General features: G+C 37.3%; 2 protein-coding genes across 2 annotated transcripts; one reads left to right on the top strand and one right to left on the bottom strand.

Annotated features, from left to right (window-relative positions):
- The first annotated feature begins 7,240 nt into the window (after positions 1 to 7,240).
- Positions 7,241 to 97,175, top strand: ANO3 (anoctamin 3). Its single transcript, XM_050975589.1, has 26 exons — positions 7,241 to 7,320; positions 23,825 to 24,037; positions 24,929 to 25,000; positions 32,305 to 32,441; positions 47,407 to 47,559; positions 49,233 to 49,333; positions 58,431 to 58,562; positions 59,862 to 59,968; positions 61,358 to 61,413; positions 64,816 to 64,937; positions 66,098 to 66,232; positions 70,377 to 70,473; positions 71,616 to 71,676; positions 81,929 to 82,011; positions 82,904 to 83,044; positions 83,394 to 83,558; positions 84,580 to 84,616; positions 86,650 to 86,761; positions 87,931 to 87,988; positions 89,500 to 89,597; positions 91,175 to 91,320; positions 91,427 to 91,579; positions 92,236 to 92,383; positions 93,575 to 93,655; positions 94,494 to 94,599; positions 95,401 to 97,175. The coding sequence occupies exons 1-26, from the start codon at positions 7,275 to 7,277 to the stop codon at positions 95,581 to 95,583; spliced, it is 2,943 nt and encodes a 980-aa protein (XP_050831546.1). The 5' UTR covers positions 7,241 to 7,274; the 3' UTR covers positions 95,584 to 97,175.
- An 8,516-nt stretch (positions 97,176 to 105,691) lies between these two features.
- SLC5A12 (solute carrier family 5 member 12) lies at positions 105,692 to 120,345 on the bottom strand. Its single transcript, XM_009097036.4, has 15 exons — positions 119,989 to 120,345; positions 117,953 to 118,018; positions 116,861 to 116,912; positions 115,515 to 115,582; positions 114,373 to 114,527; positions 113,010 to 113,150; positions 111,493 to 111,622; positions 111,070 to 111,158; positions 110,069 to 110,181; positions 108,930 to 108,997; positions 108,488 to 108,574; positions 107,707 to 107,885; positions 107,388 to 107,491; positions 107,027 to 107,148; positions 105,692 to 105,850 (listed from the first exon to the last, which is right to left on the bottom strand). Exons 1-15 carry the CDS (start codon positions 120,343 to 120,345, stop codon positions 105,692 to 105,694), a joined length of 1,890 nt encoding a protein of 629 aa, XP_009095284.1.
- Positions 120,346 to 124,147: the final 3,802 nt, after the last annotated feature.

Genomic DNA, 124,147 nt, shown 5'->3' with positions numbered 1-124,147 from the left:
AAAGCTTTGTTGTGGTTTGACACTGGCCATACACCAGGCACCACAGAAGCTGCTCGCTCACCCACCCCTGCCACAGCTGGGCAGAGAGAGAAAATTGAACAAAGGGTCCAGGAGTTAAGGACCTGAAGAAAACACTACAGAAGTAAAACAGGCTTCTCTTAGAGGTACAAAGTGAATTTATTACTAACAAAATCAAAGCAGGATAATGAGAAAAACTCCTTATGTACCTTTCATTTATATATATATATATATATATATATATATATATATATATATATATATATATATATATGTGTGTGTGTGTGTGTGTGTGTGTATATATATACACACACATATATGTATGTTTATTGCTTCCCAATCTGTTTTCTTAAGTATTTAGCTTCTTTTTCACGCTTTTTAATATTTAATGTCCTATAGTTTCCACTCTTTTTTCTTACCCTTTGTAAACTACAGCCTGTGTATTTGGATATTACTCAATTCTTCAGCCTTACAAGATGTAACAAGCTTGCATGTCATGAGTGCATAATTGCTTGTAACAACAATTGATATTCATGTAGCTTAATTTTATTTTGCTCTCCAAATGTGTCTTTCTTTTGGTAGATACTTACAGGAAAAATGGTGTTGGAGAGATGCAAGGGAGGTTTTTCCCAAGATATTGCAGAAAACTTCAAAATTGGAAGTTAACTTCCCTTCTGATCTTCCAGCACCACATATGGTATCAATCCAGGCAAAATTTCTTCTGTGAGAAGACTTACCCAGATCAACCCCAGCCCTACCAGTGGGCAATCCTCTTGTCTGTTTGGCTGCTGGAGCCTGGTCCTGTCAGAATGCTTACTCAACCCCTCAGCTGAGTGTAACTCACACCAAGCACAAATCCTCAGGAAAATTTCTTCATGCCTTTTGCATGTACACATCAATGCTTTTGCTTTAGCAAAGGAGCTGGGTGGGTCGTGGCCAAGAATTGAAGGATGTAGAAGCAGTCATAGCTGTCTGTGATATTGGCAGTGCTATGTCTCATACAGAGTAGATTAAACCTCCCAAATTTCAGGTATCTCCTAGTTACCAGATGGTTTTGGTTGTTTTTTTTTTCTCTCCTATAGAAGTTATTCTGGGAGCCACTGCTTCGTATAAATTATTAAATGTTTATCACAGCAACAATTTTCACTCAGCTGGCATGACATGACATCAAATACCTTCCCTGTGATCACATAAATATTCAATTGGTGTAAAATAGGCTTTGGGAGAGCAGAGATTTGAATTATTTCTTATACTTTCCAGAACTTCACCAGGATACTTTGGTACTAGTAGATGCAGTTCCATTAACAACCAAGGAAAAGGGGAGGAAAACCTAGGACTGAATGCCCAGGTGTGGCTGGGTGCAGACAGATAAATTCAAGGCCAGGAAGGCTCAGAAAGGAAACATTTGAGGGTTTTTTTAATTTTAATATCCATAATACCTTATCTCTCTCTTACTCCACTGATTGTTAGAACATGGCCTTGTTGATCCCTAGAGGATGAAAACAGTATGCAGTTTTTAAATTGTTCTTTGCAATTACTTGTAACTGGATTACTTTCTAGTTTCAACAGCTTCTGTTTAAAAAAAAAAAAAAAAAAAAAAAAAGGAAAAAAGCTTGGGTAGCTCCTGCCAGCCACTGCCCTTCTGCAAGCAATAGTCTGCTTCCTAGCAATTGTAAAATCTGCATCCATGTTATTGTTACATTACCTCTGCGACATCTCTGTTGTTCTCTCTATCCAGGCCTGTACAGGAGGCTACATCAATGCACTTCATGGGTACTTCAAGTCTCTTACCTCTTCTGAGAATAAATCTATCTCTGTGCATAAGAGGCTCTCAGTGCCAGGCTGATACAGCTCCACAAGCACAGAGTTAATGTGAGCAATCCCCTGGAAAGGAGGAAGAACAGTACCCGTGAGCTGTTCTGTGAGCATTCAAATTTTTTATTTTTATTAGTCATCCTTGAGTATTCTTACACTGAAAAAAATACCCCATGCCATAAATAATTAAGTGATTTATCTGAAATAAATACAAAGCTCTGCAGGCAGTCGCAGCATGCTTCCTTTTCCTGATGCTTCTCCCAAAATCTGCTTCTCAAAGCATCAACATCAAACTGACAAGTGCCTCATATTCAAACAGTTACTGCACAGAGATATCAGCAAGCATTTCCCTCCCACCATATTTGAGCATTGTTTCACACATTTTATTTCTCCAGTACTGACAGAATGACAGAAATAAAAGACAGAAAAAGGTTCAACCATCCAAGACCACATTCACTGTTCACCTAAGGTCCTCATCTGCTGCTCTGTTCTGCCATCACAGACTCCTTTTTGCAGCAAATATGCTTTCCCCATTGTGTCTCCTTTCCTGCAGAACAGTTCCCCAGGGTCAAGATGAACTCATGTGTTTTTACCATTTTTCCTGCCAGACAGCACCAGGGAAGAGGTCTGGGTACATAATGCTTGTAGCAATAGGGATTATTATCTTTTTTGTATGTCTTTGTGTACATTCCTAACAGGACAGTCAGTTTACAGACAGTATGATGGGATTTTTCTTTAGGGATGTGGAGGAAAAAAAAAGTGATGGCAGAGCTATATAACTTTTAAAGGAGCAGTGAAAAACTTTAACTCTGTGTAATTGTCAAGCTAGATAAGTTTTCTTTGGGTTATTCAGCCTTTGCAACATTTTGCTCTGAACATCAATATACTTTGTATGGTTCTAAAATTAAGTTTTCTTTTTTCTTTTCTCCTTTTGCATTGAATTTTTCCATGAGCCATCAGCAAATAGGAAATGGATTTAAATCCATTATAAGTAATAAGAACTAAGAGCTTCTCTACACAGAACTAGCTTGAAGGTGATGAAAGACTTGGCTGTCGAAACTGCACTAAGCAGCAATGAGGGTTAATCTCCAAACCAAAGAGCTGGCTACCCAGGAGACCAGATCTTCTTAGAGATGAGACACGAAATTTTTCCTAAATCTAGGAAGAAATGCCTAAATGGCAGCTTTTTTTTTTTTTAACAGTAAATTTAGACTATGCAGCAAAGGACTATGTCAACGTCTTGTTTCTAAAAGTATCCAGAACTGTAATTCTTGAAGCTCCTTGTACTAAGAACATGATACTCAAGAAACAATGGGCACATTTGCAGAATAGGTCTACGCTGTGAAAACAAATTAGATGAGGGATAGTTTCATCACTGGCAGTGATTTTTATTAGTCTAGCTGATTGTTTTCCTCCTTACTTGAAAAATGAGGCTGTGATTCAGAAATATATTGCAGCAGTTTGATAGCTGGTACTGCAGAGTTAGAGGAGAATTTTCTTTCTTGCTGTTTGCTTCAGATAAAATGTGAAATAAGAAAATTGAGATGCGTACTAGATGAGAAAAATTTCACATTATACAAGTTTTCCTACCTGAAAAATGTGTATAGGTACGTAAATTGGATGCTGCTATTAAAATTGGGTTTTTCCTCTACACCTTTTAATGTTTCTTGACATTAGTATTTTCTTTATAATCTTTTTGTATTATGATAAAAGGGTTTTTAGCAATGGACAATTCACTCATGTTTTCACTTCTATACAGGTATGTTCCAAGGATTCCAGTGTATACCAGGCACAAGAATGAGGAACTCTTTAGAATTCTAGTTTAGTGTTTGACCCAAATACAAAACAAAATTGAGTTTCTTTGCTGAGGAAAATGAAATTTTACTAAAAATACGGACTTTAAAGTTTCTTTGGTTCTCTTTCATGTTAGTTTGATAAATTAATCTCATACTGCAAAAGTTACTCCATTCAAGGAGGATGCAAATATAAATGTATAAAAGTAAATAATAAGCTTTTAAGTAAGCATGCAATTGCAGTGAGCTATAGAATTGAATCCCAAACACTTTATATCAGTCAGAAAACGTAGTTCCATGGACATAACAAAATTCTATCTATACCAGGAGAAAATGTCTCTTAAATTACCATAGAAATGCAATATTAAAATATGGAAATCAGTGAGATTTCAAGAGTTTGTGTCTTAGCAACACAAGGTAAAATCTTCATCAGTATGTTGTTCAGTTTTTTTAATTCATCTACTACATACTTTAGCAAATGTGCTTTTTAGACCTTCTCCATAGTGACTGACAGATTAATGAGAGAATCATTGTGTTACTCTCAATGGCAAAATTCTCACTGTTTTCAGTAAGATCAAAAAATTTGGGAACAACATTACTGCAAATGTTTGAACAAGATGATTTTTGCATTGCAGAACTTTAGTGCAGAACTGCTCTTCTTGAGAGGTGGACTCAACAATTCTGTAAACACTGATTTTTCATACTATTTAAATGTATTAGATAAAAATTGATAACAAAATAAGTAAATTTGGGTGCTGCTGTAAATATTTAATGCTTTTATATAACTAAATATTTCATTAGTGCTTATGAGGCTAGATTTTTATTTCAATGGCCTTCAAAGCCAATGTAGCCAATGCATATGAAGCCTGAGAATGTATGCATTTCTTACATATCTTAGCCATCACTTCTTAATTGTTCTGTTATCTGCACTCTAAAAACATCTTCAAACCCTCCTTACTTACCGAAGAACTATATTTCAAGATCCTCATATTGATAATATTTTACAATTATTAAGCTTAGTCAGTTGACAGTGTGAAGGATTTAATTTAAAAATTAAATTAATTACCTTTGTAGAGGTAGTTTTCTTTTGCAGACCTTAGCCTCAGTTGTCTTATCTGTAGTTTCACGCATACATACCACCTACTGTTAGAAATAGAGTTTTATAATTATAATGTATATAATTTATAATTTTCTAGTCTCAGCATTTAATCCAGTACAGGGTTTCTGAGCACTGCCTTAGCCTGGCTTTCTCTTCCCATCACTTTCTGTATTATGTCAGTGAAATCTACTTGAAATCTACTAGCGTCAGCAGTAGATTTTTCCAAAGTATCCAGTCTTATTTGGCAAGGCCATCCTTTGAAACTTGTTTTGTGTTCAATTTCTCTCTCAACAATATCTGTCAACTTTAACTTCCTGCTTGAATTCATGAGTTCTCTAACTCCTTGTGGAGGATTGTGGACCAGAAATTAGAAGGATGGCCCGGAGTACCAGACAGTTGACAGCCTCTTTTCCAAGACTGAGCGTGATAATCTCTTTCACCTGTAATTTTACTTGCGAGCCCCTCTCCTTCCCCTCTTCATTTTGTAATTACTATCATTGCAGAGCCAGCAATGGCTCTCTTTTGTTTTGTGCTGCTAAGAGAAGGAGCACAATGCTCACTGCTCTTCTACTTCATAGGCAAGTCAAAAGGTCAGCCAAGGTTTCCCAAAGAATAGATCTGCCCTAGAACCTGACAAAGGTTTAGACCCTTGCAGTGGAAGAACTGCATTTGCTTGTTGCAGATTGCATATGTTTATTAACTATTAAATTTGTAGTTTTTATTATACTCTCTTTTTGTTTTTTCTGGCTGACTTTCAGGATATAGATTTGTTTTTAATCTTTATGAATCCACTCTGATGTCTACATTAAAGCTTGAATGTAAACAACAAAGATTTTATGCTACCTCTTTTTTTAGCTTGCTTTTAGTTTGCCAGAACTTGTTGATCAGCAAGTCAGCTGGCTGACTTATTCTACCATGCAACATTTATAGTGCTGTATCTCAGCAGGAAAAAGCTGTTCTCAGGAGCTTTTCTAAAATTGCAGGAGTGCAGAGGAATGCCCCATCTGTTACCTTCACTGGGCAAACTGCCACTGGAGACCAAAAAATGAGTAAGATACATACTATAGCTTCTGCATCTTGTCTTAAACTATTAACAAACCTTTTGCAAATGTTGCAAAGCAACCCGAAATGTGGTCAGTTATCTTGAGGAGGTAAGTTTATTTTTTCCCCTTATGGTGTCAATTGGATGTGTCAGCTGCGTGTAACGTAAGAGCAATATCTGTTGTATTCTAAACAAAGTGCTGGGAAATACCTCGCCAGTTAGGATGCAATTTTTATTTTGCCTGCCTTTCTACATGCATGGATGTATTGGTTTATATACAGTTATTTAATATGTTTTCATAGTGGAAAAAACATTCTTACACAAAAAAAAGTGTGTATCCATCTTTTTTGCTTAACCACACCGATATAGACAAAGTACAATTTATAGTACAGACTGTAGTATGGAGTGGCATTTATGTAATTTTTTTAGCAGATTGCACATGACAAGCCCAGCCAGCTATGGGGAAGTTCTGCCTTTACTGTCAGAGGAAATCTGACAGGACACAAATTGAGCAACAGACTTTGAAGGAATACTGTAGTAACCTGTGCTAGTTAGGTGATTGAATTAACTTTTGATGAGTAAATAATGTTTGTATCCCCAAATGGAGAAGAGGATACAGATACTCCCAGATGCAGGCTAGAATATTTGACTGAATTAATTTAGGAGGACGACCCCCACCCCCAGAGATTATTGTGGTAGAAAAAAAAATTTAAAAAGAAACCCAAAACATTCTACAGGAATTGAAGGATACTATCATAAAACTTATTCAGAATCCAGAGAGAATAATGTGAGCAGAGAGCAACAAGGAAAGAAATAAAACCCTTTTTAGTTTGAATCTTCTGTTGTCTAGAATGAGCTACAGGCATACACCATAGAGAAAAGGGAAATTCTGATACGAATAGCATAGAAATGGGCCACATCAGGCTTGAATTTGTAATTTAGGATCTTGTAAAAAATTACCTGCAGTAAGGTTGAGACTCTAAAGTTTTATAAAATACATAGAAATAAAAAAAGCTGTGATGCAACTTGGGGACGCGGTGTGAGGAGGGGGATGGAAGCAATGTAACACCAAAACTCACAACGTTGAGATTTAAACGCAGCCGTTACCGCGTAAAGGAGATGCAATTTTTACTTTGCTGTCCTTCACCTCAATAAGGAACACCTGATGTTTTCTAAAAAGGGAGACGAGGGTACAGCAAGGTAATAATGATAACGGGGCTGTGGCTAGCGCTCCTCCTCACCGGGGTGGGCACAGCCTTTCCCACCGATTCCCGCTGGCAGCATTCCCGGCCCGGGCTACGGGCGGAGGCACAGCCTCGGCTCCGCGCCCGCCCCTCGCCCCTCGGGCCCGGTGTGACCGCCTCCCCCGCAGGCGCTGCCGGCGCCATACCCCAGGCCCTTCGTTCCCCGGCCTCCGCTGCACGCCGGGCCGCGCCGCGCCGCTGGGTGCCCGCCCCCCGCCGCCGCAGCCGGCGGGCTGGCAGCTGAGAGGCTGTGCTCCGCCAGGATGGTTCATCACTCGGGCTCCATCCAGTCCTTTCGCCAGCAGAAAGGTCAGTACGAGCCCCGCCGTGCCACACCCATCGAGCACCTGCCCACCCTGCGGGAGCGGGGGCGTGGAGAGGGCAGCCTGAGGGTGGGCGGCCTCAGGGGGGGCACCCCGGTCTGGCCGCGTTGTCCGTGCGGGATCGTCCGCGGGTGCCGGCGCGTTTTGTGTGCGTGCTTGCACTCTGCCCGGGGTGCTGGCATGCGGCTGCGCCTCCACTCTGCCCGGGGTGCTGGCATGCGGCTGTGCCCGCTCCTGCTCTGGAGGCGCACCGGGGCTGGGGGATGCTTTGCTGGGCGTCAATGCGGCTGCGGCGGGGCCGAGCCCTGAGTCGTCCGCGCCCCGGGGCTGGGGGCCGAAGGGCCCAGCCCGCCGTCGGCCCGGCCCCGCCCAAGTTTTTCTTCCCGAAAGGCGGTGCTGCTTTGGTTCTCACTGTACAGGTGAGTCTAAAGGTGCTTATATGCGTGATACAGACAGGTCGTTCAGCCTCTAGAGTTCACTGCGGTTGTTAATAGGTTTGTTTTTAGGTTTTAGTCTTCGTGTCATCCTGTTACCCAAGTACAAAAGTAGAGGAAGAATATTAGCTGTAATTGTGAGCAGGGCTCTGGTGCAGATACAACTTAGGTTCAGTCTATCTATTGTTTTTTTTTTTGTCTGGGATTTTAGTTGCCAAACCGAAGCTCTTTGCTGGTCAGCAAATATAAAGGTGAATTTCCAGTTGTGATTACCATCACCATAAAACCTGTATTGTGTTCATGTTAGAAAAAAGTTCTCAATGAACTTTTTTTATTTATTTCTTGATCATGGAAACAATATTTTTCTATATTTTTTTCTCTCTAATTCTACTTCAATGGATCAGATGAACCAAGATTTCTTTCACTTTGTTCTCCTTCAGTCATTGACAGACTTTTTTTTTAATATTCTTTTAGTGAATATGGTGTAAATTATGATAGGAAATGGTATTCTTTATACATAAATCACGAGGTCACTTACTGGATTTTGCCTCATTCAAGTTCTTCTCTTTGACTGGTTATTTGAAAATAAATAATTCAAAGCGCTTTTTCCGTTCTGGTGATCCTATAACAAATTTACTTCTTTGCTGTAGAGGTTTTGCATTTAATGCCTGTCTTGTGTGCAGTAACGAGTGGTGCTGTCTCAGACTGTAAAATGTCTAGTTTAGTCAGGCTTGAAGGTAATTAATTAGTATAAAAATGTACTTTTTCAACTGTCAAGTCTACATTTATAAAAGCATTAGAAACCTTGAAGCCACAGTGTTAGTCCTTACTTTTTCATAAGACAATATTTCTTACATTAGAGCAATGATTAGCAAGCTCCAGAATTGTTGTTAAGGCTCTTCAGAAAAAATACAGCTGTTCTGTAGTAATCTTTAGAAAACCCCAAAATTAACTTCCATTTGTCAGATTATACCCTTTTCTGACCCAGAGATGGGGAAACTGAGAGGCGTTTTAAAAACATTTATTCCATTTTCAGTCTGACGTGAAGGGTGAGAATACAGCTGTTATATTTCACACCATCAAAATCAGAAGCCAATTATTTCCTAATTACAAGACATTATAAGTTTTTCTTGGCCTTTTCTTGCCTTTTTTTAGCCACACCATGCTGTAAATGCCTTAAAGCCAATCATCTAAAACTGCCCCTCGTGGGTCCTGCTACAATGCATCTTTCATAGTTCTGTTTCTCCAAAGTATCCAGTCTTATTTGGCAAGGCCATCCTTTGAAACTTGTTTTGTGTTCAATTTCTCTCTCAACAATGTCTGTCAACTTTAACTATGTTCAGATTCTTTGATTTGTGATTTATGTGTGTGTGTTTTCTCTGTGCTTGCACAAGTCATAAAACTTTGTAAAAACTGAGTTTTTCCAGTTACTTTTTGAGAAGATTGTTGTTCTCATCTCCTTATTGCCAAAAAATCCTGATTGAGGTACCTTGCCAGTCATCAGGCTTTGGAGAAGAGATGATGCTTTTATGGAGCTGGGTAACCTGTACAGCATTGACTAACATGACCATGGCTCTCCCAAAGTTCACAAATGCAGTGTACTTTGTACAAAATGTGCCTAGTTCAGTCTGTTCTTCTCAGCCTAAGGCTTCTAGGAATGGGGAAGGATAGCATGAAATATTGAGCAAAAGGCTACAGTAAAACTAAGCAAACATAAATGGTAATCAAGAATTCATTGTCTTACCATGAGGTATTGAGAAGAAGCTGAGCATCTGGTATTCTGAAGTTCGTGGACACTCATGGACACTCAGCAGCAAAAAATGTTGTGTCTTTTTTCCTTTTAATTTAGTACTTCCATATCAGTCTTTATTTAAAATTTAATATTTTGCTTACTGTAATTTCTAGCTTACTGTTGCTGAGATTTTGACTAAATGCATTGTTTGTTTTCTAGCTGCTCACTAAATTGTGCCCTAAATTCCCTTGCTTTACAGAATCACCTGTAATCTTCATGAAATCGCCAAATGCCCATCACAGCTGTGCCTTGTATGCTTCACTTGCATTAAGACCAAGCTTTTTTGTGGGGGGGCATTATTTTTATGTGGATTCTCAATCATATAGGAAAAATACACATCAGCAAGTTTCATAGTTCCTGGAAACAAATAAAAGATAATTTTAAACTCTTCAGAAACAGAACCTTACCTATTGCTAGGTAACGTAATATTCAAACTCAGTTGCTAAAGGGTAGTAACTTTTATAATGGGAGACAGAATGGGGTAGAGAGCATTTTTTTTTCTTTTTTAATTCTCTTACTTCCTCTGAGCACTTTGTTTTAGCTGAGTAGTTGTGGTTTCAATACCAAAGCTGTTTTTACAAGGTTTGGAGGAGTAAGAAGATTAAGTTCTCCTGTCTCTTGGGTATCTAGGAACCTTCAACATGAAGGAGAAAAGAAAGAATGAAATAACATCCTGAGGATTTGTTACTGTTTAGAATTAAGTTAGTGTTTTTCTTTGATTTACCTTTCCCTTCTTGACAAAGTGAAGAGGTGTTCAGAGTAGGAGGCTGCTGCCATCTTTTTGTCTTGCTCTTTGTTCAAATTGTGTATGCAGAGTGAAACCGTCAGTTTCAAAACCCACAGCAGAACTCAGTGTAGCGTTATAAAAAGACACAGAAAGGGTTGAAAAAATTAATCTCATTCTTCTTCACCCCCTCAATTCTTGTTCTTCTGCTTGTATCCAAAGATAATTTCTGGGGAGAAGAGCAGTGTCCTAGAGGTAGACTAATTTGTGTCTCTGCACAGCAGCGTGTTAGATCTGTTGAGCCATCTGTATAGTATTTTGTGGCTATTTTTAACCTCTGCTTTGGCAGAAACTGGTTTTTCTGAAATTATTTTTGTCAGTAATAATCTCATATAAAAACTATATTAGTGAATATAGACGTTTATACTACTTTATCAAAAGGTGCTGCAACCTAGGGCCTCTGAGGAATTATGTCAGAGAAAAGGGAAAGAAATTTTTATTATTTACTGTTTTTTCCCAACCGTCCTTTACAAAAGAATAGTGTTCTTCCTTACAGATTAATATACAGGTAATATATACTGTCCATTACTGTATATACTTCTTTAATATACAGGTTTGTTTAAAACTAGTAAGTAATTAATAGTTATTCATAAAGGAGAAATAAGATAATGTTGATAACAGCAAAGATAATCTCTACAGTAATTTGTAGTTTCATAATTCCAGGGAAAGATAGCTAGTTAGGAATCATAATCTTTTACATGTAGGACATAAAAATATGCTGCAGCCTTAGAGTAGATTTAGTGGTTTCCGTAATAGGTGTGGGACAGGTGGCAAGCAATTGCTTGTTTTATTAGGGGACTCTCCTGAAAATTTTGTTCTTCAGAAGGAAAGGCAACATGATTGGCAATGGGCTCTTGTAACAGATGCTTGGTGAGTGTGTTTGAATAAATCTGTGTTTAAGGTGTAGGTCAAGGCAATTGCTATGCTTAAAATTTTAAATGTCTAGGATTTTTATGCCAGTGCACAGACTACACTTTCCTGCATACTTTGCTGGGTGCTTTTACTGAGTAGTATTGTTTTTTTAATACCTCTGTCAAAGCTTTTTAATGAAGGAGGTCAATGCTGGGAAAAAGAAAATATGTTTTGTGCTTTAAAATGGAGTTGCTTTCATCCTGGTGTATGAGATTTAAGAACGTGGACTGCAGATTGAAATCTGTGGCTAACTTGGGTGCTTCTCGTGTGTCTGGTCAAGGAGTTCAATGTTTCCTGGTTCAGTGAGGCAGGAAGTTCATCAACTTCAATACTCATTAAGTCTTAGAGAGTATTGATTTAGCCTCTCAAGGGATTTATCTTGGAATAGCTTGAATTGAGACTTCTGAAGAAATCAGGGATCTTCATAAAAGATGTGTTTCTAGATGCATTCCAATTCTCATCTCTACCAAATATTTAGTTTCATTTTATATATTGCCACTTGAAGTTGTACTGTGAGTTAGAGGGATTGAGGATTGGCTTGAGAATCTCGAATAGCTCTGCCTTCACTGGGATGCTTGTTGCTTTATTGACTTTTTTGTTAAATCACTTGGAGCTACTATGAGAAGCACTGTTGTTGTGGAGTAAAACTTTCCCTTATGGTTCCTTTACTCAGATTTTAAGCTCTTAGTGACCTGCATACTTTATATAACAGTATGTGAAACTGACTTTCATTTCTTGTGAATTTCAATGAGAATTTGTAAACATCACATTTTGTATTGCTTCAGAGTTTTCAGTATTCAGGAATTTGGACTTGTGATTAAGAATCTCATGGAGACTTACCCAAGGATTTTGGTGCTTCCTTGGTGTGAGTAAACCTAGTGAATTTAATAATCTGAAGAGACTGCTGAAATTACTAGAAGATGGAATTCTGTCACACAAAAATTTATGACAGACTGTGACCCTTTGCCACTGTTCTCCAGAGCAGAAAGGCCAAGTTTTCATGTCAGTGTGAATGAAGAAATTTTTTTGGCCTCAGCTCTTCAGTTTTCATTCTAAGGAGCACTAACATACACAGAAAATTTCAGTGCCATACTCATCTTGACTCTGAGAGCAATGCAGCTATTAGCAGAAACCCTTAAAACAATACTGTATTTAAACAGTGTTACTTAAAATGTTTTTTCAGGGCACTGAAAGGCAAGGTCCAATATTTAATAAGACTATATTTGCTCTTACTACTTTTGCTTGATACAACTGCTCAACCGAGGATGCACTCCATCTTTTTCACTCAGACACCTCTGAAGGGCCCATAGTATGTCTTTTTATTCCAGATTATACTGTTGTGGGTTGTAACTTGAAAAAATATAGAGCTTTTTGAAAACAATCACTAAACATGACATATTAAACCTTATATTATGCAGGTGTATGGGTGCTGTAGAAAAAAAGGAACTTTTTTTTTTCACTGAATGGATATTTGAAATGAGAAAGTTAAGAATATCAGAAAATTTTGGGATGTTGTATAACTCTCTCTAGATAAAGATGATGCTGCTGCTGTGGTTATATGTTTGGGCATTAATTTCCTACATTCTGTTTTAACTATAGCTTGGTATAGTTGTATCTGTGGATAAACCTTGTACCTATTCCACAGCTTTTCAAAATTTCCTGAATAAGGACCTGTGAAAATAGGCAACCCTTGCCACCACTCATTTTCTTTAGAGCCCTTGTCAGTTATATTTCATTGGGCATACCACAATGTTGCAAGTTCCTGATCTGCCTCCCTATTTTGCTTTATTTATTTATTCTGCTTTATTTATTCTTCTTTTTGTCATTTTTGAAATCTGCTAAATGAGTATAAATGAAACAGCCCTTTCAGTTTGTATTCTGTTGTAGTAATATTTTGAATATATCAGTTTTTATTGCAAAATCAGGACTAGTCAGCGTATTTTATGATTAGAGGTATTTTAAAGTTCCAATAAGTGTGAGAAATTGAAACGCTGTCTTAGCTAACAATACCAAGAGCCTTGCGTTACAGTTAATGCAGATGGCTAAGGAGTAACTGGGAAAGTAATGAAAAAAAAACCCCCAGCCATCCATATTTTAGACATAGCATGATAGCAGAAAATAGATATGCTGAATTCACTAGTTTGCTGAGCAACATGAAGATTACTTGTTTTCTGCTTTGGCCTGTCTAAACTGAAGAGAGTGTCTGTGTTGTCTTGAGTCAAACATGCAATGACATTTGCAGAAAGTCTTGTATATATTATACATATATATGTATATATATTACTCAGATTACAAATCTTTACTAGACTTGTTCTGGAGTTAGGTCAGTTCTATATATTCTAGAGCCTGTGTTACAGTAAATTATTTATTAGAGACAGGTGAACTCAAAACCAAACTGCAATGTACAGCAATGTGTTTTAACAGCTCTGAGCTACAGTGAATGCAAATTCATCACTGTATTCTCAGAAAGACAGTCTGCCTTAATTTGGATTATCATCTGTCTTGTGAGGGCTTTTAGCCAGTACAGTTACTTAAAGGAGGTATTGTTCATTTTTCTGACTGGTGATGTCACAGTTTAATTCACAGTATATCTGAGTATTTATGTGAGGTTTTGAAGAAACTGGTACATGAGGTTTTCCCTTTGGGTCATGTCTAATTTTCATACATCAGGCAAATAGCCTTACTATTATGTAACTGTTTGCTCTGCTTAAAGGTAGTATCTTGTGAGTGGGGAAATAAGATACTGTGAAAGCCTGCTGAGTTAGATTTCATCAGTAACTCAGGAGAAGGAAGTGTGCTTTGAAGAGTATGTGCAGAAATCCCTTTTGAACAACAAATTGCCACTGTTCATAGTGTTTTCATTAATTTCATTAGTAACAATATAGGATGAAGCCACACGTGTTTTGTTGCACCTTGTCTGTTGCTCTTACTGGGTTCCTGTGTGGCACCCTGTCACAGACATATTTTCTGAAAAATCTTTTCTCCTGAGAAGCTGGGAAGCTTCAGCTTCTCCATATTTTGCTACTTTGGAATGTGATTTGGAGAATTGTTTACCCAGCATGTGAATTGTTTTTACTTGAGGACCAATGACAGCCAGCTGTGTCAAGGCTGTGAGCAGTCACAAGATTTTATTATTCATTCTTTTCTAGCCTCCTGATGTCTCCTTTCTCTTTCTTCAGTATAGTTGTAATATATCATATAATAAAATAAAAAATCAGCTTTCTGAAACATGGAGTCAAGATTCTCATCACTTCCCTTGTCGGGGTTGCCTGCAAATTCCACAGCACCCTAGCACAAGAAGGATGTGCAAACGAAGGAATTCAGAGCTCCCTCAAATCTGTGTTGAAAAATATTTAAGTACACCACAGTTACATAAGAATTGTAGCTAGTCGCATATGCTCCAGAAAGCTCCTGTGGTGATGGCAAGCTCTGGAGTTAAAATATATTTGAGATGTCATATTCTATTCCTCTGCCTGTCTGCTTCAGTAGAATTGCTCTTGCTCAAAAATTTCCGTACTCCTTACTGTTTGTTTGGTAGCTTTATCAATAGTATGTCTTTATAATCAAGAAGGTCTAATGTATATAATATTTGTATTCTCTTATCTTTCTGGTTCATTTGTATTCTCTTATCTTTCGGGTTCATTAAACTAATGGAGTTAGTGCTTTTAATTAATTAATTTTCCTGAAGCATTAGCGGGTAGTTTTGTTTTGGGTTTTTTCTTTTTTCTTTTTTTTTTGGGGGGGGGAGTGTTTGGTGGTTTTTTTTTTTTTGAGGGGTGGTGGTTTTGTAGAACAAGGAAGTCTGTTTTTAGCTGTGGGCTATTTTGTTGTCTGGTTTAAAGGACAGGGGTCTGCTAAGGAAGGTGAGAACCTCCCTTGGAATGGAAGCCCTTCCCTCCGAACTATTACAACTTTGAAATTACATGGTTTTCAGACAAAGGTGTGGGGAAAGGAATAACAGTTCTTTATTGTATATTTATGTATAACAAGAAAAACAACCCTGGCAGCAACACTAACCAGCGCCACAGGCAAACAACTTTTAGGATATTACTTTGAAATAAATATAATGTGTTGGTAGGGCCTAATCAAAACTTTCTATTCTTTTGTTGTGTTGGAAGGGAGCATCTACGACTTTTACTTTTTATATTGCAGGAATTCTCAAAATAAACCTGAGATTGACTTGCACTTGAGCTGAGGCATAAAATACCAATATTTTGTAATATGCATTCATAAATGCTTGTGCTGTAATAGAAAAAGTTTCTTTAGAGAGAAAAATGATTTTTCATGTCATGGTGGCAGTGATCTGTTCGTCAGTCTGACTAGGCTGTTTTCCCTGTTTTTGCCATTTGTAGCTGTTTGTTCAGTTTTGGCATGTCAGTTCTGGAGTGTTATCGTAGGGGCCTACTAGTGCCATCATCCAGGTCATGCATAGTCTATTAGACATCATTAATTTTATACCTGTATCCATCATAGGTATTTGCTGTCAGTCTTTTCTGCCCAAACAGAAGAAATCCATATTTCTTGCAGCCTGGAATGGAAAGAGGGCAAAGCAAGGCATCAAGTAATGGATTAAATTGGTTTTTCAGTATTTTTTCCCTTTATCAAGGGAAAAAAAATAGAGAAGTGCTTTCAAAACAACTACCCCTTTAATTTTGAAAAGTATTTATACCAATGCTAAACTCTGTCTGAGGCTTTCAAATTTCCTTTTTAATTTTCCAGTATTTTGTTTAGAAGACTAATTATGTGAGCATTAATATTAAAAAGGAAATGATAACAGCTGAATTCAAATCAGAAGCTTTGTCCAGAACATTTCATAGATTTCTTCAGGAACATCCTCAAATCATATACCTTCATGAAAAGTACATTTAGTTGGCCTTCTAGTTTACTTTGGCCTCTTTTTATTTACATTCGTAATTTCCTCTTTTTCTTTTCTCTCTCCATTGGAATTACACTTTTCCAGAGGTGAAGGGCTGGAGGGGAGAGGGACAACACCATTTTGTTGCTACTATTGTCATTATATTCACTGATTGTTAGGTGATTATTGAATACAGTTTTCACTAGAAATGCGTATTAATGTGGTTTTGGCTATGTGATGTCTTTCCTATGTTGTTTTGCTTTTATCAGGAAAACTAATCCATGATGTCAGAGGTTTACGTTCAAAATAGAGACAGAGAGGTTCCGTGAATAAAGGGAGAAGCATCTGTGGTGCTCTCCTTTCTCTCTGTAATTTCCTTTTTAAGGTGGTGGAGTTATGTTCAGAGTGGCCTGGAGGTGCTGGTAAGTTGTTTCTTAGACTGTGCTGGTGAAGTGCTCTTTCGCCAGCTGCTCTTCCTATGCCATGCTGTCTGGCTTCTGAACCATCTTTGTAACCCTCCATTGCCCTGTCTTCAGTATGTTGAGGCGTCCTGTACAGAGCTGATACTGAAAGGGGCTGGAAAATAAACTTTCTGCTATGATTGGAAGCATTATGAAACAGGCATTCTTTATCAGTGCTGGACATGTTACAAGGCTGTCTTCTTCAATCTAGTGTGTGTGACAAGGCTTCATGACTAGGTATTTATCCATCATAATCATGCACATTACAATGTACTTCCTACCTAATACATAAACATCATTTTCCTAGAACTGATTTGCATGGATCTTCCTCCTACTGGAGGTTCTTTTATGGCCCTGGAGAGTCCTCTCAAGGTGGTTGTATTTACTGAATGCTTCAATATTACAGGCAACCTTTCCTTGAACTTTTTCTTTGGGCATGTGCAGTTGCTCCTTGTTACATAACTTGCCATAAACCACACTGTAGTTCTCCTTGTCTTTTCTCCACTGGTTCTAGCTATATTTATCATCCTGTGTGCATACCTTTGCATCCTTTTGTCTTTTTTGTGCCTAAGTTTTGAAGCTCTGTTCTGCAACTTCAGGGGGACTGAAAATTTATATTCTCCAAGTTATTTACCAGGAGCACCCCAAAGCTGGATGCTGTTTGAGATGTGGCTGCAGGAGAGTCAACTAGAGAGGAGTTATCCCTTCCTTTAACCTCCTAGTTTCACCCTTGTCAAAGTAGCTCAAGAAGGAATCAGCATTTGTTTCTGTTTCACTGCTGACACCACTGGGAGTCAACCTGTTGAGAAGTGCAGTGCCAGTTATTACAGCAAATAGCCAGTGCCACGAATTTCTAAATTAAATTCTTTTGTCAGTTTCCTCCTCAGCAAAGTGAGGAGGCAATTGTTCAAAAGAAGTATGCATGGCTTTCCCAGTTGGTGTGAATGATGGATGGTTTGGCTGCTGGAGCAGTTTGTGTTTGTCCTGACAAGCAAAAGCTTGTAAACTTCTGAATAGGTAACAGGTCATCTATGAAACATTGGTCTCAAGGATTCAAATACTGAATGCCTGCTAATTTGGAATTCTGGCTGTTATTAGAAGATCTTATAGGCATAGACAACTCAAAGAAGGGTGGATCACCAGCTGTAGATGAGCTGTGCTATTTTAATTTATTTTTAACCCAACACACTGAATTAATTGGGCCTAAAAAGCTGCCAGCAATAAAAGCACTATAATCAAGTCATGTGTCCTACTAGTAGCAAAACAAAGAGAATAAATCCTTACCCTTCCTATAACAACCTTTCAAAGGTTGGTCACTAGGCCCATACACTCTGCTTGGTGTTTAGAGTGGGTCTTTTAGTCAGGTTTTACTGTTCTAAGTTGTGCTTCAGGAAACTTTGAAAAAAATTAATAGGTATATGAGTCTTCATGTTAAATGAAATAAGTTAATTGCAAATTGCAATTTTTGCAGTCTCTTTAGTGCCAGCAATTCTTAATATAATATTCACTTTTGTTTTACATCCTTAAAAAATGAAAGTATTTACTTTTTCCCCCTTTTATGCATTAACATATATAGACATGGTTTTCAAATCCTGAAATGGAAGAAATAATTTTAAAAAGGTCAGTAATCACTTCCAGAAAAACTTTTTGTGGATTTAACTTAGGCGCTGATTTTGTGTTGGATATGCTTTCTTTGTATTTAATTCCACAGGATTTATTATAATGTTAATAATTTTCTGGACAGTGCTCTAAGAAAGTAAGTGAGGAGAGTTTTGCAGTGCTAGAAAAAGTATCTTTTAATTGCTGCCGTAACTAGAAAAGTCAGGTAAGCTCCTTAGCATGTAAGACCTATTTGCAAATCTAAAATGAAAGCTGCAAAATTTAAATGCAAATTAATAAGTTGGTATGAGTTTAATAACATGGTTCCCTGTCTTTTCTTTCAGATGATCTAATTGATTTAACTGAATTTTAATTAATCAGGGTCACCTTGGTATTTCATAGCTCTTACTAAAGTGTTTTAATATGCTTGATAGGTTCAGTAGGATGCTTCATTTGTAAAAGATAAGATCAATCTGAATGCATTTATGATGGGGGTGTGTGTTCAGTAAAGGGCATTGTAGGGAAAGACCTTTTGTCACTCCTAATTTCTTGTGTGTATATGTGTGTATTAAGACATGTATCCTGCAGGATGCATTGTTCTGCAGCCTCTGATGAATCTTTTGCAAATTAAATCTTTTTCCACCAAAGGTCAGGGATGGGTGGAAGGATGTTCCATGTTTTTATGGAAGGAGATGCAGTGTATATTTTAGAAATTGACAAGATAATGGTTGAAATGCATTTGCATCTAGTTTTGAATCAGAGAGATAAGAATTATGTTCTGTATGAGCAATTTTGTAACTTCATTAAGTTATAGAACATTTATGCATTATGCATGCAAAGAAAAATATCTCCCAGTAATATTGAGATCTTAATCAGGTGGAAAGATGAACATAGAAGAGTTACATAGTTCTGTACATTTTGCTTAATTGTGTTTGTTGAAAGGATATCATTTTCTCTTTAAATAATAAGTTTTGAAAGAGCATGGGTAACTTTTTTTCAGGTATTTAACCTTTAGAGTTTTTAAGTACTTTAGTAATAATCTCAACTTTCTCCCTGTAATTTAGGAAAACTGTAAAATTACAGTTTTTTAAAATAGCTCTGTACGCCTCAACAGCATTGAGCTGCCTACGTGGGCCTAATGTTCAAGTAGCTGACTTGAGTTTGGTACAAAGATTGCTGAAGGAGGTGGAAAAAAAGCTGTCTTTCTAACAGCCTTTCCATTTTATCCTGCTCCTTCCTCCAAGCAGCCTTTGTCACATACTGATTCTCAGCAGTCACTTAAAGCTACCAGGAAACTGCACTGCAGTTCAGACATGAAAAAAATGCTCAGCTCTTCAGGATTGAGAGCTCTAAGGATGTGCAGAGGAGTTCTCAGGTAAGCAATAGTTGTACAGCCGCAAACTGCCAAAATCAATGTGACTCTCCTACATGGCTATGGGCAACAAAATCACATCTCTGGTTGTTTCAGTGTGAGCAAACAAATGTGTGAGAAAAAAACTGGCTGTCCCATGACAAACTGGCAGCTGGGGTTAAGGAGCATTCTCTGTTCCTCTAGGTATCCCAACTCATCAGTTCTTCTGGGTCTTACATCAGCATACCATGTGCCTCTTCCTTACCCTTGTCTGTAACCTCAGGTGTGAAGATCTGTGTCTCACCCAAAAGCATTTAGGAGAGAAATGTATAATAGCTCCGCTTCTAGATATTGTTACTTTAATTTTGGTACGAGTTGACTTTATGTGACAAAGGGATCAATTTTAAAGCTTCCATTTTAAAAAGCTTGGGAGTTACACTGGAGTTTCACAGTGAAAAGTAGACCTGTTAAATAAGGAAATTTCAAGATACTGGTCTTAGGATTCTGAGCTTGCTTCATCATGTGAAGATTTAGAATAGTCTAGGTTTTTATCTTGGTCCAGATGGAGCTACAATCTATCTGCTGGAACATAAACACAGTTTGTTTTGCAGTATTTGAAGGAATTGCTGTTCCTTGTTTCGTTCAAAGCTATTCCCACACAACAAAAGTAGTGTTGCCTATACTGAATAGAGGCTCTGGTTGAGAAAAACTGACGTCTTATATGGCTGAGGCTCCTTAGGATAGCTTGTTTGTTCAGTAAACATTTTTAACCATCTGGTGTGCTGTGTTTTTCAGTAATGAGATGGCTGTGAAAAAAGCAGAAACTTTTAAATCAGTGAAATTAATAATTAGGAGAAATAAATCTTTTAATGAGGTGCTTGATTGGTGTAGCCATTAGTAATGCCAGAGATTATGATCCCTTTCAGGCTTCAGATGCTTGAAACCCTAAAGGCAGTGTTTTGCAAGTAGTAGTAAAATGCATGCACTTTTTCTGCAGAAGTTTTTCAAGACTTAAAAATATAACTTAAGCATTTCAAATAACCCTGTGACAGGGAAAATACTATCCCCCCCCCCCCCCCCCCCCCAAAATCTTCTGGCACAAATTCAGTTTTTTATTCTCTTTCACTGCAGCCCTTTTCCCATGGAAATACTGTAAGCCTTAGCCAGGTCATTGTCCTGAGTACCTTCTGCAATTCTCCACTGAAGTTTTGCTAGCATCAGGTTTTCAGCTGAATATAATCACCCTTACTGGAATTGAATAATAGGACCAAGAGCTTGGCATTTGTTCTAAACCCCAAGTAGGTTTGTCTCTGTAAATGAAATCTGGTGATAGGGTTGGAGGGGAGGGAGGAGAGTTAGGGGTGTTTTTTCAGATCTAACTGGGAATATATAGATCAGTGTTGGTTATGACTGAAAATGCAGTGACCAAAATAAGTGACTTCTGTTTTTGTCAGCAGATCAGTGCCTAACCGTTGTTCAGGGCAAAGCCTCAAGCAGCACGGCACCCATGATGTGTACCTTGTTAACTGGCCAAAAGCTGGTGTTATGATTTCGCTTCTATAGAAGCTACTCCTTTTTGATGCTAAGACTTATGCTGGGTTAAATGGGAAATAGTTACTGGGCTGCTCTTTATGACGTTAGCACTGATCCAGCCTTGCTTCCAGCATTGAGTTAACAATAATTAGGGACTTCCTGCCAGACTTTCCTCATCTAAAATAAGGAGCAAATGAAAGACAATTTTTTTTCTTAACAGTACTAAAATGATCATCTGAATTTGTATTTCATGGAATGAGGCATAGCAAAATTTTTCCTTTATGTTTCTAATGGCCAAAACCTGAAGGCCTCTGAGAGGTTGCTTTATTTAGAGTCTTTCTAGATTGGCATAATATTGAGCATGCAATTAAATTATGCATACTAACTTAAAAACCAGAAAAACTTATCCTAATCTAGCTCTGTCTTTCCTTCCTGACCTATCAGAAAGCTGTGAGTAGTACAGCTCTCTGTTTGGCTCTACAGCTGTAGTTCAGCTCTCTTTTCTGGCTTTGAGCCATGTAGAGATTTGCCTCTGTAACAGGAAATCCCCAGCATCCCAGTGGAAAGAAGACTTTCCAAGGCAGAAGTGCTAAAATAAAAAAAGCGGCGTCTAATTAAACCATAAACATTATTTACCTTTTTTGATGACATGAGGAATTTCTACACTCATGCTATAATTGTTCCCATGCTCATGCTAGCTGCCAGAGGAATATTATGTAGGGAAAGAAGAATAAGTGAATTGTTGTAGAAAAACAAGTGTATTGGGCTTTTTCTGCTAGGTGTATACATGTCTACTATTGCTGATGAAAAGATCCCTGAATAGGCAAGGACTGTGTAACGAAGTTCTAGCTGGAAATATATAGTCTAGAAAACTACTCTATGGAAAAGAGAGGAAGGAATGGAAATAATTTCAGTAAATCAATTTAGTGATCCAGTTGATGATGTTAGCCAGATGCTATTTGTGCTGGGTAAGCATTTGCATGAAGCAGCAAGTGCCATCAAAATTAGCATATCACACAACTGGACTCTGACACAGTACCAGAGTATGAATTAACTTTTCCAAATTTTAAGGTGGTTCATACCAATAACATAAGAGCAAATCTGCTATGAAATTACTTTGCTGTGATTCACTTTCTTCAAGCAGAAGCAGCATGATATTAAGGAATCTTTTTGAAATGACACAGGGGAATATATAGTAATAGAGAGTAAAAGGAAATAATTTTCTTTTGAATTGAAGCATTATGTCATAAAATAATTACATTCTGTTTTTTTATATGTATCACTTAAATTTGGGTTAAAATTGAGTGTCAGTATGTGTTATTTGCATTATCATAAATTTCTTTGGTAATAGTGATTCATCTTGCCACACATACTGACTCCAGTGTAGATGAAGGAAACATATCTCTTTGGCAACTCTAATAATTATGCAGTGCGGTCCATAGTTACTGGCAGCCTTTCCCTGCTTAAGAAATCGATCACTGAAACTATCAGAACAATTACAAAGTATATGTCTTTGTATATTATTCTATATTACCATTGCTGTGTCTAACTGCTTCAGATTTTTCTCTAATAAATGTCCATTTAGGAGCTATAAAGGGGACTCCCTAGAAACCTTCCAGGTAGCACAACAGACATGTGTGGCATTGTTTTGCTCTGAACAAAACATTGTCAAGGGCCAGTGCCTGCTGTGTTCTCTGCTGGCACACAGCAGCCGTTTTATTAAGAAGCAGAGTTCTTTCTGCACATACTTAAATACCTCTGGTATCTTCTGAGGCAACAGAAGCTTACTTGTCTATAAAGTAAATTGTTCTGTCAAGCAGAGAAAGAGTACTGTGAAAGAGACTAACTACGCTACTGGACTTTGATTTTGCTCAGTGTTGTATTAACTTTTACAAGGACTGTGTGTGTCATTGCTCTGTATTGAATCAGGAAGTGTATGAGTTTTTCTTCCATGTAAATTTAGGAAAACTACTTAATTTCTGGGTCTCTCAGAAGCAACTCTTAAAAGACAAATCATTGTCACAGCTCCTTTCTTCTAAATGACCCTGGAATGTTTGGGTTCTTTTTTGCCGCATTTGTTTGTTGTTCTATGTCACAGATATATTTTCTAAAAAATCCTTTTACTAGGATCTTTTCTCCTGAGAAGCTGGGAAGCTTCAGCTTCTCTGTGTTTTGCTACTTTGGAATGTGATTTGGAGAATTGTTTACCCAGCATGTGAATTGTTTTTACTTGAGGACCAATGACAGCCAGCTGTGTCAAGACTGTGAGCAGTCACAACATTTTATTATTCATTCCTTTCTAGCTTCTGATGTATGCTTTCTCTTTCTTTAGTATAGTTTTAGTATATAATTTTCTTTTAATAGAATACAATATCATATAATAAAATAAAAAATTAGCCTTCTGAAACATGGAGTCAAGATTCTTATCTCTTCCCTTGTCCTGGGGACCCTCAAACACCACCACAGTTCTACAGTGTTTTTTCACAAAGGTTGCCCAACAGGTCAAAGGGTTAAGAACATTAATTTATGGTGAAGGGGAAATTTTTGTAGCTTTGAAAGGAAAATGTAAATAATTTGCAGAATGGAATACTATTAGCATCTGTATTTTAGTTCATTACATTGTTTTTTTAATAACTTCAAACCTTTTAGCACAGCATTTTTGTTTAGTTGAGGAGTGGCTTATTAAGTGGATTCGTAATTAGTCATCTTTCTTTGTCATGGCCTACTATGCTAGAGCTTATTATGCTACTTTTCTTTTGGCTACTTCAGGTATGAATACAAGCAAGAGCGAGACAGTGAAAGAGCACCCGTTAAAACCTTCTAGAAGATCTATGCCATGCCTTGCCCAGAGCCAAACACATCCCCAAAGCCTGAGCAAGCATTCATCATTTCTGCAGCCAAACCATGTGCAGCCACAGCTCCAGCCCCAGCCTTTGAGTGCAGGGACGTCGGCAGCTGCAGTGGATGTTGTGTCAGAACAAGGTAGGAGGTTTTTCTCTTTCAGGAGTTTGCTCCAGCTCTGATAAACTCTCATTTATTTAGATATCCATGGTTTGTTGAAGAAATGTTTTTGCAGAAAACACCTACACATACTACATTAAAAGGTTCTTGAGTGAATCTTTATAATGAAGAGAGTTTTAAACTAATTTTTATTTTTCTCAATGATGACATTATTTCCTTCTCACTGGTAATAAGACAAGAAAGACTTGCTCATTTATGCTGGAGAAAAGTATGAAGATTTCTGTAGTCTGTTCTAGAGGAAAAAGAATAAATATTAGGCTTTAGGCAAAAAAAGTATATATGAACACGTAGGAGGAGATGCATTCATTCACGAGCAGTAGAATCAGGGAAGAGTGGTATGGAAAGAATGAAAAGGAGCAGAGAAAATCCCTCCAAATTTTAGCTCGTGTGGAATAAGGAACTACTTTTATTTTAGGATTTCTAATTTAACAGATACACATGCCTTATCAGGGAAACTAGATAGTCGGAATCCCAGTCACTGTGTGTCACCTGTTGCCAGCTCTTGCCATCCTCTGTTCCCAGATGTATGTGAAGCATTGTGGAATAAATTAACTCATCTGGCAGTAGATTTTGATAAGTCTTTCCTTAGTGTTGACAGACATTAGGCACTAATTATTGTTCTAGTGAATTATTTTATTGAGTTAAACTTCTCTTAGGAATAGACAGAAAGTTTTCATTAAAGTGATCTTGCTCTTTTTTTTCTTTATAGAACGTGCACTTCAAAATTCAGTCCAAAGTTTTTTTATTTGAGTTACTGACAGCTCTGAAAAGTGTATTTTACATTTAGTAAAGTTTTTTTTTGTACTTAGAAAATACAAGTGAATGCTGATACAGATATTGCATTTCTTTCAGCTAAAGTGATGGAGACTTTGGAAAGCAACTTGCTTAAGCTGTCTAATACAGAATACAGTGATCCATTTTTAGGTAAGTTGTTGTCTGAACTGAAATAATGGCAAATTACAGATTCTTTGATTACACTCGCAGTATTTAAGTGTGGAAAGGCCATACTTGCCCTGAACTTCAATTTTTTTTGAAAGAGGAGACTAAGGGTGACTAAAGAAATGTGTGCTGTCATAAATTTCCTGATACTGTCTCACCTTTTAGACTAAAAGTAGGGACTGAAGACAGAAGTGTCATATATTAAGTGTATCCTTTTCCCATAACAATTCTTCATAAAACAATAATTTTGAACAATGTACTTGAAATTCCTTTAAAGTTGTTATTATTCTCTTATTTTTCCTACATAGTCATGTCATTCACTATTATCATGGCTGCAGTTCCATTGTTGGGGGTTTTTTTAGATATTTTAGACGTTTACATACAAAAAGAGTTACAATTTGGGAAGCAAAAAAAAGTAATGGAGAAAATAGCCATTTTGTACTGCTTTGCTACCATTTTGACATTGTAATTAAGGCAGTGTAAGTAGGAAAAAAGTTATCCTTAGAATAATCTTATCCTTGTTACTGCATATTGAATCTGTAAATACACACGGGGTAGTAATTTACAAGTTCCAAGATGAGGTGGTTGCCATCCGTTTTACCCCTACACACACAAAGATATTTCTGCACCTTGCACAACTACTATGAAAGCTGGTTTTGCTCAGTTGATGAACATCAAACTAGAAACCATATCTTCATGCTGAATGAAAGATATCTTCTTTCAGAAAGCTTGGTCCACTCACCACTCACATAATTTAGCATTGACTTTTCTTCATGCCTAAAGTATATGATAGATAAGAGGGCTTCTCAAGGTTTCCTGAGTAGGTAACTACTAGAAATAGTGAAATTGATACTTCTCCAAAACCAGATATTCCAAAATCATGGCACAGACCACATTTGGCATGAAGATTATATAAGAAAATCAAGTCATGGTAAGGTTCCAGCTAAAGCTTCTGCCCTTTCCTAGTGTAATTGGTTGGCAAGCATGGATACTAGGAGATTTTCTGTTATAATTTCCTTCTTTTTTAAAAATTTTTTTTATTATCCTGCTCTATTTTATTATGTATGTGAATTGCTTACACATACTCATGCTGATATTGTTTTGTATTTATATATGTCAGCAGTAATTCTTTCTCATAATAAATGATGCTGGTTTTCATTCCCATTACTTAGTTTTAACCTGAAAAGATACATGGAGGGCTCAGCAACTCAGGAGAAGATAGATTGATTCTTTTCAGTTCAAAATTGTGTTAAATTTTGGTGTGGATGTTTCTTCTCTTCTGGCTACAGCTATGCTCGTGGAAGAAAAAGTATTTAAATAGTTGCTCTTTACTAACTTGATAAATGAATTTGCCCATGTTGAGTCAATCCCAAATTAGATAAGTGAAATCCGTGAAGTTATTCACAGTTATAGAAATTATAGAAATGTAACTGATTAGGTTAGTCAGTTACAAGCAGGAAAGAAAACAGTATTTAAAACAGTACTGCCCAAGTTCAGTAATAAGAATTGCCTTATTTTTATATCAGCATTATCTGTTAGATTCATGAAGAGAAATAAGGGACGGTTAAAAGGTGCATGTAACAAAATGGCCAGTATACCTTCAAAATACAGTTTGTTGGTCCTTAAGTGTTGTGTTTATGTCTGTAAGAATTTGTCTCCAAGTCTAAAATTTTCAATTTTATCCTGAGTCTGGATGTAGATGGGGAGGGGAAGTAAAAAATAAACCTGAAAAAGGAATATTGCAGCTTCAGCTTTGATTACCAGATAGGTTAAAACAGTGCTTTTGTAGGTACACTGGCAGTTTCATGGAGTTTGAAAAGAAGGCTGTTTAATGGGTATCGTCATCTTAGTGAATATTTTCAAACTGCTCTCCTGAGAACATGAAAGAAAGCGGAATTAAGTGAATGTGGTGAATTTTTAATTAGGCAGTGTTGTAGAAACGTAGGCCAAATGGCTTTCTTCTCTTCCTGAGTTGTTTGTAGACAAAATTATCTTGAGCAAAGGAGATTACCAGGCATCAAATAAAGGCCTTCAGTGGAAATCTTCTCTTTTATTTCAGTTGGCTATAGCTGAGGCTGTCAGACAAGCTTAGTTAATGATGTTAATGGATTCATGAAGTAAAAAGACAACGTATTACACCTTTGTTAATTACACATGGATAAATAGGATCAGGACATGATGGATTTGTGTTATTTTTCCTCTGCCAGTTTTAGGTGGTAAGTAGTGTTTTTAGTTTTAGGAAGTAGTACATTGAATCCAGGTGATATATATTGAGCTTCTGTGACATACAACGTGAACTTTGAGGTTTCAGGCATAATGGAATGCCCCTCTTTCTGACTCACTCACTCCCCTCCCACCTCTGTTCTTACTTCAACCCAGTAATCTCCACAGAAGGTGGAGATTACTGGGTTGAAGTAAGAACAAAAGTAACACTCAGTAGCAAGTAAAACATCACTAACTAATTTATTGATTTTTCAGTTCTGTTTTTTTTCCCCCTAACTTAGATTATTTATGAGGATTTGTGCATAATAACTCATCTTTTTTAGCAGAACGTGAAAGCCTTCCTAGATAATTAACAATTTTGTTGGGACAGATACCCTTTATTTTGAATGTATCCTGAATCATATTACTACAGAGTTTATATATAAAAACCAACATGTTTATATGCTATGCTGCAATACAGTGAAGCGACAAATGAAGAGCTGAACCAAAATTAACAATCCAACAAAGAATCATAATAGCTGCATGATGAAAGCTACTTTTCAATGCTAAATTATTGAAGTGTTTGTAAGTCAATTTTGTGATGTTATGATAAATTGAAATGGGCAAATATATATGTATAACCTTGTGCAGTACATACAATGTTTATATAAAAAGAGGGACTGAAAGATCACAGAAGATATGATTCAAGGAAACCAGGTTCAGTTTCTGCTTCAGCAGAAATGTGGTGTTTCCATTATGCCTTCTAGAATAATTTTATCCTAAGTTTGTGGTCAGTGCCTACCTAAATAAGGGCTGTCATGTCTGTTCTGGTTGTGTGGTGAGGTGGCTGAAAAGATGCATGAGAACAATTTGTCCTATACCCAGAGCTGTCCAGCTCCCATGTTGGAGCTGGTTCATGCCTGGAGAGCTGGCAGTATGAATGAAGAAGTTACGTAATCTGTTCAGTGCTTGTGGGAACATAATAAGGATTAGTCTTTGGACTTAATATGCAGTTCAAAATATTAATGGGCTATAGGCATTTAATCTGCCTCTAGCAGTTTTGTACACCATTTTAACTCCTCTAAAGAGCAATAATATATGACTGGCTCCCTTTTAAAAAAATTAGAAATATTCTGCGTAACAGTTACCACTGTCTGAAAGTTCATAAAAAATTCTACATTGAGAAAAGTCTTTGTCTGAAATGTGTAGGCACAGAGTTTGTGGTAATTGGGAGTGGGGTTGAACCTCATCCCTAATTGGCTCCAGCTGTGCAGGACAGGTGAATGCTATTGAAGCTAAGGAGCCATAGAGTGCTCAAGGGTGCTCAGCAATCACACAGGGAGCAGAGGGTACGCATGTGCAGGGCATCAACAGGAACACATAAAAGGTTGGGCTGAAGAGAAATATGCAGCAGATGCTTGAGGCTTCCTTTACTGTAGGTTGTGGCTCCAACGTTGTTCTGGTAGGTATGATGGCTGTTCATATCTAAATATACATACACAGGTAGGTGAAAAATTTTCTATGTTATCTATATAATACAGTGTTCCAGGTGCACAGCAAAATAAAATAAGACCTAAATCCATCACAGTGTCATTTATCTAGGTGCCTAATGATGTTCTTCTTCATGATTTTCCTAGGTAGGAATTAAATTAGGACGAAAGGGGATACTTTACTTGACCAATAATCTCTTTCTTTGTAAACCTTTGCAAAGCCTATCCTTAAATGTGTAAAGGCTCAAAGGATTGAGTAGAGTTGTCATATCAAAGTTTGTAAAACAGAAACTATGTAGGAATATTTATATTAATTTTTCTTTTCATAACTATGCCACATTTCAATTGAAAAACATTTGCTACCATACGCTACTGTGTAAATTGAAAATATATTGCTGGATTGCAGGATACAGAGAAATCAGAACAAGTGCTTTTTATCCCCTGTCATAAAATTGAAATTTTGGCCTTTCAGAAAACTATGATAATAAGATAGCCAAGCAGATAAGAAAGACGGCCAAGCAGTTAAGAAGACCCAAAAAGAATGATTCAAAATGTGGACTTAGCTATCTATTCCTAAACTAAATGCTTCTGCATTATTGTGTAAAGGATTTCTAGAAATGAAGTTATCTTCAATGTTTTATCATGTAAGTGACCTTATAGGGCAAATCTTACTGTCATGTGTTAAGTGTCACCAAGTTATATGTCAGGAAGCGTTGATTAGCTTTTGTGATTGTTGGGGGCTAGGTTTCTTTCCTTTTGCTCCTTTTTACTTATAGATTTTTTTTCCCGTAAGTTGCTAGGACACATTAACAACTGAGTACTTAGGAAAACCAAAGTGGCCAAGGCTCAGGGGAGGAGGGCACCTTGTTGCACTTGTCTTGTCCCAGAGTTTCTCTCTGAGGGGGAGAGAGCCCAGGAATTGGGCAGGTAAAGGACGGAGCTGGGGTGACTGCTGGGGAGAGAACTGGCTGCTCTGGAGCCCAGCCCAGAGCTGCTTCGGCTGCCCTGGCGTTAGCCTCTGCTTGTGAGGACAGCACCTGAACATAGTCTTTGAGATGGAAGTCTTTGTAAAAAGATGGATGTTTAAATCTTTCTGCTGTTAGTAGGTACTCTGGAAACTCGCACAGAGAGGTCTTGTAACAGGTCATGCACATTGTGTTTGTGTCGGTGAGACTGTTGTACCTGAGCAGCTATGTTGGGTCTGTGTGGTCAGTGTTAGGTGGCTGGTGGAACTGCAGGGCCAGCTTCTCTGAGAAGCTGCTGGAAGTTTTCCCTGTGTCTGGTGGAGCCAATGGCAGCAGCTCCAAGGTAAACCTGCTGCTTGGCAAGGCTGAACTTACCAGTGGCCGTGGAAGTGCCTCTGGAGTAACAGATTTGAGAAGGGAGAAAAAAATACACAAGGGTTCAGCTAGAACAGATTCTCTTGCAGCCTGTGGTGAAGACCCTGGTGAGGCAAGCTGTGCCCCTGGAGCCTGTGGAGGTCCATGGTGGAGCAGGGACCAGCAGCTTACAGCCTCAGGGGGCTTGTTCAAGTAATAAATAATATTTCCCTTTTTACTGTATTACTATCATTACACAGTGGCAGAGTGCTTTTATGTATAAAATAAATCATCAACTGCTGAAAGAATAGGAAGTATCTTTGAATTTTAGAAAATGGTTCTTTATAAATTTCTTTAATCTTAAGGGTTGTTTTGGGTTTTTGTTTTGCTTAAAACAAATTTTGACTACACTTCTGGCAAAATAGCAGATGTTTCTGGGTGAAAGATTTTTTTACAGAAGGGAGATGCTGCAATTTGAAATGTGTGTCCCTGAAAGCATAAAAATGTTTAGCAGGTGAAGTGTGTTGAGCACAGAGGGAAAACTTTTTCATAACTTTAAATTACTTAAATTTAAAAAGTTGCAAAAGTTTTTTTTTTTTTTAGGGCTAGGTGTACTCATAATATCTAATCCTCTAAAACTTCCCTCATAGAAATAGACTTAATATAAGTATAGCCTTTCTTTCAGCTTAAATGACCTAGTTTAAGTTTCATAGGCCTGTCTTTTCATTCTACTGGATCCTAAAGCTAAGAGCTCAAACCTAAACATAAGTCAAATCTGTAGAGTTGCTAAGTACTATTTCCTACTTTATATATCTACCTGAAGCCTTCTTTTAACTACATTCATTTTTGTTGAGCAGTAAGTAAGTTGTATATCAAGTTACATCATTGTTTAAAATAAATAAAACCCCTGAATTAGGTACATTGACAATTAAAATGAGCTGTTTTGTACATTAAGGAATCCCATCACAGATTTACCATGGTTAATATCAGTGTTAGAAATTATCAAGAGTACATTTTGTATAATCCTTAGCGTAGTAACTAAATTGAGGAAAAAATAGTGCTCAGTAAATGTTCTGTTTTTTAATATTTTAATATGCAAATTATTTACGGTGTGTGAGATAATTGTGGTTATTTGTTTATTTTTAAAATTTCTGTAGTACTTAGTTTAGAGTATTTAACAGAACAACTTAATGAAAAATACTTAAATGTTGCAGATGAACATTTATGAATTTAAAATCCATGAAATTCAAGATTGTGGTTACCACAGCAACCACAACTTTTTTCTTGGCTTCTATTTAGGGTTTCGAATAACCCTGAGCTAAATGCTGTTCCTAGTCCACCTGACTTTTCCCATGTTGATGTGAAAGCTGGGATGGGAAACTTGACTCAGGATTTGTGGGTAAATTTTTTGTCTGAATATGTTTCTTTTTCCGATTTGTCCAAGATAAAATTGTGTGGCAATGATTATTCCATCTTTTTAATCTTTCATATATTTTTTCAAGACTAGTCATTTTCCAGTATTGATTAAAACTTTACAGTCCAGCACTGCACACGCATTGCACTTCATTTTACTCCTGCTGGTTGTGTAGGGCAAGAATTGTCATGATTCTTTAATGGACAATATGGGTGATCTCTGAGGGAGGTCCTCAGTTTCCTGCAGCTCTCTTATGGTACTCACCTAAGTGTTCATTAAAACTTCAGCTGAGAAATTAAAACCTAATCCAGTGAGAAAGTGAATGTTTCCTCCATGAAGACCTCCTACCATCATCAGGTACACCTATTTAAAATGTCTTCTGAGGCACTTACTGCAATGTCTTACTGTGCAAATTTTCCAGTTGTATATCTGTATGTCTGTAGGGGAACTGGGCATTTCAGTTGCTTGTTTAGATTTAAAACATGAGATTTTACTCTGGTCTGCAGGCTGTGCTGCCTGTTTGGTGAAAGAATCCTGGGCCTCAACAACTGTGAGTCAAGCAGTTGAGTATTCATATTACTTTGTTTATTTTTTTAGAATTACTGTAAAGGAGGTTTTGAACTTGTTTATTTGAAGGCTAATAAGAAAACCATTTCCATTGACCTTCTACTAAAAATAGCAGTCACTTCTAATTTAAGATGAACATTGTAACATTTCAAGTATAAAGCTTCATCAGGAAAATAAGTGCGTTATTAAAAAGTGTATGCATAAAATGAATATTCAACTGTGCTGTAATAATGCTGGTTTTTTTCTATCCATTATAATCTAAAATGAGCCCATTGTATTCTTCTGGTTTTCCTTCAGATGTAGGCAAGGACAAAGATACATACACAGATGATTCAGAACATGGGAATTATGATGCTCGTACAGATCAGTCATTGCTTATTCAAAATAAGCTCACCAGGCAGAAAACAGAACCTCGAACTAAATCTTCTTTAAAGGTAATGAACACAAAATTCTATTAAATTGTATCAACTGTCAGAATGTGCTTAAATATTTTTGAAATGCAATTTTTAAAACAGGGTATGTTACAGCATAAGTAAACAGGCATCTCACGGTAGGAAATTTAGGTGGCTCCCAAACTGTTGGAAATGATAAAACTTCTAAAATAATTTTAGTTAATAGTTTTAAATAACTTTTAATTAATTGTTTTAATTAATCATAAGCAGTGTGTTAAGTCTTAAATCACTTTTAGGTAGCATTTAGCAAAATTATCATGAGCTGCTATTATGGGAAAAGAACTGCATTAAATTACTGAAATTAGTTTTGTTAAACTGAAATTACTTTTGCTAAACTGAACTTGATATGCTTCAATGAAGAAAGCCTGGGAGAAGAGAGATGTATTGTTGAAATTGGATACAAGGAGTGCAGGATTTTGGATCACAAGGTCATTTTGCAGAAACCAGAAGTGTGTGTGCTGGAGGAAAGAGATGTTAAAAATATGGACTAATTAGGACGTTCTAAGAGAACTAAATAAGCAATACAGCCTAGAATATTAGTTAATGAAAGAGAATGATGTAATTTAGAACTAATGAACACAAATTTCTTTATTTGCTAAAAATGTATAAATAGGTTAAAAAGTTGTGTATAAATTTTTATTTGGACACTATAATTTTGCCTTGCTTACTAACATTAAGAAGACAGTGTTAGAGGATTTTATTCATCCTGGTGATTTTGGAGGGTGTTAGTAACAATATTACAGTTTGAGTGACAGAATCAGTGAATGGAATTCTCTGTACTAAAATCAAGCAAAATTATATAAAATCAAGGATTCTTATGTGTTTTATTGACTCATCTAAGAGGTAGTAGCTTTTTTTCAATAAATTAATATTGCACAGAATTTAGGATATAGGATTCTGAACATGGAGTGGAATTCATGTCTGGGAAGCCTCAGAAATTCTCAGAGTGTAGAAGTATGTTCATGTAGCAGATGGTCAATCAAGAATGATCTAGATAGAGTATAAGGTCCTTCTTCTAAGCAGTATAAAATGATCCCTAGATACAATGAATGAAAGATAAAACTCACTTTTGTATAGGTGAGTGTGTTTTGCGGAGAAAATCAAAAACTCCACAACTTCGTAAAAGTTGTAAAGCCAGTATGTTTATTGCAGTGCTGGACGCATGTGGGATTACTCCTCTTAAAAGGCATGCGTACTTCTGGGATCTTCAGGTCCCCTCTTTAGCTTTCTCCCCAAATACATATGCATACAATTTCACAATAGGTTCATACATATTCAACTTACAGACTTCGGGTGACATTTAGTGCTAGTTCTTTTGTTATCAGAAAGAATTCTAGGCCAAGTTGACCTGTCTTCCCTCCTTATCTCTGTCTTTCACTGAAGCAATTTCTCTGAGCTCAGACTAAACAGCTAAGATTCCAAGGCTTAACTAAAAGATGTACATTTAACCTAAATCAAAATGGATTTCTACCCTGGAACCTGGAAAATTTCTACTCTGTCTCATGTGCAGCAGCATTGTCAGGAACCTCAACTAAAGAACTGGAAAAGCTATCTCATTTCACCAGATAAATCTGGCATGCTATCTTGCTTAGAAATTGCATAATTATACCATTCCTCACAATGTATTTTCTCCAGCAGTTAGTCCACTATAATGTCAAAGAATTATGATGGATTTTTTGTTCACAAAATGTATATTTTTTTTTAGTCATGCTTTCAACTAGGAGGCCCTTAATTCTCCTTTCCATTAAGCCTAACTGCTTGCATACATATGACAAGTGACTTAACCTCAAGAAGTTCTGAATAATTTTCTTCTTCACACTGTGGAAATAGTGAATTCTGCAGCACAGGGTTTTTTTTTACTGTAGGCATCAGTAATCCTGTATTACTCTAGTAATCTCTAGTAATACTTGAATTACTGTAAGCTTCTCTGCTGCACTCACAGCACCTGTTCTATTTTCTTCAGGAGACCATTCCAGAGTTGTTTCAGGGATGGTACCTGTGGCACTTTGTGATTTTGGCATTGAATGCATCCTTCACGAGCCTGCAACAGCTCTAATGCTTGTCACACTCATCCTTATTACTGCAGTATGCTGGAACACAGGTAGATGTGTCCTCTAAGGCTTCATTTCATAGGAAGCTTTTAGAAAAATCTTTTATAGTAGTAGCTTTGTAATAATTTTTAAATAGACTTGCAGGAAATTGTATTTACAGACTGGAAATCTGTGACATGAAAATGAAACTTCAGGGATGACATATACTTATATATGTCATATATATAACCTTTACTGGCTACATTTTAATCTAAACTGTTGCAGTGAGAACTTGTATTCAAAGATTTGATTGTTTCTGCAAGACTAGCTGAACAAAGACAGATAATAATGGATGTTCTTGTTTGATTTTGTTGATTAAGTAGACAAAGCCTTTTATGTTAATTGTGGCTGAAAAGGCAGAAAAGCAATGTGGAGTCTGTAGAATTTAGATCATGTTACTGAGCACTAAATAGTTTTAATAACAGGTAGTGCTGCTGCCCAAACAATCTAGTAGCAGATGTTGTACTGTCTGTCTAGTAACAGACTGCACTAAAGCAAAATACTTCATTTTTATTTCCATGTGAAATATAAAATAACCACTGGTTGTATTTTTTCCAAGCCCTGCATTCGGGATGGTTATGAAGTTCCTAGTCAGCCTGCAAGCTAACTTAGTTTCAAAGTTTAAGAAGGAGTTTTATATTTGTATTAAGTTTAAACAAAAATACACTTTTTATGTCACAGTCTTTGTATGTTCCAACCTACTGAACAAATTGGTTCAGAGTTTAAAAACACTCTTCTCATGGTGCCTCTGGCTTTTAACTTTGACAGTTCCTTTTATCACAGCAACTACACTGGAAACTTCCATCTGCATTTAGAAGGACTGTTTTTGCAAATGAGGTGTCTTGGTTTAACCCCAGCTGGGTTAAACCCAAAATTCAAAACACAGCCCCATATCAGTTATTGTGAAGAAAATTAACTCTATCCCAGCCAAAGCCAGCACCTGAAGCAACCAAGCAGGATTCTCCTTCCCTTTATCTTTGCCTGCTTCCACAGGAAAAATGCAAGGGGAATTTAGATTAGTCTTAGAAAGTAATTTAGTCTTAGAAAGGTTTTGCCTTTGGATTATGATAGAAGTCTTTGTGGCAATTAGTTTAAAAAGCCTTAGGGAAATTTCTTCCCTAGGTTCATATAAAACTAGCAAAAGAGGGCTTATTCTTTCTGAGACTGCTGGAAAACACAGAATACTGCAGTACAGCTTTACAGCTGGTAAGTATCTCACATATTTGAAGTGTAAACTGATCTGTCACCATAAAAAGTCTCCTCAGTCTGACCAGATAATGAGAATGAGAAACATTGCATTGACCAGGAGTATAAGGATAAAAGCATATTCTTCTTCTCTTCTTTTTGATGTTTCTAAATTTTGCTTGTTTTGGAAGGGTTGTTGTATTCTTGAGAGATTATGGGGAAAATTGCAAAAAAATGTATTTGCAATTACTTCTTGGTGCCACTATCTTTCTCTGCCTTAAGATGCTTGGATACTTCAGCAGTAGTGAACATGTCTTACTGACATGATGAAAGCCAATATGCTTTTTTTTTTTCTTTTCAGAAATTGCTTAGTTTTTCAGCTTACATGCATGATACCTCCATAAATCTGATTCTTCTTGTTACGTTTTAAAGCTTTGAAAAATCAGAAGTTTCTTATAGAAACCACATGCCCGTGTATTCATCTACTGTTCTTGTTTGCATGATTATGATTTATAACTGATAGTTTCCTCTAGTGTAGGTTGGTATATTTCAGAATCCACAGATTTCATACTGAAAAATTGTGAGTCGCTCAGACCCATGGAAAAGCTGTCATCATTATCCATCTCTGCCAGCTTCTCATCATCAGCTGCTCTTGAAATTGCACAGAAAGTACCACTTCATGTATGTCGTTCTGCCAAGGGGTCTCACAAGGAAAAATGAGGCCAACAAGTGTCTGTTGAGCAAAAATGAGTAGTATCTGCTTTGCAAGGGAAATGTAGAAAATGAGAAGGTCCCTGAGTGGAAGGCTGATACTTGAAATGCTCTAGTTTCCTTAGGAAAAGGAAGCAAGCTTAAACAGACTTTATCTTGAGTGGAAGGCAACGTTTTCCCAGAGAAGTGGCAAAATCAGTAGCAGCCAATTCTTTACCTATTGCTATTGCATGCATTGTAGCAAGATAGGAATATTTGAGAAATTGCTCTTCCATTTCCTTTCATTCACTACATCACTGTTACTCTCTTTGATCCTGTAAATTTTTTATCTAGGTATTGCATTTTGCTGTCTGGGAAGGTAAAGAAATAATTTTTTAAAAAAGGTTTGCATTATTATCACTGTGGATACAGGAACTATGAAGAAATGCTATCTATACAATAGCCTAATTTACTGCCTTTTTCTGGTAGTCCAGAAATGTCTAATAACACAGAAGTGAATAAAGCCTAAAAGCAATGATAACATATCAAATCATTATCCCAGAATGGCAGGATGTGGTAAAGTGCAACAAAAGTTGATTTCATGCTTGTGCTTATAGTGCTTGGCTCTCATGTCCTGTGAGGTTTTATTTAGAAAAAAAAAAAAAAAACCAAAAAAAAAAGCCAAAAACTCAGAAAATATTTCAGGAAATTCAGGCTAAGCAGCAAGTAATTTCAATGTAAAGATGAAAATATTTGAAAAGAAACATGTAAAGAAAAATCTTCAGTGGTTGTGTTAGTGTGCTTCTTAAGACATCCCTATTAGACCTCAAGAGCAAATTAGAAGAGATTAAATATTAAAAAGCCTCCTCCTGTCTCCAAACATCCTCCATTGCTGCTCCCTCATATGGTAATATTGAACAGACTTTCTTTAAAAATTTTGCATATCACCTAACCCACTCCTTTCCTGAAGTCAGATATGTTTTTCATAATATATACAAATGCATTTTTCATGCTTACTCTAGAAGTCTGAGTAGACTATAAATGGAAAAAAAAAACCTCTGTGAAGAAGCTAAAGTAATTGCTAAATTAGTAAATCCTAAAAGGTTGAACTGCAGTTTAATTAGGAAGGTCAGATATTTCTGGAAGTCTTTGTCTCCACAGAAAAAAGCTTTGTTCTTCCCAGCAGTGTAGTCTCTCAGAAGTGCGATAGCGTGAGTAATTATGGCAGCCTGTCGTGTTGTCTTTGATGACCAGGGTAGTTTGGAGATACTTTTGCATATGCAAATATGTCCCAAATTTTCTTTCCTATGTTATTTGCACAAGAAGAATGCTAAACCAATATACATTTAAAATCATCAATCTGTTTTTGAAATTAAGCAATTGAAAGGATGATTCTAGTAAATCTGTTTATGGTTTATCCATTCCTACAAACACAAAATAATGAAGTCTAACTTAGACGTGTTCTTTGAAAATTTCATATAAAGCACACCTTAGCTAATTCTTAATCAGAGTATGTTTTTAGAATGTAAAAAATGGGTCTAGTACTATTTAAAACCACTTCACAGCTAATTCCAAGCAACTTAAGAAGTCTATAAACTTACTGAAGTCCCAGCTTTGATTTTTCAACATCCTGAAACAAAGCAAGCATTATTTAAGTATCCTACTTTTGTTCATGTGAATAAATCCACATATAGTTAGCATCAGAGATGTATTTATTTCCAGGAAATACTTAAGGTGTAAGATGAACCATAAGCTGTGGATGTGGACACTCACCACTTAAATGGTTGGCATCCTTTGGTGTGAGTATTACTGAAGATGTTAATGCCAAGTTCATGGTAACAGTGTTTGGGAGAATCAGTAATCTAAACAAATGAAGTGGATTTCATCAATCAACCAGTAATTTTTCAACCTATTAGCATTGTATGAAGATGATCAATCAATCAAGATCATCAATAAATTATATTGGAAGAAAGTTTTCTTTTATTAGAAAGAACCATTCTTCTCAGAGATAGAACAGAAAAGCTGTTCATGTAGATTTTTCAGTTTCAGGTAGTTGCCATGCTGAAGAAGTTAACAGATCAGACTTGACCTCTGTCAGAATTCCAGCCCTAGTTCTTCAAATTGTTTCCATGGCTACTTTTGTTACATCATGATTTAATAGCCCTGAATTAATCCATTATTAACTCTGAAAGTTGTCTTAAAAGCATGAAGAGGTACATAAAACTGGTTTTCCTTGACACACCTCTGGCAACCAGTGTGTTTTTTGCATTTTAAGTGTCTTTCTACTCTTCTTACTCTGTTCCTAGCTGATTTTTCTTATGAGCGTAGAGAGTAGTAGTGCAAATGCATGTATACATATCTGTATGTTTGATATATATATACACACACATAAATATATGTATATATATGACAATCCATACTGGCATTTTTGGGCTCTAAGATACCATATGAACGTATAAAGCATCACTTTTTTGTGATTTTTGCAAAAAACCCAATTTGTCCTGAATTGAGAACAAGCAATAGCGAGCAGTTCTCCCAGAAATGAGCTGTGGACATCCTTATCAGAGGTCTTCAGGATTTTTTAAGATTATATGGGTTTGAGAGCTGCTGGACAATGTTATAGAAAGTTACTGAATACATAGAAATCTGAGCTGACACTGGCTGAACCCTGAGCAGGTGGTAGAGTGAAGTAATTAATTACATGTCTTAGGTACATGCTCTCTCCTAGGCAGACCTTTAGTGTATAAACAAATTAGAGCCTTTCATAGTGGTTTGAATGTACTTGTATTTAGCTGTTGCACAGTTTAAGCTGCAAATATTTTAACAAGTGAATGGAATTTTCTTAAAATCCATGAAAATGTAAACACCTGTAGATATTTTTGTCAGGCTTTAAGCCTTGCTGTTAGGCTAGTTTTGGGGAGCGTTGTCAGTGGTGAACTGAAGGTGAAATGAATGGTTACAACATATATGTTTTACCTATGTGTGGTTCTCATTAACCTCTAAATTCACCTAGGTAGAGTATATTATTTACTATCTTGAACTTTTTACCTGTATATGGTGGAAAACGAAGAAAATATACTACTAAATTAGGATACAGTGACTATATGAATCTAAAATTTGCTCCTGTTTTGAGAATGGTTTCAATTCACTCTTTAGAAATATTTGTTTCTGTGTATGAGGTGAAAAAATAATAAAAGTTTAATTTACAGATCAGAACAGTAGTGACACTTAAATGAAGTTGAAATAGTTACAATTACTGTGATTTTTGCTACTTTAATTAACTGGGGAGAAAATGATCCAGTAAACCAGATGTTCCCACTTTGTAAAAAGGGCATTTCTAGTTAATTGGAATCTGAAAAATAGTTTATTGAAATATCCCTCCATGTTGGCTAAATCCAAGTAAGTTCTTTTTATATATTTGAATGAAAATAGAAGCTTTTTATTTTATAGCTTTGTTAAATACTTGCATTGTACTTCCACCTTTTTTTTTTTTGATTGAGCCAAAACTCTTTTTTCTAGGCTAAATTGATCAATGTGTTTTGCCTTGTGTAAACTTCAGCTGAATGATAGTGGCAGTATTTTAAATTATTCACTTTCAGACTTCAAAGCAGTGTGTCATGTGATTTGTTATACTAAACACAAACTATAAAGCAACCAAAACTGTTGATACATAATAAAACCAAGAAACTGCAGCAGATCTGTGGTATCAAAGCCTCAGGTAATAGTTTACTCTGATGCAAGCAGGTGTGTTATGATTCTGCATAATGGACAAGCTTGAGTGAAGTGCTGCCTCACAGTTGAAGTTCTTCTATTTAAAGATTTTGTAAGAACAAAGTTAAGTTAAATTGTTGAGTTTACTATCTGAACTATATAGCAATACTCTAAGAGGAGTTTTTCAAAACAAGTGAGTTTTCATATGTGTGTAAATGTAAGAAAGCTTAACAGATGGATACTGTCTCAGAAAATCTGGAGGAGTAAGGTGATGGAGAGGATGAGAGAATTTTGATTAGTCCTTTTATACTTATTTTTCAGGTGAAACTGGAAATCTTAAACCGAATAGAGGAGAGTAAGGTTTTTGTACAAAATATTCTGATGCTTTTCTCCTTTTCTATCCTTTTCTCTCTTGAAAAAGGTCAAAGAATGAATTAATGTATTGGTCTAAACCAGCAGATAAATATTAAATCATCTGTGCTTGAATGCCCACTGTACGAACAGCTGATTCCTTGTGCTAGGTATAGATAATATACCGTGACTTAAATGTTTAATTCAAATTACTGCTCCCTGTTGCCCTTTAGTGTTATGGAACTCCTTCAGATAACTGAAAAAGCCCAGCTAAATCATCCATACAAATCAACCATATAAATTCTTTTACTGGTACTTAATTACTTAAGTAATTATTATATTACTGCTAATATAGGTAGTCAGCATTGCTTGTGAATAGCACAAAAGTGAAGCTAATTGGTGCCAGTAGCATTAAAGTGAATCAGTCATGAAATCAGTATAATATAGGCCAGGTTCACCTCATGAATGTGGTAAGTGGCTTCACTATTGCACTCCTAAACCTGTGGGGATTATTGTCTGAAAGTGAGCTGGGATAAACTGGGATAGAAGATTTCTTTCTACTGGCTTCACTGCTCATGTCTTTAACATCGACCCCAAATAATTCTGTTTCATGTTAATAAATACGAGGTCATATTTGGATACTGTCATTAATCTGAGAAACAAAGCATGTTTTTCTAAGACTGAAGAAAATCAGATGTTTCAGAAATGGGGAAATAAAGACTGTGGTCTTGTCCACAAGGGTCACAGGATGAGGGAAGAGACGAGAAAGTTGACTCCATGTATAAGAAGGCTTGATTTATTATTATATGATAGATAATATATTAAAACTATACTAAAAGAATAGAGGAAAGGATTTCACTACAAGGCTAAGCTAAGAATAGAAAAGGAATGAATAACAAAGTCTTCTCTCAGACCGAGACTTGCCGGACAGGTGAACTGTGATTGGCTCTTAATTGGAAACAGCCTGATGAGGCCAATCACAGATTCCCCCTGTTGCATTCCACAGCAGCAGATAAGAATTGTTTACAGTTTGTTCCTGAGGCCTCTCAGTTTCTCAGGAGGGGAAAAATTCCTAAGGAAAGGATTTTTCAAAAAACATGTCGGTGACATCTCACCCTTTTTATTTTAAATAAATTAAAAAGAAAAGTGTTTGCAATTTCATCTGCTGGGCCAAGCAGAGGAAAGAACAAGCACCTGAGAGGCTTAGTGTTGCCAATCAAAACATCAGTCAAATGCTGGTGTGGAACCATCAGGGAAATTCTTCACCTGCAAAACACCAAATTCCATCACATCACCAAAACAATCTTAAGATAGAAAAAAATACAAAAACAGTACAAAGAAAGTTCATTGCTTCAAGTCCAAACAGCTGAGTTTCAGGAAAAAGTCCAAACTGAAGATGTTCCTGTTTGAAATTGCTGAAAGTCCCTTTTTGTCCTGAAACAGGCTTGCAAAAATTTTTGAGCTGCTAGCTCTTTCAACTCTTTTTATTTAATTTTTTTTTTTTTAAATTTTTATTTTTGAAAGAGCAGCAGCAGAGAGGGCCACTGAGACCCCTGCGGGGGGCCCTGCACCCCATGGAAGGAACAGGGACCCCAGACCTGGCTCACAGAACGGCGGCCCCGGTCCTGACGGGGGAAACAAAGCCCCCAAACCCAACAGGAGCTGGCCGGCCGGAGGCCCTGGCCCAGGGAACTGAACCAAACGGCCCAGACCTGGCCCGGTGGAGCAGGCTCTGTGTTCTTTCAACCTGGCACACAGCTGCCGATGCTAGGGCAGCACGAGTGACCGACCGCTTCATCCCTGCTGAACTGGTGCAGACCAGCAGCTGGGGAAGAAAAGCTTTCCCAGGGATCAACACCCCAGATCTGGGGGTGCTTTGTCCCCACAGCAGATGAGCGATGCTCACTTTCCACTGTTTCTCCTGCCTCTGCAACGCAAATGCAAAAGATGATCCCTCTTTCTGCCCCTCGGTACCACCCCCTGCGGGCTGGGGACCAGAGGCAGAAGGCTCAGGAGCCACCTCCCGAGAGCCGCTGGGGCGCGCAGGGGGAGTCAGGCATTCCAACCCCCAGCGGGAACCCCCGAACCAAACCCGGGTCGACCCGCGAAAAACACTGAGTTTGAAGGCAAGCAGACAGGCTGACCCCGCAATCACACCCCCCCAACAGAGGGGCAGGCTGGAATCCCCTTCCCCTGTCCCAGCTCCCCCTGCAGGGGCAGCCCCGGGACAGCCCGAAAAGCTCGGGGGGGAATCCAGCTGAGCGCAGGCGTGGCGGTGGCCGCCGCGGGCGTCTCCGATGATGGTTCCGCTTGGTGACTCTAAACCTCAGCCCCCTCCACCGGCGCGGCAGCCAAAGGCAAGTCCGCTGCGGGGGTCAGTGGAGGCTGCAAAGCCGGAGGGAGCGCATTCGCCACCGGACTGGGGACAACAGCTGCGTCTTCTCCGGGTACCGGAAGCTGCAGCGCAGGTGCAGACAGCAAAGCTAGCGGAGCGGACAGGGAAGGTGGCGAGACAGCCGCGGGGGGCGGCAGGGGCGTGGGCTCTTGGTGATCACTGTTGAGTGCGTCGCCTAGCAACTCGGGCGAAGCCACGGGAGCGTCGACAAACCCTGCTGGAGGCAATGGATCCGCTCCGGGCTGAGGCAGGGCTGCAGGAGGGGCCGCGGGGACTGGCACCTCCTGCGGGGCGGGCTGAGGCGGGGCCTGTGGCTCCGGCTCGGGTGTCGGAGGCAACTCACCTCCCCCCTGAGAGCAGCGAGGGGGGCGGAAGCGGTTCCGTCGGAGCATGCTCCAAAGGCGCAGAAAAAAACTTTTCTTCTGCCACGGGCAAAGCTTTGCCCCCCCCACCCCGATTTGGGGGGGGGGGTTGGGGACTTCCAGCCAGCGGATTCACACAGGCTCACCTTTTTCCAGCTCCAGCGAGAAGGGAGACATCCCCTGCACATTCGCAATCCACTGATATGCAGATGCTTTCCGTTTCAAAACTGGGAAGAGAGTTCTGAATGACGGATAAATCCGAGGAAATCCAAGTCCCCGGTAAAAAAGATCTCGGATAATTAATTCCATGCATTCCCAAACATATGAATCAAAGGCATACAGCATATCAGAGAAAAAACCATGGTGTTTTGCCCACCGGAAAAACTGCTAGAAATGTGTCTTCAGCATAGGAATTCTGTCCTCATGACCCCATTTTTGCCAGAGGCCAATAAGTTTCTCCTCTGAGGGAGAAAATGGAACCTCTCCCTCCGTAGGCACCCTTGTCCACATCCGAATCTGCCTTACACGAAGGGCAGCATTTTCAGGAAGGGAACTGTAAACAGTATCTTGTGACAGTGTCCCCTGGGCTTCAGCAGGCTGCTCTGTGCCGCGAAGACTTCCGGACGTCTTGTCTCGGAGACTTTTCAAAGGTTCTCTCTGTGGCCAGCCTTGGCTGTGAACTCTGTCCAATTTCAGGATCTTCAGTTCTTCAGCTCCTGGCTAGAAGCCACTTCTGTGGTCACTTGTGTAGGTGACCATCAATGCCAAACACTCGGGTTTACCCAAATGTAGCAATGCTCCTCTGGGCTTAGCAAATAAAGAATTCTTCTTCACTCAGGGTCCAATTGTGGTGATTTCTTCACTCGAGGCACCATCTGTCAATTCTGTCCTCGGTGTTCACCTTCTGTGGTGATGTCCCTTTTTTCACTCGGGGTTCACCATTTCTGGTCTTGTCCACAAGGGTCACAGGATGAGGGAAGAGACGAGAAAGTTGACTCCATGTATAAGAAGGCTTGATTTATTATTATATGATAGATAATATATTAAAACTATACTAAAAGAATAGAGGAAAGGATTTCACTAGAAGGCTAAGCTAAGAATAGCAAAGGAATGAATAACAAAGGTCTTCTCCCAGACCGAGACTTGCCGGACAGGTGAACTGTGATTGGCTCTTAATTGGAAACAGCCTCATGAGGTAATCAGAGATTTCCCCTGTTGCATTCCAGAGCAGCAGATAAGAATTGTTTACATTTTGTTCCTGAGTCCTCTCAGTTTCTCAGGAGGGGAGAAATCCTAAGGAAAGGATTTTTCATAAAACATGTCGGTGACAAAAGACTAGAAATAATAATCCAAAGAAAGGCAGTAGAAGTGTATTACAAAAGGTGGGGGTAATTTGCAGCATGCCTTTGCAGAAATTGCATGAGCAGAAAATGTTTTAGAGAAGTTTCAGATCTCCCCTTTGGGGGAGTTTTGGCCAGGCTTTTTGTATCTTACTGTGCCTGCTTCATGAACCATAAAAGCAGCCCTGGTCTGGTTTTGTAATTGTGCAGGAATCCTTCATTGTTCAAGAGCAGATTCGTTGTTCATGTCTTGATCCTGAAAGTTTGTGTTTTGAAAACTTGTATATTCAAACATGCACTTTTGAACCTTCAGCCTGCTACCTCACCCTCAAACCTCTGGGTCTTACAGATTTAGATCATTAAATCTATAACATTACAAAAAATAACAAAAATAATTATGGTTTTACTACCATTCAGAATTCTTACAAAGGGTGACAGGCCCTATATTCAGTGCAGTATCAGTCTCGGTTGGCCCTCTTTACTACCTTAATTTGGACTTAAGATATTATTTATCTGAATATGAAAAAAGATATTGAGGTGCTGGAGTGTGTTCTAAGAGGGATCCAGGGCGTTGCTCTTACATGGCGTGGCTGAGGCAGCTGGAGGCATTAGTCTGGAGAAAAGGAAGCTCAGGCAGGGTGTTACTGCTCTCTACAAGTACCGGAAAGGAGGTTTAGTCACGTGGGGCTTAGCCTCTTCCAATAACAAGTGATGGGATAAGATAAAACATTCTCAGGTTAAATCAGGATGTATTTAGATCTGCTGTTTGGGCAAATTTCTTCACTGGAAGGGTGGTCAAGCATTGGAACAGGCTGCACAAGGAAGTGGAATCACCATCCCTGGACGTATTTAAAAGGTGTGTAATGCTACCCTTGGGGACATGCTGTAGTGCTGGGTTAATGGTTGGACTCAATGATCTCGGAGGTCTACAATTCTAAATTGAAGCTTAATGTACTTAATGCTCCCAGGTGTAAGATGATGCACTCCTTTGTAAGGGTAGATGGTCTGAGGCAGACTGTTGTTTTTTATTTTGGGAGTTAAAAAAGCAAAGACAGACAAAGAATCTTGTTAGAATGCTTTAGGTTTTGCAGACTGAGGAGTTCTCAGAAGCACTAAATGTGTAGAAAGCTGGCAGCGAGAGATGTGGGTGTAAGAAAAACATTTTACATAGAAACAAATGAGCTGGTATCCAGTATTTATAATGCTGATATCATGCACTGATACATGGTTCTAGTTTTGAACATGTTGGGTCCCTGTTCCTGTTGGGTATAACTGAGTATTGTAAATTTCATATCTAAATAATCCAAATAGGATTAATTTCTAAGACCAGCTTCATCCCATTGTTCAGAAGATGCGGCATTCATAAATATTTGGACTCATTTATGATGTGCGTAATGTATTCATCTTGAAACTAACATTCTTCTGGATGGTTCATGTTTAAATGAGGGCTGCATTCTCCAGAAGATGATGATAGTTTCTCAGATTACCTTTTCAGATTTTAAAGTTTTCCGGACCTGGGGGTGCTGATCAGCAGCTGACTGAATATGTGTGCCCAGTTGGCCAGGAAGGCCAGTGGCACCTGGCCTGTATCAGGAATAGAGCAAGGCTGTGATTGTCCCTTTGTGCTCTGCACGGGTGAGGGCACACATTGAGCGTTCCATCCAGTTCTGGGCCCCTCATTGCAAGAGAGACATTGAGGTGCTGGAGTGTGTCCAGAGAAGGGCAGTGGAGCTGCTGAGGGGTCTAGAGAGATTAAGTCTTACGAGGAGTGGGTGAGGGTGCTGGAGTTCTTCAGTCTAAAGAGGAGCTTTGGAGGAGTCCTCCTCTCTAAAGCTGCCTGAAATGAGATTGTAGCAAGATGGGGATCAGCCTCTTTTACCAGTCTACAGGACAGGAGGAAATGGCCTCAAATTGTGCCAGGAGACACTCAGATTGGACATCAGGACCAATTTTTTCACTGCAAGGATGGTTAAGCATTGGAAGAAGCTGCCCTGGGAGGTGGCAGAGGCACCATCTGTGGAAGTGTTCAAGACATGACTGGGTGAGGCACTTAGTTCTATGATTTAGTTGTCACAAGGTAGTGTTTGGTTGGACTCAATAATCTTGGAGATCCATCCTAATCTAATGATTCTATCATTCTGTAGTCCGTCACCAGTTGGTTTGTTCTCTGTCCTGAAGCATGCAAAGCACAGAATGCAAAAATAGCTCCTCAGCAGCAGCAGCATGTAAAGCAGGGTTTTCCATATCAAGGTCACATAAGTCCTGTCCTGGTGTTCACAAGCATGGTGGGAAGGAACTAGTCAAGATTGAAACATTGCTAACATGGCATTAAAATAGTGCTTCAGCTAGACGATCCATGCAAATATTCCGATCAATAGGATTCTTTTTTAATTTTTTAGTTTTATTTCTGTCTTGGAGAAAGTACAGGTATGTTTGTTTTATAAAATTTGCACAGGTACAAAGCTGAGAAAATTGCCTTAATTGACGTCTTTATTTTTTCTTTTTAATTCCCAATTAAAAGTAGTGCTAAACAAAAGTTCATATCAGTACACACCACTCAAGAATTTTAAGGTTTTTGCACAGCTGAAATAACCTAAATATGGGCTCTGCAAAGCTATTTTGTTTTGTTCTAATTATTTTGAAATCCTGAGCAACTGATGTATATAACTTTTTTATTCTTCAGTAATTGTTGCATATTCATCATCCTTTAGATATGTGGTTGTTTCCATGGTTTAGGAAATGCTATGTTATATACAATTCACAATGGGGCTCATCATCTTTATAGATGCCATATTTAGAGTATTTTTATTTTATGTTTGCTAGAGTGATGCCATGGCATCATCAGGACTCTTCTTCAAAGATGGCAAAAAGCGCATTGACTACATCTTGGTCTACAAGAAATCAAGTCCACAGGTAGAAAAAAGAAGCACGTTTGAGAAGAATTTGAGAGCAGAAGGGCTAATGTTAGAACGGGAGGTGAGTCCTGTAGCTTATGTGGCATAAAAAAACCCCTTTAAAATACTATCCTACTTAAGTGATAAAAGATTCCAGACAAAATTACAAGCCTTTCAAATCACACTGTTCTCATCATCTGCTAAACTGTATTAAACTAATAAGAAGAATAGTTTGATAGTGTGTGTTTAAAATGATTTGGAGATACATGCTTGTACACAGAAGTATAGTTCAGTACAGAGGGTAAAGTTCCAGTTTCTCATGCTTGCAGAACAGAAGCAGCTTCAGTTGTTGTTGCTTTAATATATAACCTCTATGACTTTCAGCAGGATGCCTGATGTTAAGTGTCTCACTGTTTCTCAAGGGGTTAAGGTTGTCACTATTCTGGTTAATCTGTGGCTAGTAATAGTAGTATTAATAAAAAATGAAAGAAAATGGAGCCAGGGAAACATTGCCTTGGATTTTTGCTGTCTCATGACTGACCTGCAGAACAGGTATATATTTAGTCTCTTCTGATGTAAGTTCCTATTGTTCATGTGTCTTTCATCTTGATTTTTCATCTCGGTAGAATTGTAATATGTGTTTAAGCAATGAGCTTGCAAGATATAGCTCACAATATAGCATGTTGAATATTCATAAATAGCTAACCTGACTAAAGTTTGGTTTTAAGGCTTTTAAGAATTGTTACAGTATGGTAGTAAAAATACCTGGTTTTGTTCCAATTTAAATAAATAGTAATATCTTAGCTTTTGTCAGTTCAGAATTACTGACGTTCAGAAACAAATGGTTTTGTAAGATCTGAAATATTTTGTTTTCCACAATTATTGTATTTTATCCACATCTTTAAAGAAAGTAAAATATTTGAGGTAGTAGTATGCAACTGTGATATGATTTATGGAACAGGTAGGTAAAATTATAAACATTTTAAGTTCAGCTACATTTTCTTTTACCTTTACTTACCAAACCTTGCAAAGTCAGGTTTTTGGAGGCTTTAATCAGACTCAAATCAAATATCAAAATATCTAGTTATAAAATCTCAAGCAAATACATCTGAAAAGAGAGTGGAGAACTTAAGTGTTCACAAGAGAAGATGAATATAGGAATCTGTAAGACTGAAACTCTTGTTTAATAAATAAATTAGTGATGAAAAACATTTGTGTAGAGTACACATTGTAATTTGAATAAGAAACCATCCCAGTTCATACTCATTTAAAAATTCCCAGCAGTTAACTAAATTATTGAACCATTCCCTTGAATTACCATTTTGGCAAGCCTGGAGCCTTCTCTCATCTGTTCTCATGTCTCAAGCAGCTGACCATGCTTCTCCTTTAATGGGAGACACACAGAATGGCCTTCAATCTGGTTATCTAAGGTGATTTTTTTGAGATTTAAAATTAATTCTATGTAAAATTTCTTCCATGGAAAAAGGTGCTGCATAAAGTCTTTACTTATGTTCTTGACTCCAGATCTTTCCTGACAGATTCGTTTTGTCCCACTTGTCTACACATACTAAAGAGTTTGTGAGGGAAAAAGGTCTAGACAAATATTTTCCTTTGTCTAGAAGAGCACTTATTTTCAGAGTTGAATGCCCAATTCGGGCCTAAAATCAGAATTTGACCCTGAAGAATGCTTCTGTAAGGGTGGTTGCTGTAGGTTTAAATTATTAATATGTATTTGCATGTTATCGCTCTTTACAGCCAGCTGTTACCAACAGTGATATCATGTTTGTTAAAATTCACTGTCCGTGGGAGACATTGTGCAAATATGCAGAAAGAATGAACATCAGGATGCCTTTCAGGTATTGTGGAAACTTTTAGAAACCTATGATTTAGTGCTTAATATTGAAAGTTCATCACTTACTCAAGTCTAAAAATGCAGTCTTTACTGCTCTGTAGCCAGGTGTGCTGATGTTTATTTTAGTGATGTGATAAGGAGAGAAGAGAAACAAATAATAAATCCTGTTCTTTCCTCATCTTTACATAGTACTGTGTTACTTGTTTTCAAACTTGCCTTCTACATCAGATTGAGCATATGACTTTTTTAAAACAGTAATTCACACATTGTTTTAGATGTTCTTGGCAGAGTTTCAGATGTTCTCCATCTGAGCTTGAGTATCCTCCATGATTTTAGGGTTTTTCTGGAGTCTTACTGAAAGGCAGGTGAAACGACAGAAAGTGTCTTCCATGTCTTCGATATAACACGTATTGTCACAATTTCAGTAAACTGAGGTCCAGTAGCTTTCTTTAAGCAGAATAATGGCCTGAACGGACTTCCTTGTCTGAATGTGAAACAAGTTCTATCGTATTAAGAAATTAATATTTGTTATTCATTTGTGGGACAGGTTAATACTTTCTGCAAAATACCTAAGTCTTTAAATGAGAAAATGTGCCTTTTCAAATAGATTAATTATGTTGTTTAGAGAGAGAGAGAGAAGAGCATATAGTGTGCATGAATTCAAGTGGTAACTAGGTGCCAAAGTTGTGTGACCCATGGAAAATGCCCTTGCAGCACTCCTTTCCCACTCCAACTGCCAAGTGCTCAGTCTTTTATGGTATGGCGCTGTGGCTCTCCTGCATTGGTCCTAAGACAGAAACAGTGATTGTGAATCATCATTGCTCAAATCTTGCTCCACATACCCAGTTCTGTAGTGAGTTTTCACATCATCCCATTAAGCCTTCAAAGGCCTTTCCATAAAAAAATGTTTTCTGTAATAGTAATTTTCCATATGCTTAAAAATATTATGATAGTGATATTTGAGTTTATCTAGTTCAAAAAATACTTGTCTGTATATTAAATATAGAAGTGTTTATCTATGGGTATACGCACATAAATAATCAAAATTGCAACTAAAAATTATTTTTCCTCCTTTTGATACATTAATTCACAAAATTGTGTTTTAGCAATGGTTTGAATTCTTCATAATTTTAGTTACTTCATAGATCTATAGAACTCTCAGGATGAAAAAGGCTAGGTTTTGCAGTCCTGATTTATTTGGAAGGCATTCTAACTCTTGTTTGTTTGTTATATTATTAAATGCCTTCTCTTACTGTTTCCCCAAAGTGTCTTTATTCCTGGACTGTTGCTTTGGCTTCTTTTTATCCAATTCATTTCAGTAAAGCAAAAGTAGATGAAATATTAAATTTTGCAATTTCACCTTTTTTGGTAGTTTTGCTGTACAATGAAATGCATATATTTGGGAGAAATTTTCCCACCTCTACCTCCATAATAGAACTGTGAGAAATAGTAAATTGGTCAACATTTCTATTACCTTTAAAAAGATTTTAATAGGAATTTAAATGGAATTGCAGTCTAGAACTTGTGTGAATATTTCAGTATATTTCTTGAATTTCTGTACTTTTTAAAACAGAAAACTCAACACAATTCTATTACAAACAAAACCTGGATGTAGCAGAGTTGAAGAATGGTCTGCACTACTTTGCCAGCAGCCTTTCTAATGTGTCCCCTACAGGAGATGAGCAGCTTTTCATGATACCTTCCTTCTCTCTTTATAGAAGGCTGTGCTTTAGAAACTTGGTGAGACAGATTTCAGATCTTCATCTTTGTTCATATTTGCCCAGATGGCTTTTTCACGGATGCAAAAATATAAACCTACACTCCTGTAAAAACATCCTGTGATCCCACATTGTATAATTTAATTACATACTCTGTTAAGAACACTTGTGTTTGAAGTGTTGCACTTGCTTTTTTTAATCAAACCTTTCCTACCTGGATGGTGTATATTGTTTTCCTGAGGAAACCATTCGATGGACAAAGGAACCTCAAATGCTGTAGTTCTCCCACAATTAGCGATTACTCAGTGAACCAAAGCATCTTCCTCCCAAATTTTTAGGTCATCCTTAGGTAGATTTAATTAGGCCTAAGGGGAGAAGAGAGTTGGACTAGATGATCTTTGTGCATCCCTTCTTACTTGAGATATTCTGTATTTCTAAAAAGCAAATTATTTCTTGTAGGCTTTATCTGTTTCATCAGTGGTTTCTATCTGGTTCTACTACAAAGACAAGGATGACAGATAACTTTCCCTGCAGTACTTTAATGCAGTATGCCTGTTTGCTCTTGCACAGTCTTGCAAAAATTTGACTTTTAGTTATGGTCACTAAAATATACCATATGTCAATATCATGTATGACTAACACATGAAGAATTCAATTCAGACTTTTTAGTTTCATTTTACTCAATCTAGGAATCTAAACAAAATCAACAGCGTCATTATCACACAGGTTATGTCTCTCTGTTTCAGAAAAGTCAAAATACTTTGGAGATTCACCCACACCCCAGAACTGTTTTAGCATGGCATTATGCCAAAATGTGTAGGCAGATATATAATATCTATCATATATGTCATATAGATGGAATCTGTGTTTCAATTGCAGAATGAAATTTTTCTAAAATTTCAATAGACAGGGTGTAGTAATCATTACTGTCTTGTATATATGGCTGACTTTGCAATGCTGCTTTATTTGGAAGCATATGTACATGGTTTCAAACAGGGTTTGCATAAGCATCAAAGCTAGGTCGTGACTAAATTACAATTTTTTAACTTTTGCGGGTATTTTTGTTAAGTATATGGTCTGTCAGTAGAAATACAACTACTATGTTTCTAGAACTGAGGCAAAGCTTTAATTATGTCCACAAGTATCTTGCAATGCATAATTATTATTGTTTGTAGTTAATAAGTTATTTGTATGTGTAACAGCTGAACTCCTTCTGTGCAAAACAGCTAAGGGTAATTAAAGGGAATTAAATAAGGGTTTTGTTTAAGAAAAAGTCTGAAAAGCCTTTAAAACCCTTTATTGCTTCATTTGCAATCCTGCCTAGCAGTACCATGTGTCAGGCTGCCAGCAGACTGCAGATTGGTAGATATATAATTTTCCAGTGGCCACATATTTTCCAGGCAAGGAGTGTTTCACCCTCTTTTTAAGGTATTAATTTCAGTGGATCTTCAATGTAAGTAATGTAATTTAATAAATCTCATGTACTGCCCAGGTGTGCAGTTGCAGATCTTACTAACTCCTGAGGAATCTATAATAGCAAGGCTTTTGTGTGGTTGAAATGTGATGTGAAATTATAGGAGGAGGGCAGAAAAAAAAGCTTGAAACTAGATGTGGGAAATATAACCATGTAGCAAATACATCTCCATTTGGTTTCAAAATAACTATTCTCAGAAGACTTTACTGGGAATTTCTGGTCTTGTTTCTCTAACTGGTGAAGGGTGGAGAGAAAAGAACTGTTAAGTGACTTATTACCATTATTGTCAGTAGCTACAAATCCAAAATGTTATTTTAGAACAAACTTGAAAAATATGAAACTATGTTATTGTAATGACTTAATCTATTTCACTTACCTTTTTAAAGTTTTTTTCATGTTTTTGTCTTTGAAAATGCATGTTTTAAAATGCCTAGTATTCTTTTGTAATGTATATGTCCTTTTCAACTGTCTCCTACTTGATTAATCTCAGCTGATTTTTGGTGTTCTTTCAGGAAAAAATGTTATTACACTGACTGGAGGAGCAAAACCATGGGCAGGTTGGTGGGTGATGTGTAGCTTTTAATTTTGTCAGATAGTCACCCTGCTAAAGAAAACCCATTCGCAGTTGTAAATTTATCCGTGAAACTTAGAAAATTAGATTGTTTTCCTAAAAACTCAAAATATGTCAGCTTAAAGTGCTAAAATATTCATCTGCAACAAGATGCAGTTCTTTAAAGCTTGGCCAGTTCTCATTTTAGAAATGTAAAAATGTTTATGCCAGGGAAACAAACAAAAAAGAGACCTTATCTTTGCTGCGAGGATTTAATACTGAATCTATCTCTGCCCTTATATCTGCTGACACCAAGGCATACTTCTTTAGCATGAAGGATGCTTTTGAGTGTGTCTCAGATTCTGACAGTCAGCTGCTTCCTTAGGTATGCAAACATACTTTTTCTCCTGCGTGTCCTCGTGATCAGGAACAAATTAATGCCACATGCTGAAGGCTGCTTTGAATTTTTGTTTGCTAGCTGAGTAACTTGCAAAACTCACTTGTAGCTAGCTGCTGCTGCTGCTGTTGGTCTTTTTGTCAGCCAGAAGAAGGGTACAAGAGTCTGTAGGGGCAGCGGAAAGGAGCCTGGGATTGCTAGGGAGTGAGAATGGGGCACACTGAGCTGTAGTTACTTCCCATCGCTTTAGTCAGACATAATTATGTCTTGTAAAATCTAATCCCCAGCAGAAAAGATACCTGAAAATATTTCACATGAGGGAAATTTCCTGAAGGAGTTCCCCATCACAGGTTGTCTTGAGATTGATCTTGAGATGAGATCGCTTTTGATTTAGGTTCTCTTATTGTCACTTTAGATGGTAAAGAGCTCTCGTTTCTCTCTAGCAATTTAGGGAGTCTTATGATAACAGTTTCCAAGATGATTAGCTAACAACAGCAGAATGTTGAATGGTAAAGTAAGAAAACTTTAAACATATGAGCTGATAACATATGTTGAAGTAAACCGATTTATAACATAGATTTACAACTGCGTTTTGTCCTCTTCCCAGTTCCCATGCTTGCTTGGTTTTAGCATGCATTATGAAAAGTCTGAGTGAAATGCTTGCGATAAAAGGCAGAATCAACAAGCTTTACTTCAAAATTGTCTTTTTTCATCTATAATCCATCTGGTGGGTCCTGGATAATACACAAATTTTGTTTTCCTTATTTAGAAGGACAGATGTTTGAAAGATGCAACTGAAATTACACAGTACCTGTGAATCGAGTAAAAAGTAGTTTCCATGCCAGATTGATTTTATATTTGAGATAAATGCTTTTACTTCTGATTTACTTTGTGAGAATTTGGGTATGAATATTTTTATGCATTTATTTTCTGGCACTTTATATAATTCAGTGCACAGAGGAATTGTGTGAAACAAAAGAAATATAGAAAGAAGCTATATTTGAAGTTGAAAGCTAACTTTAAAATTGCTGACATACACATTGCATGCAAACTTTTACTTCTACAGCTGTCATTGTTACCTTGCATCTTGCAACTTTTCAAACTTTACTGCTTCTCTGTAATTTATTTAATCTCTTGTTAAAATTTTTAAGTTAAATAGAGTTTATATGAGCTACAGTGAAGAACTATATTAAAAGTCTTGTATCTCAAAATATTAGGTTTATAAAGTTTCTATGATTTAAGAATACAAAGTATTCTAGTATAATTCTAGCATATTAGACCTGCTGTGACATGTACCCATCTCTAACTTTATTGACACGGTTATATGATAGATAGATATGTATCTATAAATGTTCTTTAAAAGGTCTGCAAAAGATTATTAGGTGCATTGCAAAGGACAAGAAAAATCCAGTACTCGTTTTCTTTTATGTGGTGTTTATGTGGTGTCTGTATTTATTTACACACCTTAAAAAAGCCCTTAACATTGTATTTAATTCTATGAAGCTTGATTTCTATCCATAGAATCACACTAGAGAAATAATTCTATCATATTATGAGCAATATTTGGAAAGCCTTGTTCTTCTCAAAGAAAAGAAATAGACGTGCACATAGGGTAGGTATCAAAAATTGTCTGAACTCTCATATTGAAGACTGAATAATCTAGTAAAACTGTCTTGTAATTGCCACATTGGATCTGGTGATTTCATGCTGGTAAAGGATGGCATCAAGGAAAAGAAAATGAAAATATAGTTGTCTTAGTATGCAGCTGCACTCTGCCCACTGAAATGTTAAAATCACTTGATACTTCTAAAGATTGAGAACCACAAATTACTTCGTTCAGCACCTGACCGGCAGTAAGTTTGCTTTGCAAAAGGACTTAAAATCTTTGGGATTTCACTCTATGCAATGAAGTGAAATTGTTGGTATCATTCTACTAAACAAAGTTATGATAATTTTCTTTATTTAGTGATGATTGTGTCTATATGTTGAATCTGTCAACCCTAAAGTGTTTTGCCATCACATGGAAACACACCATGCCCAGGTAACTTGGTGGCATACAGATGACACTTGTGGCCAGTCTCGGGAACACAAACACCAAGCAAATTGCTGGGTGATGATTGCTGTCAAAGCTGCCTAACATGACTGCTGAAGCTGCTTAATTCTGTTATCTCATTCCATGAGATACCAGAATTAAGCATAATGCTAAAATCATTGATCACATAGTACTAAAATCATCTATATACTGTGTTCCTTTGCATTGCAGTCTGTTGAGTAAACATAATCTGCAAGGATTTTTGGGTGAACTTTTTCTGCAAAAAAAGACTAACCAACCAAATAAATCAGAAGGGTAGAACTGAGAATGGGAGTTGAGCAAAGCTGAAATTACAAGTCTTCATAAAATATTAAATTGTATAGCTAAGAGTGAAATGCACATGCATTTCAGAGTGCTGTCCCTTGGTCTGAGGTATTCCTGTAGCAGCAGCTGGAGTGGTTTCAGTAAAATCACACCTGAAGCAGTATCCCATAACTTTGCAGCCCCATTCCACTGGGACATTTTTTATCTCCTTGCCTGAACTACTGACTTCCCCAGAGCAGCTCTCTCTGCTTTAACTGTGGCTAAATAGGCTACATTGAACAAGTTAAGTCAGGAATCTCTTTAAACTGCTACTTTTAACCTAGAAAGCCACTCTGAGTAAAAATGCTAATTTTAGTCCTTGATTAGTCCACTTAGTCCTTGATTAGTCCACTTAGTCCTATGATCTAGGCAAAATTTGTATTTAAAGGAGGCAAGCTCCATGAAAATTCATTTTTTTCTTCAACAGTAAAATAAAATAAGAAAAATGTCTCTCTTGGATCATTTTTATAAATTTCTCAGTTGCAATATTCTATGCTACCTAGCACTAAAGGCATTACATTTTTTCTCAGAAGAGAAACTGAAAATGTAATGGGGACACAAGCATTAATTTATTCCAGTGCTGCTTTTCATGTTAAAATAAGCAGCCATGAATTTTAAACAAGAGCTGTCTTCTTTAATATAATATTTATCAACTTTTTTTTTTTTTTTACATTTTTGCATGGGAGAAATGATCAAGACTTTGCCCATAACCAATTTTAAAGTACTTTCATATTGAAAAAATCTGAAATTAGATGCATTTTCTCTTCTTCCTGATGCATACGCATATTTATTAGATGCATTCTCTCTTCTTCCTGATGCATATGCATATTTACCTCATTAAAAAAGAATTCTGGATTTTGACTAAAAAGTCAGCAAGCATACAACAGAAAAAAAGGTTCAAGAGAGTAAAGGGGAAACTGCACTTATATAAACTGTACTGAGAGAGCTTCTGCTGGAACTTATAAAGATAATCAACTCACTAAGGTATTATTAAGGAGACACTTAAAGAATCCACCTGCCTGTGAACTGTGTTCTAATTTCATGAACCTTTTATGTTCTTTGGCTTACAGTGGTTGGTGTTGAACACAATTGGTTTCCCTCAAGTGCAGTATCAGTTACATCAGAATGTGCACCAATATCTTGCAATATATAGCAGGAAGAAAATTTTGAGAATTATAAGTGTAACTGTAAAATTCTTCTCCCACATCTGGCTGAAATTTCTGTCTGATACTGTGCGAAATAGGAGTTTTCTGGTTTTGCTGATGTTGATAATAAGAAGTACATTTTCATAGGGGTTACTTTGTTGCATGAGAGCAATTTACCACATTATCACTTATTAATCTCTACTATGAACATTATGAAAATAGGTGCATTCACATTATGAAATATTATTAACATTATGAAATGTAACTTTATTATGGGCATTATGAAATGTGTAGTTGTGCTTCTGCTTAGCACAGGCAATGAAGTATTCACCTCAGAGAAAAGAATTTGTCGCTTAGCTTTGCACTTGTGTGAATGTAAAATATATATGCTTTATATATCATGCATGCATATTCATTGAGTAGAACCCAAATTCCACTGAAAAAGTACTATTTGAGGAATGTTTTTCTCAAAGTTTAGACTTTTTCTGAATCTCTGATGTGCTTATTGTGTCATGATATAGCACATTTAATTTGAGATTTACTCCTTAAATAACCACGTTGCATTGCACTTGAATATGAAAAGGTATAGGTGAGCAAGGAGAGCAAAATTGAATTGAGCATTTGCTCACTTAAAAAATTAACTGCACTCGACTAGATTTACCCGTGTATAGATGATGTCCTGAGACATCATTTAGACAACATGCCAGTAGAGAAAAAAACCATTTATGTGCCAGTATGTAATTAAATTGAAGATACAGCATTGATGTTCTGTTTGTGTTTTGTAGTATCAATTTTTAAGAATCTGGAGGAAGCCATATCTAGGGGGGTTTTTGCCTAAACACTGCAGAACCATTTCGGAGTAACATATCCTTTATTTTATTTGATATTTAGGTATACTGTTTCATAAGGCAATATCAGCTCTTGGATTTTTAAGAAAATTTTGGAGGGGAAAACTTTGTTGCAATTAGAAAACCATAATCTGATCTTAGCACTTTCAAATATACTTAAAAATTGTATTAATTTTAGTGTCCACATTGCTAGGCAAGAGAGTGGGGAGGAGTTTCACTTGCTTTGTTCAGTGCAGGTAGGTGTGTTCTTGGCTAAAGCATAAGCATCTACAGTTCATCTACAGATGAACTATCTTGGAAAATTGATTTCTGTAGATTCAATACCACAGTCCCATTTTGAGCTGTAATCCCACTAATTTTAGGATGAGTTTTACTCAAGTAAAGTGTTCAAGATGGATTGTAAATAAATATTGTTCATTTTGCTTTTTAACTCCTTATTTTCTTTTGTTTACTTAATGTGGAATTTTCCTGCTTTCATTTAATTTCGTTTCTAGTACGATGTCAATAAATATGCAGTGCTGGTGATATAAATTACAAGTAATTGAGAGTGTGTAAATCTGACTACTTGTCTCAGTTTGCAGAGGAACATTAGAGAGCTGAAAAGCTGGTTGCCCAGAAATCCCATGAAGCTGGATAAGGAGGCCCTGCCTGATCTGGAGGAGACAGATTGCTACACAGCCCCCTTCAGCCGCGCTCGCATCCACCAGTGAGTGCTGGGGTGGGAAGGCAGTGCCACGGACCACAAGGGTTTCTGTTCCTCACTTCTAAGCAAGGGCCACAGAGGGAGCTGCTGACAGATGGTCACTGGCAATACCGAGTATCAGATTTGATTTTATTGTCTTCAAGTGAAAATCTGCTCTTTGTTACTTGCTACTTGATGGTCATTCAGTAACATAATCTGAAATTTGATAGAAAGATGAAGATAGAAAGATTTTAGTTTGGAAGATTTTTGGTTTTTTCTTTCCTTACATTACACAATGCAAATACTTGCTTAAGTTTTCTGTGTTTATTACTTACTTTACGTAAGCAAAAACCTGTTGAGATTTGGAGCACCAAAAGCAAGCTGAGACCAGTGATGATTTTTTATTTTTTCCTCTCTTACCAGATCTGCATTTAAAAAGGTCTGTTGCCTCTGAAAATACAAATATATATATACAGTGAAACTATATGTGTTCAAATCAGCGTGTTAACAATGCTGTATTTAAAATGTGACATAAATTTTTTTTGGTACCTATAAAGTTAGGTTTTAATATTCTGTTTCTTAATTTTAAAGTTATTTTGTGATAACTGTTTTAGGAGAGAAAGGTTAATTTAAAGTAGAAATAATAATTAAGATAAACAGGATTTTTCCACTCAGTAGTGAACCTAAATGGCAGTGAACTGACTTTACCCCAGAAAAACAGAGTAATTGCATTATAGACTCAAACTTTTTTTTTTCCCAGTAATTTACCATACTGCACTGGATCAATCCCCTTTTTTTGGTTTTTTCTTCTCAATCAGCTCAGCTGATGTAGTCAATTGTAGTACCATCATTTTGGCACAGCTAAGCAGGAAGAAGCTCCTGCATATCAGATTTCTCAGAATGGAGCTATCTGGCCAAGGTTGCCTTACTTGGCTCCATCCTGGAATCCTCTAAGGGAAAATGGTTGTGGAGTTGCTTCCCAAGTCTCCAGTGCGTGGATTTTTTTTTTTTAATAGTAATTTTGGTGGTTCCACTGCACAAACAACTGTCGACTCATAAGTAATTTGAATTTAAGGCCCCCGCTGTTACTGAAGATCTTTATTTAATTAATTATATCCAGAACAGAAATTAACTAGATAGTAGGATATTTTTGGTGTAATCTGTGATAAGGATAACTTAATTGGACCTGCTGTAGTGGTGCATAATCTTATGTCTAAGGAATGTAAACATCCGCCAAATCATTGTAAATAGAAAACACTTGAACAGCTATGTTTCAACGTGTGTGCATTGTTATGAATATTAAGACATTCATTATTTTAATAGTTTTACGATAAACAACAAAGACAGCTTCTTCAGCAATTCCACAAGAAGTAGAATTGTGCATCATGTGCTACAGAGAACAAAGTATGAAGACGGAAAATCCAAAATGGGTGAGAATGCTGTATTTTTTACCTGAGTCAAAGCTATAAAATTGTTCATCTTTAATTGCCTGAAAAAATAGCATAAATTAATTTTTTCTTGTTCTTGAAATCTTTTCATTCACACAGTAACAGAGTTGAAACCATGTCCCATCATTTTCTACCTAAATATCTCCATGAAAATTTGCAATATTTTTCACTTAATTACTCATAAATAAAATAAAATTGAGAGATTATTGTAACTTTACATTATTGAGAGCCATAGTAATGGTTACATATACCTCAGAAAGCTGACAATGTTTTCAAGGACTGATCCTAGTATTTCAGCTACTATCCATCAGTTTCAGTTCAGTAGAATCAATATGTGCCACGATTTATTTGAGGTGTCTGTGTAGCTCAGAGACGGCTGATCTGTGACTGAATTTGCTTTATATCAACACTCATAATACATTGTTAGTTTTTAGAAGGTCAAACTACCCATTTTAATTTTCAGTGACCAAGGAATGTATGCGTGATTTTCTATACTTTCTGCAGGAATTAAATTCAAGATTTAATATGCGGAGGCTGGGATGATTCCAGTTACAGAAAACTGTTGCTTGAGTTTCTGAACAAAAGCAGTAGTAAGAAAAACAGGAAGAATAAGTTTTCATATCTAACACCTTTGCAGCTGATGATGGGAAATTTCATTATAAGATTAGTATAATTTGTATATTTGAAGAGACAAATCTGTATTCCATCATTTGTGCCTGTTTCTTGGGGAAGCTTTTGGCTAGAGATTTGCTCTTAAAGGCTGTTGAATCTTTTAATTGTACCTATCAATGTTTTATTTTTTTTCAATTTTTATAATGTGCTGTGCTAGTACAACAAATCTGGTTTTAGGAAGACTCTAGGAACTTATCCAAAATGCAGTAGTCAGTCTGGCACAGAGCACTGCTCTGATATGAAATTGTCAGCTGGCTTATTTTTAAAAATACCAGGTTTTAGCTGGTAGCTGAATAGCTACCTAATAGCTTTTAACCCTGCAGGGATTTCACTGCCTCGAGGACAGTCTATCCATACCACTCTGTATATCAGATCATATGGTTACCCATAAAATCTGAATTATATGCTCTGAGGAATACAGTGTGAATGTAACTATTTTCTCACAATCAGTCTGGTACAAGCACTCAACCCTGAGAGAAAGTTTTCAGGCTTTGGTGCTTTGGCAGGTTGCTCTCTAGTTTGACAGAACCAGAAATCTGAAAGGATCAGCACTACCTGCTGAAGTAGTTGGTGGGGTTATTGATTGTCATCTTCAGCAGCATTCTTATAATTTAACACTAAGTTACATACTCCAAATGTGACTTGAGAAATGTGCATGAAAAATTTATATCAGAACTAATGCTTTTTTGGTTTTTTTAGGTATTAATAGGTTACTAAATAATGGAACATATGAAGCAGCATTTCCACCACATGAGGTAACCTGGTTAATTTGATTTTTAGTTTCATATTTAGATTAAAGCTACCATTATTAGTTTAGGATCTTACTTTAATTCTGTCCTGAAAACTTTTAATTTCATATTGTAATTTGTTGATGCTTCTTTTGTTGATGCTTCTTTTATTTATAGCTTTTACTTTGATATTGGCATTTAAAATTTTCCATATTTGGATATTATAATGATGTCCTGAAACTTTTTATGGTTTGACCAGGTTATTATAATTATTTTCTGATTTTTATGAACTGCACATTGCCTGTTGAGCTCTTAAAGAGTATCAGTTGTTCCAAATTGTTCCAGTTAGTTGTATTAAATAAGTTTTGCTTGCCACCTACAAAAGGATTTGTTTTTCTAATAGCTTGGCCACTTGATCACAGTTAGGGACACTGCTTAATTATTTCCTGTTTAGTATTTTCAGAATAGTTCTGGATAATTTCTAATATGCACTGAGACTGACTGTTATTTAGGTATGGTTTTCAAAAAGACTATTCAGGCTGTTCAAGGAGCTGGATTTGGTTTTTATTGTTTTACTTAAGTGTCTCCAGATGTCCATTGGAGAAGTCTTCATAGTAAGAAAAAACAGGGGAGTTGTGGAATCCTCAGGATATTTCCCCCTCAGGGAAATAACCAGGGCTCTCCCCTGGAGAGACTTAGCATAGTGTCTCTCTGTACATGGGTGGACAGAAAGGACTTCCCCATGGAGTCTTGCACAACACTGATCCATCCCACTTCCTTTCCCCATTTGTCCCAGCTTCCCCTGGTTTCTCCTTTCCCTGTTTCCTCACTGGTTGTGGTACCCCTATGGCCAGCACCTTTTTCCCTTGGTACCACCCCCGTAGGCTACCCCCATAAAAGCCTTGAGCAGAGCACATGGTTGGTCTTTTGTCCCTGGTTCCCCTTCGGTGTGCTGAAATAAACCTTGCTGGAACTGACCCTACAGAAGGCTCTTCTGCCTCTCTTGGCTGAGTTAGCTGTGGTGAGTGTGGTGGGTGGACCTGGCTGCCTTGCCTGAATGCTCACCCAAGTGTCTTTTCCACAGGAGATACTCATTGGGAAATGAGATAGAGGTAGCAGCAACCACCATACAAACCCCACACTGCTACACTTGACAATGCTTTTTCCAGTAGTTTAAAACTCTACTGAAGACTGGAAACCCACAAAACAAACTAAAAACCTGTGTTTGACTTAAGACGGTTTTGAGAAAACCCTCTTATGTTGAAAAGAAGAAGCAAGCCACACATCTTCAGTCTTTGATATGCTCTCAGGTGTCACAGATATATTTTCTGAAAAATCCTTTTACTAGGATCTTTTCTCCTGAGAAGCTGGGAAGCTTCAGCTTCTCCATGTTTTGCTGCTTTGGAGTGTGATTTGGAGATTTGTTTACCCAGCATGTGAATTGTTTTTACTTGAGGACCAATGACAGCCAGCTGTGTCGAGGCTGTGAGCAGTCACAAGATTTTATTATTCATCCCTTCCTTTGCTTAACCTTCTGAGGTCTCCTCTCTCTTTCTTTAGCACAGTTTTAGTTTATCATTTTCTTTTAATATAATAGGAAATTATATTCTTTTAATATAATCAGCCTTCTGATTCCCTTGTCAGGGCTGTCTGCAAATTCCACACTTAGAAACATGGTGGTTGCAGCTCCGAACTCTGGGTGTTTTGGCTGAATATTGTGACTTGGTTTCGTGTTTTAAAGGCTTTCCAAATGGCTGAGAGTAATTTTTTAATTAATAAATACTTTGTTTTTAATAATTAATTACTAGGAATACAGAGAAGGAGTAAAAAGTCAGTAATGCACAGCTGAAGCATTAAAAATGATGTTACATAAATAATGTAACATCATTTTTAATGCTTCAGCTGTGCATTACTGACTTCAGGGAGAAGCTGGCTGTACTACCATAAAAGCCTGTGGAGCTTTCTCTGGCATCAAAGCCATGCTGTCATATCTGTTTTATATGTTCCTTTGTTATGGCATAAGCTACTGTTTCCACATCTCAGTTAAAATTAGTGAAATCATAGTTTTAAGCCACTCTTATCTTAATTGCTCCTTAACTGATGCTAAAGACTTATGGTGGAACACTCAATTTATTAATTTTTTTTCTTTCCCACATTAACAAATAAGAGTGAAAATTCAATCCCAGTGTGAATGCTGAGATTTGAACTCTTTTATGGATAACAGTGCAGAAAGAAGCAGGTTAAAAAAATGAAAACATGTAATACTGGGTAACACTTTGCAGTCATTTATCCAGCCTGCTGTGAGAATAAATTGATGTGCTCTTCCTAATGTTCCTAGATGCTGCAAAGGTCACTCACACTCAGTGTTGACATCTTTAGTATGGTGCTGTGCTGACTGTAAGGAGAAAGGAGTAGACTTGGACTTTTTGCTATGTTCAGCTTTGGTTTTAACTCATTCTTAATTAGCAGATTGCAACAATTTGATGGTATTCTTTGAGTGCTCAAGATTTCAAATACCTGATAAAAATCTAACCTGATAAATTCTTGACCCTGTATCTGCCAGGGTCAAGAATCTGTCTGATCACTAACTGAGGTGGGCACTGGAGAACTCTGCTCTCCTCACAGGAGAATTACTTGGCTCACTTGCCATCAACAATTGATGGAATATTTTCTTTACCATTGCTGAGTGATGGAAGTTTTTTGGGGAAAAAGTTCAACTAAGGGATATGTCCTGCTTCAGAATTGGAGCAAAATTACAAATGCAAGAGATTCTGCTCAAGATTATTCTAGTAAATGTGTGTGATACTTTTTGACTGCCAAGCAAGAGGCTATTCTTTTGTTCTGCTAGGTGGTTTGTAAATGTCATACATGGACTGGAAAGACTTCTTCTGGATCTACTGACTCTATTTTGCTTTTGATGCCTCAAGAGTCCTATGTAGCTTGAAAATAATGTCAATTCCATTTCCTTCATCTTAGAAAGTATGTACCACAAAATATATTTCTCTATACCTTCAGCAGTAGTGGAAGAAAGTGATAGAAAATGTCTAGGAGAAGAGAGCCGACGTACTAGAAATTTCTAAAATTTTATAGAAGAAATAAAAATATACCACAAGCATTTCTTGAAAAATTTAAATAGGCGAAAGCATACAAGTAGGCATCTATTAGTGAAATAAAACCAGAGCTGAGTACTTCTTTTAAGTCTTGTATTAATATGTTTCAGTCATTAATTATTAGAGAAACTGGAGTGTATGTAACCCTGCCTCTTACGTCAGGCTTACCTTAGCTCCTGATGACATGTTCCAGATGTGCCCAGAATAAGAGACCTATTTATTAAATATAAAGAACATTTCTATTAAAATTATAATCAAAAATACTGAAGAAATGTAGTGTCTGGTAATGTACTTACATTTCTTAATGGTTTTTTTTCAGGGAAGCCACAAAAGCAGGCATCCCATCAAAACACATGGAGCACAGAATCACAGACACCTCCTGTATGAGCGCTGGGCGCGGTGGGGAATGTGGTACAAATACCAACCTCTTGATTTAATCAGGTATTAGTACTTTGAAGATGTTCTCTAGTACAAGAAGCCTGGCAACAGTGTGCTAACTATAGTCATAAATTTCTTATGCTTTCCTTTAATATTTAGATATTCCCTATTTTTGGGTAAGGCTGGAGTTCTCGAAGTTTCATATTTTGGGGGGTCTTTTGTAGGTTAATTTCAAACGGGTCTGCTTAAAGAACATGTAGTTCCAACTGCTCAAGAATTTGCAGTGTGAAACTGAAAATACAAACCCATAATGCGGTCTGCTGATCAGAGACACTTGCCCCTTGTGAGAGCACCTTTGAAAGCAGACTCTTACCCACATGGACAGTCAGAGTTAACAGATGCAGAGAACTTAAAATGCAACCCAATTTTAACCTTTCAATTAACAGTCTAAGACATGTTATTCATATGTCTTAGACTTAGTGTCATAGGTTACCAAATGAAAATAGAGAAATACATATAATTTAAGTTATATAATGATGATGTTTGGGTTTCACAGTTTCCTCCACTGACACTGAATACCAGTAATTCATTTTCCTTGCTGTAGGTTTTTATTCCTGATCTGAGTCATAACCAGTTATTGGTGGAGCTAAGTATGTGCCATGGGACTATTTTATGCTGTATCATCCTTGATTGTCTTTCTGATCACTGCTATTTCATCTATTCTGGCAATTGATACCCAAGTTTTGAAGAATTAAAGTTCAGTCTTCAGCTTGTGTTTTCAGATCATTGTTTTCACTTATAATAGTTGGAAATATGTCATATTATCTATGTATGATTATCTATCATAAATGTTTTTTTAAATGGAATACTTAAGTCATACTAACTTAGTTTATTTCTTTCCAGATTTTTTGTGTCTGTGTACATCCATCCATCTATCTATGCTCTGTTTAATAATGTTGCTACTAGTCCATCTACTTAGTCATTGCAAGAACATGACAATTACAGAGGCACTATATTTATATCCTTGTTCTCATAAATCTGCAGTTAGTGTCAGTAAAATATTACACTAGCTTGAAAAAAACCTGTTTGGTAAAGTGGCAATTTTGCCAGAAACTTGTAATGATGATTCCTTGTTAGAATTATTCTACTACTGTGACAGTAGAAGTAGATAGAGGTCACCATAAAATTTAGTTTTAAACAATATATGTTTCGTTTTCATGTAGGCGATACTTTGGTGAAAAAATTGGACTGTATTTTGCCTGGCTGGGATGGTATACTGGAATGCTTATTCCTGCTGCCCTGGTTGGGCTCTTCGTTTTCCTCTATGGATTATTTACAATGGATTCCAGCCAAGTAAGGTAAAATTCTGTTTAATAATATGTAATAGCCTGTTGCTAATTAAGAACAAACAGTCCTGCACAACTTAGATTGCTGTACTTTTACATGTTTTGCAGATATGGTAATAATGTAAGAAAAACCAAAATAGAATATTGGGTCTTTTAATCAAGAATTTACACTTTTGCATCAAGCCAAATGTGTACTGCTGGCAGTGGCCATTTTTATCACTGCATTGCAGTGATTCCCACTAAGGAAAAGTGGACCAGTGCTCATGTTGAAGATACTGCAGTAATTGCTGATCTAATTAAGGCTAATGGGTGAAAAAACAGCCATATTTCCCCATTACCTCCATCTTCCTATAACTTCCAGAGTGTAGTACAGTTACTAAACTTCAACTTTTGCCTGTCTTTTTTTCCTTCATTAATAGAGGGAAACTTGGACTTTAACAGAATTCTTACCTGTATCAATGTAACTTGCAGCCAGGAGACTCAGCTTCAGGGATATTGCAACCAAATAAAATGAACAAAGTTTTCAAGTTTCCCACTTTAGTGATTTTGCTCTGGGAAGGGTTCTTTGTCAATTTAGATTTTGTGATGAGGGTTCTCAGGTGCTGACTGTACTTCTGGGAACTTTCTGTGGATCCACTGTACTGCAAAGTGTTCCATTAGCTGTTATCAGACAGTATCAGTATCTGTTCTTAAAATTGCAGCTGTTGCTCCAACAGCTGTATACTTGGAGTCAGATTTCATAGAAAATGTTTTTTCTCTGGCTTTTAGCAAGACCATATTCAAGTATTATCCGAGGAGTTTTCTTTAACTTCTATTTCACAGTGAGTTATTATATTCTACACTGCTGTAATGAACACTTTTTTAAAATCTTGCTTTGTACAGCAAACTCCTGAGAAACTGTACTAATTCAAACCAGATTAAATACAATTAAATGCAGTAAACTTAACAGCAAGGAAATAATGCTATCTTTAAGATACTGTACTAGGATTGTATATCATCATAAATGTCTTCAAAATGCAGTGGATCTAAAGTTAAAGGTCAGCCTGTTCTTAGAGCACAGGGACCACAGCTGTTGAACTGTCAATCTTGTGTTTGTCACATGTACAATGGCACAGTTCCAACAAAGGGGCAACAAGGGGCCATAATCTACTATTATCAAGGTATAGCTTAGTATTTCTTCCTTGTGGAGGAGAAAGGTGTGTCATTGACAACTCCCCGAGAGAAAGAATATCATTTCATTCTTTCATACTGTAAGCTATTATGTGCTTTTTTATCATAGAATATCCTGGGTTTGAAGGGATTCACAAGGATTATTGAAGTTCAGCTCCTGAGCCTGCATAGGACAGGCCCAAGAATCCCACCATGTGCCCGAGACCATTGTTCAAATTCTTTTTGGACTCTGTCAATCTTGGTACTGTGACCACTTTACTGGGGAATCTATTCCAGTTCCCAGCTGCTGTGTGATTGAAAAACCTTTTTCTACCATGTAACCTAAAGCTCCTCTGACACGGCTTCATGTGCTCCCTCTGGTCACCAGAAGGAGAGGAAGCTTAGATTCCAGCTTTTAGATTGCTGTGTGATCTCTCCTCAGTCTCCTATTTGCTAGGCTGAGGAAGCCGAGTGATTTCAGCTGCTCTTTATATGGCTTCCCCTCTAGGCCCTTCACCATCTTTGTGGCCCTCTTGGAGACTCTCTTAATAGCTTTATATCTTTCTTATATTGTGGCTCCCAAAACTGCACACCATATTCGAGGTGAGGCTGCACCAGCACAGAATAGAACACCTCCTGTGTGTCATGTGCTTCTTCCAGGAAGACTTGCAGGGACAACTCCTTTTTAACAGAAAAATGCAGTTATCTTTCTTGCTGAAGGTTGCAGGATGTTGTAAATGAGCAGAGGTAGGCTAGCTTTTGAGGGTTTCTGTCCTCAGTTTTTTCCCTTGGCTGCTGCTTAGTAGCTGCAGAGAAAAGACAGACAAAGCACATTTGAGTGTGTTCCTGGTTCCATTGGGTCTCATCCTGAGACACGTCAGTGTCGTGCTGTGCTACACAGAGTGCCAGAGTGCCCCAGACCTCTGTGCGCTGTGTGGGAAACAAGAGACTGAAAGTTAGGTAAATGCTCATATAAGCTCTATATGCCTGCAAGGGAAGGTGAATATTCATATATTTATTGCAGCTATCATTAGCCAGTGTTCATTTCACAATGCTGTCAGAGGATTGGTTATGGCAGAAGTCGTAACCACGTGCTCTGTGGCAGCCCCACATCTATAATCTGGTAGTGTTAATTCTGTGGAGAAGGTTCTTCCTGCCTTTGATTGTGTGAATGTGTGTGCAGTCCCTCTGGTCAGTCATGGCTCAGCACTGTCCTGTCATTGCATCGCTACAACCATGTTAGTAAGAGCGGCTGTGAAATGTGTGACTCAAGCTGATTATGTCTGGCCTGGTAAAATATATGTAGATGTTTTCTGTACCACAATACAATACAATAAATGTACTTAGGCAATTCTAAATGCTACTGATAATAGATATTGTTGCCATATCCTTGCCATATTTTTTTTTTACTTAGTTTGGAAGGTATTAGTAAGGATTAGACAGAAACTTTGTACCTAGAGCAGACAGAAGTCATCCATTAGCAGGTAGATGGACTGCACACCTGTTCTTATGCTTGCTGTAGTCTGGAATTGAGAGATTATTTGTCTGGTGTTTTTGCGTTCTTTTAAAGAAAATTCTAGATAAGCATCTGTAAGAGTATTAAAATCTATCATTTGATTTTAAGCACTTCAGCTACCACCATACACAAATGGAGTGTTCAATGGCAATCTGGAGGAAACAGAATTGGATATGTTACCTTAAAAAAATCTAACCATAGGAAACCCAGTGGAAATTAGAAATTGAAACACAATGTTAGGGCATTACGGCAATGTCAGAACTGGCATGTTTCCCCAGATTCAATATTTTCTTGGGAACACTGTTTCATATGAAACAGGTTTATTATGCCTGTTATAAGGAATCCATGGCTGTTAGGAGGTGTTGATTTAAGTATGATAAATTCCATCACAAATTCTTATTTTTTATCTGTCTTGTGTACTACAAAATCTGAATTTAACAGATGATCAAATCAGTTTTGCAGAAAGATACTTTCCTCAGTGATGTTCTTTCACCTCCCAGGTCCAGGAAGCTGCCATCAGCCCAGCTCTAGTGGCTGCAGGCAGGAAACGATCATTTTCTTTTTTTTTTCCAGATATCCAGCACAGTTTGAGTAGAGAAGTAATAAGCAAATATGGAGTACGTACTGCCATGGAACCAAACACTGCTTACCATGCCAGCCATAGGTTTTCTGCAGCAGTAATTTGAGGGTGATGCAGAATGATGTCATATCTAAGAATTAGTTTGTCTTGTTTATGACTTGTCCAAGTGCCTGCCTCTGCTTGCTCCATGCTCAGGATCTGGTAGCAGTTGGTGCGCGCTCGCTCTCTCTCTCTCTTGCTCTCTCTCTCTATAAACATTATATAAATATATACTTCATGTGAGATGCATATGTATCTATCAGCCTATGTCAGGAGCTCAGCACAGGGCCATGAATCTCTGCCCTCTGTGGATAAGAAGATTCTCTCTGTAGTTCATCTCTCTGGCTGCCATGGGCAAGTTGGAAATGGAGAAGAAGGAAGGGTACCACCAAAAGGGAGCAAATATCCCCCTCTCATACTGACTTTTGCCTCTTGTCATAGTGTTTCTCTTCTTTGCTCAATTACATACAAATGATGTCATTTAATTGAGATCAATGTAGATGTACCAGTGTTGTCTATCCTCTGAATGTTTGGTATCTTATTATTAATAATTTACAAAAGTAGGCTGTAAATGCATTTGAAGGGTAGAGAGCAATTTTCTGTTTAAGATATTTGGGAGAGAATTTGCTAGTGTGAGAAGTGTAACATGATGCCCAGAAATATTGTATGCTACTCTATGGCCCATAGTGTTCAGATTCCTGATTTGGGATTAGGCTTTCCCAGCCAAATATTCACTTTTAATTTATTTTATTTGCTCAGTTTTGTGGTGCACGCACTGTTGACAAACAGACAATATAAATGGCATAACTCAGAAAACCTTGTGAATGCTAGAAGTGTTTTTATAACCTTTATTTTCCTATCTCCTACTAAAGCAAAGAGATCTGCGAGGCAAACGAAACCATTATGTGCCCTATGTGCGAACGCAATTGCACATTACAAAAACTCAATGAAAGCTGCATATATGCCAAGGTAATTATTGTGTTATTGCTATCAAGATAATTGTGGTTGTATAATGGCTGCCCTTGTTTCTACCAAGTTTCCTAAAAAACGTGTTGTTTCTCTACAGATGTTTTCAGCCTTTGTAATACTTCTTTCTAATAAGGGAGTGCTCTGTAATGAATCTGTGGTTTTTCTAAAATTCCTTTCTTTGAGCATTTCCTTATTAATAAATTTGTATTATTTTCATCAACTTATTAACTCCTCTGTGAGGACTTCATAATTAAACTTTTTTGTGAGGTTTTTCCTACTTTCCTCTATAACTATCTTACTGCTCTGTTTCCTTTGCTAACTTTCTTTTTGAATTTTTTTTCCTGCTTTGTTCTGTCAAACTAATGCAAAGATTTTATAGAATTAAATCTTTTGCTACAAGAAGCTATTCTTCAAACTTAAATAATCACACCAGAAATTGCAAAATACCTAGGTAGAAGAACAAAATGGAATCAAGGGACAGTAAGTATGTAGATGGAGAAAAGCAAAGAGGTTTTTTTAGCTCATAAAAACCTGTGGGGGGATAGCATTTAAGAAAATAGTGCAGAAGGTAATCTCACCCCTGAGGAGTTGCAGCTGTACTAATTACCAAAGATAAGGAACAGGCCTGCCCTTAATAGGCCACAGCTGTGTCCAATTAAAAGTGCTACAAAAGAGTGGGTTAGCTGGTTGAGGAGAGAGATGGAGTTTGTTGGCTGTGCCGTGAAGAAGAAGGAGTCAGTGCTGTGAGGAGCTGTCCATGAGAAATCACCAAGAACTTTTGCAATAAGATGACAACAAAAGCTGTAAAATAGAAATGGTTGAGGTTAAGTTTGACCTACCATATGACAAAAATTCTGGATGAAATTTTAGTCTGTGTGCATATGGACAAAACAGCTCAGTGTCTGTGAAACAAAATGACTGGTTATGCATAAAGTAATAGTCTGGAACAGCAGATTTCAAATTATACTGGAAGTCAGAGTGTGACATTGACAAACCTTGGTAAAAGAAACGTGCTAGTAGGACTACTTATGAGAAAACTTGGCCTTTGGTTTCTGATGCCAGTTATGTACCCTGGGACTATGTGGGGCAAAAGATGAGGTGGCAGTATTATTTTTTCCTTATGTGTTCATTTTTTTACTCAGGTTACACATTTATTTGATAACGGAGGGACTGTCTTCTTTGCAATTTTTATGGCAATTTGGGGTAAGTACGTTTTTTCTTGGTTGGTTTTTTTTTATTTTTAGTTCACCTGACCCTTTTATATGATTACTTGTCAAAGGAGATTATAGCTCTGGATAAAAGCTTAAGAAGGATTATGATTTTGCCACACAAACTAATTTTTTTCATTTTCATTAACTTAAATTTCTATTCTAGTAATGGGTAACAGCTTTTATATAAATGTATGTATATAAACACCTAATGTAATGATTTTCTTTAGGGTCCTGTATGTCTTTAACCCTGAATTTTATATTATTTAGGCCAAAGTCCTTTTAGAGGAAAACACGTGGGTTGTGTTAATGATCTTGAGCCAATATTAAAATCACATCTTGTAGATGATTCTTGTAGAAAAAATGAGAATGGTTTTATGGGAGCTAATTAGAGGAAAGTATAGGAAAGGTTTGAAGTTAAGTGCTTACTGCAGTTAAGGTATTTCCATTGAAATTCTCAGTCCAAATCTCTTGTTATGTTCCCACGGCTGTTGCACACATTGTATTGTGCAGCTCAAAGCCAAGGAGGGGCGCATCCACAGAGGACACTGCTGAGCAGGAGTTACCAAAAATAGTCCTGCCTCTTGTAGAAGATCAATGTAATAGTGCCATAAAAGACAGATTTAATGGCCCAACATTAAATCCTCAGTAGAATTAGCTTTCACTGCAGCTAATAGGATTTTGCTGCTGGGAAATATGGAAGAAGAACAGAACCAGAGATAATTGGTTCTACTAATTAACATGTTTGTCTGTGTAAACACTGAGGAAATGACACTAGTTTGCATACATTGAGCTGTCTGCATTCAAGCCAGAGTTTCACCGTTTTGAATGAAATGGTACACAACAGCTTTATTTATGTAACGTGCATGAATACATATTAATGACTGTAACTGAGAGTAAGAACAAAGGTCACAAATTTTGGAGGTTGGCATGGTAAAAGCAAGTAACAATATACAAACAACAGCAAAACATCAAATAGTTACATGGAGAACAGAAGCACATCCCCATATGTGCAAAAATTATTATTGGGTTGTTAAAAATTAACATACTGTAACTAAAGGGCACACTGATTACTTCATACTTGGATTACTTTCCTCATTCATATGTCTTCATTTACTGCTAATCTTGCTATTACTGTCTTCCAGTTATTAATTACTTCTTTCAAAAATTCCTAAAATACAGTGCATTTAATTATATAGTTAGCAGTGCAGACAACAGAGATAACTTCTTAGCATCTCTTCATCTCTAAGCTCTCCTTCAAGAGAGCCCTTTCCATTCTCATCTGAGGCCAACATTCAAGTTTATGGAGGAATTTGCTTGGATGACACTGCTTTACCACAGGAAAGATGGTATTATATTGGCTAAGGAAGGTGAAAGCTGAGCATTACATTTTTCTTTATTTCAAGCATCAGAGTGATATTCTCATGTAATATAGGTAAATCTGTCTCAGATTTTCAGTCTGCTGCCAAACATGCTGGATGCTATGTTAGAAATCGGGTCCTGATATTGATGGTACATATGCTGTTTCTATGACTGAGCTCAAAAGGGCAAAATTGCATATATGGGCTGAAATCTTTAATATTTAAAATAAATACCTCTTTCACTCATATTCAGTATGACTGACATAGTTTCTCTCTGGGGTGTATGTGCATGTAATTTACTCACATACTGAATAAAACCTCATGGGAACATTTGCAGACAGTTAGTGAGATAATTCCATTCCATCAGTGTGATCCACAATCTCCACACTAATTAAAGTGTTTTAGCAGAGCATAATAACGAGGACATATCCCTCATGGGTACTTTTCTCTGCACTTTATTTTGTTTATTCTGTGCCTTTAAAATTGTTTCTTTTACATGTTCTTTCTATTTAGACACATCTGTTAATTGCAAGCAGATAAGCTATGCAATTATTTGCTTTATATTGCCATAATTTTACTCTTTAGCTGGGCAGAACTGGACCATGCTCTTTAGAATACCTATGTATGTATCAGAGAATTCCTTTCCTCTCTCGTTAAGTATTTCTCCTATCTAATCTGTACTGGCACGTTTTAAATAATTTCTACAGATCTAGCGTGCAATTCAAACAACAGATTTGTTTGACAGAGGAATAGAAGCTTGTCATCTTTTTTTCCCCATGGATAGTGATACTAAATCAGTGTCATCTAGTCAAAGGTTAGATGTAGCTCATTCAGTAATTCCATTCTCCCCAGCAAACTTGAAGTAATCCAAATTAAGTAATCCAAGTAAACCTAATAAATCTTGGCATATTCACTGGAGAAGGTACAGATGTAAATTTGGGAAAATAATGACCTGATTCGTTTTGCAGATAGAAATTATATTAGGATGGAATAGTTTCACTTCAAAGTAGTGAAGTTGAGGATGTTTTTATGTATTGATACTAAAATATCATTGTAATCCTAGTCAAATGTTCCCCTGTTACATTATTCACCAAAATTACACAAAGCAAATCTTACCTGGGTGCTATTTTTTTTTGTTATTTCTAAGAAAGCAAGTATAATATCCTTCCAGGAAAAGCAGAGGTTGATCATTTAATTGCAAAGTAGAGGAGTGACGCTCTGCTACTGGACCCTGCCTGTTGTATATTGGTGTGTCTTGTGATTTTTTCCTTACTTTTCCAGACATTGTTTGCACAGTAATGGCTGTAAGGTAACAATGGCCAGGTTGTTTTGGGAAAAATGAAAGGGGTGTAGATAACGGGCAAAAATATAATCTGAAGCAAGCATTGCAATGAAGGGTGAGATGGTGTGATGTCAGCATTGGAATGTCATCAGATGGGCGCCCTGCACTGTCTTCCTCTGCCTTGTCTTTTGTGAGGCACCTCTGACTCTTATCATATGGTTCAGGAGAATTGTTTAAGTGAAGAACTGAAGGAATAACATTTTTTTTTATATATGTCTTGGAAGATTTGAATCACTATCTGCGGGGTACCTCATGATATAATTCAGCAGTCCCTCACAGGTATCACATGCAAGTCCAGTTAACTGCTTTCTGATATAGGGGAGAGGAGGAGATGAGGGCCCTGATTCGTTATTTCTGAAGATAACTCATGTCCTTGTAGCAACACCCATTCAGCACTCACATGGGTGGTCAGCCTTCAATGCTGCTTCCTAATCTGATGTTCTGGCAGCTTTTAGCTCTTGCTTTTAAGCTGGAAAGGGCATATTGCCAAAATTTATTTTGATTTTATTTTCTATGAGAAAAAAGATGTGTTTGGCCTCTCAGTAACTGTTTAAATATTTAAAAATAAGGACCAGGAACATTATATAGATGTTTGGACTGTGATTGCACTTCAATACAAGTTTTTACATACTCATGGAGAAACCAAAAGAAGACAAAAATATTTTTAAACCTCTTAAAAATATTTTTACTTCTGAAAACAGATGTAGCTTCATCCCTAATTTTGTAACTGACATTGGATGTCTAAAGAGTCTAGTTTTTTTTCAGTTAATCAAGGTTTGAGAGAGCATTCAAGCTATAGTTTTAAACTTGCCCACAATTCTTTGAACAGGTTCACTGATACTAGAAACTATTTTCCTGATATTTCAGAGCTTAAAAGAATAACTTGTAAGGAGGAGATACAGAGTTAAGAGGAATATTGGTTAAGCTAAAAATTTTAAATAATAAATTATGTCAGTTGAAAGCTAGTTCGGCTGGAGTCGATGATATCCTAATAATTCAGTAAGATGAGACTATTTAAGCAGCTCTGTGCAGAAATAAGCAATGTTCTTATACAAAACACTTGTGCTGTTCCTTACCTGGATCACTCCTTGTGTCAGCCTAGGAAATTTTCTGTGGGAAATAGGAATTTTCTGAGGGAAAATGACTTAGGCCTCTTGGTAGCACAGATAAAATATCCAACCCAGCCAATTAATACAGATGCCAAAATGGCTTCTGCAGAGATGCCAGCTATTCCTTCTTCTTTGTTGTTTTTGTCTGTGAGAAAAAGAAACAAAGATGAAACAGTTGATTGGGACTAATAAATCTATTAAACCAGTGAGTGGGACTTTTCAGCAAGGGTCTGAAACACTTTGCAAACTATAAGTAAACCAGCCTTTCTGAGAGACTTTCTGCCTTTTTAAATGAAAACAGACATCTCCATTCTTGAAGTTTGGGGAAATAACGGGGATTTAGGAAAAATAAAAAGGCAGCTAAATGAGTTTTTAATCAAATAAAAAGGTTTCAGGTTTAATTACTGCATCCACAACTATTTTTTAATTAAAGAAAAAACCAGTCATCATTCATTGAATGCAATTATTTGTAAGCACTTAGGACAGCAGTTAAAATTGCAGCTTCTAAATTTCAACTTCTGTGTGTGCAAAGTTAAAAATTCAGTAATGCTTCATGCACTGGTTCAATTAGCAGAATAAATGCATTTCTTCAAGATTTCCCCTCAAATTTCATAAAAATTTTCTTCAAGATACTCAGTTTTTCTTGGAAGTAAACATGCTCTCCAACTCTTCATTCCTTTTCAATCAATGTTAGCTAAAAATCAAGTCCCTTGTAATTATTAGCTATGTATTAACTATGATGGGAAACATGAAATTCGGATGATCCTTCAGTTCTTAGTACAAACTGTACTTTGAGTTCTGTGTTAAAAGCTTGAAAGCTAATTAACGCAAAAAATTACTGTGCCTTCTAATCTTTTCTTTTCCTGAAGACCTGATTCAGAATAGCAGGATAGAAAAGTGCAATGAAAGTTTTATGTTCCATTGTTTTCCTACGCATACTTAACTTGGTAATTAAATGCACAATGAGTAATTCCTTTGGAACTGTTTATAAGAAGTCATCTTTGGTCACAAAAATATCTGAACTTTAATAAGTTGATGTGCTGTATATTTTAAATCTAATTTCTACACATCTGCTTTGAAGTTCTATTCCAGTGAAAATCGGCAATACCTGTCACTAGGTTCTCTCACTCTGGGAAGTGTTAAATAATTAATTAAAGTGTAAATAATTTGAAAAGTACATGTTTTATTTTGGGTGAGCTGTAGTTTTAGTCTGTACTAGGTCACTTGTAAACCACTTGGAATTTACCTTACCTTCCTTGGCATCTTTTGGTGATGCAGTAGGAGGGTTGCTGGAATTATTAAAGGTAGCTTTGTTGTTTGCTGAATGGGTTTGAAATTTGGGGTAGGATTGTCCTGCTTCATCATGGGTGATGTGAGAATGACACTGATGGGGAACAACGTGGTGGGTTTGACTGAAAGTTATCACTGGGAGTACTAAAGCTCCAAGGGCAGTCTACATGACTGTGGAATGACTTGGTGTCACTGTGGAAGGAGATGTAGCTGCAGCACTTTTGGTCACTTCAGAAAAGTCACCTGTTGTTCTAAGTGTTGCTAAAGACATTCAGTAGATATTTGTGGCTGAGTTATTCCATTTATTTTACACATTTTAAGAGAAGTTGGTGCCATCAGAGGACCTCAGGGATATAGTTTTTGCACCACTGATATTTTCTGTTGTTTTCACTACATTCTCTTTGACATTGACCAGCTGCTGGTGGAGCATGACTTGTGGTAGAAGGACTTACTGTGGTAGTCATATGCAGAAAAAATCTCTGTGAAGTTACTTGCACTGGAGACTGATGGTTTTTTTGTAATTGTATGATTTCCTTTACTTGTTTCTTTTACTACTCCAGCCTCAGTATTGCTTCTGTTCCATTGCAGTCTTACAAGCAGAAAAATGAGTGTCATTCCACAGGACGGTTGCATGGTGTTGAGTTCAAAGTTTATTGGGTACAGAATCTGCAAGAAATTCACTTTTTAAAATGGTTTTATTTAAACAAACCAAGTTACTCAGTGAAGACCCAAATAAGTTGGTAAAATAAGTTAGTGTTATACAATAGAAACCTCACTGATTTATCACATGTTGATGCTGGAAACATTATGTTCCTAAGTGTTAATGACATAAGAATCACCTCATAAGAATCAATATAATATTGATGATCAACAAAATTGATCTCATCTTGATCAATATCAATTGCAACATTGATCTCATCTTGATCAATATTGCAATTGCAATATTGATCTCAGTGTGCTGATGGAGGTGTTGTAGGATAGCTCACATGACTGGAATGTTGTCATTAAGGGCTACACACTGTTTAGGATGGGCAGACCAGGGAGGACATGGTGACAGAGTTGTCCTGTGTGAGGCAAGACTTGGAATTCAGCTCTGACTTGGGGTTATTACTAAGTTGAGAACTTACAGGTCAGGGTAAAGGGGATTACTTGGAAGGGTGACACTGTTGTGGGTGTTTGCTACAGGCCAGCTGATCAGGAATAAAAAATGGATGAGGTCTTCTGTAGGCAGCTTGAAGCAGCCTCAAGGTCACAGCACTGGTTCTTGTGAGGGACTTTACCTACCCTGACATCTGCTGGAGAAGCAACACAGCAAAGCACAAACAGTCCAGGAGGTTCCTGGAAAGCATTGATTACAACTTTGTGAGACAGGTAGTAGAGGATTCCCCAAGGAGTTGCATGTTGCTTGACCTCATACTAACAAACAGGGAAGTCTTGTTGGAAATGTGAAGGTTGGGAGCCACCTTGGCTGCAGGGATCATGTGATTGTGGAGGTCAGTACTGGATAAAGAGGAAGCAAGGCAGCAAGTAAAATTACAACGATGGTATTCAGGTGAGCTCACATTAGCCTCTTTAGGGATCTCTTGGAAAAATCCCATGGGAATTGGCCCTGCAGGGAACAGGGGTCTAAGAGAGTTGGTTGATATTCAAGGACCACTTTCTCAGGGCTCAAGAATGATGAATCGCATTGAGAAAGGAATCAGGCAAAGCAGTCAAAAGACCTATGTGAATGAGTACAGAATTCCTGTCAAGCATGAGCAGGAAATAAACAAGAGATGGAAGCAGGGCCAGGTCACTTGGCATGCATATAGAGAGGTGATCAGAGTAAGTAGAAATGAAACAAGGAAGGCCAAGGCCCATCTGAAATTAAATCTGGGCAAGGACATAAAGGACAAGAAATGCTTATTCAAAGGCTTATCCATAACAAAAGGAAAACTAAGAATCATGTGGCCCATTACTAAGTGTGGGGAGGCCCTTGTAGCTGAAGACACAGAAGAGGCAGAGCTACTGAGCATCTTCTTTGCATTGGTCTATCTCTGTCCCAGCTGCCCAGGGTAAAAGAAGGTCAGTTTCCTTGCTCAAGCACGATTGGGTTAGAGAACACTTAGACAAACTTGACATCCACAAGTACGTGGGCCTTGACAGGATGCATCCGTGAGTGCTGAAAGAGTTGGCAGACACCATAGCTAGGCTGTTCACAAACATCTTTGAAAGGTCTTAGTTATCAGAAGAGGTGCCTGAATACTGAAAGGAAGCAAATCTCATCCCAATTTCCAAGTGAAAGAAGGAGGACCCAGGAAACTACTTAGCAGTCAGACTCACCTCAATCCCAGAGAGCTGTAATCATTGGCACAGGGTCTGGCTGGAGGCCTGTCACTGGTGGTGTCCCCCAAGGTTCAATACTGGTCCCAGTATTTTGTAACTTACTCATCAGTGACTTGGACCAAGGGGCAGATGCCCCCCTCAGCATGATTGCTGATGACACAAAGATGGGAGAAATGGCCCCAGAGTGCTGTGCATCCCTTCAGAGGGACCTCGACAGGCTGGAGAGATGTACAGAGCGGAACTGTGTCAAATTCAACAGAGGGAAATGTGGGGTCCTGCACCTGGGGAGGAGCAAGTCCATGCACCCGAACAGACTTACCTGCTGGGAAGCAGCTCTGTGGTAAAGGAGCAGGGGGTCCTGGTGGATGAGAAATTGTCCGTGGGCCAGCAGTGTGCCTTGTGGGCAACGTGGCCAGTAGGGTCCTGTGGTGCATTAGGGAGACTGCTGCCAGCAAGTCAAGGGGGGTGATCCTGCCCCTCTGCCCAGCCCTGGTGAAGCACATCTGGACTGCCTGGTGAGGCACATCTGGATAGCTGTGTCCTGCTTTGAGCTCCTCATGTCAAGAAAGACAAGGAGTTCCTAGAGTTGTTGAAAGGCTAAGGGAGCTGGGCCTGTTCATCCTTGAGCGATGACTGTGAGGTTATCTCATCAATGTATCTGGGTATCTGAAAGAAGGGTGTTTAGAGGATGGAGCTAGGATCTGCTTAGTGCCAAACAATAGGACAAGATGCAATGAGCAGAAACTAATGCACAGTAATTTTCACCTGAATGTGAGGAAGGACTTCTCTCCTGCTTGCTCTGGAAGAGGTTGCTCAGAGAGGTTGGGGAGTGTCCCTCATTGGAGATATTCAAGAACTGGGTTGCCTGGATGCAATCGTGTACCATATGCTCTCGGATGACCATCCTTGAGCAGGGAGGTTAGACCAGATGATCCACTCCCTTCCAGTCTTACCCATTTCATGATTCTGGAACAAAAGCTTCATTTTGTAAGAAAATTCCTTTGTTCTATAAACAGACCTCATACTCAGAAGGGAGTAATTCAAAACCACGTTGATAATGCACATTGCTATGGAGTGTGGTCATCAAACATACATGGATGGTATTTTCAAGGCAATGTTTTCTGGGCAGATAGCAATTCTAAGAGCATGCTAAAAATTTATGCTGCCTTGTGAAGAATTAGAATTTTTACAATTAACCTGGAAAGTTGATGGATAATGTTTTGTGGCCTTGAGATGTGAGTGTCATATGAATGCTGCCAGGAGCAAATTGAAAGGTAAATCAGTCTAGAGGTTATGAATGAGGCTGAATTTGTGTGTAGACTTCTTTTGCAGTGCAAGACTGAAAACTGTGTATTAGGCATTAATTTTTCAAATGTTAGATTGAGAAGAATGAGAAAACCTCACCTTGAAGTCACATGATGGTAGTAGGTCTGCTGTTCAGCATATGTTGTTCAGTGAGGTTTTGGTGAGGGGTATTTTTTCTATATATGAAACAGGTCGGGATCATCCAGTTTTTAACTCCCACACATGAGCTCTGATATGACAGCACAGTAAATTCTATAATTATTCTTCAGCATCGTTAATTATTTGGATGTCCATGTACGTGGGTACTTCACCACCTGAATGAAGGAGATTTATACATCTGAAGGCTGACAAAAGTAACTTCTTTCTTTTGTTATCAAGCCTTTCCTACTTTCCTATGCTTTTTCCTATGAGTGATTTTTTAGAGAGTTTGTGTTTTGTTTTTTTTCTTTTTTTTTTTGTTTTTTTTTTGTGGGGTTTTTTTGTTTGTTTGTTTTGTTTTGGGCGGGGGGCAGAGAGAATAAGGTCTGGTTTTATTAATTTGTTCATTTGGGTTTTTTAATTGAGTTGTGTATTATCCCCAGCTTAGCTTCGTTGTATATAACATTAAGAGCAATGTGAAGAGCATATATTATATAAATAAGTCATGTATAATTATGTAGATATAGGTATAATATATATAACTAATTATGATAACTAATTATGTATCAAGTATGTATAGAAACCCCAAAAGATATTTAACATAGTACAGAAATATAGATAAACCATCCTGTTTATTTTGAGTTACAAATCCTTCTTCTGAGCAGTTGGCTTTCTAGAAGGAAGCAAATTTTCTTACTTCCTCTTTGAATTCATTGTTTTTCGAGTAACAATTGGACAATTCTACGTTTTGTCAGCAGTCACACCCTAAACAAGATGTCTTATCCTCAGTGACAGACTACAGTGTTTTGGAATTTTGGAGTTATTTATTAGGTGTAATTATCTTATCCAAACCCCCAAGTACATGGAAAATCTGATTATGGTCTCACACCTAGATTAGAAATAATTGTCTAAGGAATTATTCTAGTAGCAAGACTGCTACAGTATAAATCTGGTATAGCTGGGAAAGAAGTTCCCAGCTGTACCATTTGAGCTGAATAAAAGGAGATAGCTCTTGTCTCTTTATTAATAGATATCATTGTGTATGTGTTTCCTTGTTTCTTCAAGAGTAGATTCTATGTTTTGAATAAAATGAAAAGCAAAATGATGAATTTAAAGGGATGGCAATGTCTCATGTTTACAGGTACCTATCTCCATTCAGCTACTGCAGACAACAAAAATATGTTTCTTAAATAAACGTTGTTCAGTACTGTTTTAAAAACAAGGATTATCCTGAAGCTACTTAGAGTTTTCAGATTCTATGAGGAAAACTGTCAGAAAGTGGCTAATGATATGTTACATTGCTGATTTTCTTGAGATCTGCATGGCCCTTCCCCCCCCACCCCCGCCCCGTAGTTAAAGTACAGTTGTTTTCCACAGCAACAGTCTTTCTAGAGTTTTGGAAAAGACGGAGAGCTGTATTGACTTATGATTGGGACCTCATAGACTGGGAAGATGAAGAGGTAAGAAGAAACAGAAGTTTACATGTAAACCATGTTATCAGCGTGGTTAAAGTCTGAGTATCAATCCATATTGTATGTTAGTCATCTGAGTTCGTCCTTCAGATCATATTTGTATTTATAGCACTAGTTGCAGAATTCAAAGGTATGCTTGAGATTGTACAAGGATACTTTGCCTTCTTCAACTAACATTATAATTCCAAATATAATTCTACATTTATTAAAAGTAGCCTTGGAAAACCTGAGTGCAGATACTTCCTGTACAGGGGACAGGATCTGCTTCTGATGTCAGCACAGATGCCTTTCAGTTCCATGGTTTCTTGTTCTGGAAGTTCTTGATCCTGCAAAAAAATAGGACCAAGACAAGCAACAAGACAGAAACTAGATTTTGTATCCTTGGAGAGATATATCTTATCCTTGAACATTCTGCTGTCAGCATCAGCAATAATAAATTTTTTTTATTCCATAAATTACTAGTCAGCATAGCTGTAGTTTATCTGTATTGGTGATTGAATTGCAGTTTAAGTCAATAGACTTCCCTTGTTTTACAGCTTTCTGTGGATGGGTAGATAAAAGCTGGTGGCTATTTTGAATAAATGCTCTCATAACACAAACAGCACCATTATAACTGACCCTAATTTATAGTTTTGTTACCAGTTTTTGCAATCTAGTGTCTAAGTCAGCAATATGACCCATGATTCTTGATAAGACCCTCACATAGTGGGGAAGGCTCCTGTGATTTCTGTTCTTTGGATTTTCAAAAGAGCAAATTATTTAGGTATTTGAGTTGAAGCATTATGAAAAATGACCTGTATCAGTATAATGTACTACATGTATGTCTGATCCTTGAGAGAAATAAGTAATACAACAAATGGAATCCACCCTGTCGTTCCAGGAAGAACTGCGTCCCCAGTTTGAAGCTAAATATTCCCAAGTGGAAAGAGTAAATCCCATCACAGGAAAACCTGAACCTTTTCAGCCTTTCCCTGATAAGCTCAGTCGACTGATGGTGTCTGTCTCAGGAATATTCTTCATGGTGATGTTTAATAATACTGTTGTATTGTAATCATCTTACTCTGACATAAATAGTAACTCAGGACGAGTGCATTCATTAAGATTAGTGGATTTACGTAACATAGGCAAAACTTATTGTCTGCCTTACTGCTTGTTCAGGGATTTCTTTGTTTCCCAAGATGGAATATAGTTATACTGGAAAAGATCAGTAAAGAAATGTTGTAACTCGTCTTGGTTTTTTGTTCTCTCAAATTCTGCTCTCCAAAAACAATATCAGTCTTTAAAACATTTGTTTTATTATTTCAGCAGATATAATTTCAGATGTGATTCCTTTTGTTCTAATACCTCTGCTCATAAATACGTACCTGTAGATTTCACTGGTCCTTACTGCAGTGTTTGCAGTTGTGGTGTATCGACTGGTAGCCATGGAGCAGTTTGCTTCTTTCAAGTGGTATTTCATCAAGAAGTATTGGCAGTTTGCAACATCTGGCACTGGAGTCTGTATCAATTTTATGATCATCATGTCACTCAATGTCGTAAGTCATTTGTTCTTTTAAAGATGCAATTAATTTAAGAGAGTAATTTTTAAAAGCTTACTGTATTAGAAGTATGTATTAGAAACATACATGTTCATGCTTTTTCATGTAGCAATGTCTGAAGCTAGTATTGCAGTGGATTTTTCTCCTCTGTTGCAATGTTTATTAATGTTTTTCTCTAATTCCTTCTTAATTTGTCACTGCACATCTTCGCTTATGTCACCAAGTCACAGGGGTGTAGATTGCTGCTTTTTATAGTTGCACTTTTGATATTACCTTTTGCAGTAGATCTCTAATTTGAGATGTAATTCTAATTACAACTTTATTATTTTCTTGGCTGAGAATTTGGTTTCTAGTTTGTTTTTGATTAATGACTTCTTATTAAAACACAGCTGTGATACCAGCGTTGCACAGTTTTAGAATCACTGTGTTATATGATTTTTGTGTTAAGTTTTTTCTGTTATGTAACAGCACAATTATTTGCTCTTATAGCATTACATGGACAGAAACTCTATTATTTCAGCTGCATTATTATTTATCATCTTTCTGTTCCCATGCAAGCACAAACAGATAAAAAGGGATAATAACCCAGCAAACACTGGCTTTTCGTTCTCTTAAGGAATTGCGCTCGCTGCAATAAGAAATAATTCTTCCAATCAGAGTCCTCTAGTTATTTCTGTTATTATGTATGATCACTCCACATCATAAAATGTATATGCAAGTGAACAAGCAAAGCTATCAAAAATAACTTGCTTTTTTTAGTATACTGAAGGAAATATATTTCAGAGTTGGCAAGTGCCTTGGGCTAAATGACATTTAAAAAAAAGACTCAAGATGGTCAATATGTAGAGAGAAAAGTTTTCAGTACAAGGCTGATATCCTCAGCAAAGAAAAACTGTACTATGATATCTTGATGCTCTAGAGCAAGACAATACCATGCTTTGATACTTGTTGTCAATGTGGATTTGTCATCTCTACAGCCAGGATGTCCTATACTTAGACCATTTCATTTCTTTTTTAGGTGTATGAAAAAGTTGCCTATCTCCTGACAGATTTAGGTATGTAGGTCTTTACTAATGATATGTTTCGTGCTGGCTGTGGCATATGCCTTTATGGTATACTTCCTTATTTACCTTTAAAGAAATGTTTTGAAAACTTGATCTGTGAAGTACATTTCTGGCATTTCCCTAAGTTAGTGAGAAATATCACAGAAAGAAAATACTTTATTATTTCAGCGAGGAAATAAAATAAAACTAAGGAAATTATAATTGTAATTTTAATATTTTGTGGGATACATTGAAAAATAGTAATCTTATTTTGGAACAAAAGTCAAAACTTATTATTTCTTAGCATGCTAAAGGGTTTTTTCTGTTTTCCCCAAATGCTTGTTTTATTTTTTATTAATTTTTAGTTTGATCTTTCAGATGGAAAAAATGGGTTAAGATAAAATTAAGTTGTCCCAGATAAAAATGTTAAGTCATGAATTTTATAGTAGCTCCAATTCTGTAACATTAAAATTTTATACTGAAGCCTCTAGTCATGATTCAATTACAGACATAAAGCTTTCTAGCTTATAGAAAACAAGAAAGCAAAGACAGAATTTAAGATCTCTGGCTGCATCAATGTGTTACTGTTTAGTGTTTCATTTTACATGCTCACTTTTAGCCTGTGTCAAAATATGCAAGTGATCTTGTCTTGGTTAAATGCCAGCTGGGTGCTGAAATTCCACAGCTCCCTTGTTTGGTTAAAGTATTAAACGAGGTGCATAAATCTTTATAATGCTTCACCTAACAGGCAGCTGAACAGGCTATAAAAATTCAGAATTCATAGCCAACTTACTCAAATTCTTAAAATATTTTAATGTATTATTTCATATAAAAAATATTTATATTCCCTTTAAAGTATTTTGTATTGTTATGGGTCATAGAATGGAAAAGAAAATAATTGTTTAAATGCTTAAGTAGTTTTTTCCCCAAAATACATGAAAGAATTTTTTTCAAAAAAGATTTCTTGAATTAAACATGATGGAGCATTAGGTGTTTCAGATAGGTATCTCATTCTTCTTGCTAAGGTGTTTTACATGAGGAAAGGACACCCTTCTGGGAGCAACTGTCCTTATGTAAAGCTAGTAGTATCCTGTATATTTCTATCCAAATTTAGTCATCAGTAGACCAGAGTAGTTAAGTAGTACAAATTTTGACTGACAAATCCAGGCAGTTTAGACTTACAACTCATATGCTTTTACAACTCATGTGCTTTAAAACTTTTACCAATGTACTATATTCCAAGTTTAATATGTCCATCAAAGATGGATTTTGTAAAAATTAATTTGTAAACATTATCACAAAATTCTAATTCAGACATAAATAATCTTAAGGCAGTGCAGACCCACACAGAATACTTGTAGCCCTACCACACATTCTACATTTCTTTCCAAAAGAAGCCAAGAGGCTCTGTCCTTTCCTCACTGAATTATAAACTGTTTGGCACTCCTCAAGCTTTATGAAAGGGAATTCTTGTGGATGAAGTAAAGCTTTTATAGAAGTATTTAGAGGGTGAGAAGCTTGGATGAGAAATCAACTAGCTTTTAGGTGACTCTTTGACCTCTGCTTCTCTTGGCGGCTCTACTGAGTCCAAGTGCTTTCAGGTTTTTTGGGGATTGAGTTGGTTTGGGTTTTGTTTGTTTTGGGGTTTTGTTGTTGCTTGGTTGGGTTTTGTGGTTTTTTTTTTTGTTTGTTTGTTTGGGTTTTTTTGTTTTGGTTTTTTTTGTGGTGAGTTTTTTTCTTTGAATGAAGATCCTTTAATCTTAACGTAAAGAATTCACACTGGTTTCCAAATTTTTTCATAGGAGTTAAACAGGTATCTTCCCATAGTGTTATGATTTATTCTGAACCAAGGGGTTCCTATCTTCTTCTTCCACATAGAAACAATGTAGTCTAAGCTGGGACAATGAAAAGAAATCAATGGCAACATGATGGGGCACCATGACTTAAAACCATCGCTTGTTTTAATACTGACAGATTTGTGAGCAAACTTATGCCTGACACAGTTTCATTTTTCTTTATATAATGTATATTGTGTCTTTCTGAAGAGCACCCTAGAACAGAATCTGAGTGGGAAAACAGCTTTGCCTTGAAAATGTTCCTCTTCCAGTTTGTCAACTTGAACAGCTCCATCTTCTACATTGCCTTTTTTCTTGGCAGGTAAGTTATGTTTGCCAATTGCACTTAAAAGAAAACTTGCACAGAAGTCAGAGTCTTCAATAATTTTATAGATTTGAAGAAAATACAGGGACAGCTTGAACTGTAAGGTTTAGGTACAACTTGGTTTCTGGGCATAATTAAAACACTAAATATTTCTAAATGTATGGAAGGGTTGGACCCTTGAAATGTTTACTCATGAAACTACAGAGTAAAAATTCTACTTTTTTATGGGAACGTACATTACTTTCTTAGTAAATAGAAAGGCAGAACTTTTGAAAATGCAGCCAGCCGCTTCCTAGACGTGAGTCTGTATTTAGCCCTGTGTTAATAGGCTTTATTAATCTTTTCTTGTTTATTCCCCTTGAGTTACATTGCCAATAATGCATTTTTGTAAATAATAAATATTGTCTGGCAAAACTTATACAAGAGCAGGGAGCAGAAATTCTGGCTCCAATTTTTGTGTGTATCTTTAGGTTAGAGCATGAAATACAGCACAGATCTAACCTTGCTTCATATTCAGTTGAATTTGGTAGTGGTCACACTTACAGTTCCTGCAGAGTCTACAGAACATTTCAGGGTATTCTCTATAAAGTTTTACAGTATAATTTCAGTTTGGAAAAAAACTAACAAAAACAAGCAAAGAAAGAGAAAAAGCCTAGTAATGACTGTTGGTGAGAATCTGTTGCATTCAGTGGTGTATTCACCATGCAATATCAAAATTTCTGTGTGGATTGCTCTCTCCTGCATCTAGTAGGACCAGGCATGGGTTTCTTTCTCTGTTTTATAACTTTCATTGAGGTCAACAAGAGCTGGGATTTGTTTTACAAATCAAGTGTACACTTCACGTGGGCAAGCAGATCCCTGTGCTGCAGGTAATTTCTATTAGTTGTAATGGCTTGCTTGTCTTCTTAGAAGTAGATTAGAGATTGAATAACATCTAAAATCTCTGAAGCTAGGATGTTTATTCAGGACCTAATAAAAGTTTAGGATCATTTGCAAAATGATGGTCTTTCTTTGCATTCTGAAACTTCCATATCCTATGGATACCAGATTTAAGCGTGTGTGATTTATTCTGTTGATATTTCCTGAATTAAGTGGATGTTATGAAACGACTATGGTACAGGGTGTTTCTGGAATGTCCACTGTGAAACAGAAATTTTATTTTCCAGATTTGCAGGCCGCCCAGGAAAGTACAACAAGCTTTTTAACAGATGGAGGCTGGAAGAGGTAAACAATTTTGTTTTGTGTTCCTGTGATATTTCCATGAGTAAAAAGGAAGTTGGCTGAAGCCCAGTTTAAAGATTTTATTATTCCAAGTGCAGCAAATATTAAACTCTTATTTATAGCAAAGGAGAGGATCCAGGAGATGGGTTTTTCCTTCTGTGTTCTCCAGTGTGCTGAGTGACTCTGCCCAAGGCACGCGAGTTCTTTCTGCCTCTGTCTTAGGGAAAAGCCATCAGTAATACTCCCTTACCTCCCATGCACTGTGACTCCTGTGAGATTGGAATCTCCTGGTACTTGGAATTTTTGGATAGAGGACATAAATATTAACCCATCAGCTTTTTAGTCAACTTGAATAATTTCTGCCAGCACAGAAAAAAAAAATTGATCTGTTGGAATGGGCCTAGAGGAAGGCCACAAAATGAATCAGAGGGCTGGAATAGCTCTCCTGTGAAGGCAGGCTGAGTTAGAGATACTCAGCTTGGAGCAGAGATGGCTCCAAGGGCATAAGTACTGCCTTTCAGTACTTAAAGGTGCTTGAAAGAAAGAAAGGGGACAAACTTTAATAGGGCCTGTTGAGACAGGGCAAGGATTAATGATTTTAAACTAAGGGAGGCTAGATTTAGACTAGGTGTAAGGAAGAGATTTTTTTAATATTATTTTTTAAATTTATTATTATTAGTAATATGATGAAACACTGGGACAGGTTATCTAGAGAGGTGATGGGTGTCTTATCCCTGAAAACATTCAAAGTCAGGTTGGATGGGACTCCTCTAGTTGAAAATGGCCATACTTATTGAAGAAGTTTGGACTAGATCACCTTAAGGGATCCTTACCAACCTAAAATAATCTATAATTTTATAAAGTTCTAAAAGAAGGAAAATAATATTTTCAAAACTTAACTAGAATGTTAGAATTGCAACTTACCAGCATGCTGAAGTTTCTTCTTTTCTCTGAACATCAGATTTCTTCTACTGAAACCACCAAATAAATAAGTACAGTATTATAACTTTGTAGTCAATTGATTGAAAAATAGTTCTGTAATTACTTAACATTTTAATGTGGCAGTACCTTTATACATATATATATATACACACACACATACACATATATATGTATATAGATACATACACACAGAGAGATATGGATAACATACCAGTACCAGAAATTCTGCTAATAAATCTTTCTTTAGACTTAGATTATTGCAAAAGAAATATTGCTCCATTTTTTTGAAATGAGTAAGTTGCTCTAAGTGAAATGGTCTATATCATTTATCATATATCTAGCACACATACCTGTAAAATGGGCAATATGATCTAATATCTAACAATATGTCTAAAGGTTGTTCAGCTGAACTCTGGTAATATTTATTTTATTAACATTTCTTTTAATATTTCTGCAGATGGAAATTAGTATTTTTCAACACACATACTTAATATTTTTATTTACACTCTGAACAAATGAAACATTAATGAATTCTCTCATTTTAGCTGTTGATCTCTTCTACTTCATTTCAGTGTCATCCTAGTGGCTGCTTGATAGATCTCTGCTTACAAATGGGAGTTATTATGGTTTTAAAACAAATGTGGAACAACTTCATGGAACTAGGCTATCCGTAAGTTCATATGTTAAAGTTCATTTTAAAAACAGTAAATACGTGTTAGCATGATTCAGTGCTAGGGAGAAGTGATTTTATGTTTGGAGAATGTTTTCACTCATTGCACCTCAGATATTGTCACTTTATCCCCAAGGAAAGCATTGTCTTCCACTCTGAGATAAAGATGCTCAGATAATGTTAAGCATCTCAGTTGTTTATTAGAATTTTATTTTCCATAATACAGAGGTGTTCAGCCTCTGAAATGACTAATGAGCTAAGAGTCTTACACTTCTCTTGAAACTGTAAGAATATGTTTTCTGTAAAAGGTTGATCATCAAATATTGATCATCAAATATTGATCATCAAATATTGATCATCAAATATTGATCATCAAATATTGATCATCAAATATTGATCATCAAATATTGATCATCAAATATTGATCATCAAATATTGAACAAATTGAAGTCTCAGCCTTGAAAATATGTTAGAAAGGATTTTGCTCACAACATGCAATTGTAATTGTTCTGCACATGAGGGACAGTGTACTGTATGTTATGGAATGAGGATTTTTTAAATTGAGAAACCTACTTTAACTACCAGGCTTCCTGTCTTCTCAGCCAAGCAGGATGTTAACTTTATCTAAAATTTTTTTAGAACATGCTTATATTCTGTTATGGAAATAAATGTTTATTTTGACAAAGCCATTGTTTGCAACGTAGGCAACAGTTGATCTTCCAAACAAACAAAAGCTTCTCTTTCAGTAACAAGAGAGATCAGGAGCCGAACACTAAAATAGCTTGAGAGAAAAAAAAAGCAGCCTTTTTATAAAAATAATTACAAGAAAGTTATTTCCCATCTTAAGTCTCTTTTCCATATTATCTAGAATCAAGTGGTAGTCTTTAGTTGGTCCATGTGTCAGTATTAAATAATATTTTTCATTAAAATAACAGTTTAATTCATGAGCCTTCTATCTCCTTAATATTTATGACTACTTTGGGAAAATATTTTTGCACAGCTTTATGAAGAATAGTCTTAGATATTTCCACAAACAGCAACATCTTCTAAAATGCTTTTTCCTGCTTTAAGAAAAGTATTCTGTAGAACATCTAGACCTTTAGGTTTGTTCAAAAATATATGTATTCTGCTATTCAGTGTGTTTTACTGTGGTGTTGTTGCTGAGCTCCACTGACCTGGTTTGTCTTTTACAGGATAGAAATAAAGCATTATTAATTTTTTAGTGCTCCTGCTATGCATGATATTTTTGAAAAAAAAAAAAAATTATTTAGTCATTGAGGTAAAGCCTACCAAAATAAGTAAAGTCCATGCAAGCATTTTCCATATTCTGAAAAACTTATTTATACAATGCCAAACATGCTACATTAAAGACAATTAAAATAATAATGCAGAATTATGAGATATTTTATAAGTTCTTTGCATTGTATCTAAGAGGATATTGTAAAATTTTCCATTAAATATTTAAGTAATCATTTAGATGCTGTGCAAAACAGGCCTGCTTATTTCAGAACAGTTCCAGAACATATTTTGAATCTGTGAGCAGATACAGTCATTAATACTCTCTTTATCTAATAAAGTTTATTACAGAATTGGTGGTCACGACGCAAAATGAAGAGAAGAGGGCAATCAATGGAGAGTAAAATTTCTCTACCTCAATGGGAAAAAGATTGGAATCTGCAACCTATGAATCTCCATGGTTTAATGGACGAATATTTAGAGATGGGTGAGAAAATTTGGGAGGTGTTGGTTTTCTTCAGAAGGTAGAACTATTTTGCTTGTTAAAAGATTCTTTGAATTTCCAATTTCTAACCAAAGAAATGCCTGTCTAGTTTTACAGTTTGGCTTTACCACCATCTTTGTGGCTGCCTTCCCCCTGGCACCTCTCTTGGCACTCCTCAACAACATCATAGAAATCAGGTTAGATGCATACAAGTTTGTCACTCAGTGGAGAAGACCCATGCCTGCAAGAGCAACAGATATAGGTGAGAGAACCCAGTGGCTGCCAATGCCAGCTACCATCTCTTTGGGTTTTCCTCTTGAGAACAGTTCCACCCCCGAAATATTTCATGTGTCAGGATGGTAACGTAACCAACAGATTTCGGTCACAGCTTTCCTTTTTGGCAACAAAAAGATAGTTAGTTGATTTTCAAAGAGGGTTCCTCAAGTTTGTTTCCCATTTACAATAAGGAGTCATTATAATTTGAATATTGAAAACGGACTAAAAGTATTTCAGGCTTCTGATTTGAGGAACTCTAGGTCTAAAATAAATTGAATTTAGAAGTTAAATAAAAGGACTGAATTAACTTTTAAATTAAAAGTTAATTAAATAAGAAATCTCTTTCCAGGGCCTCCTATTTGGCCTTCATAACAACAAATTGCCATTATGTCTTTGTTGCTTGGCTGCATCTTCTCAGCAGGGTGTGCCCTGTTGTAAGATTTCTTTTGGGTGGCACGGGTGGTGGCTGCAATGTGGGAACACGGCTTCATCTTGACTAGTTTTTCTGTCTCATAACTCATTCTCAACAAGAAAGGAAAACTGTATGACTAATAATGACTTTATTGTCACGGCTATGACTTTATATGACTTAATATGACTATAAGAAACTGACTACTTTGTTGAAATTTCTCTTGTTTCTAGGTATTTGGTATGGAATTCTGGAAGGAATTGGAGTTCTGGCTGTCATCACCAATGCCTTTGTTATTGCCATTACTTCTGATTACATTCCACGTTTTGTCTATGCATACAAATATGGTCCCTGTACAGATCAAGGGTACAGACAAGAAAAGTAATTAAGATATTCTTTATATATACATGTATTTTTGAGTTGAAGCACAATTTATTGGTGTGTTTCTATGATAACATATATCAGATACATTTATTTACACCTCTGCAAATCTTCCGAGATGTGAAGAGCGAGTAAGTCAGCCATTCCAAAGAGTTTACAAAGTAGCTTTTTATTGAAGTGGAAAATCATCTCTTCCCTCCTGAATGCAAACAAAAAAATCTGTACATTGCATCAGTTTTCAGACCTTTTCTAGATAAGCTTTTCCTCTTCTCTGCAGTAGGTCTATGCTGTCTTCTCCCAGTACATTCCCAAACACACATATATGCTCCCAAAGGTAGTGATTTGCTCTTCCTGAGCTGTCACAGGAAGAGTTTAAGGGCAAAAATAATGAGGTGGGATAGGATGAAAAGAGACAGTAAGAGGAAACTGTTAGTGCTTGACGCACCCTACCCATTTAAGAGAGACTTATGTAATTCTATTTCTTCTTTTGTCAGTAGTGGTTTGAGGTATTACACCAAACCTGAAGATCCAGGATTATAAAAGGATTCCTCATGTATCTCTTCTTATATCTTCTTTGACTTTCAAATGTGCTTTAGTTAAGTTACTAGACAGATTTAAAGAAGATAGGATATCTTTCATGTCTGTGTGCTTTTCAAGCAACAGCAAAAATTCACTCCTACAGTCATAAATCAATATATTTATATAATTTCTGTAATTAATAGTAATACATTTTTGCCTTTAATATACACTGTTCATGTTACTGTTGATGAAAACTCATAAAACCTGTTATTTTTTTGTATATGCTGCATTATTGGTGGCCAGTTCTGCAAGGGAGTTTAATTATTCCACTCTCTGCCTTTCTATCCATCTTTCAAAGTTCAGTAATTTTAGAAAACAGTTAAAAACATTGTAGCAACATTTTTTGGTTTATATCTCCCAACAGGTAAGAAGCAAAACCATAAGAAGTGCTGAAAATAGACTTTTAAACAGTGCTATAGCTGAAACAGATGTTAGTCTTTTTTTTCCAGTAAACTTTGCTTCTCTGCATGAATTTAAGAATTGATTTTGTCCTGATAAGCAAATAAAGTCTTATGCTCACAGTATCTGATAGCAGAATATGTTTACATACAGGATGTTTATTGTATAACCACTTTATGAAGAAAGTGCTGCCCATATGGCTTTTTCTTTCAGATGCTTAAAAGGATATGTCAACAGCAGTTTGTCAGTATTTGATTTGAGTGAACTTGGGATGGGATACTCAGGATACTGTCGGTATGTTTCCTTGCTCCCAGTTACTGCAATACAGGCATGGACATTAATGCAGACAGTAAATTAAAAGTGCTGAAATTGCTGGCATTTCTTTTTTGCCTGTAAAAGCATTGGAGTTCATGTTTGTTCAACACGGAGGCCTCAGGTGCAAAGAGTGTGTGGTAGGATTCACTGCTAACATGCTGGAAATTTGTGTTTCAAATTTTTGTAGGACTCTTGCAAGCCATTATATTTCATGTCTCTATGAATTATTTAATTTAAAATTTTTACCAGCTGCCAAGAAGGGTAAAAATCCTAATTTCAATTTTGTTAAGTATTCTGAAGTCAATAAATTAAAATACACAATTAAAATTTTTGTTACCTCTCTAACCCAGATTGAGATTGCCAACAATTATGCAAGATGAATATAAGAAATACAGCATAAAAATGAAATAGGACATGAGGGCACTCCTGTTTTCTGACTTGCTTTTGCATTCTAAATTAGAATCATTTTTCATTTATGCAAACTTTATCTGGAGACTCTTTCAAATGCTTATAAGCAAAGACAAGAACCAATTTAGAATCAACACACTTAACACTCCAGCTTTGTAACAATAAAAGAATCCAGTTTGCTCTGGATTTTTGGAAGCAAAAAGTATTGTCTCATAAACAGCTTTATTTAATAGCCTGTGTTCTGGACAGCTCTCCCTTTCAGTTTAACTCCTCTTGAAGTCTGCTTTCACTTCAGTTTCTTCCCTTTTAGCCAGATCTGGGATGAACCAGAGAGGTCTTGACCGTATCAAAGGTTTTAATTGCTCAAGAGAGCACAGGGTAACTCACTGGGTTTCTCTTTGCTCTGCAGGTACAGAGACTACAGAGCCCCACCGTGGAGTTCGACTCCGTATGAATTCACTTTGCAGTTTTGGCATGTCCTGGCAGCACGGCTGGCCTTCATCATTGTATTTGAGGTTAGTTGTGGAAGGGAGCAATCCCTTTCTACCTTTTATAGGTCTGAGTTGATTCTTTATAGTAGTCCTATAAGTGAATTGTCATTTTAATCAATTGTTTGTTCATTACAGTCAAGACGGAGGAAAAAAAATTGCCTTACCCAAACTGTCAACTATCAGCTACTTCAAACAGAATTGACAGAGCATGCACTTGCTGTAGAACTCCTCTAAAATCATATTTCTTTAACAGTCGTCTTACACATCATGTTGGTTCCCTGCCCAGTTGTTCCTATTTTATGGAAAAGTAGTACAAGTTTTGTACTACTTGTACAGTACAGTACTGTACTGTACTGTATATTAGGCACAGTTATTACAAGATAGAATGTGTGTCAGGAAAATGATACATGATTCTAGATTGATATAAAAGTTGAAACATGGTTACTAAGTTTGAAGTTCGTATTGCATACTCCCCAGGACTCTGATTACCTCTTTCCATGATAAGCCCTGAACAAAGACTGCTTGTAGGTCGCGTTGCCATTTGTTGATCCAACTAGCATATGCTGTAGTCACATCTTCATTTAAGTCACTAACTCTGCCCTTTGTTTTTCATTCTTAGAAAAATTCAGCATTTGCCCATTTCTTTTAGATCACTCATTTACTCCTGTAGGAGTGTTTTTATTTAAAAAACAAGCAAAGGAGTTGTCTTTGTCACAAATTGAATCTCAGTTCCAGTTTTGCCACAGTGTTTTATGCTCTAATGTGTAGCCCTTCAAAGAAATACTTATTGATGTGTTAAGCAATTATTTTTGTTTTTCTTTTCAGCACCTTGTTTTTGGAATAAAGTCTTTCATTGCCTACCTAATTCCAGACATACCCAAAGACCTGTGTGACAGAATGAGAAGAGAGAAATACTTAGTCCAGGAAATGATGTATGAGGCTGAACTGGAACATTTGCAAAGAGAAAGGAAAAAGAATGGGAAGCAGTATCACCATGAATGGCCATAGTCACTACCATGCTACAACAAAAATACCTTGAAATTGAAGAGAAAAGTTACAAAATTAAGTCAGTCTGGTCTCCATGTGAGATTTGGTGGTGGTGTATTTATGTTCTTGCTAGGCAGTACAGTTGCATACTTTGGTGGGCACTGAGAAATGGATGTTTCCAGTGATGTCAATGGAAAGCTTTACCTGTAACTGGTCTGTGATGAGCTCCAATGACAACTGGCATTCAGAAATGTGCAGACAGAGTAAAAAATCTGGACACTGTTTTAAAAATAAGCAATGGGTTTTCATGCTGTTTATGAAGATGCTATCAACATGATGAAAACAGAAAATTACCTGTGAACCTATAGAGTAAGGGCATGATTAAAACCAACTTACGTGATATCCACTACTTCTACAGCTTCTGATTGCTCAGCTCCATCTGTAATGCCTCTAAAAAAAAGAGCAGTTGTTGCCTTTGTGGCCATGACTTGATCTTTCAGGCTTACTGTTTTGTCAGGTTTGTCCTAGTTTCTTGTTGAGATTGTGGATGTGGTCCTGCCCTGAAAAAGGGGGTCTGTGGCTGCTAAATAAATACTATGCAGTTTAAGATTTGCACATTAGTGTCATTAATTTATACATCTAGTTGAAAACCAAAAAGTCCAAATTCAGAAAGAAAACAGCAGCACCAGGAGAAGGTAATTTTTTGTTTGAAAATTACACAGCTGTTGAGTTGTCCTTGAACTTTTGTGTGTGAAAGGCCATCTCCACACGCTTCCAGCATGAAAGAACTGTCATTTTCATGCTGTGTTACTGTTCCTCTCGATCTGCCTGGGCAGTGATTCCATGACTTCACAGAATGCTAACTTGAAATACTTCCATGCAGTGCAAATGACTTTATCTTCAAAATACAATTATATCTTTATAGTATGCAAGCTTCTGCCAATATATATGAGACATGCAGTATAGCATTGTGGCTTGCTTGTTCAGGGAAGGAGAAGAAGAGCAATTCATAACAAGGTTCTTCTTATTGTAATAGTAAATGTTGCAGTAATGTACATTTCTTTTATTGGCCTAAATATGTCATAGCATTGGAGCTGGATACAGGCAAATATGCATACAGATTGTATATAAATGCATACACACGGTATTTACTATTATTATTATTAGTATGCCTTCTTACACTTGGGGTGGACTTTTTTGATAAAATCACTAAAAAAGTAGGTGTTCATTGAAGAATCAAATTTCAGTTTTTATGTGCAAACAGCATACTGCAGTGTTGCTTGTGGTTAATAGTCACATTTTGATGATGAAATTGTCTGTTACTAACATTTTAAAATACAGGAAAAGCACTTAATGTTTAAACAAATTGAAGGGGTACCTTGCAGGGAAGGGAATGGATAAACAGTTATAGTTGTTCTGTTTCTCTCATACAGTTTTAAATAATGCTTCTCTGTATTGGATGAGAAAAATTTAAAAACAAAGAGTCAGCAAAGCTCAGTAGCTACAAAGTCTACAAATTTTGACATTATTTTTAGGGATAAAGCTGCAGCAAAATCACTGCTGACAGATATTAAAAGACCTGAATTTTGCTATTTACATTATCCTGTGTAATTTAAAAGTGTGATTCAAGTATTCACTTGCATTTATTAGCAGAATAATTTTATTTCACTGAAATTAATTCAAGACTTAAGAGCTCATCAAAGTAGGTGAATAGGATCTGTTGTATCCAGGGAGCCTAACATCAGACTTTTAAGTTCTTCAGTTGTTTCACCACATTCATGAGCTTTCTTGGTTAATTTCAGCTCTTTTACCAGACAAGGCACTTGTAGGAGTATCTATAGTACTGCATGAAAGGAGGAAAGGAATTTGAAGATCTGGCCCAATCAGGTACATTGCCCATTCACTCTGTGATAAGGGGCGGATGGAACACAGCTTGCCATATTTTGGAAAGGCTGTTTTTTTCCTTCCTCTTCTGGGTCATGCATTAAGTTCCTCTGGAGTCATTATAAAAAAAAATTACTGCACTCTCTTCAGTGCAAATAGGATCACAAGGTTTGATTTCATTTGTTGTCTCTCTGTCTCATTCTGTGGGCTGTCAAGCACTGTTTGACAGCAGTAACCATGTGTCACAGCTTTTATTGTATGCCACCTTGTGATAATATTTGAATGCTTCAGAAGGTCACAAATGAACTCTTTGTAATATTTTTTTCTAAAGACAAAATGTCTTGGCTGGCCCAAGTTATAAAGATTCAGGGGGTAAAATCAGGCAAAAATCAGAAAAATTTTTTTATACTTTCTTGTTTCTGCTATTCACGTTGCATATGTCAATACATACCTAGGCAAATTCCAATTGGACTTGAAAAACCACATTAAAAAATCTTTTTGTATTTGAGATTTACACATATATACAAATAATGAATTTTTTTCAACAGTGGGATATAGGAGCATATGAAAGGCAAGTATGTAGATCTTACATGGTGCATTTTATGCACAGGGAAAGGACAAGAAGTTTGGAGAAACACTCTGTGTGTCCTGTACTTTTGGAGGACCTCAGCAGTGTCTAAAGGTCTTGCTACTGTCTAGCCATTTGCTTAAGCTGAGAAACCTTTTTGCTAGGCTTTGCTCAGTATGCTGTTTTCATTGACTGCATGTTGTTTTACTAAAGAATAAGGCACACACTGTCCTCAGGAATAATGTATTTTTTTAATGGTGAATGATCTTTTAATATTTTAAATATTGTCTTTTCAAACAAAGGACTAGTATGACTAGACTGTGCATGCAGGCTGCATTTGTGAAATTTGACAAAGCTTTAGAACCTCAGTTCGTTCATAAATGCTTTAGATCATTGCAGATCTAATCTATGAAAAGTTTGCTCTATGCACGCAATCATTGCAGATCTAATCTATGAAAAGTTTGCTCTATGCACGCACCCTTAGAGACTGCATGAGCAACTAGATTTTTAATCTATGAAGTATTTGTTCAAAATGTGTTAATTATTCTTTACCAAATTCTGCATCTTGATTCAGACGAAAGAAATTTCCATTTCAGGAATGGCCCAAAGTCCAGATACATGAGATGCACCCCCTTTCCTACAACTTTTTATTCTAAATTTGTGCCTAATGTGTGAGATCGGAATTTTGGTGAATAAAAAAAGGAATATAAGAATTCCGTTTTATTGGCCATCCTAATGAATGGTTCCCCTAAGTTTGTCTATACAAAGTGGGGAGGCATTAAGAGTATTCACAACTGAGTGCTAAGGCTTGCCTGAATGTTGAGCTCAGGCTCCCACAGCACACTGATTGTGCCTCCTTCCTTCTTTGGGTATTTGGAAACAAGGCAAACCTCGTGATGAGTTCAGTAAAGCCTTGGAAACTGTCACCCATGGCATTCTCCTGGAGAAGGTGGCAGCAGGTGCACTCTTAGCTGGGTTAAAGCTGGATGGCCATGCCCAGAGGGTGGCAGTGAAAGCTGTTTATCCAGCTGGCAGCTGGTCAGGAGTGTCGCTCCCCAAGGGAACCACTTCTGTTGGGGCCAGTTCTGTTTAATGTCCTTATCAATGATCTGGACAAGGGGATTAAGGGCATCCTCAGTCAGTTTGCAGCCAATCCCAAGCTGAGTGGGACTGTTGTTCTGCTGGAGGGCAGGAAGGCTCTGAAGAGGGACCTGGGCAGGCTGGATCCGTGGGCCCAGGTCAGTGGAGTGCTCATTGTGGCCAAGTGCCAAGTATTGTCCCTGGATCACAAGTACCCATTGCAGTGCTGCAGGCTGGGGGCAGAGTGAAAAAGGAGCTGGGCCAAGAGCAGCTGAGCATGAGCCAGCTGTGCCCAGGTGGGCATAAAGGCCAATGGCATCCTGGCCTGTGTCAGAAACAGGGTGGCCAGCAGGAGCAGGGCACTGATTGTCCCCCTGCACCTGGCACTGGTGAGGCCATGCATTGAGACCTGTGTCCAGTTCTGGGCCCTTCAGTTTCAGGCAGACACTGAGGTGCTGGAGCATGTCCAGAGAAGGGCAGTGAAGCTGGTGAGGCATCTGGAGAGATTAAGTCATAGGAAAGGTTGGTTGAAGGAGCTGTAGTTGTTTAGTTAGCTGAGGAAGCTCAGAGGAGTCGTATCACTCTCCACAACTACCTGGAAAGAGATTGTAGCAAGGTGGGAGTCAGCCTCTTCTACCAGGCAGCTAGGGACAAGATAAAGGAACATAACCTCAGGTTGCACACAGTGAGGTTTAGTTTGGACATCAAGAAGAATTTTTTCATTGAAGGCATTGGAACAGACTGTCCTGGGAGGTGGTGGGGTCATCGTCCTTCGAAGTGTTCAAGAAATGATTGCACATGGCACTTAGTGTTGTGATTTATTTGTCATGGTGATATTTGGTCAAAGGTTGGACCTGATAATTTTCCAGCATTAATGATTCAGTTTTTTCCTAACCATTTTCGTTCAAGGATTTATAGAGAAAATGGTGACAGGGCTAAAATTTCAATAGTGATTTAGTGACCTTTTATTTTTTTTTTTTTTTTTGGTAGATGCTTCTTTGGAAGTACATATTTTCACTAGTATGAAATACACATCAGTTGTGTCCTTTTCCAAGAACAGCTTGTCATAAATTGTGTTCTGAGGCACAGTTAGGCTCAATTGTGTCCTGTGGAAAGCTCAAAAGGAAAATGTCCATACAAACTGGTAAATATAGGTTAGTAGATAAATACCTTAATGGAAGAATTAATGAATTTCCAGAAGTTTCCTGCATAAAATGTTCTACACAAGGAAAAATACCTTGAGAAACAGCTTCAGGGCAAGTATTAATATGGGGAAAGGCAAGAGTTTTGGTGATGTTTTATTCTTAATGTGCCATTAAGATGATCAGTCTAACAGTATGTGTAATGCCCATCCTTGCTGCGGCTTCCTCCACTGCAGACTCCAGCTGGGAATATTGCCAGAGAGAATTTCTGTAGCCATGGAGTCCATTGGAGTTACCTGCCAAGTCCTACATGGCATTGTGGGACTTAGCAAACTTTTGCATTATATCACTGTTTGTTTGGAGGCAAATTAGCATAGTTAGCCTGTAAATGTCACTAATTTTCATTAAAACTATTATAAACTAGATTTTTTTATATATACTGGGTAATAGTCTTATCAATAACACTTATTTTATACAGCTACTTATGAATGTGATAAAGTTGATGGAAAATAAAAAAACCTCACATTTTCTATTTAATTTCTATTAAGAAAATGACCAGAGAAAGGACCAGTGGTATCAGTAACCACTTGAAATGCAATAATACTTCCAGAAGCACTATGTTTTTTTGGAATCCTCATAAAGCGCTGATGTTGCTTGTTTGGGGGCAAAGTTTGAAACAAATATAAGGGCAGCATTTTGTAATAATTACTTGATGTTAAGACTGATTCTAGAATTCAAATAGCATTCCACTTCTAGGCAGACCTGTTACTTGCTTCCAGTGCATACTTTGTCTGACTAAAATGCGGACAGTTACACATTTTGGAAGTGTTAAAATGATTTCTAACCTGTATTCCTGTAGTACCTTAAAAAATTCCTGGAGTCCTTTCATACTCAACCTCATATTTGCAAAACACATTCTGAGGTCAAATTCAGAACCAGCATATGGAGGGTGAGAATGAACATCAGGCAGAGAAGTCCTCCTGTTCACTCCCGCAAGTTTTGCTCCAGAATTGCAACAGGCTCTGAAAAATAAGGGTTTGAGGATGAAGCATGGGGACAGGCCTCCTGATCTTTTCTTTTTTTCCTCCTTCGGCTCATTCTTTACTTATCCTCAGTGTTTTATTGCACACTGCCTTCTGGGTGACAGTCCCATTTCCAGGGCAATTCTGTAACAGAAGAGGTTTTTTTTCAGGCTGTTTTTGGATGTCCCTGACTAGAATTCAAAGTAGAAAGTGCACAAATAGCAGTTTGTTTGGTGCTTTTTACAGATCAGTATGCCTTGGTGGGATGCAGCAGTGTGGGGAAGTATGGGGCACCTCTACCTGTGCTGTTCCTGTGCTTTTAGTCACTTCCCGAAGCACCATAGTCTTTTCTCATTATGTCCCTTCTTCCGCCTGCACATACATTCTTAATACCCTACATAGTTGTATAATTTTTAAGTTTCTGATGGGGATTCCTTTTGACAATTTTTATCTGATATTGCCAATGCAAGCACATTTACTAGAAATTAGGATTGTCACAAGCTTGGCATAACCATAATAGCACAATGTTATCACAACAGCACAAAGTTCTAATGGCACAACAAAGGACAGTAGGGAAGTCGCTGCACTGCTCCATGGTATACAGGAGCTTTTTAAATTCGGGACTGGGATGTAGTCTTGAAATGTAATGGTGTATTCCCTCTTCACTGCACTTGAAATGACCTTGTGTGAGTTCTGTTGGCTCATTCTGTCTTCTTGATACAAGCTCTGTATTGCTGGCTGTTCTCTGGAGTTTGCATTCTTACTGACATGAGCTACTTGTTCAGATGCAACAGGGTGAGAAATTAGGATTAAACCCAATGGAGTCTAAAGCTGGTGAGATTTTAATCACTGAGAACACAATGATTTCTCTGTTCATAATAAAAAAAAAAAACCAAATCACATTTTCTTTTCTCGTTCTATTTAACTGACTTGGAGTTTCGTATTGAAAAATCTTCCAAACTGTTGGCTCTAATTTTTACCTAGAGTGGTACCACTGAAATTTCAGTTCTTTGAAATAGTCTCATGTAAAATCTAAGATAGTTCAGTCATCAGTCATTTTTTTTACTCTGATAGTCCTGGCTAACTTGCAGTATCATGATTATAATGGATTTCTTAAAATGTGTATATTTGAAATTTATGTAATGTTTAAATACAACTTGATTTCTAAGTAAGCAGTAAGAACAAAATTTCAGCTATTTTTTCTACTCATGAATCTATACTTTGTAAGTAATATTTGAAACAAGTTTACAGTATCAGAGAGCATTTTTGGAGAAATCTGCTTTTCTGTGCAAAAGCTATAAGTTCCTCCAGGATGTCAGTTTTCAGTTTATTTTGTGTTTTAAGATTGCCTTTACAAGCAGCTATGTACCCCAGAAGTAAAAGAATTCACGGAGGAAAAAGTCGTAAATCTGATTAATTATTGTAACACGCTTTTGGCATAAATTTGTCTTTGGGATGCTGTTTACTTTATCAAGGTTTACATTTACAAATGCAACTACTTGCTGTATCATGCACATTTGATTATTACTTTTTTTTCAGTAATAAACTTGGATATCTTTGAAAAAGGCTGTGAGCTTTATTATTCCAAATATTCGAAGATCATTAAAAGCAATTGTATACTTGAAAAGTGAGTGCTCATGAGCATTCAAACCATAGTCTTGTAAGAAAGTAATTTCAGGGGCATACTTGGCTCAGGCATTTATAACAATTAAATAGTCAATTATTTTGGCCTCAAGGCACACCTAGACTGAGATTTCAAGTTTTCAGTCATTTATGTTGTACTGATTTTACTAGTGACTAACAATTTCTTAAGTTTAATCTCTTCTAGGATTTATCTGTGCTTAGTTTCATAAACGCAGTTTTTCAACCAAAGTGGACAGGATAGATCTGCCTCTGGAAGGATCAATGGCTCAGGAAGTGGAGAGTAAATTTTTTAGTATTTCTTTAGGGATTGGCTAATTATAAGGTATTAAGTTGTTTTTTTAATATTTAATTTTTATAAATTAATACATTTTAGGATTTTAAAAAATATTATGGATATTATGGTTTTGTTAAAAGAGTTTAACGATGTTAATAATTTATGTAGTCTAAATATTAATACAAAATTTAAGATTTGTTGTTTTTGTAGGTTGAATAGGGAATATTTGGTATGAATTATAGGATTTTTTGTGTGGTTTTGGTTTGTGTGGTTTTTTGTTTGGTTTTTCTTTGTGTGTTTTTTTTGTTTGTGGAATTGTTTGTGTGAGTTGAGTGTGATATGGTTTTATGTTTTTTGTAGGGATTTATTTGGGTTTTATATTTGTGGAAATATAATTTTTATTTTAAGTTATTTGTGGAAATGGTGTTTTAATTTTTGTTCTAAGATTTTTGATTAAAATTGGATGATTTTTAAAAATTACATTTTGGTGTTATTTGAAAAGTGTTTTAAAATTTCAGGTTTAGGTTTTGTAAATGAGTTATTAAAAAATTAAAGATATATAAAATTTTGTTTAATTTTATTTGAGGTGTTTTGAGGTTTTTTTGTTGTTGCTTGAAAATGTGTTTTAGAGTGTGGTGTGTTTTTTTAATAATTGATTTCTGGGGGATTCGGGAATTTTAAAAGTGTGGTAAATATTTTAATTTATTAAAAATTTAGTTAAGTTTTGAGTTGTGTATGTGGGGTTATTGTTTGGTGATTTTTTTAGGGTATATTTAATGAAGGAAAAGTTTGTAGAAAGTGTTGGTATGTATGATTGATTGGTTGGGTTTTTTTGTGTGTTGAAGTAAAAATTGTATTTGAAAAAGTATTAATAGATATATGAGTATTTTTTAATTTCATAAAAGATGGGTATTTAGTAATATTTGTTTGTTATAGTTGTAAAGTTTATAGGTTTTGAGGGTTAACAGCTTTTGTAAAAACAGGAAGTTGTATAAGTTGATAGTTTAGGTAAGTCATAATAATGGTTTTTGTTTGGTTTTTGGAAATGTGTAATACTTGTATAAGTGCTTGTGTATTTTGATAGAAAAAAGTATGATTTAGTTTTGTTTGTTTAAAAATGTAAGGTGTGTGCCCATGAAATAGAAATGGTCCAGTAGCATTTACTGAGCATTTCCCTCTTCACCTTGCTAGCAATCCCAGGTGTGGAAGCAGGAAGAGAGAGCATGCCACACGAGACAGCAAGCAGCTGCCTTACAGCCAGGATCAGCTGTAAGCTTCGAAGAGATTATAAGAGCACTGTAAAAGGGATTAACACAAAATATTGTGTTAATATTGTCTTGGTTCTTGACAAACTGTTCCAAGCAAGGGAAGTGTCATTTACAGGCTGTTATCTAATTAAAATCCTGGGACTACCTCCAGGGGTAGAGCATGAACCCAGACAGGGGAAGTAACTTCAAGGACCAGGTTGACATACATCTGCATCATAAAGATGGTCACTGCTAAAGCAAAAGCAACAGAGGGGCTCTTCAAAGAAATACAAGCTAAATGTTTCCGTTAGTTGTCTTTGATATTTTAAGTCTGTTTCACTCAGTTGTGAATTTTGTTTTAAAACAAATATATTTATTGAAAAACTATATCCAGAAGTTAGTCAATATGAGAGGTGATCTGTTGGCTTTTTTTTTTTAACCAGTAAGTTTTCAAAGAAATGTGTTCGACTGGAACAGAGCACTGAGTGGGCTCTGCTTCCAAGACAGTTACCAGACAGATTATTTTGCCTAATTATGTGTCTTTTTTTCAAATTTCAGCATGAATTATCAATTAGGAGGCATGATCATCATTAAATGTTTGTTCATTTTCTTTATTGCATAAAAGTAGATCCTTTTGAGGTGAAAACTAACACAGATAAAGAACTATCCTGAATTCAAAGTAAAATTTATTATTCTGCCCTATAGCTTTTACAACGAGAAGCTATAAAGAAAGCTTGAATTCCCCAGAGGGAGCAAACACAGTTGTCTTGGTGGCTGAAAGACCAGTCTGGTCTGTACAGGGTTCCTGTGAGGAGACTTTTTGTGGTACTTGGGTGTAGGCTCAGCCTGACCTCTCTTCTTTCCCTCTATCAGAGGGCAGCACACAGACTCACCTTAGTGAGATATCTCACAAACTTCTCCAAAGTCTCAATTTATCTCAAGTTCACCTTTGCACCCTCTCCCTTCAGTGATGAGTTGCTGAATAGAGCATGTGATGCAGATGTATTGCAGCTGTGTCTGAGTGGGAGCTTCCACAACAAAATTCATGAAACATTTCTTTTGAAATAGCAGTGCTTCCAAAACCCAAATGTCCCATCATTTCCCAGGTCTGCCAAGAGATTGGTGAGTAAAAATCTGGCCTTCATTGCTATAGAGAGCAGCTGCTCCCTCTTGGTCCACCTACAAGCTGGTAAGTGCAGTAAAAGAAGTTATTAATTTCTAAAGCTGAAGAACTAAAGTTTGATTAAATGTTCCTTGTCCCTCAGCTTCTAGAGGCGAGATTCTCTGCTTATATTTGTATATGAATTTTCCTCAGAATTGTAACCACGGATCTGGTGGTTATTTTCTTTGTTAGTATTGTTCTTGAAGGTGCTATCTGTTCTGGTTTTATTTGCAGCAGCTTCAGGCAGTTTTTTCTCAAAGTCCATCTGAAAAAAGAAAGAAAATACCCTTGTAGCTTGAAGCCTGTGTTCACTGCTTTTTTCCTTTGATTAAAGGAAAACTATGAAAACAGTTCAAGAAGAAAAAAAGGTGTTCATTTTGTATGCCTTTTTAATGAGCTACAAAGCCTTGGGACACCTGGAGAATAGCTGGCCCTGTTGCTGTGGAGGAGGAGGAGGTGGGAAGGAACAGCTCAGATGCTGGTGAGCGTAGAACTTCCTGGTTGTTGCTCTCTGGTGCTACTCTGGAGGACAGAAGCCTCAGGGGCTGTGGTGATGGGGATGACAGCAGCAAGAGAGCTTCATGAGAATGTCAGTTCTAACGTCCTTTTCTCTGAGCTTGGTGGAAGATGATAGCTTGGTGAACTGTCTAGGGTGTAAAGTGCAGTTTTGTCCCAGCTGGGAGAGGGAGCTCAGACCCTGTTTTGATGCCTTAGGTTTTAGCTTTTATATTTTCCAGATTCTGTGCTGCTTTAGTGTGTAGTTATGAGTTTCGTATTAAGCATTGCTAAGCTCTCTTCACAGAGTGGATAGATAAAACAATTCATTTTCTACCTTGGGACCAAGGACAAATGATCCAAATCTCAGGCCCAAGAGCACAAACAACGTGGGCTGAAGAGAGAAAAACAAGCAGGATGGGACTGCATGGGCTAAAGCTGGAATGGGACAATGAACTGTAAGGTGTAAATGGAGCAGAACTGATCAAAGTTAGAGATCCCGTGAGCGCTCGTGCATTTTCGGACCATTTTGGTTCATCTTGGGTGCAGCCCTGGCTGGGCTTTTGTACTCAATGGCCACACCTCATGGTGTGGCCATTGAGGCCTTTGAATAAATCACTGCTTTATTCTTTAGCTCTGTCCAGACTCTGTTCTAGGTCAGCTTCCCAAGGCATCAGTTCCATGAGCTCCTGGCTTTCCTGAGGGCTCTTAGTTTTTTGAGGGCCTAAGTCCCCATATTTGATGAAAATGGGAACAATAGGTAACTTACTGCTGACCAGGGTTTGGCTGATTTCATTTCCAGTCTGTGCTGCTTATGCAGCATCCCTTGCAGAAGTTCAAGAGCAGCTGTTAAAGGCTGGTTATATCTCTGCTTAACCCATGCCCTCACATGGGCACGTGCCCATGTTCCCCTGGCTCCTGGGCCACAGCAGGGCTGAGCACTCACCTCCAGGTTGTCATGCCGCACACCACACCAGAGAAATATTTTGAGTCTTTTGGACCAAAAGCAAAACAGGTCACAGACTGGCTTAATTAACACTGGTGGGATGTCTTCTCCTTTACTAGGTCCTGCAAAATGAAAGTAGAAATAAGTCAGTCTATGGATAGCTGGGTATGAACCTTGGGAGCCTCAGACCACAGACCATGAAGTGGGGAAGCAGGATCAGAACCCACTGCCCTCTTCTCAGTCTGTGTCTCTGTAGACTTTTTAAAAGCTTTTTTAACAGCCAAGTCAGCTTATGCAAAGGTATGATTGTTTATATATGTATGTGTGTATATATATGTCTATATATGTTTAGAACACCAACCTGTTATAAAGCTTATCAACAGCCCTGTGATGGCACAGCCCACACAGCCGATGGCACTGAAGTACAGGTAGGACAGGGAGTACCAGGTGTCTGCCAGCAGAGGCCTGTGAAAAAGTGACAAAAGCAGCCAGTGATGACCATCAGTTTAAGTTGTTGTCTGACTGAACCAGAACAATGCAGCTCAAGCTGCAGCTGGTGTGACATCTGGCACCAGTCTGCACTCCCAGGCTGCCCTGACAGTACTGCCTGCACCCCAGCTGCAGGCTGGGGAGCACACTTGGCAAAACATAGGCTGAACTGGTAACAATAGGAAAAATACCTCTCTGGAGCCAGCGTGGGAGCTGCTGTTAACAGTGCTTCAGTGCTGTTAGCCAGGGTGCAGTTGAGGGTAGACAGCTGCAGGGGGATGGACTTTGTTGGTGGTGCAGGGTAAATGAAAGAGCCTGTACCGGTCCAAAAAGCTAAGCTGATCCCAGCTAAGAGGCCTCCAAGAGCACCCTTGGAAAGTATAGAAAGATACTGTTAAAGATAATACATGCAAAGTACTTTTTCTGTGAATGTGAATTAGCCAGAAGTAGGTAATGATGGGTTACAGTGTAAAGAAATTCTTTTCTCTCTCAACTTAAGTATAAAACATGGTGTTTTAGTGCTCGCTGTTTGTAAAAGTTAAAAGAGAAGTGTGCTTAAAGCTGTGATGCAGATTTTAATTTTACTTCTGCTAACCTTGATGGGAATCCTGATGGGGAAATACGGAATAAGCTCATGTTGTGTTTTGAGTGAAAGAATGAAGGCAAAGCTTTTGAAATCACTCTGTACATCCCAAGGCTGGTGCAAGTATTGAATAATTTTTCTTCTTAATGAAACTCAGGAAAAAAAAATATAATAAAGCCTTCATGTGAATCTAATCACCAGTTATTCTACAGATGGGTAGAATAAAATTCAGCAGGATAAATTTAGGCAGGGAAAAGGCACATATAAATAGATCTTAGATTCTCAGGCACTGGATCTGAAAAGCAGCTCAAGGACCTAAACAATTTTCAAAATTGAGTTTTAACCAAAAAACACCTTGATTTTTTAGATCAAGCTTTTTGTTTACTTACCTTCCAGTTAGCACAGGGAAACACAATTCCCAGAGTAAATAATCCCAGCATGGGCCCCCCACACATCCCGTGGATGGAGAGGGAAGCCTGTGGGTGTAGAGAAGAAAGAAGAGTTCAGGGCAGCAGCTGAGGGGAAGCATGCCCAGTTCTGATTTTGATCTGTTATTTTCTCTGGGAAAATGGTGAGGGAGAAGGGATGGGTAGTGATTTCAGGGCACAGTTAAAGAGACAATCCTGCTCAGTATTTTTTCCTAGCAGTGAGTCAATAGTGAAGGAGTTAGGGGACTTGGTTTTTTTTCCTACTTATTCCTCTCAGCAAAATGTCCACAGAAATGGTTTGGATAATCTAGTAGCCATCAGAGCTGGCAGCGTTATTTGCTCAGTTCATTACATTTTGTGTTCATTCCTATTCTATTAATTGCATTTCTGAAGCAAGAAATACCTGCACGACTCCTCCCAGCAGCGATGCTGCTGCGGCCATGGAAGTGCACAGGACACCATACAGTACACCTGGAAAAGGTAAGGTAGGGAGGTTCTCAGTGCTAGTTAATGGTGGCGATGGCTTCCAGCTCAGTAGTGTCTGAGGTGACCAGCCAGCAGAGAGGAATTGGCACTTCTTATTGGGTGTTTAGAGTAGACCATTACATACCCAGCAGTGGCTTGTATGAAGTCTCATTGGGTTTTTGGTGGATTGATATTTCTTACAAAGTAGAACAATAGCAATGAAATTAATTAGAAGTTATGCCTCATATAGGCATGATTCTGTTGCCTTTAAGTATCACCTTTTAAAAATAATCTAACAAAGGAGTTGAGAAATGATAAAACAGCATGGCTTTCTTCCCTTGACACCAGTTTTAACTTTATGGTAGGTGAAACTCTATATGCACCAGCCTTGAGTAAAGCCAGGCAAAACTTCTGTGCTAGCACACCTTGGTTTCAGACATAAAAATTATCTTTCTAGGTCCAGAGTGAAAAAACTAAGTGGAAAAACAAGAAGACTAGAAGCAGTTGCAGAGATAGAAAATAGATGGGTTTGGCACTTTCATTATATTTATGAATTTTAATAGAATTCTTATGGTATTATTATTGTATGGATAAAAGGGTTATGCTCTTACTGCAATAATTGTAACAAATATCCTAAAAATTAAAATAATGTTGGATGCTTGATATGCTGATGAAGATTTGTGGGGGTTTTATTTTTTTTTTTTCATACTTTTTTCTCTGAAAAGCTGAATAACCTGCTTATGCAATAGTCTAATTTTGAATATAAATTATCTACTGTGTTACGCTAAATAAATACTACTGTAGAGGAATATGGTAATAACTACATTAACATTATTTCTGTGTTATGAAGAGTGTTTTCCAATACTTTCAGTGGACCAAACTTTTCCAAGGATTTTGAGTGGAGGTTGTTCATGCTAGTCTCTGTTTTTCTGCCATATGGTGCTGATGATGCTACTGAGGCCTCAGGCTGATGTTCACGTGGAGGGTTTATAGAGTGTTACATTCCTGTTTCTGAGGGATTCTCTCTGTGCAGTGCTCTTTGCTGCTAAAGAAAGGAGTCTCATCCGGAGTACCCACACAAGCCTTTGCTGATCCACGTGCTCATCTTCTCAGAGATGTTTGGGAAACCTTTCTTGACCAAGTCTTCAAATGTAACAGTTGCTAAAGCATTGATGCTGGCAGCTACCGTGCTGTAGAAAAGGAGAAGAATGGTAAATAAATAGGAAGCAATACAATCTGGAATCAAGTTGTATTTATATAGAAATGCTTCCTCTTTTTCAGCACTAATGCTCTCCAAGAACTGTATGATTCATAGTATTTTTCATATCTGCTACTTTAACTGGGGAGGTTTCTGCTGCTTCTGCAATTGCTGGGGGCTCTGCTTCGTGCTGGCATGGAACAAGATAAAAACACATCCTAATTGACCCTTCTTTTTACAAGTTTGCAAAGGCTTTAAGTATAGACACGTTCCAGAATTGAAACCTTACTCCCTCAAAAACTGAAGGATGTGCAGTCAGCACTAGTGCCACCCTGGTCCTCCATGAATGGCCCAACTCTTTTAGCTGGATGAATGAGCCTGTTTTTGGTGAATACAGTTCAGATAGACTTACTGAAAATGTTTATACCCCTCACTATGGTATTGTGGCAGTTACCTTAAGTAAAGACAGTTTCACCATGAGCAGCTCCCAAGAGTATTTTGGGAAGTTAAACTTAGCTTTTCTACACTTTCTTTGTCTTGGTAACATTATTCTAAAACGTATTTGGGATAAAAAGATACTGGAGATGTAGAGTTAGACTTTATCATAAACACAATCATAGAAAAATTTAGGTTGGACTAAACCGCTAAGGTCACGGAGTCCAACTGTTTACCCAGCACAGTCAAGTCCACCACTAAAGCAAGTTCCTAAGTGCCACATGCACATGTCTTTCAAATATCTCCAGGGATATAACATAATTCAACAAAGAACTACTGCTACTTCCTAGAATGTTCTAAGAGAAACAGCTGGGCTTTTCTTAGGGTTTCATATTTTGACCTCATTCTGGATCCTCAGCTAAAATGTCAGTTCAGATTCACAAACCTTAGTGTTCCACTGAATGCACAGGCAACAAACAGTCCTGGGACTCCTGGCATCGAAGAAAAAATGTCCATAACAAAGTATGGCATGAGCTGGGATAGGAAGAGCACAAGAGCAACACAAGTAATGAATTAAGGTAACAGAAGCAAAGTATTTTATGTTTATTAGCATGTTATTAAATTCTGGTGTTGTCCCAAACAACACAGTTTCAGATTTTGAGCAAAGGGAGTGTCTTTTGGCAAAAATACTCTGTTGAATTAATACTGCAGGAGTGCCAGAATAGATATTATTGTAGCCCTGATCTGGCACCCACCTTAGTACCTGAGTGCTGAAAGGACATAGAGCATTGCACAAAATTAAACCTTTCTGATATGTGCTATATCTGAGCCCAAAGCAACTCCTAATTGTTGTAATGGACATCTGTACCTGATCAGGAGCTGAAATGAAAGCAGCAGTCCAAGGGTCACAGCTCTTGTAATGAGAGTACATCACCAATCCACAAAATACTGCGCACACTAGGACTGTCCAAAGTCCCAATAAATTCAGGTAAAGTGCCCTAGAGCAAAAGAGGGAAAACTGTTTAATGGAAGATAAATTAAAAAGTTGTTAAAAGATACTTATTCTGAACTTTTTTGGGAGATCTCTTAATCCCAGTTTGTTATATAATTTAAACTGGCTGTATAATTCAAAGCAAGAAGAAAAATTAAAAAAAAAAAAAAAAGGAGAAGTTCACCATCCCTATGATATAGGGCAAAGCTAAAGTTTCCAAGCCACTCCATAGAGGTGGGAGAGTCAAATAACCTCAAAATAGAATGGGCTGCACCGAGGGCTGGGTCTGTAATGCCTGTCCCTTGTAAGAACAGATTTTTGCCTGTTGGGAGATGCTGATGCTGCTCTCTCTTTAGAGCACACAGAATATTGTTTCCAGTGTTACTGTACAAAGTAGCAGTCCTGGTGGTTTTTCACTGTTCCATGAATGGATGTGGGTGACAGCCTCTGTTGGGAAGGTTGCGTGGCTGTGGGTCAGCAATCCTGCAGGTTCTGAGAGCTGCCAGGATTTACAGAGCTCACATCCTGTTTGGACACACCTTGCACAAGATCTATTGCTAAGGCCAGTTCAGAGTGTGCTACCAGGAAACAAAGGGGTTAACCCAACTTGTTACTAGTGATGTTCTCACTGGTGTGACTTCTAAATGCTTTTCAGACACTGCATTTTCTACAGGATGAATTTGTATAGACAGTCATGACCTTCAGAGAAATTAATGGGTTTACAGTCAGCAAAAAAGCTAACTGTTTGAAAAAGGAAAAAATTATCACCTTTATCCTTTAGCCTCATGTGCAAGCAGTTGGCCCTAGGTGTGTGAAAAAAATCTGATTGTTTAGTAAAATATGTCTAGCAATGAATATATTATTGCTGAAGTTGAGGTAGGTAGCAAGCTGGAGACCTGTATATCTATATTGTGAAGATTCACTTTGTTCTTCATTGATTCTGATTATTCTGACACTGCAGAATTTTAAGAAATTATTAAGATTTATTTTTATTTAGTTAATACCTTGTACTGTAGTGCTCTACTAAATCAATAACAGCTTTTAATCCTGTTTAACATAAACACAGTTCCAATAGATACATTTTACAACGAGGTCGTAGATAGCACAACTTCTGTGTTGGCATCTTTGCCATACTCTCCTTCTGAGGATTAGTTTGTCAGCCTGATCATAAATTGATAAGCTGCAAGAGATAGATTTCTCTTTTTCTTCTGCATATACTTAAGTAATTTCAAGCCAGAGGTAGTAAGACTGTCAGAGCAAAATTAGCTTACTACCACCTAATGGCATCCCAATATTTATTTATCATATAAATATATGTTGTTTGTCAGTATAGCTGACAAACTTAGTGTAATGCTTGATTGATTGCAGGAATAGATTCATGACAGGTAGCTTACAGTTTAGCATGCCTTTCTGATTTGCAGGAAATGCATCTCTGTATTGTGGACTGATTGACTCCATAGAGCCCTAGCCAGGTAAATGTTCCCCCAATAACTATTGTCCAGAAGGTATGTCGTCTCAAAGGATCAACATCAAAGCTAGAAGAAAGAAAGAAAGAAACAATTTTTTTTAATTTAAGCATATTATTTTCAGCAAGTAGTAGGTGATTTTTTTTTAACTGTCTGGCATGTCCTACCATCTGAATCAAAAATTCTGCATTGGTAATACTGTTTTCTAGAACAGACAACATCCGATGTGCTCAGTTTTGGAAGTTTTTTACTTTTATATTGGAACACATTGTTTTCAAGACAGGATAAACAAATATCATTCAGACCTAGTCAGAGGATCACTTAATTCAGATTAATCAAATTTATCAGGGTGCTTATGCTCAGACACCCAACCTGTGTCATATTGTAGCACACCTACAAGCCATCCTGCCTGGGACCCCATCTTCTGTAAGGAACAAGGTTGCTTACCAAACTCTAAAAAAATCCAGCAGACTTTTAGTAATTATTATTAATAATTATTCATAGTTTTGTTTATAATTAATAATAATAATTATAATATCACTTCCTTTACAATAAATTGCTTCAGCTGCTATGTTATCTTTTGTACAACAAAATTCTGCTAGTCTGCAAATCAAACTTGTACAAGTACATTTTTCTGTCTCAAATGTGTAGTCTTTGCAGTTCTCCTTATCTTGGCTGGGACAGCAGATAACATTTGACCTTGCTGCTGGATTCTGTCACTGACTTGCCTTGATTAACCAAAAAAGGCCCCAAACAGCCAAAGGAAGCTCAGATTTCTGTCCCAGTGCACTGGTGCACTATTGCCTGCTGCTGTAGTAAGTGCAAGTAAAACAGTGTCTGTTTTATGAATAGAAAATGAAAGATATATACAATTAGCCACTGAGATTAGCTCAGTTGACTAGAACATGATGCTAATGGCATCAAGGTTTCATGTTTGATCCCTTTATGGGCCTTTTATTTAAGAGCTGGACTTGTTGATCCTTGTGGATCCCTTCCAACTCAGAATATTCTGTGTATGAAATTAGAAGGAATAATTGGGCTGCATTTGTAGCTGCTACACAAGGAAAAATGGCAAATCTCCCCTTCAGTTCAGCAGACCTTTGATTTCTTGAAAGAGTTAAGCTTTCCTAAAGGTCAAGTGCATTGCCAGTAGCTGAAGAGATGAGGAATGGACTTCTCTGAGTCACCAGGGCTGTTTCATAGCAAGTCTGTGCATTTTTGGCTTACTGAGGGTATGGTTTCTAAACACTAAATATACAGAGAGGAATGGTTTGTATCATTTGTTTCTTACTCAAATATGTTTAGCCGAGATCCTTCATGGGCATCTTCCCAGACTTTGGTTGCTCCACCATTCAGACTAGTTCCTCGAATCAGAACCACTACGAAGCCAGCCACCATAACAACCATTTGAAATGCATCTGTCCAGACAACAGCTTTTAATCCTCCCTAGAACAAAGAGAAACTGTACACCCCCAGTCTTCTTTCCTGTTGTTCAAGTACTGAAAAATGTACCTAAACTCCTTGTTTTGACAGCACCTGAGCTGTATGTGCAGCACCTAACAAATCAGGGCTCTGTATTCTCCCAGAAAGTGTGTATTTTTGCAAGTTGGAAAATTTTACAGCCTAAATAGTTTGTCCAAGGGCACAGAAGAATATTTGACTTTCAGTTAAAAGCATTTTTCCTGCCCCCTTTACATGCATTTAAAGAACATATCATGGTGTGGAACAAAAGCTTAGGGAGTTTTGGCCTGTACCTACATCCCATAGGACTCCATATGTTCACAGAGCCCACAGTTAGCCCAGCACAGAAAAACAGCTCCAGAAAATTTGCTGTTCAGCTTCTTCCATAGCTTTCATATTTGACCAGATCAGTACTAAGCACATAATAAGTGTTTTCAAAATGAGTGGAGTGCTATATTGAAAAAAAATCATTAGTGGCAATGAGAATGGCACTTAGTTTGTGTCCTGAGCCACAGGGCTCTGCTGCTTCACTGCAAATATCTATGCATTATATCTGGTTTGGAATTTGGAGTCTAATGTTCCTTCCATGCAAAAGTAAAGCTCTCTGACCTGTTGATTATCCTTCCTAGGTTTTAGTGCTTTGTTCTTGAGCACAATTTTCATTGCAGTGTTTTTTAGGCTATAATTTGTAAATGATAAGAATCATCTCAAAAGAAGACAGGACATGCTTATTGCCTCCTTATCTGGACTCTGTCTCAAGATGTCTGGTATAAACATGGATACATACAGCAGAGAATTAGAGAGGATTTTTTTTTCCTCCTAATAGACTTCCTTATATATAACACAGAATGTAGAAGAAATTTATCTCTGTGTTCTTTACAGGAGCCAACCTTCTCTGATTGTGTTTCATGTTTAAAGGATGGTTTAATTAACCGCCTGTGTTCCAAGTATTCAGTTTTGTCTGTTACATACCAAAGTGCAATAGAAAGTGCAGACAATTCCTGTTGCAGCTACAGAGCCCCAGAGATCAAATCCAGTGACTGTGAAACCAATGAAAACAAAATTGTTAGTGAAATAGGTGTGAGTCATCTGGAAGGCAGCAGAAGAGATGTAATTCTTTAGCTTTAGAAGGATAGGAGTAATTAGTAATTTTAATCTTTTGTGTCTATTAGGAGCTTTGCTTGATTGTTCAAGTTTTGTAGAACTTCTGGGTACTGTTTTTCATTGTTGTTTTCTTTTGAATTAAAATTAACTTTCAAGCAAAAGTGAGAATACTTGCATAAAGCAAAAATGTCATTCTGATGGGACAGAGCTTTATCAGCAATGCTTCACTTCTATTCTTAGTCCAGAACTTTGTCTTGAGAAACCAAGTTCTTCAGAGATTCCCAAAAATCCTAAGATGAAAAAAACCCCCAACCCCTACGTAATTCCATTACCTGCCTCTAAGAATGATTTAATGCTAAAATGAGCATTCATTAAAACAAATTTTTGTATTCATTTTGCTTAATAAAGTTTCTTTACACAAAATGCACAAGTTTTGTTTTGGCTTATACTGGAATCTTACCCACCAGCCATAGTCTGTGGGGGCAAAAGCTATTTGTAAAGGTTCTCTTATTAGCAAAGTTAGTATGGTGTAATTATGAATGAGAACTTGCACATGGAATTCAGCTGCATGACAGAGGAAGAAAGTTTGGCACTGTGTGAGTGGTGGGATCAGTCTGAATGCAACTCAGATAATGAATATAGAAAAGAGCCTCATAATCTCTTCCCAGTCAGTTTTGGTAAAATCAGAATTTGGGCCATGATGATTCCTTGTGCCCTATGACATCAAAACTACAATCCCACCTATGGTGATGGATGCCTTATGCCCAGTTTGTGAATATTAATTGAAGAAGTCTGGGGGCAGACAGCAGAACAGCATTCATCTCTGGCTCCAGGGAAAAGAGCCATTCCCATGGAAACCTGAATACAAGAGACAGGAACAGGGGCAATCAAAGTACATAGTATGGTCTTGGATCATCAGCTTGTACTGTGGACTTTGTCAGAATGTTGGGAAATTGTTAGCTTCTGGTCTCTTCAGGTGGTACTGAGTGGGAAGGAGAGCAGAAGAGCAACCACAAGGCTCCTGCTGATGTTTGGGTATGAGAGGAAGCTCGGGAGTCAGAAGAGAAGGTGAAGAGAAGGTGAAGAGAAAGACCTTCTTATAGAACCTTTGAGCAGGGTTGGGTTTTTATCTATTTTTTGTTACTTCTTTTACTCAAGCAATCCCTCTGGTGTGGTTATTTGAGGTAGCAGTGTAGTGCAGCATAAGAACTCACCTTGGTTGAGTGCCAATGATGGAGCATAGACCACTATTCCTGTGTAAAGGATCTGAAGGAGAAAAATGATGTGTTTGAATGCTCAGTGATAGAACTTGTATTTAGAGTAGGGCTCTGAGCAAAATACCAGATCTAGGGTTTCTTCAGATCAGCTTGTATTGTACTATGGCTTTCTGTTTCAGCCCTTAAAAATTAAAATGTTGTGTTTAGTTCCTTTCTGAGGGGAGGACCATTATCTGTGTTACCTATTATCTCTGCTACCTAGCTTTGTATTAATAATTTCTCTACTGCTAAGACAAGTACAGGACAAAATATCCTCATGAAATAGAAAAAGGGTATCTCCAGAAAACACAAATAATGATACAGAAATAAAGTTGCATTGCTCTTAGAAATTAAATTTTCACTTTCCCATTCAATCCCTTTTGAAGTAACTGACTCAATACCTTTTATGTATAAGATCTGAGAGAACTGATAGAGAAACAAAGCATCAAAGTCACTAAGCATTCAGATCAATCACCAAAGGTTTGGGAATAATTAAAAAGGAATTAATGCAGAAGAAAATGTCTCCTAATTTCCCATCAAATCTTACCTTTCCATTAAATACACAAATAATATTACCTTTCAAGATGGTCACAGCAGTGACCATCATGGGACCGCAGCTAGCAGGGCATCTGCCCCACAATGATACCTTGTATGGCAGTTTTCAAATAGGATACTTCACCTCAGTGTCATGAATGGGTAACTGAACATACCCAGTGAAGCTTGACCAGCTTCTCAAGAAAGAGAGAATCCACTTGTCTGGGAAGAGAGAGGCTTCCGGTGAACATTATGTGACCAAGAATGTGCTGAGAGTACAGTCCAACATGTGTTAAAGACAACTAAAATGGCATTCTTAATACTAAACAGGAAAAGTTAGGGCAGTTAGTTAAAGATATAATCATACTTTCTTTTTAGCGTTCATAGTTCAAGTGAAAAAATGAAAAAAAGAGTACTCATTATAGCACCTCACAAAAAATGTGGTGTATGAGACTAGTCTGTAAAAATCAATGTTGAGTGAAATTAGCATTAAAAAAAGAGTCAATGTTGTCTTACCGTCTGGAGGATGTAAATCAATGTTGCAGCAAGGCGGACAATCTTGTTAAATCTTAACTCCAAATACTGGGAAAAAGAGTAATCTCAGTAAAGTGCACATGTAGCATCTGTCACGCAGCTGTTACCCATCTGTTTGCCCCAAGTGACACCTTACTGGGCAAGTAAACTTCCTGGCAGCTGGCACTGCTGCTGTGAGCAGCTAATGAAGAAAGCAGGATTGTCATTCGACAGAAGGATAATTACATTTAAGAAATCAATCTCCTCATCTGAACCAGGTGAAGTTCTGTATTGGGTGGCAGTAATCAATACCTCCTTCGCACCAGGAATAACTGGAAGATCTCAAAAACTACAAAGAAATTTTAACTTCAAATGAAGATACATTCCAGCTCTACAACAAGGAAACTTGAGCTTATCTCTAGCAGAAATAGCATCGACTCCAGTAATGCCAAAAGTGGAGGTGGAGCAGATGGTGAAGCAGCAGCATGGAATTTCCTGGTGCGGGAGCTGAGCTGGCTTTCCCCATTGTTCTGTCTCAGCCTAAAGCCAAATCTGCACATTACCAATATGGAGAGGCATGAAGGGGGATCTTAGGGACTTCCAGGCTCAAGGATGTGGAGAGGTGTTGCCACCTTCAAAAGAACTGCAGAGGTGAATGGATCTGTAGACCCAAAAGCCCAGATTTTAAAGCGGAATCACTACCTGGGGTCTCTGCAGAGTCTCTCTGCCCCATGGCAGCCCCCATGCAGTGGGGGTCTTCTTGGGCCACAGTCCTATGTGTCCCTCAGCAGACACTAGGCATGGCCTGTGCAAGTTTTCTCTCTTTTACAAGTCTTTAGGCTGTGCAGTTTATAGTGCCAAAGCATCTTTTCAAAGCATCTTTTTTTTTTTTTCTCATTTTTCTCATGCTGATCTTGAGTTCCTTGCATAATAAACCCCACAGTCTACCATATAAATACATGGCTAATTTATGTAACTTGATCTATTTCTAAAAATAATTCATGACCAACAGTCATCTTTCCAGCATGCTTGAAGGGTCTTCTCCGCCTACAATGACCCTTTTCCTGGTTCACGTGACAAAAATAATTAACTCTCTGACATTGGATCAAAACCAACTAGAAAATGCAACTACTTGCAGCAATTGTCAATTTTACTCTTCACTGACCTGAAAGTATTTCCAAATACCCAGGCAGATCTGTTTGACCAAACTTCCTTCCTTGGGTTTGGGCTCAGTGAGCATGAACAGCTTTCTGCTACCAGAAGGTTCCTTGTGAACAAACCCAGCTTCATCATCCAATTCATGCGTAGTTGAAACTGCCTACAGAGGAGCAACCGAACTTGCAGGAGCTGACTGAAGTGAGTAAGAGGCCATCCCAAATGGTCAGTAGCTGTCCTGTGGATGTGCACTTTATAAGGGCTGCTACTGAATTGTGTTATGAAGGAAAAAATGTGTTCCAGAGAAAAGGCCAGGCAAAAACTCTACACAATTCAGAGGTCATTAATTTATTTTCCTGGAGACTGCTTGAATTCATTCTCCAGCCCTGACTTTTTTTTTTTTTTCTTTCTTTTTAATTTTTTTGAACGAGCCTTCCACCTTCTTTCTCTTCTTCCCACCACAGCTACTTAGATATAGTAACTTGGCCAAAATTACCATATCTAGACTAAGTTTGAATTGGATAGTATTGAATGTTGTTCTTAAAGTCTGTCTCTCTAAACCAGAGCAGAATATTCAAAGACCAGAAGCATTTGGATATGCTTAAATATTTTCCAGTTGTAACTTAATTTGGTGGTGTGTGTAAACCCATATCCTGTCTGTGCTATACATGCATAAAAGGAGCTCTGACCCTTAGATTGGGATTTCAGCTTATGCAATATAAATAACTAGTTTAAATAATGCAAATTATTTCTAAAAATAATTAGTATATCAATATATTTGTTCTGTGAAACACTGCAGAATGCTTTTTGTCAAAGATTTTTCTCTAAAAAAGATACAATTAGTTATGCTAGAATAGTGCCTTTATTTTATGATTTTTACTTACCTCATAAGTGCTTGTGATGCCAGATCTATAAAAAACAGGTAGAAAAAGTTCAGAAGTAAAAATGATGACAAGTGTATATGAAAGAAAGAAGAGCACAAAAGATGCCCCATAGCGATACACTTCGGAGGGTGTCCCCAGGACTGTCACTGCTGACATGAAGCTTGATGTAAGAGAAAAAGCTATGGGTCCACATGTCATCTGCCTACCACCCACCAAAAATTCCTTTGAAGTTTTCTTTTTCCTCTCTTTAACTGCAAAAAAGACTCCAATGCTGGCAGAGACCAAAAATAGTGCTGCAAAAACAATATAGTCCCAAGTCACAAATTTTTTGACTTCTGGAGCTACAAAGTTTGGCATTGCACGAGTTGTATAATTCTCTGAAGGAAGATTCTGGTTTACTCTATCTGCTGCTATGACCAGATTGACTCTGTTGACAGCAAAGATGAATCTTATCAGCAATGACAAAAAATAAACTGGAAGAGTGTTCAGCCAGAACACTTTTTCTAATCCAGTTCTGTTCTAAGGAGTTAACAAAAAAAAAAAAGGTAGCTAAGGATGAATTAAGGAGGAATACACTTAGACCCAAGTACTGTGGGTGCTTCTGCCAGGCAAGCTGAAATGAAATCTGTACTACAATCCCTTTTTATCTGTAATGTGTAAGTTTAAGGTTAAACGTTAGCCTAGCACATTGACATGATCCAACTCTTTTCTAATGTCTCAGCATTTTTCGATAATGAAATGAGCAATAGAGAAAAAAATAAAGAGGAGAAAAAGGAAGGGAAGCTCACTGTACAAAGCTGCCGTCTCTCTAATGAGTTCATTTTCAGAGAAACAGTTTCCTCATATGGTTAAAAACTGATCTTGAATGCCAGCAATAGGCTTTGCAGCTGTCCTTTGAGATGCTAAATGTGCTCCTGGGTAGAATCTCTGGAACTTAAGGTGGCCACAAGAAACTAAAGTGTTTAATGGTTAAAACTAATTATGGTATTCCCCCCCCACCTGCTGTAGTTGAGCCTTGGTGTGTTTGGAAACCCAGTAGACATCCAGATGTGTGGTTTGTGCTGCACTGTCTGAGGGTGAGTTCTGTTAGAATCTAATTTTTAAGTGACTTCTACCAAAGACAATATAGCTTCTGTGAGTTCATGTGAGAAATTACTTATTTTATTTATCCATATAAAACTTTGTTTGACTTACAGGACTACAGAATCATAGAAAACCAGACTGAACAGCAAAATTTATCTTAACTATGTCTTAGGCATAATTTTTTAAATTCAATTATTAGGTTTTCCTTTTGTGTTTTTGTTTTAAATAATTGAACATTCATTTTATCCTCATAAATGCCATGACAATACATTTTCCAAAGAGGTAGGAAAGTACTTGTCATCCTGAAGGATTAACTTGTACAGAGAGGTAGTGTGTGTAATCACAACCCTGAAGGAAGGGTAGAGAGTGTATTGTGAGGAAAATTTTAAAAAAGAAATGACGTAACCTGGGAGAACTTTAAATAGCAGAAGTCCTTTTCTTCAGCCTTGTCTTGGCGAGGGATGGATCCCCACATCTCTCAAGTAATTGGTAAATAGAGGCAGTTTTGCTGTGTCAGTAGCAACTTAGTGTGTGTCCAGACCTGAAGTCTTGCCTGTTCCCATCTGTTCCTCAGGAGAAGGACTTCTTCTGCCCATGTGGGCAGTAGAGATTGTGCAATTTTCTAGTTGATTTTGGTGAGACTGAGTGTGAAGGGGGGAGTTGAAATTCCCCTTTTATTGCCAAATGTGAGCTGAAAAAGACAAACAAAAAACCCAAACCAAAGGTACTTCTTTAAAGGTACTCTGCATACAGAGAAAACACTTTTAGTCCACGTAAGTTAAAAATATGAAGTGCAGGTTTGGAACCTATAACCCCAAATGTGTGAAAGCCAGGGTATAGATGTAGCAGTTGCCATGGCACACCACTATGTAACCTGTGACCCATGGGTGGTGAGATGGAGGGGCTAGAGGAGACAGCAGTGAACCATGTTCCATGGTGTGGATCAGAGTCAGTACAGGTGACAAACTGAGAGTTTTCACACAACTGTTTCCGAGTATGCAACCATCACCAGTTAATATTTCTCTTTTGTACACACAAAATGCCTTAGAGTGTTGCACTCTCAAAAAAGCAGCCAAGCGTTCCTCTGCTTTTGAGAGGGTGGGGTTTTTCTTGCATTCCCCCCCCACTTTTTGTTTTTCTCTCCTTATAAGTGTGGATATGGATATGGATGTTTTCTACATGTTTTATTTAATACCCACAGGTCTTATTAATAAATGTCTCTGGCAATAGTAAGAGCTATGTCATTACAACATGGAGTTTCTGAGAACAACCATCAACCCAGTCTGGCAGGAGGCTAATTTAATGGTGTTTGTATGCAGCTTGTAAGGCCGACCAGGAAAATCATAAATTGATCTAGCCTGATCACAGGGACATCAAGTGAATTCACGAAAAGATGCAAAACCTTCAAACTTGAGGGTATTTCTTCTTAAATTTGAGCTGCTGAACATGCATTATCTGAATGCATGTTCATCAGTCTTACAATGTTGAGAGGGCAGAGAACTCAATGTTGAGTTCTGCACTGGGGAAACTGTTTCTAAAGCCTGGGATAAAAAATGAAAATATAAAGCAAATGAAAAAATAATCAGCTGAGTCAAGATTTCTCTCCTAGTCCTGTTACCAAAGAAACTGTAAGTGGAAGATCCCTGTAATATCTATTCTAGGAAAATAAGTGTAATGTAAAAATTCCTATTGGCATAAATACAAGCCTGCAGAATATTTTTTTAAATTACAAATACTTTTTTCCAGCAGAAAAGTGGAGATTTCTTGAATGATAGTGTTTTACACAAAGCAGGAAAAAACTAGTGGAATAACAAACTGAAAATCAAGCTAGAAATGTAAATTTGTGTATTTATCATGCCATAGTTGTCTTGACACATTTTCAGCATCATGTCATGGGGTTGTTCAGAATAACCATTTTGGCTAAATCTCACACAGAAAAAATAGTATAACTTAGATATACAACTTCTGGAGAAAAAAAAATTAATTAGTATGGAAACACTTGTTATTCTGTCATGTTGTTATTCTTAATGTGGAAATAATTGGTATTTTTATTTCCCTGAAATAATAAGATTATTTTGAATTTATTTATGCAAACTCTTGTGAAACTAATTTTTAACCAGGGTAACCCAAGGAAGAAACTTCACTTTTTGAAGGTTCAATACCTCTTTCAATATCTGACCAAGAATCTGACAAAAAATTCCAAGCTGAGTGTTTCACTTTTCCACTCCAGGCTCTATGCATCTGTGGTTCTATGTAAGGCCTCATTTCAACATGTGAAAAAAGCACTTGAGGTTAGCAAAGTTAAGGGTGTGACTAATGAGCTGCAGCATGACTTGCTGCAGTCAGGCAGGAAAACTTGCAAGGAATGCTCTTTTCCATGAGCTGCTGTCCCTTTTTGCCCCTGACTGTGGGGAACATAAGCCTTTTGAGGGGGACAGGAGACACAGCTGGGTGAATGGATAATCAATGTGTATCATTACATCTTTCAGTTTGGGATCAGGGAAAAGACAAACCTTTATTCAGCATTCTGTTGGCTTGAGAGTTGAGCATCTCTTGTAGCACTTGTGGGATGCACCTGCCTTATCCTAAAATGCAAAAAAGTGATGCTGTATGTGCACACTGTTCATATTTACAAGCACTTCCCTAGGAGGAATCTGAAGACACCTCTGCCTAATGCTCTCACCACCACAGCTATTTTGTCCACTCTTGTTGTCCTTTTTTCTTCTTTTTTTCCTTGCTATGAGAGCTTTCAGTTTGGAGAAATGCTAGTTTGAGAAGATAGAAATCATCCCTGTCTGAGGCTAGACTAGAGTCATGTAGTCTGATGCTCCGTGATCAGATCTTGAATGTTTTTTCTGGCTTCAGCTGAGTTAATCTGCTAGACTTGTCATGTGTAACAGATCCATAACCTGACCCCTGATCCAAGACTGACTGGTCACTAGTACTGAGAAGAAGAAAAAGGAGTTTTGAATTTTTAAATTACTTAATATTTTTTCATCTTCTGCACTTATTTTGATGCTGAAGTCCAGTACTTGAGTCTGAGGTGTGTCCACTGTGTCATTCTGTAACACAATAT

Source organism: Serinus canaria, chromosome 5, assembly GCF_022539315.1.
Source record: "Serinus canaria isolate serCan28SL12 chromosome 5, serCan2020, whole genome shotgun sequence".
NCBI lineage: Eukaryota > Metazoa > Chordata > Aves > Passeriformes > Fringillidae > Serinus > Serinus canaria.
Note: the sequence above shows the minus strand (reverse complement) of the source record. Positions and strands in the feature narration are given on the sequence as shown.

Coding starts and splice junctions, on each gene's coding strand:
- ANO3 (XM_050975589.1), top strand. CDS start 7,275: ATGGTTCATCACTCGGGCTCCATCCAGTCCTTTCGCCAGCAGAAAG. Junction 83,045..83,393: donor TCTCAGGAATATTCTTCATG/GTGATGTTTAAT, acceptor ACGTACCTGTAG/ATTTCACTGGTCCTTACTGC. Junction 93,656..94,493: donor GGATACTCAGGATACTGTCG/GTATGTTTCCTT, acceptor TTTGCTCTGCAG/GTACAGAGACTACAGAGCCC.
- SLC5A12 (XM_009097036.4), bottom strand. CDS start 120,345: ATGCCAAACTTTGTAGCTCCAGAAGTCAAAAAATTTGTGACTTGGGAC. Junction 108,575..108,929: donor TGCTGGGAGGAGTCGTGCAG/GTATTTCTTGCT, acceptor CTACACCCACAG/GCTTCCCTCTCCATCCACGG. Junction 107,149..107,387: donor GTTGATAAGCTTTATAACAG/GTTGGTGTTCTA, acceptor TTCATTTTGCAG/GACCTAGTAAAGGAGAAGAC.